Source organism: Mirounga leonina, unplaced genomic scaffold, assembly GCF_011800145.1.
Source record: "Mirounga leonina isolate KUSES-001 unplaced genomic scaffold, KU_Mleo_1.0 Mir_93, whole genome shotgun sequence".
In the NCBI taxonomy this organism is placed as follows: Eukaryota; Metazoa; Chordata; class Mammalia; order Carnivora; family Phocidae; genus Mirounga; species Mirounga leonina.
The window spans coordinates 51928064-52058249 of record NW_023270854.1 but is presented as its reverse complement, the minus strand read 5'-3'; the positions used below and the strand labels follow the sequence as shown (position 1 = coordinate 52058249).

Here is a 130186-nt window from a genome sequence, read left to right as displayed (position 1 = left end):
AAAAGCAATGAACATAATTTCTAACCTGGATTCACTTTCTTCATCCCTCTGTTTCATTAAGACAAATTCAATAAGCCAGCCATAATGGACAGGTACTTGTAGTGAAACAAAACCTTTTCCCAATGAAGACATATGATAGGTAGACTAGGGATAAAACAAGGCATGTGGAAAGGCTTTAGTGAGAGGCAGGTTTCATCCAGCTGCATTTCTTCACGGGTGGAATATATATGACCACAGCCGACCTGAAGCTCAACCATTGCAAGGTTGCTTTTGTCTTTAAACTCCGTTTTTCATGTTCCTCATTTAATGGGGTTCACAATATTCAGCTCACTGGGTTGTAGTGAGAATTTGGAGAGAGAATGTGTGGGAAAGGACTTTGTGATCTATAACAGAAATAAATCTAAAGTATGAATAGTAGTTTTCCGTGACACCTAAGGTATTTGGGAGTTTGGTTTGGTTTTGTTAAAAGTTTTAACCCCCAAGGGGCACCTGGCTGGGCTCAGTCAGTAGAGCACGCAACTCTTGATCTCAGGCTCATGAGTTCAAGCCCCACGTTGGGCATGGAGCCTACTTAAAGAGAAAAAAGAAAAATAAAAGTTTTAACCCCAGGTCCGCTTGGGTAAGTTTGATGGCAATAGCCTATTTTTCTTGCTGAAATGTGTTTATAGGATAATTCAGTAAGAAATGCTAATTAACCATGGAAGGGAAAAGATTTCTTAATCTCCCAGTTTTAAACAATACTCTTGGGGCGCCTGGGTGGCTCAGTTGTTATGCATCTGCCTTCGGCTCAGGTCATGATCCCAGGGTCCTGGGATGGACCCCTGCATTGCATCAGGCTCCCTGCTCAGCGGGAAGGCTGCTTCTCCCTCTCCCATTCCCCCTGCTTGTGTTCCTTCTCTCGCTTGGTCTCTCTCTGTCAAATAAATTAATAAAATCTTAAAAAAAACCAATACTCTTATAGAAGAGGTAATAAGTGATCATATAAGACCCTTTAGAGGGATATTTAGAAGAATATCCCTTTCCTGTATATTGTGAACCCTAGTTCTTTTCCTTATACTTTCTGGATTTCAGTAAGGAAAAAAATGCAAGAATGGAATTTAAAATGTGAAGTAGGGGCGCCTGGGTGGCTCAGTCATTGAGCGTCTGCCTTTGGTTCAGGTCACGATCCCGGGGTCCTGGGATCGAGCCCCACATCGGGCTCCCTGCTCAGCAGACAGCCTGCTTCTCCCTCCCCCACTCCCCCTGCTTGTGTTGCCTCTCTCGCTGTGTCTCTCTCTGTCAAATAAATAAAATCTTTAAAAAAAATAAAATGTGAAGTAAATTCAACATTGTTGGCCGTCAGAGAAATGCAAATTAAAACCACAGTGAAATATCATAACACCTATCAGAATTGCTAAAATAAAAACAGTGACAACAACAAATGCTGATAAGGATGCAGAGAAACAGAATCACTCGTACATTGCTGGTAGAAATGTAAGCCAAGATTGTATAGCCACTCGTGAAAACAGTTTGGCAATTTCTCAAAAAAGAAAACATACATTTATCATATGACCCAGTAGTTGTACTCCTGGTCATTTATCATAAAGAAATTAACATTTATGTTCACAGAAAAACCTGTATATATTCGATAGCAGCTTTATTCATAATAGCCCCAAACTGGAAACAGCCCAGATGACCTTTATAAGTATATATATATATATATACATATACATATATATATATATATATATATATACACCATGGCACACTACTGAGCCATACAGAGGGACAAACTGTTGATCCCTGCAGTAACTTGGATGAATCTGCAAGGAATTATGCCAAGTAGAAAAGGCAGTCTCAAAAAGTTACATGCTATACAATGCTATTTATATAATGCTTTGGAAATTACACAATTTTAGAAATGGAAAATGGATTGATGGTTACCAGGAGTTAGAAATGAGGTTGGGAAGTTGCGGGCAGGGTGTGGGTGTGGGTATAAAGGGCAACATGAGAGATCCTTGTGATGGAAATGTTCCTTCTCTTGACTGAGAGGAGCTAGGACAAGGGATAAAATTGAATAGAACCCACACAAACAAGCACCAATGAGTATAGGCCAAACTGGGGAGATCTGAATAATAACCGTGGATTGCATCACTGTCAATGTACTGGTTGTGTTATTACACTATAGTTTTGTAAAGTGTTACTGTTGGGCGAAACTGGGTAAGGGCACATACAATCTCTCTATTATTTTTTACAGCCATTTCTGAATCTACAATTGTCCTTAAATTTTTCAACAAAAAAAAGTATGGCCCAAACATTGATCTTTTAAAGTAAGAGGGTTTCAGCACAGATGGTGATATAAAATATCAGGAAATAGGAATACATTCTGGTAGGGCACCTTTGCAACTACAACAGACTGGGTGGGGTTTGAGGGGAGAAATAAAAGGAGGGAGATGGAACCTGAAAATGAATCCCATTATATGAAACAGTGGTCATGATTCTGCTGCTGGGCTCTGGGAGGCAGATGAAATGCAAAATGAGCAGGTGGTGATTATGGCAATGAGATTTCTCTAGTGAGACAGAATCCAAATGCCACATGAGAGCAAAAGGCATCTATGTGTTTATGAAAGCAAGAGTGCAGCTGGGAACTGGAAGCAAACTCTGTGTGGCTTTGATGATAAGCCTCCCCAAAGCCAGAAAGCTGAGGTCTCTAGGTCCAGAAACCTAGCTAGGACTGAAGTCAAATTGTAATTCATGCAGGTGCATACCCCACATAACTCTACCCATCATTCCAGGGGCTTTATATTTATCCTCCTTCAGCTCCTGCCAAACCACCAGAAGGGTTCTTGAAGCTGGATCATGGTACCTGATCTATCTCCTTCCCTCTCCTAAAACGTGTTTTGCAGGCGCTTAATCTCACCTGCATCGTTTGGGGCGACCCAACTCCAGAGGTTTCCTGGTTAAAGAACGAGAAGCCCCTGGTCCCGGATGACCACTGTAGCGTCAAGTTCGAGGCCGGCAAGACTGCCTACTTCACCGTCAGTGGGGTGAGCACCGCCGACTCCGGCAAATACGGGCTGGTTGTGAAGAACAAGTATGGCTCAGAGATAAGCGACTTCACTATCAGTGTGTTCATCCCGGAGGAGGAGGCAAGGAAGGCCACTGAGCAGCCCCAGAAAGGCCACAAGAAGGCCAAGTGACCAGGAGGTTGCTCGAGGGGAGCTGCGCTGAGCTGCCTTGTGTTACTTGTGTGCGAATGGCTTGGGTTAAGTGTAAGGAAGCCTTCCTGCTTTCTACTCCCTATTTCTGTGCTGGCTCGGGGGAAAATTGTCAATCTCTTATTCATATAAAGAAGCATCAACTAACAACATTTTAATAGTTTTTCTTTATCTACAAATTCTGCGTTAAGAAAATGCCATTGGGGGCGCCTGGGTGGCTCAGATGGTTAAGCGTCTGCCTTCAGCTCAGGTCATGATCCCAGGGTCCTGGGATCGAGTCCCGCATCAGGCTCCCTGCTCCTTGGGAGCCTGCTTCTCCCTCTGTTTCTCTCTCTCTCTCTCTCTGTCTATCATGAATAAATAAATAAAATCTTTAAAAAAAAAAAAAGAAAGAAAGAAAATGCCATTGGTAGCACAAATATTAGGAAACGGTTTTAAGGAAAAGACCAGAATAAAGCCAGAGGGATGTTGAGTGATGGTCAGAGAGCAGATGAATGTGTTGTGGAACAGCGTTTGGACCTGGCTAGACCTTTCCCAGGAAATTCTCATGGGTTGCAATCATACTTCATCCCGTCAAAAGGAGGACGAATTGTTAAGCCAAGTGGTATATTTTGTGTGTTGTTAATGATAGTGACCTGCATTTCTGTTGGCGGTCTTGTGATTTGGAGCCTTCTCCATATTAATAAAGTCCTCACACCTCTCCTCTTTCCCATCAGTGTTTTTCTCATTCTTCCTGTTTGGCTGCTCAGTGGCGTGGTCTCTGCTGCATCCTTCCCCCCGCATCTTATAGCACATCTTCTGATTTAAATTCCTTTTGATTAAAGCAGTACCTTCCAGGGCGCCTGGGTGGCTCAGTTGGTTGGGCGGCTGCCTTCGGCTCAGGTCATGATCCTGGAGTCCTGGGATCAAGCCCCGCATCGGGCTCCCTGCTCGGCGGGGAGCCTGCTTCTCCCTCTGACCCTCCCCCTCTCATGCTCTCTCTCATTCTCTCTCTCTCAAATAAATAAATAAAATCTTTAAAAAAAAAAAAAGCAGTACCTTCCTAGCATGATCAGATGAGCCATCCAAGGTCAACTGAGCATCAGGGATGTGAAATTGCTCTGTCACTGTACATCTGGTGGCTTACTGTACAATCAAGTCGATTCCATTGTTAAGATACCCACAGTAATTGCATTAATGTGTCAGTTAAGGACAGTAAGACAGTGTGGGAGTCTCCTGCCAGAATTACCGACTAAGGGCGCACAGCTAGAAGAAAGGAACCCCGATTCTGAGTCCGGAGAACTGCCAGCTTTGGAGCTACCCCTCTTTGCAGGGCTTGCTGACAGGCAGCATTATGCTTTAGGAAATGTGGTTCTCCCCCATCTCTCCCACCACACACCCACACCCCCTACACACACACACACAAACATGCACACTTGTGCTCACTCACACGCCACTGGAGGAAAACAGTTAGGATAAAAAGAGGTTTCCCTTTTCCATCCTCCTGCCAAAGGTCAGGGATGGGACAGCAGACTCCCTTATAAGTTTGGAGGTACACCTACGCATCCTCTCCTTTGCAAAGTTCAGGACTAGAAATTGCCTCTCGTCTGATTCCCTTGTGCAGCCAAGTGCCCCCCTGCTGTTGCCGTGACACTGAACACCAGGCAGCAGAGAGATGCTGTGCTGTTGCTAACAGGCATGGCAAGTAGATGAGCTTCTCGAGGGTCAAAGGGACCCTGCCAAGGGCAGCTGACCTTGAGCAGTCTGAAGCTTTACCTCCTTCAGCAAGAGGGCTCTCTCTGGACAAGGGGACCAAAGGAAAGTGGACACCAGCAGGGGAGTTGAAGAGAGGAGAAAGGAGAAAAGCAGGAGCTGTGCAGGTGAGAGGCCCCCAAGACTCTCCTCAGAACCCCAAATGCACCCCTCTTAAGAACCAGCAGCAAAGTCACCAGCGTGGGGGGAAGGGAAGAAGGGAGGTGTGTGTGTGAGCAGAACCTGCTACCCCGGCCCCGAGTTCCATGTATCTCTGGAGCCCAGACCAGAGAGAAAACAAGAAGGACTTTGAATCCAATGAAAACACAATTTTAAAACAGTGTGTCCAAAGTTCTGAAATTGTGTGAAAATTTGTGAAATCAAAGTGTGCATCACTGAGATCCCTGCCATCCAGTCCAGAGGGACTTGATGAAACAAGGTGGCAGCAAGGGAGAAAAATGCTTTCATACTCATAGCTCCATAAGCTGAGACTCCTCAACAAGATGGTTATAAGAAGTATTTCACGGGCGCCTGGATGGCTCAGTCGGTTAAGTGTCTGACTCTTGATTTCAGCTCAGGTCATGATCTGAGGGTCGTGAGATGGAGCCCCACGTCAGGCTCCACACTGGGTGTAAGGCCTGCTTAAGATTTCCTCTCTCTCCTTCTGCCCCTCCTGCACCACCCCCCACCCCCGCTCTCTCGCCCAAAAAATAAGAATTATTTCAACCATTTTAACAACCAAACTAAATCACTACATTATGATTTGATGGCTTATGTAAAAAGCTGCTGTTTCTACCGGGGAAAATAGAACAAAAGTATAGATCTATCAATTTAATGATGCTGAAAGTCTTTCTAACTCATGAGAATGCATGAATCTGGACCTGCTAAATGTGAGCTACTGGTACATGGAGAATCATATTGGAACACAAAAAAGACTATTCAGAGTTTTGTTTTATAAGATTAATATTCAATCTATTAAAGTAATAAATTTAAAAATCTAGATCTTCCTAAATCCTTGAAGGTTAGCTTTAAAATCTTATTTTTCTATTTAAAAATCTAGCCATTGAAAAGAGTTAAGGGTGCCTTAAGAGTATATCTAAATTCCCTTTGACTTATTAAACTGTATTTATAAATTGATCTATTGGCTTTCCATTTTAGGTACTACTATCGTCTGACATAACAAACAAAAACTTTCCAAAAACTTAAATAACTTTAATTACCTATGAAACTAAGCATATTGAAATGGAAAATTTGAGTTCTCTTAAATGTTCTCATTTTGTATATAAACTCAGTAAGGCTTCAACACAAAATCACAATCAGTTAAACATTGTAAGTTAAAATCATAAAGCTGAGCTATTACTAGGATAAATGATCTAAAACATCACAAGTACCTAAAAGTCAAATATGCACAGATGCCATAATGCAAAAGTATTAATTCTACCTAGATAAAGCCCCTCTGGGCTGGGACTAGAGTTAACACCCACGTCAGAACAAGAGACGTGGCTCCGACTGTTGAAGATGTGCAGCTGTATACAAGGTCCTGCACAAACCGGGGTACGTGAAGGGTAGCTTAGTCAAAAAATTGGGAACATTAAAAATATCACCAACTGATGGGGAGAAGCTACACGGAAGCCTGCCATCTGCCTGGGGGTGGTTCTGGGTAGAAAAACAAAGTTAACGGATTCCTCAAGCCAGCATTGCATGCTTGTGGGGTCCAAATTTACAGCACCACATGGTGTAGGAATCTCAAGCCAAAAGTTCCCATAAAAATGTCCAATGTCTGGGGTCCTGGAGAAGCACATGTAAAACTACCCTACAAGGGACTTCTGTGTCTGCCCACAAAGGATTACTGTTATGGAAATTGTCCTCCCACCATAAACAACTAGAAAACCAGGCAAAATATATGGGGGGAAAACTGTTTTAAAAAGGGCACTGGCAGGGCGCCTGGATGGCTCAGTCATTAAGCCTCTGCCTTCGACTCAGGTCATGATCCCAGGGTCCTGGAATCGAGTCCCGCATCGGGCTCCCTGCTCAGTGGGAAGCCTTCTTCTTCCTCTCCCGCTCCCCCTGCTTGTGTTCCCTCTGTCGCTGTGTCTCTCTCTGTCAAATAAATAAAATAAAATAAAATAAAAAAAATAAAATAAAATAAAATAAAATAAAATAAAATAAAATAAAATAAAATAAAATAGCACTGGCATGCAGACACAGAGAACTATGAGCCCTGAGAGAAAAAGAAATCAAAATGAGAGACCTGAGAGTGTGGCCCTGGACAGAGTGTTCAGGCTGCAGTTCAACCAGTGGGAACCCAAACGGAACCTGCTGGTCTCATTGAGCTGAAGGGACAAGAGACTGAAGTTCAAAGAGGCCAAGGCGGCTAGAATTTGTGGGGAAAAGTCTAGGGAGAAGCCAGTGGCACGGAGGAGCCGTGCTGGATAGCTGCGGACAGGTCTCTGGTGGGGCACTGCTCTGTGGGTGCTGAGGAGAGAACCGGTGGGAAGCAGTAGGTCAGTCCTCGGGGCTCATGCAGGCTGGGAACAGTTCTCCCTCCCACCAGCCTGCATGAAAAGACTTTGTAATAGGTGGAACATCAGGGAGAGTCCTCAGAAGTTTCTCACCTTAGTAGCAGGGCTAAATTAACCCTAGACTAAAAGCTGCTCTTGACCCACCCTAATAAAAGGCAAAAGCAAAAAGGATCAAATATCTGTAATAACCTACAGGTGTGTCAGAACCAAGTGCAGCACATTTTAAATGGACGCATTATCCAACAGTGTAAAATTCATTATAGAAATTTTCAATAAAAAAGGCATACCAAGAAGCAAGAAAATATGACTAACAACCAGGAGAAAAGTCCATTTAAGATAAATAAGTCCTGGGGATGTAATGTATAGCATGGTGACTGTAGCTAATAATACGGCATTATATCTTTGAAAGTTGCTAAGTAGATCTTAAAAGTTCTCATCACTCAAAAAAAAATTGTAACTGTGTGAGGTGATGGATGTTAACTAACTTTATTGCGGTAATCATTTCACAATATATGCATGTCAAATCATCATGTTGTATACCTAAAACTAATACTATGTTATATGTCAATTATATCTCAATTAAACTGGAAAAATACTTTGTACACAAACATTATGGGAGTATCAAGAATAATTCAATACTAATTTAATATTGTTGGAGCAGATAATGAAAATTCAAAATAAATTTTTGTAATTTTAACACTATGTAATCCCAACATCAAATGTAATCATAATTTCAAGAAAAGATGCTTGAGTAGCTTTTGAAATATGATAAGCTATGTGTAAATCAGTAATTTGTTGGTGGATTGTAGGTATATAACTTGAAATGTCATTAGTATTGTTTTATAATCATTAACCTAAGTTAGCAGATCTCTATAATAAAATAATACAGACTTGGGGGACAAAAAGAGAAGTACATTAATAAAAACAAAACCCAGGGCGCCTGGGTGGCTCAGTTGGTTAAGCGGCTGCCTTCGGCTCAGGTCATGATCCTGGAGTCCCTGGATCGAGTCCCACATTGGGCTCCCTGCTCGGCAGGGAGTCTGCTTCTCCCTCTGACCCTCCCCCCTCTCATGTGCTCTCTCTCTCATTCTCTCTCTCTCAAATAAATAAATAAAATCTTTAAAAATAAAAAAAAATAAAACAAAACCCAGAAATGACAAAGATAATAGAATTAGCAGGCATGGACCTTAAAACATCTGTTATAACTATATTCTGTATTTTCAAGAAGCCAGAGGAAAGATTGGATATATTAAGTAGAGACAGAAGAATACCCTGGCATGCCATAATAAATTTGGTGGAGAACATTGATCAAGACAAAATTTTAAAAGCAGCCAGGGAGAAAAAGATATCACATTCAAAAGCAAGAATAACAAAAAACTTCTCAGGAGAAACTATAGAAGTCAGAGGACCTTGGAGCAAAATCTTTAAAGTGCCAATGGAAAGCAAGCCAAAAATCCCTCAACCTAGCATTCTTGGGCGCCTGGGTGGCTCAGTTGGTTAAGCGACTGCCTTTGGCTCAGGTCATGATCCTGGAGTCCCGGGATCAAGTCCCATATCGGGCTCCTTGCTCAGCAGGGGTCTGCTTCTCCCTCTGCCCCTCCCCCCTCTCATGTGCTCGCTCTCTCTCTCATTCTCTCTCTCAAATAAATAAATAAAATCTTTAAAAAAAAAAAAACAACCTAGCATTCTCTACCTGCAGAAAATACCATTCAAAAATGAAGGCGACATAAAGACTTTATGCGACAAGCTAAAGCTGAGAGATCTACTACCAGCGGAACTCTCTCTGCTCTCAGACTTCTGTCAGTGCAGGCACCCCCGCCTTGGGAGCTTCCCCCAGTCCAGTCCCCGTTCATCAGAACGTCCCAGGAGATGTGTCTCTTCCTCACACACCCAAAACCAGGGACCACCACTGTGACAAGAGGAGCTTTTCGTTTCTCTGAAAAGAAAACTGTGCTGAGCGAGAAGAAAAGCATATGAATATTGCTGGAATGGAATCAAGAAATCTTAAATCCTCCTCTCAGGAGAAAGTTTCAGCAGTGTTGAAAGTAAAGATGAAGAAACGATGACAATGAAAAAAGTTATTTGTTTCCTTCTCAAAACTGAAGGAGAGGGCAATTACCTATAACTTTTATATACTAATAAAAATATAAGCTGTCATTTTTTTCTACTCATTCATTCATCAACAAATATTGACTTAGCACTGGTTTGCTCCAGGCCCTGTTCCTCACAGGCTCCTCCACACAACAGGCTGACCTGCAATAGTGGGTAGAGCACACTCAGACTCTAAAATCCCCGCCTTCTCCCCAGGTTTATGTCCAGCAACAGTGGAAAATCACGGGCAGCTTTGACCTCTGCACAGACTCTGCCAGAAGTCATGGAACTGAACTGGGGTGAGAATTGTGTTTTTCCATCTCTCTGGACCAGGAATGAGGCAAGATGAGAGTTTCTCAGTGTGTGGGCAGCAAGGCAATGAGGGGAAGAAAGGGGAAGGAAAAGAGACTATTTTTTGGCTTCTATGCATCAACTTCACGTCTATAAGAATTAGACAATTTTGTGTAAACACTTTCAGTTGGACTTCTTCTCAGTCTTACATTTCTCCAGGCTTTTAATACTAATGTTTCTTATCTAGGCTACATTATGGTTATTAACATTTCAAAAATTTGCTGCACGCTTCTAATGCTACATGAAAGAAGGCTGTTGCCTTAAAATATGAGGCACCAAGAATAGAAAAGCTGTAAGCAAAAATATAACAATAAACTTGTCGCTAGAGTGATAAAAAATTTTATTTGTATTTTAAAATACGGTCATGCTCAAATCACTCTCTCTTATAAAACAGAGACATTTGGTTGTGATGTCCTGGTTCTGCTAAAATTTGAGTCAATGGCATTTGAACAACTTTTATGTAGAAGCAGATTGATTTCTGGCAGAGCAGAGATGCAGAGCCAATTTGTCCCATTTCCACTCTACCTTAATAATATGAAACTAAAATAAAGGGAAAAGTTTAAAGCTGAAAATTTTCAGTAGGTGTTCAGATTGCTGTTGATAAATAATTTGAAGCAAAATAAGTCAAGATACTAGGAAAAGTTTTAAAAATTGAAACACATTACTTGAAATGTTATTATAGTGGTATGTTATAGGGATATAGTTGAATATAATTATTATATTATTTATATACTATATAGAGATATAGTATTTATTTATATATTGTATTATGGATTATTTAGAGATACAGTTGTATATTATAATTGTATTATAGTTTATGTTATAGAGACATACACATGATAAAGATTAAGGGACTTGAAATCTCAAAAAAAAATTGCATAAAGACCTTAAACTAGTAAGACATTTGGAATTTCTATGGAACTACATTTACAAAAATGCAGTGTGTCTCTTGTCAACACAGGAAGTTTGTTACAAAGACATCATTCAAAACAAGAGTCAAACCCTGGGAACTCCATTTAAAATGAAATGGAAAAAAAATTTCAGATGTTTACTTCTCTAGCCTTTAAAGTATTTTATGTAGAAATTAATCAAGTCCCTGCCAAAAACAAACAAAACAAAACAAAACAAAACCATTCTAACCCAATTCACTTGTGCTATGGACCTTTTGTGTAAGTCCTTGAGAATTCCACATCATTCTAGCATGACATTCTCTCCTGCTCAAGGTATCCATCTGCCTGTATAAAGGTATATATAATTTCATACTAATTTCATGCCTCTTCCACCCAGGCTTCTAAAGGGCTCAACCTCAGTAGCTGGCAAGAGTTCCCCTAAGCATGTAAGGTCTTAAAATAAGTCAGTCATTGATCAGAGATTTGGGGGAACGTGCAGAACCATATAAGCAATGAGTTCATAAGGAAAACACAGACAAAAAAGTGGGGACGCAGAGTACAGATCATTATTTCAAGTTGTTTTTGTGAGTGGGGAGTAAAATGACATGGTAGCTGAAGGGGATTTGGAGTAAGATGGGGGAGAGTTATCTAGGATGCTGGATAAGAGATGAAAAGATGCTGAAGAGGCTGATTGAGAGGGAGACAGTGAAGGTGGAGACTGAAGCTTGTGAGTAGCAAGAAGGGATGACAGCCAGAGCACAGGCAGAGGTTTGGCTTTGCGTGGATGGGGCCCCTTTCCCTCCGCCATAATAGGATAGAGGACAGCAGACGTGGGTAGTTAATAGTGAGATGATGAGGAAGTTCCTATCTAATTGTTTCCATTTTCTTTATGAAATACGAGGCTAAGTCATCCGTTGGAAGTGAAGATGCAGGAGGAAGATGAGGCTCGGGTTAGGAAGAGAGGAAAGGGAACAATATAAATAGCTTAAAGAGCAGGAAATGCGGTGGGGTTTCCGGGAAGTGTCAAGGGCCCATAGAAGTCTGTGACACATACTTAAGATGAGACTCACCAGCACAATTGTGCCACTTTCTACAGTACGCAGTTGCACAAGTGTACTTACTATGGAGGACAGGTGCTTTGCCAGATGAGTAAATGGAGAGAGAATGGAGAAACAGAGTCAAGGCAGTTCGCAAGGAGGCAATTACAGAGTTGGACCATGGAGTCCAAGGCTGGGCAACAAAGGGAGAAGAACATTTTGAAAAATGATGCTCAACGTGTAAGTAGTCTCGATGAGATAAAACCATTTGGAATGAAGCATTTCAGTAAGTAGGCCAGAGGATACCATGTCATGGCCAGAAAGTGGAAAGCATACATTTGGGATTTCAGAGATATCCCCCTGCCCCCGCTTAGCTTTCCCTCATGAGTAGGCAGAATAAGTCATAATCTGTGGAGCAGTTTGCAGAAATAACAAGAAAAGTTCATTGTCTTCACCTTACCCAGAATATATCCCCCTACTTCTTCACAGGTGGCTGAAATTACATAATTAGAAGGCCATTTCTCCGTCATCAAGTGACTTCCTGTTAGAATGTAAACTCTGTGGGAGAGATGACTTATGCCAACCCAGGCAGGCACACCTCATCCACTCCTTCTTTCAGTAATTAGCACCTCTCAGCAAAGTCTGTTCCCAACTATGACAATAGACAGGCTCACCCTCAGGTGAGAATTCATTTATCGGATTATTTATAGAGAAAGGTTTTTATGTGGAAAAGAGCAGATATACCCAGCACCTGAACCAGAAAGTTTGGGCCTTCACAATGAATCTGGGCCTGGTATTTTTTACCTAAAGTTAAAGCATAACTAAAAGTTCTGTTAAGGGGGGCAGGCAGGGAAGCAGACTTATGGATGGAAAAAATTTTTAAATGTTTATTGTTAATACAGAAATTCTGCATTAAACAATTTATTTTAAGGAAATAGGGATGATGTAATAAGATGTTTGAAAAAGAAGATTTAACACAATACTGTTTATGATATCAAAACAGGGAAAACAATCTTAATACTAAAGAATAGGAGATTGGCTAAGACAACACAGTCATCCACAGAGGGAATGCTATCCAGCAGTATTGATTGATATATTGCCTAGTTGGAAAAGAAAATGCTTTTTCTTTTTTTAAAATTTAAAGTCATATAAATAAATAAAGAGGAAAAAAAGACAAAGGGATATGTTTATCAAACGGTTAACAATTTGTATCTATAGGGTGGGATTATGGGTGATGATTCTTAGTTTATTTTTTTTCTGTCTTTGTGCTTTATTATGTTTTGTATGAAAGCAAAACTAAATGTGAGCATATTTGGTCATCAAAGAAAATATCCAATTTGATTTTATTTCCTAGCTGTGCAGAATACATGTATACCAGCCTCAGAATTCTGCCGTAAGACCTCATTAACTTTAACAAACAAAATTTAATTCACGATGTTTATTCTGACACTTTCTATCACAAAGAAGCAGTGGACTCAAACTGAATTATCTGATTATAAAAAGAAATTATTCTTGTCAGAAAATAATGCTGCCTGGGCACCGGGGTGGCTTAGTTGGTTAAGCATCTGCCTTCAGCTCAGGTCATGATCTTAGGGTCCTGGAATCAAGTCCCATGTCGTTGGGCTCCCTGCTCAGCAGGGAGTCTGCTTCTCCCTCTCCCTCTCCCTTTGCCCCCCGCCCCCCCGCCACTTGTTCACTCTCTTTCCGATAAATAAATAAAATCTTAAAAAAAAAAAAGAATGATGCCCATAAATAGACAAGAAGGTACAACCTTCTTTTTCTCATATACATTTTTTTCTGATAACTAAATTATCCTACTTTGGGAAATGTTAATGCAGTAGCTTGAGCTGGAAGACATGCCATATTGTAAGGCTTGGCAAAAATAGTTCTGGCATCTTCCTGGAGTCAGAGTGGGAACATTGTGGGAGGAAATGACAGGTGATAAGTACAGTGACTGCCCTCCATCATGCTGGACACAGAAATCAGCAGGCAGCACTGTCCTGTGCTTCTACTTTAAACTCCAAACAGACCAAGAAACGAAAGGAGGGAGAGAAAGATGGGCAATGAATCTGAAGGTGGATAAAGCAGAGAAGATTTAAAAAGAAAGAAAAATGGGAGGCAAGAGAAAGAGGACCATGTCATTTATTGTATTCCCATTGATATAAAGGAGGGAGAGTGATGACTTCTATTATAAATAAGGCATTAATTCATCTCAACACACATGGATTAGGCCCCCATGATGGTTGCAATAAGAAAGAAAAGCATGTTTCTATCCCGGTGAACACAACCAGACCAGTATTCTAGAATGTACTTTTTGCTGTTCCTCTGCTCAAAACTTTATGAGCTTGCTCCATGAGCTTGGCTCATGATTTTCCAGCCCCTAGAATCACTGTTTCCTCCATGTTGCCCCACCAAATCCTAATTGTTCTTCACTGCTCACCTGCTCCATGAAGTCACCTTTAACTGTTCCTTCCAGGCTGTGTGCATATTTCTCCTTTGAACTCCTATTTTATTTACAGTGAGTACTATGTTTACATGTTAGAATGAAATTATTCTCTATTTGTGTGTATTTTCTACTAAGTGTGTAAAGTGGATCTCGTGGATTCCTCACACTAACAGAAATTGACATGCAGTGAATATTGATTGATAATCCCACTATTATGGTAGTTGATTCGTTGCACACCAAAATAATGCTCTCAGACACCAATCTGAGGGGTCGTTCAGGGTTGCCTCTACAGGGGAGAGTAGCAGCGGCTGAATTGTGCACATAGCTTTTATTTAGTTTTTTTTTTATCAGCGAAGCAAGGACAGATGTGTCAAAGCATAGGGAAAGAATACAAAGAGATGGCAATTATCTTGAAGCCGGAAAGCAGGCCTGTACCCTCCTCTATGCTTGCTCACGCAGGGAGGTGGTTATTGGATAAGGGAGGAATGGGATATTCGTGCTAACAATTGCCCAAGGCAGGGGTTGAGGGTTACTTTCCTTTATAGCTCCTTATCTATGCCCTGCCCCAGGAGATCATGGGATCCTGTTCCTACCAGGCCATTGCTTTTAACAGCCCAAGAACAGGAATGCTGCTGATGTTTCAGTTGCTCCCACAATCACTCCTTAAGGCTTACAATACACTTTCTAAGAATAACCCCACAGTTGACTGTATGATTACAGGGATTGTGTGATAATCAGGGATCAATCTGTTAATACTGACTGATAAACACACCATTATTGTCCTTTTGGTAACTAAAGCAGGTGATGATCACCTGGTTATAGCAAGGATTTATAGAAATGTGTTGCATCATTTATTCACTCATCCATTCAATAAATATTTATTAAAGATTCATTCACTAGGAAGATACATCCTCACTTTCTGGTTGTTTTGCCTGTAACTGAAAGGGGGAAGTAAAATTCCAAATGGAATAGAAAAAGATCAACAAAATAAGCTAATGAATACTTGGCTAAAGCCACCCTAGCCTATTAATGCCTCTTTCTGAACAAAAACACGTGTCAGGTATATATTTACTTAGGCAAATTCCAAGAGGCATTTTAAACACTTTGGGGGAGGGGACCCAGAAAGGATGAGGTACCTTATTCTTTTGCAGATTTTGATACAGGAAAAAGTTCTTAGAGGTACTGATATTGCAAAACTAAAGCAGTCATCATCAGGCTCATCAATATTGACCCCAAACCTTTATTTAGCATCTCTATAAACTGTGAACTAGGTAAGAAGTATAGATAAAATTATGAATAAAATATAGACTCTGCTCAGGAGAAGCTTAAATGTCTCAATGGAGAGAGATAAGAATGTCACCCATAAGTTTGCTGGCAGTATCTGGAGGGGTTTGGAGATATCATCCATCCCCCTAGAGAAGGCAGTATTCACCAGTAACTCCCCTCAAAAACACCCTGGTCAGGGGGCCATAGAAATGTGTCTCAATTTTGCCATTCAATCACCAGGCAGTTCATACAGATCCCATTCCATTCCGATGCTTGCTACGAGGCCCTTCAACTTTTAGTCTCCTCACGCTTTTCTCTTCCTTTGCACTCTAGGGTCTTTTTACCCACCCACCTTCCTTCTGCAGGATCCCTAACACTGGGCGTGGCCCTGGGCTCCCTCAGGCCAAGACAGCCACCGGCCTGGCCCGCACTTGCCTTCATCTGTCACATGCAGCCCACAAGATAAACAAAACCTTTCTCTTGCTCATAGTGACACCATCTCTATAATCTGTGAGTGGGGTAGGAAGGGGGGGATCAAGGAGAAGAAACATCCTGTCCAGCATATCCACAACCAAATATAAATCAGAGAACAAATGTTATTGAAAAAGTATGTATTTGATAGGAATAACTTTGCCTCTGGGAAATAAAAATTCAACATAATGGTGACTAAAACAGGATAAAGGTATATTTTCTCTTATGTAAAATTCCACAGCTAAGTGTCCAGTCCAGGGTCTGCTCCATAAAATTCTGAGAGACCCAGCTCCTTCTGGCTCACTGCTCTATCATCTTGAGGATGTGGCCATGGTCTTCAGGTCCAAGATAGCAACTAGATCTCCTGCCATCACATCCTCATTCCAGATAGCAGGATAGAGGTTGGGGCAAAAAGAAGAGACAAAGGATATAGGTCAGTTACTGTTGTCTTTTTAAAATTTTTTTCTTTTTTTGTTTTACTGTTGTCTTTTTAAAATTTTTTTACAAATGATAATATTTTATTATAGAAAAAGCATCCCAAATACAGGATTTCATAAATGCCAGTAGGTGAACAAGTATAACTTTGAAAGTACCTACAGGGCCACCTGGGTGGCTCAGTCCGTTAAGCGTCCCACTCTTGATTTTGGCTTAGGTCATGATCTCAAGGCCTGAGATTGGGCTTCACCCTGGCGTGGAGCCTGCTTAAGATTCTCTCTCTTCGGGGCGCCTGGGTGGCTCAGATGGTTAAGCGTCTGCCTTCGGCTCAGGTCATGATCCCAGGGTCTTGGGATTGAGTCCTACATCGGGCTCCTGGCTCAGCGGGGAGCCTGCTTCTCCCTCTGACCCTCTCCCCTCTCATGCTGTTTCTCTCTCGCTCGCTCTCTAAAAAATAAATAAAATCTTAAAAAAAAAAAATATTCTCTCTCTTCCTCTCCCCCTGTCCCTCCTCACTCCCCCCACACCCGCTCTCTATCTCTTAAAAAAAAAAAAGTACATTCAAAGTAGAGAGGCAAAACCTAGAAGCATTTTGCCTTTGGAAGAGAATACAATGTTCTCCTGCAGAGATGATCCCACCCAGAGCACGAATGTGGCTCCACCTTTCATGCAGACATCAGGTTTGCTTTCTGAACTCACTATACCCATTTTAACAATTTCAAAATGATGGCAAGAAGTGGCATTGAATAAATTACTAAAACTCCTTGATTCTTAATTTTCTGTTGACACTCAATAAAAAAGATACTATGTCACACTTTATGACAGATTTTGAGTTAAAGCCTGTTTGTTTTTACCTACAGAAGAGTCCAGTGGAACACTATTTGCAAATATATCCATTTTTTCCGGGCTTATGCTACAGTATTTTCATAGGCCTGTATACATTAGATATCACACTGTTCCCTTGGAATTTAGTTTAAAATAATATTGGCTGTTGCATAATGTGCAGTAAATCCAGCTACTTTCTGGCTCCCTAACTCTTCTTGCTGTCATTCTTTCAATACCTTTCCTCCACTTTGGAGAAACCATTAAGTAATCTAACCTGACACATTTTAACCCTGCCTCTTTGTCTACTCTCCAAATCCTCAAGGCTAATGCAGACACAAACTCAAGATTCTAAACCTCAAATTCAGGTTCACGTTGGCTTGCTGAAATGACTTGGAGTGAGATATCCTGGGGAAAACCGTTTTCTTACAGAAATATTCCTGTATATATTTAGGCACCTGGCTTATTTAGGTTATTTAGGCACCTAGAAAAAACACCAAACCTGAGCTCCAACTTTTTTATTAGAAACACTTCTTGCCTAGCTGGCCAATTTCTACATGCTAATTGTCTCTTGAGGAAGATTCCCAGAAGTCACCACAGGACAATCCTACTTATATCTCATTGGTGAGGACTTGATCACCTGGTTACTACAAGTCAAAACAAGTCGGGAAATGGAGTCTTTCCTGAATGGCATGAGCCCAGCTAAAAATTGAGAGTCTTTCTGTAGAAGAAGGAGAGAATAGACATTGTAGGAGAACTAGCTTCTCAGTGACAAAGAGCAAACAAGATACTTTAGAAGTAAAGAATAGAAAAAGACCCATTTAAAATTAAGAGAACTGGGGCGCCTGGGTGGCTCAGTTGGTTAAGCGACTGCCTTCGGCTCAGGTCATGATCCTGGAGTCCCTGGATCGAGTCCTGCATCGGGCTACCTGCTCAGCAGGGAGTCTGCTTCTCCCTCTCCTGCTCCCCCCTCTTGTGCTCTTTCTCTCTCTCACTCTCTCTCAAACAAATAAATAAAATCTTAAAAAAAATAAAAATAAATAAATAAATAAAATTAAGAGAACTGAAGATCATTTCACGGAAGAAAGTTGAGTCTTGAAAGTTGTACTATTTGGACTGGCAGATATAGGACCGAACAGGTGGAATGAATAGAGGGAACAAATAGTAGTGGGCACATGTACATCCATTCATTCTCTCATTTCCTTTAGTCATTAAATTTAAAAGTATTTTTTATTCTAGAACTTTTCGGTTACACATAAATATAGAAAGAATAATATAAGAACCTTCAGGGCTCATCAACCATTATGAATACTTTAGAAATGATGGATAAACATTTATGAAGTAGGCTTTCAACTAAAAATACAGAAATGATTAAAATGCAATGGCCCCAAGAAACTTAAGCATAGTGGGTATGTCTGAAGGAGTAATTCATTAAGGAAATGAATGAACATTTGGTGAAGTTAAGTGGTAATATAGCAGCCAATGTAGCCAGGATACATATGTGTTAGTTCTTTACTATGTTCCAGTCATTGGTTGGAGGAACTTGGATAAAAAGCTCACTGTTAGCCCTGTGGATATTTACTGTCCTGTGAAGGGCTCATAGGCCAATGGAAATAAATAGCTGCAAATAATGGAAGGTCTGGACTATCATAATGTGGAATATGAACAGGCAATATTCAGGCAATAGGGAATTACCAGACGTAGCTGAGCAGGAAAATGACCGAATATTAAATCCAAGGTTTAGAAAGAATTGGTGCCCGCATGGGGGATAGATTGCAAAGAGGAAAACAAATTTAGGAAAATAGTTAACAATTAAAAGTGAATTTCAAAACAACCTGAGTAAAAGGAAGAGAAGAAAATTAACATATTGTGATGTCTACATTGTCCCACGCATAGTGGTTAGCCCTTTACACACATGCCTGACATTAATCTTCATGACAGCCCCAAGAGGAAGGTGTTATCCCCTTGATTTTTAGATGAGGAAGTAGAGACCCAGAGAGTGATTTTTTCTGGCTCTATTCCTAGGTCCTAGTGGAATCAGAATTTGAATCTGTTTTGCTGGCCTCCATGTTTACATCTGTACCACATGCCTCCACGTCCTGAACTACAGAGGTAGCAGAAGGAATCAGAAAGAGGGCACAGAAGTGAGGATGCTCCTGAAGAACAGACTGGGGTGAGTGATGAAGTGGTGTGGCTGGGGAAGAGGGAGAGATCAGGGGCGTCACAGACCACTGAAGCCCCAAGCCTGAGCGTCAGGATGATGGTAATGTGTTTATACAAGACATACATGAGACAGAAGATAAAGAGACTGGGGAGCAGATGATGCATTTGAATTTGGAGGTGTTGAATTGGAATTGATGTCTAGCAAGCAGTTGGAAACTTGGGTCTGAAACGAAGGGAAACACCAAGTCCCTACACATACATGAAGAAGGTTCTGGTGTGGGTGCCTGGGTGGCTCAGTTGGTTAAGCGACTGCCTTCGGTTCAGGTCATGATCCTGGAGTCCCTGGATCGAGTCCCGCATCGGGCTCCCTGCTCCGCAGGGAGTCTGCTTCTCCCTCTCCCACTCCCTGTTTGTGTTCCCTCTCTCGCTGTGTCTTTCTCTGTCAAATAAGTAAATAAAATCTTTAAAAAAAAAAAAAAAAAAGAAGGTTCTGGTGTGGTGTGACAGGAGCAGTGCAGAGTGTGTGAGGTCTCCCGAGAGAAAGGGATGGGTAAGAGAAAACAAGCACCTGAATTGACCTTAGTTACTGCCCGTATCTCCGGGGTACAAGGAGGAACGGGGACAAGGTCTGGAAAAGGGCTGTCAAAAAAACAGGAGAAACAGGAATATGGCTTGTCCCAGGAACTGTGGAAGGGGACAGCCCCAAGATTCACAGTTGGGTGAGCGAACATTGTCTCACAGTTGGAGGGTCATCAGGGACCTCTTCTGGAGCAGTGACCTCTGCAGAGGGCCAGGTGGAGAGGGAGCTGGACAACAGCAGGCTAGGAGAGGCACAAACGAACACTCCTCCGTGGAGAAATCGTCTTTGAAAAGAAGGAAGAGCTAATACTGAAGCAGGATAGGAGATGCCCGGCTGGAGGAAAGCTTTTCTTTTTAGAACGAATGGTGTCAATCTGCTTGTGAGCAGAGAGAAAGGCGCTGTGGAGAAGCCAGATTAGTTTTTCCTGGGACAAGAGGGAAGAAAAGGAGACCAGAGGGAAAGGTGAGAGAGAAAACGTGAAGACACGTGCATTTTTTGTCGTACTTGGTTAGGTTTTCAGGAATTTGAGAGGTAAGGTGATGGATGGAATAAAGAGCGAGGGTGTACTTATGGCTGGAGGAGAGTGGGAAAGATTTGGAATAGATGCATAAAGGAACAGCGCTGGGCTTGGGCAGGGGCAGGCACGGGGTGACCACCTCATGTGGAGCCCGGTTTTGTGGGAGTGTGGCAGCTGAAGAATGCAGGGCTCAGGGGGTCCAGGGTGATGATAAGAGCTTAGAAGCAGGGGCGCCTGGGTGGCTCAGTTGGTTGAGATGCTGACTTTTGATTTTGGTGCAGGTCGTGATCTCGCGGAGGTGGGATGGAGCCCCACATCCAGCTCTGCTCTCAGCGGGGAGTCTGCTTGAGGATTCTCTCTCCTTTCCCTCTGCCTCTCCCACCTTTCACTCAAGTAAATAAATAAATCTTAAAAAAAAAAATAGAAGAGCTTAGCTGCAAAGAAAGTCTATGACCTTAGATGCCTTAGATGGACCCGGTAAGGGAGGAAATTTTCCTGAGGGCAGAAACTGCATCTGATGCCTTATCACATCTCTCAACTCCTGGCATGTAGTAGCTTCTCAGTAAATATTTCATCATAAATGAACAAGCTGAGTATAAGATATAAGGTCTCAAGAAAGTGCCTCATGGATAATGCAGACTGTTGCAGGAGAAGAGAGGTCCCTTGAGGCAGAAGCAGTCCAGGTGGTTGAGAGAATCCTACTCAGAAAACTTCCTCTTGGTTTCCCTTCCTGGTGTCTCGTTCTTCTGTCCTCTTTTGGCATGCGACTTTATCAGAGTTAACTCCTCCTTTCTGCATCTAGCACCGTGTCTTGTGTCTTGCACGGAGTAGACATTCAATGCATATTTACAGGATTGGATACAAACCAAGTTGTGACTGGTATTTCGTGGTGGTTGTTTATCTTTGGGGAGTACAAAGCCTGCCGAATATAGGAATTGCTGCTACTGCTTCCTGTCACTGTCCCTTGGCCTCATCATGCACTCTGTCTTGCTTGTTTTGCAGCTGCCTGGGTTACCTTTTGGCTTCCATTCCCTCACCCTCAGCTGGCCTGAAAACAAACACCCCTAAACATTCTGGCACTGGTGCAGCCCCACCTAGATCCTGCATGGCACTTCCCACCCTGCCTCCTCACAGAGGAAGCCTTTGCCCTCTCAGGACTCCTCCCCAGGGTGCTCAGTATTGCCTTGCTCGATCTTGGCTACCTTCCATCAGGATTGGGTCTCTGCTCAGACAGTCTTGGGTAAACACTTCTCCCTGTTCAACCCAACCCTAGGCCATCCATGGGTGACCCATCTGCACCGTTAACCCATTTCAGCAAGCAGAAGCTAGACCAGAACTATTAATAATCCTCAGACCTTTTAAAGCTATTTTCTGGAATTCACAGACTACTCTTCCACAATGGAGGCCCTTTTCAGAGGTAGGGACATGAGAGAGTCTAGGTGAGGCTACTAGTACTATGATAGTCATAGAAAGGAAGCCAGAATAGAAGCCCTGGCGATGTTATATGTATTTCAAAGCTTTTTAGTAAATCTTTATCCCTGCGGGCTAAATAGGGTCATTACTTCCTTTCTTTCCTGAGTAGAAATCCTTGCTATTACAACTGAGAAAATTAGCACAGAAAATATAGAGTCAATCACCAGCCTGGCCCAAAAAGCTGAACCCACCCCTCCTGACTAGAACTGAAGGCAAACTATTGGATTTCTAACATCAGATTCTACCTTATCTTATTAGATATTGCAATGGGGTGGGACCTTAGTCACATCATTGAGCTGAATCTATTCAAATGAGTCTTGCTACTCACCACCACAAGTTCTTTGTCTTGTGCTAAAAGTTTGACTCATTAAAGGCCATTTGAGACAAAATCAAGTCCTTTGTGTGTATACATTTCCCCCCCTGGTGACTCTGTAATCACTGTTCCCTTGTAGCTCAGCAATACTGTTGAGCAACAGAGTTGAGTTGGATTCTTGTAGGGCAGTGGAAGAACATGGACCTAGACAGAACTGACCTCAAATCCATCCCTTTCCGACTGTGTAAAAGTTACATTCCCCACCTACGCCACTGGAAAGCAGGGGTAAGGACATTGCACTGTCTCCCATATGGAGATTTTGTGGGGATTAAATGAGTTCATTTCTTTAAAAAGTGCCCAGGAACGCACCTGGCACATATTAGGTGTATAACAAGGGACTTCCCTTCCCATTTCCCTCCCTTAGTTCCTACCTTGTTTTCCTGAGGGTAACTTTTCAAAGGGCAAATAGAACATATTATGGAAGTGCTTCTACCCATTCATAGTACAGAAATCATTTTAATGTATAGAATCAAGAATCATTTTTGTGACGTTCTCTTACTTACATCACCTAGAAATTTTACTGGAACTATTTTGTTTTTGTATGAAATATGTTTTTAAAGGGCTTCCTAGTTGAGACAGCACTTTGGGTGTACATAAAGTAATACATACAACCTGGTGAGGTAGTTCAGGGTCAGGTTATTATTATTTTTTTTAAGATTTTATTTATTTATTTGACAGAGAGAGACACAGCGAGAAAGGGAACACAAGCAGGGGGAGTGGGAGAGGGAGAAGCAGGCTTCCCGTGGAGCAGGGAGCCCAATGCGGAGCTTGATCCCAGGACCCTGGGATCATGACCTGAGCCGAAGGCAGACGCTTAACAACTGAACAGGTCAGGTTATTTGTCCCCATTTTACAGATGGACAAACTAACACTCAGGGAGGTGAAGCACTTTGCTCAAGGTCATGTGACAGATAAGTGTGGGAAGAGTGGAACCCAGATCTCTCAACACCTCTCCCCTGTGACTTTCTCTCTCCAGCTGCACTGAGGTACTGGTCTTCCAAAGCCCAGGTGCGAAGCCCTTTGTTAGATGAATTCGTGACATACTATGGAGTATGGAAAGAACAACATCCTTGACGAGGAGGGAGTGTGGAAATGTCAGTTGCCCCAAACATCTAAAGATTTCCTCTATTACACTGCCATGGAAAAACCCAGCTTCCCATGACCCTCCCCCAGGAGCCTAATACAATTTCTGTATCACTGGAGAGAGTGAACCCTTTGCCTTGGAAAGGACCGAGAAAAAGTGGGAGGGGATTCAATAAATAAGAGATAAGAATCAGGGCAAGAGTTGTTCTTGAGGAGGCTTTCACGGTTTCATGGAGACAGATGGCAGCTATCTATAAAATATGCTTGCAAGTCCTACTTCCTTCTTCATTTTGGTTTGTTGTGACAACTAGATTTAAGTTTTAGGCAAATAAATACATAGGAGTATATTTTCACTCCAAGTATTGGAATAACTAAAGCAACAGGATGCCTCACAAATTTCTCCATTTACTTTGGGCAAGAAAACTTCTTTCTGCGAAGCAAGTTTTAGTGTTTTTCTGGGTTTTGTTGGGAAGGCAGGGGGAGACTGTTAAGATCCATTTCTTCAGTAGTAAGCACTCCTGGTATAATGTAATTAATCAGAGTTAGCCTGGAGCAGTCTCCCACTCAGGGGAATTACCTTCTTCCATTTGGTATCCCACACCTGCCTTTTGCAAGGTGCACCTGGAGCCCACTCACCTAATGCTGGTTCTTGGCTGATCAAACCTCCAGCCCATTGGGCTGTGATGCTCACATCAGGCCTGTCTCCCACCACAGTCTATCGACCCCAAGAACCAGTCCCCTCATGACATCCCTGTCCTGAGTTCCGTTCCCTCAGTGTCCTCTAAGTTGAGGGATGGGACTCCCATTGGAAATTCTAATCCCTTTTGAAAAACATATTTTATTTTCACAAAGGCCCCCAATGCAAAATCTGGGGTACATGCTAGAGACCATGTTTCAGGGGTGCCGGGTCTTTCAGGATTCTAGTCATGCCACCTCTGTAGAGACAAATGATTGCTGGTAAACGGTGGAGAGAACTGCACCCAAATGATCTCCTCAGAGCGATCACCTCACTTTACCAGATATCAAGAGAGCATCTTGCCATATGATTCAGACAAGAATCTCCAGGAAAAATAAATACTGTACAACATGAATTACTGAAATGCAGTGAAGCAAGAACTGAGTTGCAAAGGCCTGAAAAGAAATGAGGCTCAAGATTAAGAGCGGGGGGAAAAAGGACAAGTGATAAAGGAGACTACATGGAAATGCGTGCAGAAATAGGCTTCCTGGAAGTAAACTCTGGACAATGAATGTTAGGTGAAATTAAGAGCAAGAAGGACATAATATGAGATGCTTCCGAATGGCTGCTCTAAGGTGTGATGAGCATAATTTGACTTGATTAGACTCTCTAGAGTCTCTGATTTACATGATGCAAAGATAGATGCTCATGTCGATCTATTTAATGTTTACCTCTGAAAAGTCTTATGCTTTCTTGTCTTATTTTAAATTCAGACTTGGTGGGTTCTTTCATTTTTGTCATGTCAATTTGTTTCTTTATGGTGCTGTGAGGTGTTAAAAACAGACACGATGACCATCTCCCAAGAAATAAAATCAATCACCTTTAGGATTGAAAGGTGAAGGGCATTGGCTGAATTAGTAATTCTCCTGTTGAGCTTGAAGAAGTTTTAAAAAGATTTGTTTTCTCTCTCTTGTGCCTTTTTCATGATTCTTCATTTAATTGATTTGTGCAGACATTAAAATTTCCTATTTCTATACTCCTAATGATTGAGATGACAATGTTTCCCCGGTTTACAAAATTTTAGTGGATTGGAGGGGTACATAATGTATGGGAAAAATTAATTTCGCAAAAGCCTTATGTAAAGTTGAACATCTCTGATGGTCCATTTCTTACATGTGCTAATTGGGCTTATATATCATGGTGGCCTTGGGGACTGCCAGTCTGAGACCAATTGCCACTTAGTAGTTGTGTGACCTTAAGTTACTTGATATTTTGGGCATCAGTACTTTATCTGTAACATGGAGATAAGATTTTTTTTTTAAATTTATTTGACAGAGACAGAGACAGCAAGAGAGGGAACACAAGCAGGGGGAGTGGGAGAGGGAGAAGCAGGCTTCCCGCTGAGCAGGGAGCCCGATGCGGGGCTTGATCCCAGAACCCTGGGATCATGACCTGAGCCGAAGGCAGCCGCTTAACTGACTGAGCCACCCAGGCGCCCTGTAACATGGAGATAATGTATAGTGCCTACCTCTTAGAGTTGTTGTGGGGATGGAGGTGATATACATGTAAAGCACTTATTAGGACAATGTTTTCATTATTATGCGATTGGTTATATAGTCTTAGAGGAGCCACAGAAGTTTAGAGGTTATGCCCAATTGAATACTTAGAAGAAAGATTTTAGGTAAAAATGTGATTTGACATATATTTGAATGATTTTTATTATGGTATTTAAAAAGTCAGTTTCTTTTCAGGTTGCAAAAATGTCCAAACACAAAATACTAAACAACGTGGTTGAGATAGAGACCTTATTTGGCTTAATGCGTAGCTAGAAATAACATCTATTTAGCACCACCTTCTAATAAAGAGCAAGTTTTGAGAAGCAAAATGTTTGTCTTCCCTTTATAACTAACTTCTGCTTAAAGTTTTGGACCGGCAGTAGGCATTTGTCATTTGGTGGCTGCCCCGTGGCCAAATTCCTTTCTTACGTTCACAGAAGCCCCCGCTGTATGAATCTTGGTGGAAAAAGCCAGGAGACTGTGCCTTATTTCTCTCTGCCTTGTGCCATGTTTAGAATCCTTCCAGGTACACAGTATGCGTTGGTTAAACTGAAAATGTAAACAGGAAGAAGAAAATTTTCACAACCAGGAAAGGCTACACAATGAGTCAGGGGTTATTCTCTGTTCACAAGTAGCTCCACTGTGATTAACTGAATATCTTTGGGCAAGTCACACAACTTGCTCAGTTAGTTACTGGTTAGTTAGTAGTTTCTGCATCATATATGGAATGTAAACAAACCCACTGACCCAGCTGGAGGCATGTAAGGACTAATCAATGAATGAAAATTAACGGGATAGCCAGGTAAAATCACATATCTATCAAATACCAAAAGATATGTTTAGTTCACAAATACATATCCCATTATAAGTGTTTTTTTTTTTTTTAAGATTTATTTATTTGACAGAGAAATAGAGAGAGCCAGAGAGCACAAGCAGGGGGAGTGGCAGGCAGGGAGCCCGATGCGGGGCTCGATCCCAGGACCCTGAGATGGCGAAGGCAGACGCTTTACTGACTGAGCCACCCAGGCACCCCTGTAAGTGTTTTTAGATTGGTTTAGTTGAACTCCTAGAACTTTCTATGCTCTATATTGTTATAAACATAAATTTATCTTCATACAATTATGAAAGTAAAATAAATGTTTTATCATGTATCCAAATTCTGTAATTCCAGTTTCTGGATATTTAGAAAATTTTCCTTCTTCAGTCTTCCTTTTACTTAATTAGGAATTTATTTAATAGTTACCACCTTTTTAAGCTTAATTAAATTGTATATTTCCTACTTTAGTATTCCTTTTTCTTTGTTCTCCTTTACGGGGCTTCTATAAATTCAGCTCCCACTTTTTTTTCTTAAACAGATGCATTGCTTACCACTCCCCCTTGAGAAATGTGAATTAAAAATTTCCCATGACTGGGTGCTTGGGTGGCTCAGTCATTGAGCATCTGCCTTCGGCTCAGGTCATGATCCCAGGCTCCTGGGATCGAGCCCTGCATCGGACTCCCTGCTCCGGGGGAGGCCTGCTTCTCCCTCTCCCACTCCCCCTGCTTGTGTTCCTGCTCTCGCTCTCTCTCTCTGTCAAATAAATAAAATCTTAAAAAAATAAATAAATAAAATAAAAGTTTCCCATGACTTCTGTAATTACTATTTCAGTCCCCTCCAAATAGTTCAACCCAGTTCTCCTAAAATATGTGATCCAAGACTGAATAAGCCAATTTTATCTTTTTTTTTTAAGATTTATTTATTGGGTGCCTGGGTGGCTCAGTTGGTTAAGCGACTGCCTTCGGCTCAGGTCATGATCCTGGAGTCCCGGGATCGAGTCCCACATCAGGCTCCCTGTTCAGCGGGGAGTCTGCTTCTCCCTCTGACCCTCCTCCCTCTCATGCTCTCTGTCTCTCGTTCTCTCTGTCTCAAATAAAAAAAAAATTAAAAAAATAAAGATTTATTTATTTATTTATTTATTTATTTATTTATTTATTTATTTGAGAGAGCGAGAATGAGAGAGAGAGGGTACATGAGAGGGGGGAGGGTCAGAGGGAGAAGCAGGCTCCCCGCTGAGCAGGGAGCCCGATGCGGAATTCAATCCCGGGACTCCAGGATCATGAACTGAGCTGAATGCAGTCGCCTAACCAACTGAGCCACCCAGGTGCCCCGCCAACTTTATCTTTTAATACACATTTGCACACAAACACCACAACCAGAACACAAATACCCATACCTAGACACCTCTCTGCTTTATGCTTTCCCACCTTCATCAATTTTTTAGATTTTTGCAAAGAGTAAATCACTAAATCCAATAGACCAATCCCTAATATGTGTATGGCAATGGTGATTTATGATGCTAAGTTTAAAGCCAAGGTGATTTATGATGCTAAGTTTAAAAGAAGTATCACTGCTATTCATTGATCTGCCTGCAATTTTATGGCTTTTCCTAATGAAACGAGACAGGAAAACATTTAATTAAAAGTGCACTACATTTGGAAGACATAGAAGTCTTTAGCAATCTTTGAAAATTAAATACTGCGTGTATGGGAGAGATACAGACGCACTTCGCTTCATGGGATATTGCTGCCATGCTCCTGAGACTTTGAACATGAAAGGAATTTTTTAAAGTGAAGTTTGATTCTTTGAAAAATCTGTCTTGAGTCTTTTTATAAAACAGAGGAGGACTTGAATTTCAGCCTGGAAGGGAGGGCAAGCCTTAGACGATTAGAAGCAGAAAAGTCAGGCACTTCAGGTAGGAAGAATGCCATAACCAAAGCTGCAGACGAGGAATGAGCGTAATGTTTTCCAGCAGTGATGAGGAGATGAGTTTGGCTGGTAAGTAGAGGGAAGAAGAGGGAAACCAAGTTGGAGATTGGTGGAGGCAAATACTCTGGGACAGGGCTGGGGAAACTGCTCACTGTCGTGCAACTTTTTTTCTACAGGACATTAGCTGTGCGGCACAATCCACCCACTGTGTAGATCCATCTTTGCTCTTACTTAAGGCCACATTCATCCACTTGTGCATCAAATATTTATTAAGCTTTCTTCTGCAGTATGATACACAGTGTCAGATGTTATTGAAGTGACAATAATAAACTAGCCGTGTATCAGACAATCGAGTATCAAATAATCTGGAAAGGGAGATTGGATTTACATATAAATAATCATAATATGGGGCATTATGTGAGATACAAACAAATTGCTTTGCCATTCAATAATTTGAAAGGAAAAATTACATCCATTTGATGAGCTTAGGGAAGACTCTTGCAGATGCAGCACTTGTTCAGAACTTGGCAGAATAAGCAGAACTGAGGGCGCCTGGGTGGCTCAGATGGTTAAGCGTCTGCCTTCGGCTCAGGTCATGATCCCGGCGTCCTGGGATCGAGTCCCGCATCAGGCTCCCTTCTCCTTGGGAGCCTGCTTCTCCCTCTGCCTCTCTCTCTCTGTCTCTAATGAATGAATGAATAAATAAAATTAAAAAAAAAAAAAAGCAGAACTGAGGGCGCAGGAGAATATTCCAGAAAGAGGGAAAAATTTGAGCCAAGTTGGGAGGACATAGGTGGGAGGAGGGGGTGTATCTAGTTAACACTTGGGACCAGAAGATGGATGAAAGCGATGGTGGGGATAAGTGGGAGTGTTGTATGTCACCAAAGCCGTCAGAATTTCATTTGTCTAGACAGCTGAGGAAGGACCATAGGGGTGATTTGTTGCTGTGAATATTTCCAGGTTGCTGGGTTTTCTCTTAAAACCAGTCAGGCATTTAAAGACTTGGAGCATTGATATCCATAGAAATTTTAACTGGGGAATAGTTAGCTCCTAACAAGAATATTGGTTACATCCAAGGAAACATCCTTCAGGTCTCACTATCTAACAACGATGTGAAAAGACCTTTTAGCAAACATCATTACGAGGTTTCACTGAGGACAACTCAGAAGTGAGTTGATTAAGACTCTCTGAAGCCAAGGGGGCTGGCTTCTCAGGAACCTTCTATCTCCAAAACAATAACAATATAAAACTTCCTCTCTGAAGCTAAAATAGAAGAGGTAAAGAGATGCCTGCCCAGCAGGAAAAGCTTTACAGGCTCCTCTATACCATGATCTAAATTTAGACTCAAATCTGAGAACAGGAGTGCAGATCAAGTGTTTGTTTCCATTGTAAATTCCACATTCCCGGTTTGAATTTCCTTTAGTATCTCGTAGGATCTTTTCAAAGGCCCCCGTTCCCAGGCTGCATCTGCTCCCAGACTGTAGACACCCAGAGCTGTGTTTTCTGGCGCAGGACCATAAAACAATTCCGGAAAGTTTGAGGAGATGAAAAATTTGGAAAGGAAGGTGGTTCCTTGACAGTGATAACATCAGCTCTGGGGAAGATTTTTTTTCCCATAGCACCCCCTACCCCTCACCCCAAACTGCTCTCGATCAGTCATTACAAGTTAATTCGGTTCATAACGGTCTAAAGCTGACTAAAGCTGAGTTCTGATTCTGTGCGGAGGCCTGGGCTTCCTTCTTATCATTTCCTTCCTTGCCACTCCTCTGTTTGTACCTTCCCTTTATCTTTTCCTCTCTGGCTAAAACAGAAAGTCTCAGCAGCATGTGTTATGTTTTGAAGGGGAGGATGGAATGGGGGGGTGGGATGTGTTGGCTGAGGGTGAAGGACGGTTGGGAATAGCACATGTTTCAACAATGAAACTTTTGAGAATTCCTGTCCCAGCTGTACATTTTCTTTCTTTCTGTACCCTCTGAGACAAGTGCTGTATTCTTCTGCACCCAGAAGTTAATACAAACTGGGCCATCCTTGAGTTCAAAAGTAGTCTGTTTCCTCACAGAAGTTTGTGGAAGGTACATTGTAAGTAACCCACTCAAAGGCATGCTTCATAGATTAACTGATTAATTAATAACTACATAGCATAGCACTCTAAACTTGCTGAGCATTTATTTTATAAATTCTGGAGGTTATTATTTAATAACAAGATTCCCTTAGTAAAAACACCAAAACTTGAGTTCTAACAAGAAAATAACCTACAAAGCCATACCCTTTCACCCTGACTTTTCTTTTTTAAAAGATTTTATGTATTTATTTGAGACAGAGAGAGTGAGTGACAGAGAGAGCATGAACCGGATGGAGGGGCAGAGGGACAGGGAGAAGAAGACTCCCAGATGAGCAAGGAGCCCGACTCGGGACTCGATCCCAGGAACCTGGGATCATGACCCGAGCCGAAGGCAGATGCTTAACCGACTGAACCACCCAGGTGCTCCTCTCCCTGACTTTTCTAACATTGGAAGAAATTTGTCTAACATAACTAAGCCATTTAGAGAAATAGGAAGGAATGAGGGGCGGCGGGGGGAGGGTAGGAAAAATCTTTTGTGTTGCCAAAAAAATTCACTTAGTGAAGAGCTTCCATAAGGGAGACAATGAGGAGAAGCAAAAGAAGGGAAGAAGTACACACATCATCAAGATCATTACATAGGACTAACACTCCCAAACCAAGGAGGAACAAAGAATAGTTTTTGAAGTCTTTTGGAAAAGGAGAAAGAAGAGACCAGATGTACTTGGAAAACACATTCTTTAAGAATAGTCTGTGGTTGTCCAGACATTCCATTCAAATTAGTGGCTATTCTGGAAAGAAATAAAGACAGTAGCTGCTGAAACAAGCAATCTGGAAGCACAAGAAAGTTAATATTCACAGAGGGAAAGTTGTCCAGGCTGGCCTCAGAATGGTTACTGTGGAGTGTAACAGTGAATTGCTTAGGGCTTTCCTACATGCTTGGTGGCAGAGCCCTTCTTAGGTCAGTTAAAATCTTTCCTCCCTCCATAACTCCTAAAATTTGTTATTCTTGTTAATATTATTTGTTTGGTTATAATGTACAATACATGCTGGTGAAACTTGGTGCTACAAAGGAGAAGAAAAATCTCAAGGTGCTATTAAATCAAATCCTTTTTAATGTTTTCTCTAAACTGACCAACTATGGAAGGTGGTGGGTACTTCAACAAGGGAATGATTTTCAGACAAAGTCCATCTCCTAGGTGAAACTGAGTGATCTGAGAAGGTCTCCCAGATGCAGCTCTGCCTACCGAGTAGGGCAACAATCCTAATGAACTGCTCCCAACATGATGAACTGCCCACCACTGAAGGATTCAAGCAGAGACAGGACAGTAACATTCCAAGGGGGGGTTTCTGCTCCGGCAGCAGATCAGACACATTTGCCTCCTAGGTCCCTGGTTCTATGATCCCCGCAGCACATAACCAATGAAAATAAGAAAGTCCATCTTTATTTAGGTGACTTTGTTCTCAGGACTCAGAATTATAACCACTGATTTAAAAGAATGCCAACAGACCTAATTGGAATGATTTGGAGATAGATATATTGGAAGTGACTTCTTAGAAGAGTTTTTGCGCTTCTACTATTTCCTTTCACACTTCTGGTCCATCTTTTCTTGCCCATCATTTAGGATTTATTACAAAACAAGCTGTGCATCACACTGTTGGAAAGAACCTGTTCCCTGCAGCTTCTTAGGGAAGTTGCAAGACATACCAAGTTTTTCTTGCAAGCCATGAAGATAAATTTACAAAGCTTGTAAGCACAATATAACATTTTTTAAAAATACAGAGAGGTATTCATTTATTGATTCGTTTTCATTTGTCTTTCATTTATTTTAATTTTTATTGTAAAATAAAGATACACACAAACACCTGTGTAGTCATCACCCAAGACACCCTACCCATGATGTTGTATGCCGCCCTCAGACTGCACCGGTCTCTCTATCAAAGCTAATCCTACCCTGAAATTTCTGTTACTTGCTTCCTTGTTTTTTCTTTGTAGTTTTTATTGCCTATGCTTTTATCCTTAAATGATATATTGTTTAGAGTTGCCCGTTTATGGAACAGAGTAAGTAGAATCATACTTTAATCTTTTGTTTCTTCTTTGCTTAACATTTTATTTTTGAGATTCATTCATGCTGATGTAATTTCATAGTATTTCTTTTCTGATTGTACCACAATTTAATTATCTATTCCACCTTTGGTGAACATTTGGATTCTTGCTCTTTGCAATCAGAGCAATGCTGCCATAAAAAGTCTTGTATGTGTCTCTGAATACATTTGTGCAAGGATTTTTAGAGGGTATATATACATAACATTGAAATTCCTGAATCTTCTTGTATGTGTATTTCAACTTTTTTTTTTAAAGATTTTATTTATTTATTTGACAAAGAGAGAGACAGCGAGAGAGGGAACACAAGCAGAGGGAGTGGGAGAGGGAGAAGCAGGCTTCCCGCTGAGCAGGGAGCCCAATGCAGGGCTCGGTCCCAGGACCCTGGGATCATGACCTGAGCCGAAGGCAGTCGTTTAACCAACTGAGCCACCCAGGCACCCGTATTTCAACTTTCTAGGTAATACCAACCTGTTTCTAAAGTTGTTTTGCATTTGAATTCCAACCAGCAGCGTGTCTGAGCTCTTGTTGGTCACTCTACACCCTTGTCAACACTTTGCATTGAACAACTTTTAAAATTTTTGCCATTCAGATGAGTGTGTGGTGGCATCTCATTGTAGTTTTAATTTACTTTTCCCTGATTACTAATAGAACTAAGTATCTTTTCATATGTTCATGTACAATTTGTGCATGTTTTATGTGTGTGTGTATGTGTGAAATTCCTCTTTGTTTCTTTTGCTCATTTTTCTACTGATTGCTAGACTTAGTTATTGATTCATATGAGTTCTTCATATATTTTGGATCCTACTATTTGGTGGATTATATATGTTGTGAATATATTCTCCTAGGATGATGCTTATTTTTGTTTTTTTTTTTTTTTTACTCTATTTTCTCTTTTAAAGAAGTTCTAACTTTTAAGTAGTCAAACCTATCGATCTTTTTCTTTATAGTTAGTGCTTTTTGTTTAAGAAATACTTCCCTAAAAAAAAAGAAAAAAAAAAAAAGAAATACTTCCCTACCCAGAATTTGTTAACATATTCCCCTATATTGTCTCCTAAAAGTTATATATCACATGTCATTGAATATAAGTTGCCATTGATTATAAGAAACATCACAATTTCAGAAATGGCAAAATGAAAAAGGAAGTATGTCCTTGAAATGATGACAGCAAAGCAAATTTGTTTTTCTTATATGTGCCTTTAATCCAACTAAGGCTGATTTGGGGATTTGCCATAGAATGGAGTCCAAATTCTTTTCCATGTGGATAATCAACTGCCTCCTCACCATTTATTGCGAAGTCCACCTTTTCCCCAATGCTCTGACTTGCCGCCTCTACCATACATCAAGTGACTGCATATACTGGGTCTGTTTCTGGGCTCTCTATTTTGTTTGATCTATTTGTCTATCCCTGTCCCAATACCACCCTTACTGATTACTATAGGTTTGCTATACAAGAGCATAAATCCTCCCTCTATGTTCTTCTTCAAGAAGAGACCTCTGTTGGGGTTTTGAGTGGAAATGCATTGAATCTAAAGGTCAATTTGTGGAACATTAGTATTTTTATGAGCCTTGGTCTTTCTATCCATAAATACCATATTTCTTTAATTAAGTCTTCTTCATAGCTTTTCAATGAAGTTTTATAATTCTCTTTACAAAAGTCATGCACATATTTATTTAGGGTCATTATTAAGTACTTTGTTTTTTGATACTGTATGGGGAAAAAAAGTTTTCCTTGGCCCTCTTAGGGTCCCAGGCTGGGTCTGAAAGTTAAACTAACAAAGACAAATTAACAGGAGAAAAGCATACAAATTTATTTAAGTTTTGAATGACATGGGAGTCTTCATGAAGAAATGAAGACCTAAAGAAACAAGTTAGACCTGTGTATTTTAATGCTAGTTTCCATGAAGAGTGGGCAGTCATGTAAAAATAGGAGAGGTTAAGGAGTATGGGGTAATTATAGTAAACATTGTCATCTTTTATTTTTTTTTATTTTTTTATTTTTTTTAAAGATTTTATTTATTTATTTATTTGAGAGAGAGAATGACAGAGAGAGAGAGAGAGCACATGAGATGGGGGAGGGTCAGAGGGAGAAGCAGACTCCCTGCTGAGCAGGGACCCCGATGCGGGACTCGATCCCAGGACTCCAGGATCATGACCTGAGCCGAAGGCAGTCGCTTAACCAACTGAGCCACCCAGGCGCCCCCTTTGTCATCTTTTAAAAAATTCATTTTTGTTTATTGCTAAATGACTTTTGTATATTGACTTTCATACCCACAACATTGCTAAACTCTCATGTTCATCTCAGTAGGTTATTTCTCAGTAGGTAATTTCTTACACATACTATCATGTCGTGATTTCTTCCTTTCTAGTCTGTATATATTTTATTTCTTTTTCTTGCCTTACTCCACTATTTAGGTCCTCTAGTACAATACTAGAGGTGGCAGCATACTTTTTTTATTCCCCATTTTATTTTTTATTTTTGAGAGAGAGAGAGAGTGTGTGTGTGTGTGAGAGAGAGAGAGAGTGGGGGGGGAGGGGCAGAAGGAGAGGGAGAGAGAGAATCTTAAGTAGGTTCCACACTCAGCATGGAGCCCCATGTGGGGCTCAATCTCACGACCCTGAGATCATGATCAAGAGTCAGATGCTTAACTGACTTAACCATCCACGTGCCTCTCTTCTTTCCCATTTTATTTTTTTAAAAAGATTTTTATTTATTTATTTGACAGAGAGAGAGTGCACAAGCAGGGGGAGCGGCAGGCAGAGGGAGAAGCAGGCTGCCCGCTGAGCAGGGAGCCCCACTCAACCCCAGGATCCTGGGGACTCGATCCAGGACCCTGGGATCATGACCTGAGCCGAAAGCAGATACTTAACCGACAGCCACCCAGGGGCACCTTGTTCCCCGTTTTAAAAGGAATGGTTACTTATGTTTACTGTAGGTTTATGTAAATACCCTTTATCAAGGAAAATATTCTTAGTTTATTATGAGTTCTTCTAGGTGGATTTTGAATTGTATCAAAGGCTTTTCTGAATCTATTGAGATCATCATATGATTTTTCTCCTTTAACCTTTAATATGGTGAATTACATTAGTTAATTTTCTCATCTGAAACTAACCTTAAATTACTGGGTGAACCAATTTGATTATGATGTATCATTTTGCTGAACATAAATTGCTGAAATTTTGCTTAGGACTTTTATGTCTTTTATGAGTGACACTGGCCTGAAATTTCTGTTTCTCACATTCTCCAAGTCAGATTTTGGTATAAGGTTATGCCAGCCTCATAAAATGAGTTGAGGAATAATCTCTCTTTTTCTATATTCTAGAATAGCTTGGTGAGATTAGTATTATTTATTCCTTGAATGTTTGGTAGAAGTCACAGGTAAAATTGTTTCAGCCTAGATTTTTTTCTGCAGAAAATATTTAACAATAGATTCAAGTTCTTTTTTTTTTTTTTAAGATTTTATTTATTTATTTGACAGAGAGAGACACAGTGAGAGAGGGAACACAAGCAGGGGGAGTGGGAGAGGGAGAAGCAGGCCTCCGCTGAGCAGGGAGCCCGATGCGGGGCTCGATCCCAGGACCCTGGGATCATGACCTGAGCCGAAGGCAAACACTTAATGACTGAGCCACCCAGGCGCCCCTAGATTCAAGTTCTTGAATGGTTATGAGTCTCGTCTTGTTTTCTATTTCTTGAAATTTTTCCACTTCATCTAAATTTTCAAATTTAATTCACGTAAAAGTGTTCTCAGATTTTTTTTAATCTGTAATTTCTGCATCATGTGTGATTATAACTTTTTCTTTATTCCTCACATTGTTTGTTGTACCTTCTCTTTTTTCCTGATCATTTTTACTAGAGGTTTGTAAAATTCTTTAGTCTTTCACAAATCCAGTGTTTGGCTTATTTCATCCTTTCTATTGTTTATTTGTTTTCAATTTTATTATTTTCTTTTTCTTTTCTTTTTTTTTTTAAAAGATTTTATTTATTTATTTGAGAGAGAGAGAATGAGAGAGAGCACATGAGAGGGGGGAGGGTCAGAGGGAGAAGCAGACTCCCTGCTGAGCAGAGAGCCCGATGCGGGACTCGATCCAGGGACTCCAGGATCATGACCTGAGCCGAAGGCAGTCGCTTAACCAACTGAGCCACCCAGGTGCCCCCAATTTTATTATTTTCTTACTGTTTTATTATTTCCTTCCTTCTGTTTTATTTGACTTTATTTTGCTATTCTTTTTCTAACTCCTTAACTCTTCATATTTCAAACTATTTTCTCTTTTTTCTTTTTTCTTTTTCTAATGTAGGCTCCACGTCCAGCATGGAGCCCAGTGCAGAGCTTGAACTCAGGACCCTGAGATCTAGAACCTGAGCTGAGATCAAGAGTCAGTCACTCAACCAACTGAGCCACCCAAGCACCCCAAACTATTTTCTCTTCTAATGTAAGCTTTTAGGTCTATAAATTTTCCTTTAACTACTTCTTTAGTTTTATCTCTCAACTTTCTACACACAGTACCAAATATTTAATATGTAGCATTTAAATACTGTCAGATTTTCAGAACGATTTTTTCTTCGACTCATGTGTTTTCAAAGAAATGGGTATTTCTAGTTATCTTTACTTTTTTTTTTTTTTTAAAGATTTTATTTATTTATTTGAGAGAAAGTGAGAGTGCGTGAGCAGGGGGAGGGGCAGAGAGGGAGGGATAGGGACAAGAAGACTCCGGAGTGTGAGCACAGAGCCTGACCTGGGGCTGGATCTCTGTACCCTGAGATCATGACCTGAGCTGAAATCAAGAATCCTGGATGCTTAACTGGCTTCGTCACCCCCAGGCACCACCCCAGTTATCTTTTTTAAAGAATCGATTCTTAATTGCATTGCAGTAAGAAATATGGTCTGTGTGATGCAAAAATTTCAAAATTTGTTGAAACTTGTCATATACTTCAATCTATGATCAACTTTAGTGAGGTTTCTCGGTGGGCTCAAAAATAATTGATTTTTTTCTAACTCTATAATTTTGCATTTGGAGTCCCAACTTTATTGGGACATTTATTTAAACTGCATTCTTAAAGCAGACACTAGGCTTTCACTTCTGCCCCTAAGACTTCCAAGGCTACAAAAACCAATATTCAAATTCACTGGATTCAGCAAATACCTTCCAGACAAAAGTTGATTTTGGGCTCTGCTTACCCCACTGGTTTCTGGCCTTTACTCTGTCCTGGTGATACTGTTCAGCTTCTTGCTGGTCTATAGATGCCAGAATATATTTTTAATATTTTACCCAGTATTTTTATTGCTGTTATTTTCATTGAAAGAGTTAGTCCAGACACTTCACTGAGCATATTATAGTAGAGGCAACTAACCAGTGGTGAAAATGGGTGGTTAAAAATACAGGTTTGGGAGTCAAGTATGCCTGGGGACGAAACCCAGGGTCACTGCTTACTAGCTGTGAGACTTGAGGCAAGAAACTCAAACTCTCTGTGCCTCAGTTCCTTCATCAATAAATTGGTGTTAATGATAGAGATACCCCATAGGTCTGTAGTTAGAATTTCTAAAAGAACTGAGCATACAGTGATGGCTCAGAAATTGCTAAGTAGTCTTAGTCCTGCGAAAGGACTTCAATCTATAATTGAAGGATATGGAATGGAGGTTATGAAATGGAGAATATTGCTCATGTACCCGCAGAACTTAAGAACCAAGAGACTGATTTCCTGTAAATGCCTGGTTTACAGAAGACAGACTATTTTCTTGCTACAGCACAGGTTTCCCAAATTGCTGTTCCTCTGCTATTTCCTGATAAACTCAAGTTCTGGTAATTCGAGCTTGTATCACTTCACTTCTTTATTGAGATTGACAGACCTCACAGAGGAGATACATAAACTGGGAACCACAAAGTTATTTCTCTAAGGTTTAATCACCTCCCATGGGAAGCTGCCAGAGGGGGAGCATAAAAACCACCTCCCTTCCAACTCCGACCTGGGGAGACTTGATTCTTATTCTAGGGAAAATCCTCCCCACTTCTGGGTTCCCTTAAAGAAAACCTTTTTCACTGGTTCTCTCCCTCCTGACTTACATCAGTTCCTCAATGAGTTTAGAGTGTTGGGAATTAAAGATATAAAGGAAATGTCTTGCAGGCCACTTCTGCTTTCCAGAAGTTCCTTGAGACAAGCAGAATGCCTGATTACACTGTTAAAAGGGGGTGGGCGTGGGAGGGAGAAGGAAGAAAATGCATGGAGAAAGATAGAAGTTAGTATTTCAAAAATGATCCTGTTTTAAAAGGAATGGCTAAAGCATACCAGCTGGAAGGAGCAGGAGAGAAAAGTGGAGAGAAAAAGAACACTCTGATGCTGTGCTAGAAAACTTAGACTTTTTCCTCTAGGTATGCATTGCCAATAGCTTGTGCTACAGGTAGATCTGCAATTCAGAGTGGAGGTTACTTAGAACTGTGGAGAACTGGAGGGCAGAAGACGAGCTCAGTTGTGTCTGCAATGGATAGTAATAGACATAGCAAGGGCCTGACAGTCAGAGGGGTGAGGCCACATGGTTGTATAATCATGGAGGACCCTGAAGGTGGCCCACATGGCAATTCTGCAGAGCCTTAGAATAGAAATGAACAGATTTGATGTACATGGAATGAGAGTAGAGGGGAAATGAGACTCCCTCCCAGGTTTTTTTGTGGCTAGGATGACTAAATGGGTGATGGTGCAATTAGCCAAGACAGGAGATTCAGGAGAAGCAGTTTTGAAAAAGCAAACATGTTGGGCCTGAATTGGATGTCACTGTGGGCCATGCTGGTGGAGGAGATGTCTAAAGCCACCAAGCACAGGCATGAGGATCTCAGAGGAGTTTCTGGCTAATTGGAGGAGGAGGGAGTTTCAAGAAGGAAATCATGGTCAATTGTGTCTTACCCTACAGAGATTGTGAGAGAAGACTGAAAGAGATCCACTGTATTTGGCAACCAGAAGGTTGTTGCCTACTTTAGCTTGAGCAGTTTCAGGAGCCAAGAGGAACAGAAGCAGGAAGCAAGATCATGAAATGAAAAAGCAGAGGCTCCTCTTTGCAGGTAGTTTGGCTACCTTGGGGAGCCAAGCTGCGATATAAGTCGATAGCCTAAGAAGGAACAAAGGATCAAGAAAGTCTTCTCTGGCTTCTCTTCTCCCTTCCCTCTCTTCCTCCTCCCCCTTCTTCTTTATCTTAAGTAGTAGGAGAAGCCTGAGTCTGCTAAAGCTAAGGGAGTTGAGGAAGAGGGGACAACAAGAAGAGTGAGGGTCGCCCATGGAGCTGGAAGGTGGTGGGGCCAGAAGACAGGTGAAGGAAGACATTCCTCCTTCTGACATTCCAGTGGGGTAGGTGGGTATTTGACTTCTTAGGCATCAGGGGTAGGAAATGAAGGGATATAATGAAACAAATATTTAATGAGTCCCTACTTTGCTTAAGTCATGGTGTAAATTAGGTAGACACCAGAGAATGAGGAAATACTAGAAATGCGAATCACTCATAGTGAGGTATCAAACCTAAGGTTGTTTGGAGGGAGGGAGGAGGGGATGCCTAGGGCTTCCTGAATGATGAAAGGAAGGAAGGAAGCTTGGCAGAATATTTCCCTCCCAAGGCAGGAGGTAGCAAAAATAGCCTGAGGGAAACAGGAAAAGTCTTATGAGGGGAAAATGGAAGAAAGGAAAGAAAGCAAACGGTAGCAGCATGTTCCAGGTTCCAGACATTAAGCTAAATTAGGCACTTTATAGGCTAAACAATCCTGTGAGAAAGGCATCACTATTTCCATTTTATTGAGGTAGAAAGTGAGGATCCAGCTCTTTTTCTGTCTTCAATTCCACTTCTCCGTAGAGGAGTAAAATGCTTTGAAATATTGGAAGAGAAATCCCAGTTCTTGTCTTTTAAAATTTTTATTTCACTTGGAAGCCAAGTGAAAGGCACAGAAAAGAGGAAAATTCTTAGTGTGCTTGGGCCAGTGGAACTACCTAGTCTCTCTGTAGGGCCTTGGTTAAAGATGGGGCAAAGCTTGGCTGAATGCGAAAGAGGCCAAGGAACTTAGATGAGGAAGTGGTTGCCTGTGTTCCTTCTTGTGAACCACAGAGGGGCCCTGAGACTGGCAGCCGGTTTCTGGGTCCCGGCGCAGCCCAGCCACACCACACTCCATCTTGGGAAGAAACTGTGCTGCCGCTGGGCTCGTCACGCAGAAGCTTTATCTAAATGCCTATTTGCCAAGATCCTCAAAGTTATATAAATTATAATCCACGAGGGGCGCCTGGGTGGCTCAGTCGTTAAGCGTCTGCCTTCGGCTCAGGTCATGATCCCAGGGTGCTGGGATCGAGCCCCACATCGGGATCGAGCCCCACATCGGGCTCCCTGCTCGGCGGGAAGCCTGCTTCTCCCTCTCCCCCACTCCCCCTGCTTGTGTTCCCTCTCTCGCTGTGTCTCTGTCAAATAAATAAATAAAATCTTTAAAAAAAAATTATAATCCACGGAATGCATACTGAGAAATTAACTGACATTTGGAAATAACACGTGCACTTCCATTCATAACTCTTTATAATAGGCTGCAAAAAGATAAAAACTAGCGTGCAGTCATATACGGTTTTGGCAATCCCTCTCTTAAAAAGTGTGTTTTTAAATATGTCATAGGATTGGGGAGGAGAGGGGAGGGGAGGGGCGGGGCGAGTAACCAAACAGGCGAAAACCCTACTGGGGATCAAAAGTGGGTTATAAAACATTCAACTGTATACATTTTCTGCACTTTAATATTTATTCTTTTTGGCAGTCGGGCTCTAAGTTCCACGTGACGCGCCGCAGGGTTGCCATGGGGACCAGCAGAAACTTTTTTTAGAAAAGTATCGCTAGCGTTGCGCCAAACGAGAGTGGCCAGTGCTCCGAGCCGCCCAGCGAAGGGGACGGGCGGCCGCCACGGCGCAAACGGCGAGCGCGGGCCCGGGAGGGAGGCCGCTAGGGCGTCGCGCGGCCGGGAGGCGGCGGCCGAGCGCGGCGTCACGTGGCCGGGGAGGGGCCTGCGCGCGGCCCGCCCGCCCGCCCGCCGCTCGGCCGCCGCCGCGTCCCATTCATGAGGGCCGCCCGGCTCGGCTGTGGCCCAGGCGGCTCCCGAGGCGGCGGCGGCGGCGGGCGCCCGGGTCTCGCGCGCGTCCCCGGCCGACCCCGCCCCCTCAGCCTCCGGCGAGCCCGGGCCGGTCCTCACCGTCGCCGTCCAGCCGCCGCGTCCCCTCGGCCGCCCCCGGGCGCCGGCGCGGGTCGGGAGCGGAGTCGCCGCAGGTAAGCGGGCGCCGGGCCGGGTCCTCGCGCCTCCGCGCGGCCCGCCGTCGCGGCTCGGCCTCCGCGGCGGGCGTCGCGTTTCTGCGCTCGCGGGCGGCTGGGGTCTTCCAACTCGGCGCGGTCCTGCTCCGCCGGAGGCCGGGACCCCTGCGCCTCGCCGCCGCCGTCACGTAGACGGCGCCACGGCAGGACGGGCTCCTGCCGGGGTGGGCTGGGGTGTGTGGGGGGGGGCGAGCCGGGGCTGCCGGCTGCGGGGTCAGCGTGAGGAGGCGGACGTGAAGACTGAAACATTCGGGTGCCCCCGCCGCAGCCCGCGGTGATGGTCCCCTCAGAGCCCCCAGCTCGCGGGTTTCTGGCGTGGAGGCTGGAACGGAGGCCGAGGTGACGCTTGGCCGAGCGGCGCCCCGCGAGGAAAGCGCGGCCGGAGGCCGAGTCTCCATCCCGCCCCCTGCCCTGGGGGAGGGGGCGCGCGCGGCACGTGACCCGCTTTGAAGGCCGGGCTGGGAAGTTGCTGTTATTTCTCCCTGGCGGTTCGTTCGCCCCGTGTCTCCGCCTCCAGGTTGTAGACCCGGTCCTGAGTGTGAGTAGTTTCTCCCTTCTCAAACCCCCTTTCCCTCGGCCAATCTCAGTTTGAATCGAACGTGTTAGGGTAACAGTTTTATAGTAAGGGCTTCTCTCTGAACTTTAAACCCGGCCGAACACATTAAGACTGTTCTCATTGAGAATTTGGGATGACATTTTTAAGTCATACTTAAGAAGAACGACCAGAAAGATCACTCTTCCTTTCAGAAAGTGCTGGAAGTCTGAATATTTGAAAATGCTCTGAGGGACTACTTAAGCCTCTATGCTAATCTTACATGTACATTTCGGGATGATTTTTCCAAACCTGTTTATTTTAAACTGAAAAAGAGTCTCTGTCTTGTTGTCAGGCCAGGCCCTGTTGAAGATGTTAGCCCAGTAGAGATTGTCCGTAAGTGTTACTGTTTGTTAAAACCTGGCCTGGCTGGTTCATAATGCTTTGAAGTACATTTGAAACATTTACAAATTATTTAGTGGCCCATATGGTTTATATGTTGATGGTCTGATACTGATCTTAGTGGTTTAAGAGGGAAAAGGGTGGCAGGCTCTGCTGAGGTGGGGAGCGTCAGAGCCCACAAGGTGCAAGGCGAGGATTCTGCCCGTCCCCTAGTGCAACATCCTCACTTTGCCTGAAGGGCAGTCAGCCTCGGGGCCATACCCGTCCAGAGTGTAAAAAGCAAGCCCAAGGCCACCCATGAAAGAGCACTGGCCAGTGTGGGTGGCTGCTTCCTTCCAATTAAATGTACAGTTAATTGTGATCTGTCGGACTGAAGTATAAGTAAATGTTGATAGAGATGGCCGTAGAATGCTAGAAATGAAACGATAGGTTCTGTTTTAATATGTGATAGCACAGTTGAGAACCAACAGAGAAGCTTTATGTTTAAGAGGAACTGGAAATGGGAGCATTTGAAAACCATTTAACACTATAGTAAAGCTACTGTTAAGAAACAATTAATAGAGTCAGCTGGGCACTGTGTCCTTCATTGCTCCCAAGAATGTAGCAATGAAGATACTCATCACCCTGTATTGTAATTTTTGGTTTATCTGGGGGACTGTCGCCTGCACTAGACTGAAGGTCCTTGCAGGCCAGACTTTGGTAGCTGCCTGGTACCAAATGCAGAGCCAGCTTTTAGAAAAACCTCTATGGAGTCCTGTTGAATAAAGGTAGGAAGCAGCAGTCAGTGTGTGTGTGTCCTTACCAGTGACCTGAGAGCTGGTGGTACTTTCTGAATGAGTTCACTCAACTTTCCTGAATTGTGAGCTTTGGTTGAATAATCCTGATGGTGCCACCCATTAGAGGTGGTAAAAGGTTAAATTAAGCTCATGAGTATTATATTTTGCAATGTTTAGTTTAAATATTAATATTTAGTTTAAATATAGCTTGGTTCTCTGTGTCGACAGCTATTTCCTCTGGGTATGCTTTTTTTGTATACATTATTTCCTCATATAAAGCAGCACAGTAACACTTAGCTGGAAGCTTTGTCTTGTTGGGAGATAGATTCAGCTGCCTCCCTTACGTGCTTAGTAATGCAAGTCAGGAGGTTTTTCTCTTAAGTCTGACTTAAGTCCACCTGCCTTTAATTTAAATCCTTTCCTTTTGCTCTGACCCTAATAGCTGTCACTGTGTGTGTGTGTGTGTGCTTATTAACTTACCAGTCAATGGCTAGACAGTGGTTTGGGACATTTCTTTTGAAAGCCCATTTTTATCTGTTTTATTCCCTTCGTTTATAAGTAAGACGTTATACTTCTGGCTGAGCCCCAGAGTCTTCTGAACTGTCATTTGCCTGCTTCATGATGAAATAACTCACAAGTTAGTAGGGAGAGCCTCCAGTTGACAGAATCCTATATAGATTGTCTTATTAAAACTTTGAAGATAATTATTATAGGCTGGAGTAGTAAGCTTTATGGCTATATTAGAAGGTGTTCAAATAAGATTTCTTGGTGGCTTTGCTAGCAGTTAACTGCACTTTTTGGAATCCACCTCCCCTGATGTCAATTTGATTCTTTATTCTTTTTAGTAACACAGTGTTACTAACACTAAACACTTTACATGTGTGCCCTCCTTTACTCTTTTTTTTTTTTTTAAAGATTTTATTTATTTATTTGACAGAGAGAGACAGCAAGAGAGGGAACACAAGCAGGGGGAGTGGGAGAGGGAGAAGCAGGCTTCCCGCGGAGCAGGGAGCCCGATGCGGGGCTCGATCCCAGGACCCCGGGATCATGACCTGAGCCGAAGGCAGACGCTCAACGACTGAGCCACCCAGGCGCCCCGCCCTCCTTTACTCTTGAAGACAAATGTGTGGGGTGCCTGGGTGGCTCAGTTGGTTAAGCGTCTGCTTTCAGCTCAGGTCATGATCCTGGGTCCTGGATGGAGCCTTGTGTGGGGCTCCCTGCTCAGAGGGGAGTTTGCTTCTCCCTTTCCCTCTGTCTCTCCCCCCCCCCCCCCGCTCGTTCTCTCTCTCTGTCCCTCTCGTCTTCTCTCTCTGTCTCTTTCTCAGATAAATAAAATCTTAAAAAAAAAAAAAATGAAGACAAATGTGTGAGAGAACGACACTCATCCCTGAGGTCCGGGTGAAGCAGCCAGGCATCTCTGAGAGTCGGTGGCAACCTGTGTGTGGTGGAGCCATTCCAGCTCTGTGCTCCTCAGTTGTGGCCACCTTGCTCCTCACTGATCACTGGAAGCTTGGCCCAGATGGTCTACCTCCGTTTTGAAATTCTGTGACTGGGTGATTCTGTTCTAAGTTTTCAGTCTATCAAGAAGGAAGGAGAAGAAAAAAAGAATCTGTTAGGAGATAAGCTGTGTGGCAATGCAAGATACAGCCCTGAATGTGACTTTGAGGATTAGAAGGATGATAAGATACATAGTTTTTTAAATTAGATTCACTGACTACAATTTAGATTCTTTTTCCTCTAAAGCCCCTGAATACTAAATTTCTGTCATCCTATTTTTGTCAATTTAGATTGGTGTTAAAATTATTACTAAGAAAATGAGGAAGAAAGGAGCCAGAAATCATTGAACTTGTAAAGCGTAACACAATGGTTACAGCATCCGCTCCTTTTGCTACCTTCATTTTATCTCTATACAAAGAGGGTATAGCTGAAAGTCGAGGTGGTTTACGTGTTAGAAGAAGGGTCTTTTAAAATTGTTTGTTTTAGGTCAAATATATAAGTTGAGAGACTACATAAATGTGTTAGAAAAATGGAGGATTCATAGAAAGAGATCTTTTAAAAATCCACTTAGAATCTATGTAGCTATTTTTATAATCTTTGAATTTAGAACTTTATTATGTGGTGTTTATATTTATCTTTAGTGTCCTATATTTTCAACATGAACCATCCAAATTAGGCTTTTCTACTTCTTTGGAGGAGAAACATTGGCTCATAGAAAAGCCCACCTTGTGATGTTCAGGTAGCTGGAGGATTGCCTTTATCCAACTTGTCACATTTGAATAGAAAGTCTTTACCTCTGTAGTTACTGTAGCTAATTTTATGAATAGTAACTTAGTTTCTTGCCTTTATTTCATTTCATATTCTTATTTACTTTTTGTGCCAGTTCTCTTAATTTTATTGTTTAGTAATATGTGTATTTGTCTGAACTGCCTCAAATTAGTTTTTCAATCGGGCAAAGTATAAATAAAATTCAAACTGATTTATAAATTCTAAGTTGTTTTCAACTCCTGGCATCTTTTTTATCTTTCTTGTTCAGGAATCTCCAGTGATCCATTCTCACCTCTTTTAGCAAATATATTTTTCCCATCTCAGTTCTTTCATTTCAGTTTTCTCCCTACCATCTCCACCTGCCCCAAACATTTTATTTTCTACACTACTCACTTTCCTTGATGAATTTCAGCTGTAGGAGGTGTTGATCTTGTGTTACTTTGTGTTTGCTCTTAAATCACCTGTGGCTTTTCTCTAGCTGTTAATCTGCATTAGAGTAAATAATTGTTGTCTCTTTAATTTTCAGACACTCTTTTGTGGCCTGCAGGCTAGTGCTAGTTTGCCTCCTTGCTGTAAACGTGGAACTAAGGAGAGGAGGAGGGGAGAGATGAATTGTTGAATGGAAATGATAAAAAGCTTGCCTGAAAGGTTTGTCAGACTGGTAGAGAAAGTAGGATTTGAGGAGAGGAGGAAGGAACCTTTAAACACGAACACCTAAGGATAGGATCGCAACAGATTTTAAAAGTAACTATGAGGGAGAAAGAGACAAAGGGACAGACCTTCATAGGTTGACATGCAGAAAGCTCAAATAGAGTGACCTGGAGTGGCTATACAGACCTGTTACTCACAATGTAGTGGAAATTTTTTGAAGGTCTGGTGTGCTGTCTCCCCTTGTTTTGATTTTTAACTTTTGGGGTCACTCGTGAATTTAGTTGAAATTATAAGTTAACATTATAGGGGACGTGGATTTGAAAAGTTTAAGAAACATTAAAGACATAGTATTTCAAAGAGAAGGGGTACCAGTATCTAGGTTTAAAAATTATTTGATTTTGATGCTCATAACTAATTATTAGATGAAGAGGAGAAGCTGAGCATGAGGAAAGCATCCTTCATTGATTTTACTCAGAGGAAAAAAAGATAGGCATATGGTACCAAGTAACTTTAGTGACTGAATTTCTGCTTTTACCTATTTCTGAAATACAGTGTAAGGGATAATTGATTTAAACATCTTTTTTTGTTTAAAACATCTGTTTTTAGATCTTTAGTAAGATGTTTTCTTTTTTATAGAAAGAATCATAAACAAAAAATTCATTGGTTAATCTGGAATTGAAATCTACCTAAAAGCCTTTTTTGTGCTTCTGAATAAACAGTGGAATTGTACAATTCCATGATGGTTCTGATCTATTCAGTGCATTATGATGTGACCTGTATTGCTCCTGGCAAGATAGATGTGTCCAGCTGTACTAGAGACTTGGTGTTTACTGATTCTAAAGAGAGGTGTCCAGAATGTGGATAGGTTTTATCAGGTATTTGGGCATAAGCTATTAAATTTAGCCTTTTGAAGCACTTGGGTGGCTCAGTTGGTTGATTTTAGCACAGGTCTAGATTTTAGGGTTGTGAGTTCAAGCCCCACATTGGCTTCATTGTGGGCATGGAGCCTACTTAAAAAACATAAAACAAAAGATAAATATAAAAGAATCTCAGCAAAATCATCAGATAGTTGGTATGAATTATGAACTCTGAATTGGAGCTCTTTGAATTGTGCTATGATATTTTCCCCAACAGTTGTCTCTAAGTTTATGATCTTTGTAAAGTGATGTGCCTTTTTTCTGGACCAACGTAAGTCAGATAGTGTTTGGGGTTACTGAAGAACCATAGGGAATATACTTTTTGTTTCCTTCAGGATGTTAAGTGTAATTATTTTTTTCTTTGTAAAATATTGCAAAGTGCCCACGTTTTACATCTTTTTAAATTACTTTAATCTCAACATTTTTTGGATGAGTAATACTTATCTATTTGACATTATAATTATAGACATAGCATCTTTACATACGAACTATACAAGAACAGGATTTATTTAGAGAAGTATCTCAATACTTTCTAAATAGAAAGCTGTCTATTTTATCTTTTTTTAAAGATTTTATTTATTTATTTATTGATAGATAGATAGAATGAGCGGTGTGGAGGGAGAGGAGAAGGAAGAGGGAGAGAGAGAATCTCTCAAGCAGACTACATGCTGAGCTCGAAGCCCGACTCTCTGGCTGGATCTCATCAGGACCCTGAGATTGTGACCTGAGCCAAAACCAAGAGTCGGATGCTTAATCGACTGTGCGACCCAGGTGCCCTGGAAGCTATTTTATAATTTATTTATTTATTTATTAAGATTTTATTTATTTATTTGACAGAGGGAAGAGGAGAGAGGGAACACAAGCAGGGGGAGTGGGAGAGGGAGAAGCAGGCTTTCCGCTGAGCAGGGAGCCCGATGTGGGGCTCGATCCCTGGACCCTGGGATCACGACCTGAGCCGAAGGCAGACGCTTAACGACTGAGCCACCCAGGTGCCCGCTATTTTATAATTTAAAATATGTATTAAGCATATGTTTTGTAAGAAAGGAGTAATCTCTTGTTGTAGGGTTTTCTGACTGGTTCAATGAATTCAAAATATCTTGCCTAAGTAGCAGTATTTGGAAAGTAAACATTTGGAATTTTGCTGTCTTTAATATACACTGTCCACTGAGACCCAGTCTGTAAAATGGTGCTGATGCCTATTTTTTTAGGAACACTGTTTCTAGGTGTTTAATGTTTGTAAAAGATTATGGTTATTACAGTTACACGATTGAACACCTTTGGGTGAGGCATTTTGCTTTACATAAATTATTAAAAGGCACAACAATTCTGCACAGTAAAGACAGTAGCTGCATTTTTTAGGTGAAGACAATGAAGCTGAAAGAGATTGCCAAAGGCATGCAACTGTGTGTTGACATTGACGTCATTCCACTGCCCCTGCTCCCATGTCACCGTACTGCGCAAGGACTATAAGAATTCTCGTGAATCTGATTGACGTGCCTAAACCAATTTGGGGGTTTTGTTTTTACTTTATTAGGTAGAACTGGAGAACTTACTCTTAAGGTCAGCATCTATAAACTGCTAATAGAAGGGTAGTACCTGCTGTCTAGGAGCCTTGGGTTTCTCTAAATCATTTATGTATGCAAAACCAACCAGGTTGACAGAGACCAGCCAAGAAAACTGTGGAAGTGACCTGGTTCCACCACACCTACCTGGGGCTCGCTCCAGAGTGAGTTGTACGATATGAAGCTGGTGCTCCTCAGCCTGCCTTCTGTAATATGAGCATATCCCTGGGCTGAGTTCGGTTCCGGTGTTTAAAACATGGCCCCTAAACTCTAGCCAAATTTTGGTCTCGGACTCAGCTTGAGAGGAAGGCAGTTCTTTTTAGTGTTGGGAGGAAGAAATGGGCTCAGTTGGACTTTTTGAGACATAGTATGTCAGTATCCAACATGATGTCTTCTTGAAGGATTTTCCCTTGTAATTTTGATTATTCCTTATATGAGAAGTATACTCCATAACCCCTGGGTTATGTGGGACTGGATTGTACGTAGGAGCCCTGAGTTACAACATTTCAGAGTTGGACAGAACTTGTAGCCTCTTACTCCATGTAGGAGCCCTTGTCCCATCACATTGTGGGTAGCCTGCTGAAACCTCTAATTTGTTGAGTATCTGAGTTTGTGTTTTTGAACAGATTTGTTTTTTTACTAATTGGCTCTTACTTCACTGTATCATTTGACTCACTTGGTAACTACATCTGCAGATAGAATTCTCTCTGATGGAATTTTAATGGTGTCTTACTGTAATTGAATAAATATGTGATTTGGTATTTATGAACTCTTCAATACAGAATAACTTCTCATTAAACAGAAATACATTCATAGATCTTTAGGAATTCCCAAATTCATGATTACGTGTTTGGCATATAGTTACTCAGTTGTCTCCTCTGTAATGTGGAGATAACAATACCTACTGATAGTTTGATTCTGAGGATTGGATGAAGTTGTGTATTAAACCAGAGCCACAAGCCACCTAGAGGTCCAGAGGCAGAGTGGCAGGGTAGGATTTCTTTCTTTCTTTTTTTTTTTTTTTTAAAGATTTTATTTATTTATTTGCGAGAGAGAATGAGAGACAGCACGAGAGGGAGGAGGGTCAGAGGGAGAAGCAGACCCCCCGCTGAGCAGGGAGCCCCATGCGGGACTCGATCCCGGGACTCCAGGATCATGACCTGAGCCGAAGGCAGTGGCTTAACCGACTGAGCCACCCAGGCACCCCTTCTTTTTTTTTTTTTTTAAAGATTTTATTTATTAGAGCACAAGAGGGGGGAGCGGGAGAGGGAGAAGCAGACTCCCTGCTGAGCAGGTAGCCCGATGCGGGACTCGATCCGGGGACTCCAGGATCATGACCTGAGCCGAAGGCAGTCGCTTAACCAACTGAGCCACCCAGGCGCCCCCCCCCTTTTTTTTTAATAAAGATTTTATTTATTTATTTGACAGAGAGAGACACAGTGAGGGAGGGAACAAAAGCAGGGGGAGTGGGAGAGGGAGAAGCAGGCTTCCCGCTGAGCAGGGAGCCCGATGCGGGGCTCGATCCCAGGACCCTGGGATCATGACCTGAGCCGAAGGCAGGTGCTTAACGACTGAGCCACCCAGGCGCCCCAGGGTAGGATTTCTAACCAGACAAGATGCGCCAGTGTTGAGAGGCATGGGGCAAAAAGAAAAATGGCGAATAGCACATCTCTCTTGCCTTGATGTACCTTATAGGCTTGTAGGAGAATTAAGTAAGTCTACTTCTGTATCAAGCAAACTTTTCTAAAACCAGGTAGGGAGGGATTGTGAAGGGAGTACTGCATGAGTGATTGAAAGTGAGTCAAAGGAAGTATCTTGGAGTGAGCTTCTGTGCTTATGTTTTTAGAATGAGCATATGATGTTTAGTTGAAAGATGTTTGTGCTTGCTTAAAACTTCCTTGACCTAGAACTTTTATCTCTATAGTGTTAACATAGAAAATTTATTTTTATGTTAGCAATTTTGTATATAAGCTTTATGTACTACATATGTTGGTAAATTTAAGCCTTGTGATTTTTGCCATCATTTCATCTCTTGCTCTGGGAATTTTGTTGTCTAGGCCTCTAAGTGGAGCCTTTTCTTTGTGTCTAGAAAGCACAGCTGTCCTCTGTACCTATTGTATACAGTGTTGGCGAATGCTTAACTAAAAAAAACTGTTGCTGACTAATTCATAAAGTCTCTTAACATTTTTCTATAAACTTTAATAACTGATTATCATAAAATTTCCTTAGATTATAAACCTACATGAAATTTTATTTTCTACTATTTGAAAAATATTAATAAGCCTGTATGGTTAATGGTGGATAATTTTTTTTTAATCTTTTGAGTGTCATCTTTTTCAGTGTTGGCTAAATCTTTTGCTAGTATTTTGACATAGAAAAGGGCTTTTGGTTTAGGACATTTCCCTTTTCAAAGTGAATGAACTAGATGACTAATAAGAATTTTATATATTTAAATCTTCTGGTTCATTTGTTTTGTTTTAATGAGACATACCTAAAGCTCAGTGCTAATGCCGAGAGCTGGAAGAGAGCTTTTCCTAATTAAAAGCAAAACAAAATAAAAACCCACAGTGCTCATATTTGCTTGGTGTTTGTTTTTTCTTTTCTCTAGTAGTTTTTATTCCTTGTAGATATGATTCTTTATCATAAGGCTGCATCACATGATAGTCCTATTCATCTTTTACTTTTTTTCATTTTTTACATTTTTAAGTATACTTTATGTCTAAAAATTCAGATAGTACTTTGAGATATATAGTGAAGAATACCAGTCTCTTTCTCACTGCCGATTACTGCTTCCTAGAAGCAGTTTCTTTCAACTCTTTTTACCTGTTTCTTGTGAGCTTTAATTCTGTGCGTATATGCCTACGCTACTGTGGCTTGGTTTTTCAGTTTTAGACATTCTCTGTGGATTTCCTACTGTGCTAGATGAAGATTCATCTCTTACATAACCCTCACACACTTTTCCTTCTATCCTTTGCATGTAATGGTATCATTTTTAAATTTCTCAGTATTCAGTATTTATGTTTTCATGGCCGAGTACTGTTTAAAACTAAGCATATGCAGTGATTTTATTTCTTCACCAAATTTTTGTTTTCACTGGAGTTAATTGTTTTGTTGGGATTAATCACAAATTCAGGCCCCCCAGTTTCTGACAGAATTACAGGACTCTGAGCAGTGAACACCTCACCTGCATCCTATTAATTTCTCACCTCTGTCAGGCCTTCTTTCCTAGATAGTCCTCTGTCATCCTGCTTCCTCATTTTGGTGGGCACATCTCCCTGTAGCTTTTTTTTTATTGTTAATGTTAATCACCATACATTACATCATTAGTTTTTGATGTAGTGTTCCATGATTCATTGTTTGTGTATAACACCCAGTGTTCCATGCAGAACGTGCCCTCTTTAATACCCATCACCAAGCTAACCCATCCTTCCACCCCCTCCCCTCTAGAACCCTCAGTTTGTTTTTCAGAGTCCATCGTCTCTCATGGTTTGTCTCCCCCTCCGATTCCCCCCCCCTTCATTCTTCCTCTCCTGCTATCTTCTGCTGCTGCATTTTGTTTTTTTTTTTTTTAACATGTATTATTTGTTTCAGAGGTACAGATCTGTGATTCAACAGTCTTGCACAATTCACAGTGCTCACCATAGCTCCCCGATGTCTATCACCCCGCCACCCTATCCCTCCCACCCCCACCACTCCAGCAACCCTCAGTTTGTTTCCTGAGATTAAGAATTCCTCATATCAGTGAGGTCATATGATACATGTCTTTCTCTGATTGACTTATTTCGCTCAGCATAACACCCTCCAGTTCCATCCACGTCGTTGCAAATGGCAAGATCTCATTCCTTTTGATGGCTGCATAATATTCCATTGTATATATACACCACATCTTCTTTATCCATTCATCTGTCGATGGACATCTTGGCTCTTTCCACAGTTTGGCTATTGTGGACATTGCTGCTATAAACATCGGGGTGCACATACCCCTTCGGATCCCTACATTTGTATCTTTGGGGCAAATACCCAGTAGTGCAATTGCTGGATGGTATGGTAGCTCTATTTTCAACATCTTGAAGAACCTCCATACTGTATTCCAGAGTGGCTGCACCAGCTTGCATTCCCACCAACAGTGTAGGAGGGTTCCCCTTTCTCCGCATCCCCGCCAACATCTGTCGTTTCCTGATTTGTTAATTTTAGCCATTCTGACTGGTGTGAGGTGATATCTCATTGAGGTTTTGATTTGGATTTCCCTGATGCCGAGCGATGTTGAGCACTTTTTCATGTGTCTGTTGGCTGTGTTCTTTGGAAAATGTCTGTTCATGTCTTCTGCCCATTTCTTGATTGGATCATTTGTTCTTTGGGTGTTGAGTTTGATAAATTCTTTATAGATTTTGGATACTAGCCCTTTATCTGATATGTCATTTGCAAATATCTTCTCCCATTCTGTCGGTTGTCTTTTGGTTTTGTTGACTGTTTCTTTTGCTGTGCAGAAGCTTTTTCTCTTGATGAAGTTCCAATAGTTCATTTTTGCCCTTGCTTCCCTTGCCTTTGGTGATGTTTCTAAGGAAGAAGTTGCTGCGGCTGAGGTTGAAGAGGTTGCTGCCTGTGTTTTCCTGTAGGATTTTGATGGACTCCTGTCTCACATTTAGGTCTTTCAACCATTTGGAGTCTATTTTTGCGTGTGGTGTAAGGAAATGGTCCAGTTTCATTCTTCTGCATGTGGCTGTCCAATTTTCCCAACACCATTTGTTGAAGAGACTGTCTTTTTTCCATTGGGCATTCATTCCTGCTTTGTCGAAGATTAGTTGACCATAGAGTTGAGGATCCATTTCTGGGCTCTCTATTCTGTTCATTGATCTCTGTGTCTGTTTTTGTGCCAGTACCATACTGTCTTGATGATGACAGCTTTGTAATAGAGCTGGAAGTCCGGAATTGTGATGTTGCCAGCTTTGCTTTTCTTTTTCAACATTCCTCTGGCTATTCGGGGTCTTTTCTGGTTCCATACAAATTTTAGGATTATTTGTTCCATTTCTTTGAAAAAAAAGTGGATGGTATTTTGATGGGGATTACATTGAATGTGTAGATTGCTCTAGGTAGCATTGACATCTTCACAGTATTTGTTCTTCCAGTCCATGAGCATGGACGTTTTTCCATTTCTTTGTGTCTTCCTCAATTTCTTTCATGAGTATTTTATAGTTTTCTGAGTACAGATCCTTTGCCTCTTTGGTTAGATTTATTCCTAGGTATCGTATGGTTTGGGATGCAACTGTAAATGGGATCGACTCCTTAATTTCTCTTTTTTCTGTCTTGTTGTTGGTCCCCTGTAGCTTTTTGAGAAAGGCTTCACAGTAGGTCAGTTCTGAGACCTTACCTATCTGGAAATTTATTCTAGCCTCATACTTAATTGGGAGGCTGGCTATGGGAATGCTAGAATGGAAATAGTTTTCCTTTAGAAGTTTGATTTGTTTACTGTTGAGAAATACCAAGCTTTTTATTTTCTGTTTCTCTCTCCTTCCCACTCTTTCTGTCCTTTCTCTTTCTCTTCCAGTTTTGTTCTTTTTGTTTTTGTTTTGTTTTGTTTTTTTGGGGTTTTTTTTTTTTTTTTTTTTAGCAATTCTTTCTCTTTTTAAAGTCTCTCCTCTTTCTCATATTTTGATGAAGTGCCTTCATTTGTGATTTGCAGCCTTTGTCCCTGTACCATTCACTGTGAGGGAGTGACTGGAACACCTGAGAAGTGCCCTCCTCACGTGGCTTCACGGTGGGACCCACGGTCCTGGCCTTGCTTTGTACACTGATGCCTGGCTAGCAGGCAGGTATATTACCAGTCTGTGTAGGTCAGAAGGGCATAAAAACCTTCAGTATATGGGTGCTTCTCAGATCTGGTGAGGCTTCATCCCCACAAGCAGAATCATCTGCGGCTGTGTATCCTCATGAAAAGTTTGAGGGGTAGCTGACATGAGGGTGCTGTATCTCTGATTCAGAGTATGATGTGCATCCTGCTTTGTATAGCCATGCCCACATGGTGATTTCTGAATCCTTTGCCCTTAAAGAAACTGCAGAGACTTTAACGTTGTCTATTGGCATCTTTTTATTGTGACTGCCTTTGGTGGAACCCACTACAGTGCAGATACCTGTCCACGTTGGTGCTGGGTACTTGGTAGGAATTTTCAATTTGGAAAATCATGTTTTTGACTCTGGGAAATTGACTTATAGTTGTAATGCTTTTTTGACATACCTCCACCAGTGTGGGCTCTTGTTTTGAGCACTTCCTTACTTTCTGATCGTCCGTTTTTTTTCCTCCATCCATTTTTTGCCTTTCAAAAACTTGACAACCTCTTTCATTTCCTGTTATTTCCTCCAAACATTCTCTTTGTACTTGTGAGTTACCCCTTTTATATTTCTTTACTATTATGTTAGTGTATAACAAAGTACCACACACTGGATGGTTTAAACAGCAGAAAAATTTATTGTCTCACAGTTCTGGAGGCTGGAAGTCTGAAATCAAGGTGTCAGCACGGTTAGTTCCTTCTGAAGGCTGTAGGGAGAATCTGTTCATGCCTCTCTCCTAACTTCTCGTGGTTAGCTGGCAGTTTTTGGCATTTCTTGGTTTGTATATACAGTACCCTGATTACTACCTTCATGGTCACATGGCATTCTGTGTGTGTGTGTCTTGGTCCAAGTTTCCCCTTTTTCTAAGGAAGCCAGTCACATTGGTTTAGGGCCCACCCTGATGACCTCATTTTAACCTAATTACCTCCATAAAGATCCTATTTCTGAAGAAGGTCACATTCTGAGATACTGAGAATTGAAACTCCAAATTAGTTCTGGGGACACAGTTCAACTCTGAACAGTGGGCTTTAAGAGGGAATGAAGATCAAGTGTATGACATCCTTTGTGTTTTTTGTGTTTTGGTGTTTTTTTTTTTATTTTTTTTTTAAGATTTTTATTTATCTACTTGACAGAGAGAGAGAGAGCGAGAGCAGGAACACAAGCAGGGGGAGTGGGAGAGGGAGAAACAGGCTTCTCGCCGAGCAGGGAGCTCGATGCAGGGCTCAGTCCCAGGACCCTGAGACCATGACCTGAGCCGAAGGCAGACGCTTAACGACTGAGCCACCCAGGTGCCCCGACATCCTTTGTGTGTAACAGAATGTCTAGTTATCGTAATATTTTTAAAGACTCTTAATCACATCTGTCTTCACTGAAGATCAGAAAGCAACTCTCAGGAAATAATTTTTTTATTACAATTGGCGATTTTTGTTCAGATTCCTGTGACTGTTAAATTTCTGCTGGTTTCCTGAATGTTTAATAACTTAGTATCTGAGTCACCTCATTTGGTACCCTTGTTTTGTTTCTGAAGTAATTTGAAGGTTGGCAGCATGATTACAGCACTGTCTTGTGAGAAAGTAAATTCTGTCGTGACATAGTTATGTGAACATGATCAGCCAGGTTCTGATGCTGTGTCTTCTGTGTTAGTTGCACGCTTTCTTTTTCAGATGTGAGCCTCCTGGGTTAAGTTTGTTTGATTTTAAAAGTTCTGTCATACGTTTTTTTGTTCTGTTTTGGCTCCTCAATCCTTTTACCTAAAGTAGCCCTTCCTGTCCTTCCTCCCTTACTTTCTGGCAGCATCACTCTCTTTAATTTCCTTTATAATAGTTATGCAGTCTGGAATTTTATTTATTCTTTTTTTTTAAGATTTTATTTATTTATTTGTCAGAGCACAAGCAGGGGGAGCGGCAGGCAGAGGGAGAAACAAGCTCCCCGCTGAGCAAGGAGCCTGACGTGAGACTTGATACCAGGACCTGAGCCGAAGGCAGACGCCCAACTGACTGAGCCACCCAGGCATCCCTGTTTTTTATTTCTTGTCCCTCTTTCTCTATTAGAATCTTAGTGCTGTGAGAGCAAGCACCTCATCAGCCAGGTTCACTGCTTGATCTCAGCTCAGAATAGAATAGTACCTACACATTAAAGTAGACACTGCTTTTAAACAGGTCAGTGAGTTGAAATAAGCTTTATTTTCCAACATCCCAAATGTTGCTTCACTGAGTTGCTGTTGCTCTTGGAAGTCCTTACCTGGCGTTTGTTTTGCAAAGCTATGTCAAACTAGGCCACAGCTCAAACTGGAGTGCTGGGTGGCTCTCACAGTAGCGGTGCAGTTGGCGATGTCTGCTGTCTCCACAGCTTCTCCCTTTATCCACCCAGATGTCCTCCAGGCTGGGAGAGGGAGGTCCCCCTCCTAACATTTCTGAAAATTCTATTAGGGTCCTAGTAGTAGTTGTGCACAATAAAGCAGGGCCTGAAATTTGAAAGTTGTGTTTTAATTGGCTTCTGGTGGAAGACTCCTCCATCTCCACAGCCTCTCCCAGTTTCCCCAGGAGCCTCTGCAGACACCAGTATGGGATGCCTGGAGTTGGGAGTGGGATCTCTGTATGGCTGCACAGGAGTTCACATCCCTGCTTCTTGGCCTCATGGTGGCCATGTTCTGTTTAATTGAGACAGATCTAGGCAGTTCCAAAGAGAAGAGTGGAGAACTGGTGAATTTGTGCTTCCTGATCTAAAACCTGTTCCTCTGGGAAACAGGGAGGGGGGTGCTGCATTCCTGAGAGTTAAATACAAGAGAGATTGCAAGTATTGTTAAAAACTGAATATGTGTTACTGGAGCTGAGGAATTCTCCTGGTCACTTTCATGACATCAGTTAAGGGGATGGATTGGCACTTTTCCCCCGCCTTATTTCTTTTTTATTAGTATGCTACCAGTAATCAGGGAAGATTTTTCTCTCCACCGGCAGGAGTCACTGAAAGATGGTTGATGCAATGTGTGAGGTTGGTCAAACTGTTTATGCAGAAGTCACTTTTAACTAGAGTTGTGGCACTGTCTTGATTTCATCATGATACCCTCAAGGGTTATAGGCAAATGGCTTGGCATTCTGATGGTGTCCCACAGGTGATTGCTATAGCTTTGACCTAACTAATATTTCTTTGAATTTCAGTTAGGTTTAGAAAAATATAAGCTCCAAAAATGAAGTGTACATATTCCTGAAATGTCAAATCTGGTATCTCTCATGCAAAAGTTAACATTCAGCTTTGAAATTCTTAGGCAATTTAGAGAACCTGGTGCCTGTGGCAAGGTCTCTGAAAAACAAATGATGCTTTCTGTGTGTGGTGGGAGAAATGGATGTGGTTCTCTTGTTCTGGGATATATGTATGATATCTGATAGATACATACCTACAGACTGTCCTGGGATGTGAACAAATAGTCATTTCTTTCCTGCATCCTCACAGTGCCTATTGAGATGGGGGTGATAAATGATGACAATTGATGGACATTATTCACGATGAAAAATACTGTTTAAGTAAAAGATTCAACATATTATGAAGTTTAAAGTTTACCTATAATATCTAATAGAAGTTTTCAGTTTTGCACCCCATTACAAGTGAATAATAAAACTGTTGATGCTTCTGTAAAAAATGTAACTGTGGAGGAATATAACTAAAAATTTATGCAATCAAATAAGTGTACATTGCTCACTTTAGTGCGATATATGCATTTCAGTGATGCTGTCATTCTTAAAATATTTTGGAACACCCTTTTTAAGTTGCTTTCAGTCTCGAAATATATCATTTTATGCTCAGTAGTGGAAAGTGTTTACCCCTCAAGGTAGGTTAGGTTTTGCAAAATTGCCAGAAGTCATTTAGAGCAGCATCTGGTGGATCATGCATATCAGAGAGATGAGTAATAATCTACTTCTTTGCTGTTTAAGAGTTGTGAGCATATAGAAATGGAAAAAAAAAGTTGTGAGCATATAGTAATGATACTGATTTTTATCCTGTGTAGCACCTAAATTTAAAGATCTTTCAGAAAAAACAAAGAGTACTAATAACATGCTGGACAGTGGCATATCAATGGGATCAATTTATTATAGCCTTTAGAAGTATTTAATTTTAAAAGACAGCCTTCATGTTAGAGCGTTAATGTGACTAAACAGTTTTACACCAGAACTTCAAAGAAGGAAATGCCCTGAGGAAGGTGCCTTAGGGAGGCTCGTCTGATTTGGACCCAGTGTAGGGTGGAGGTCTGGGAGTAGCTGGATCTAATAGTTTTTATTTTAAGACCACCCCCTACAACCCTAGGATTCTTCTGACTTGTTAGTCCTATTTTGGCTATTTGGGGATGGAATGTGCATTATACTATTTGAACAAAAAATAGGCTGAAGGGTGGGCCTCAGTTGGATGGGCCTTAGGGAAGGGGAAGAAGGTATGGAAAGCTAAAACAAAGAGATAAAAAAGACCTGTTGATTGAAGTGGAAATTATATCATAAGTCATTTGTTTACTTTCCTATGTCCCTCACTAAATAGTGAGCTCCTGGATGGCAGGGATTCTGGTCTAACAATCATCTGTTAGACACTTGTGGCGTAAGTCTTGAAGGTATTCAATACATTGCTTTTTAATGAAAAGAAAGAAGTTAAGCACTTAGTTTCCAGGTGGTACCTCATTGAGGTACCTGCATGGTAGGTTTGGTGACTCCAGCTCTATGGAGGGGTCATAGGAAGCTCCAGTCGAGCTGAAGCTCAAAGAAAGGGTAAGTACTGGGGATATTTAGTAAGTAGTAGAGATGTAATTTAAAATTCGATCTGTCTAAATTCAAAGCCCAAGCTATGTGCCTGACTGGTGCACCCCTAACATTTGTGAGGGCCCAGCCAGAACAGGAATATAAATACAGGGCTACATACCATCTGTCTAAACCATTAGTTCTCAACTAGAGGAATTTTGCCTCCAGAGACCACTTAGAAATGACTGGAGACGTTTTTGGTTGCCACAACTGGGGAGAGTGCTACTGGCATCTAGTGGTTGGAGATCAGGGATAGTGTGCTCCTTCACGCCTTGGGGGAAAAAAATGATCTGACCCATGTCCCTATGCCAAGGTTGAGAAACCTTGGTCTGAACTGTTAAAAGCTATGAATCCAGTCACCCCCATGGACTGTCCCAACATTCCCACCATTGGCTGTTTCGTCCTGTCACAGAGCCTGAGCACTAGCACATACTATGCTGGCGGTGCAGGTCTAGGGTCAGTTTGGCTTGTGCTTCCCTCCAGTTCTGTTAGGTAAATTGTTTAAAAAAAAAAACAACAACTTACATAGGGTGTCTAGGTGGCTCAGTTGGTTAAGTGTCTGCCTTCACCTCAGGTGATTCCGGGGTTCTGGGATCGAGTCCGGAATTGGGCTCCCTGCTCTTCGAGGAGCCTGCTTCTCCCTCTCCCTCTGCCTGCCACTCCCCCTGCTTTTGCGAGTGCTCAGGAGCTTGCACACGCTCTCTCTCTCTCTCTCTCTGTCAAATAAATAAGTAAAATCTTAAAATAAATAAACTTTCCTAGAGATCTGAAAAGAAGAAAAACAAATGTGGTCTTTTTATTTGGGGTTTGTGGTATGCAGGGCTTTGTAAAGTGCAGGGCCTGGGGCAGGGACTCCTTTTGCCCAGGGATAAAGGCGGTACTGGTGCCTGACATTTTATATAATAGACACTGGAAAAATGTGTAGTTTGTCTTTTCACTTTCTTGATAATGTCCTTTGATACAAAAAAAAAGTTTTAAATTTTGATGGAATCTAGTTTATCTCCTTCTTCTGTTGTTACTCATGCTTTTGGTGTCATGTCTAAGAATCATTTGCCAGATCAAAAGTCATGAAGATTTGCTACATGTTTCCTTATAAACATTGTGTGTTTTTAGCTCTTATATTTAGGTCTTTGGTCCATTCTGAGTTAATTTTTCTATGTGATGTGAGGGAGGTGTCCAACTTCATTCTTTTGTATGTGGAAATCCCGTTCTTGGTACCATACATTGAAGAGACTCTTCTTTCCCCATTGAATGGACTTGGCACCCTTGTCAAAAATCACTGGCCAACAGGGCTTCTGGGTGGCTCAGTCAGTTGAGCATCTGACTCTGATTTCGGCTCAGGTCATGATCTCAGGGTCGTGAGATGGAGCCTCACTTTGGGCTTGGTGCTCAGCGTGGAGTCTCCTTGGGATTCTCTTTCTCTGCCCCTTTCCCTGTGCAGATGCTCGCTTTCTCTCAAATAAAATCTTTAAAAAACATGATTGGCCATTGATGTTTGGGTTTATTTCTGGACTCCGTTCTACTCCACTGTTCTGTAGGTCTGTCTTTATGCCAGTACCATGCTGTTTTGATTACTGTAGCTTTGTAATAAGTGTTGAAATCAGGAACTTTGTTCTTCCTTTTCAAGATTGTTTTGGCCCCTTGTAATTCCCTGTCAGTTTGAGGATTGGCTTTTTATTTCTGAAAAGAAAAAAAAAAAAGTCTTTTGAAATCTTGATAGGATTGTGTTGAATTCGTAGATTGCTTTGGATGGTATTGACATTTTAACAATATTAAGTCTCTGTGTCCATGAACATGAGGTGTCTTTTTTACTTAGGTCATTTTAAATTTCTTTTCGCAGTGTTTTGTAATTTTAAATATGCAAGTTTTCACCTCCTTGATTAAATTTATTCCTAAATATATTTTGTTCTTTTAGATACATTTGTTTTTGAGATTTTAAAAACACCTAGCACATTAAATCTGCATTCCAACCTAAGTATTAAGTCCTAGAAAATACTATAGAAGACATCTGGAAGCTTGAAAACAAGTGGATTAGGGTTTGAACCTGGCTTTGGCACTTTTATTTTTTTTTTAAAGATTTTGTTTATTTGACAGAGTCCTAACGAGAGAGGGAACACCAGCAGGGGGAGTGGGAGAGGGAGAAGCAGGCTTCCCGCTGAGCAGGGAGCCCGATGTGTGGGGCTCTATTCCAGGACCCTGGGACCATGACCTGAGCTGAAGGTAGATGCTTAACGACTGAGCCACCCAGGTGCCCCGGCTTTGGCAATTTTATTTTTATTTTTTATTTTTTAAAGATTTTATTTATTTATTTGACAGAGAGAGACACAGTGAGAGAGGGAACACAAGCCAGGGGAGTGGGAGAGGGAGAAGCAGGCTTCCTGCTGAGCAGGGAGCCCGATGTGGGACTCGATCCCCGGACCTTGAGATCATGACCTGAGCCGAAGGCAGACGCTTAACGACTGAGCCACCCAGGCACCCCTGGCACTTTTAAAAACTAGTTGGTAACCTTGAATGTATCATATCTCTCTCTCTGAGTCTGTTTCTTCATCTACAACTACAGGGATAAAGCAGATCTTTCACAGAAATTGTATAGATCAGAGATAATATATGCAAAGGACTAGCTCTAGAGTATGACTCAGAGTTAAATACTAGATAACTAATGCTAGGCTGCTAGTATTCTTTTTTCTTGTATGGTTTGAGTATAAATACTGGTTTGCCATAAAGTTTCTCTTGAACATTTAGCTTAGATTACCTTTGTTTGCTTTATTTCTTTTCACATCCAGAAGTTTTGTGATTAAACAGTATACATTAAAATCTTGAGGGGCGCCTGGGTGGCTCAGATGGTTAAGCGTCTGCCTTTGGCTCCGGTCATGATCCCAGAGTCCTGGGATCAAGTCCCGCATCGGGCTCCCTGCTCCTTGGGAGCCTGCTTCTCCCTCTGCTTCTCTCTCTCTCTCTCTCTCTCTCTGTCTCTCATGAATAAATAAAAATAAATAAATAAAAATAAACGGTATACGTTAAAATCTTGAGTAGAATTAATTTGTTGCAAAGGCTAGTGATTTTTACACAAACTAAATATCCTGTTCCTCAGAGAGCCTTAAAAGGTATGTTGTGTTGTGGTGGGGGAATAGTTACAAAATTGTCATAAACTATCTGCGTTTCAGTGGTGCTGTGTCCTTAAAAGAGGGGAACCTTTCTTCCAATGTTGCTGTTCTTAGATGCCTCTTTGCTTTCTTGGATCCTCTACTGTCCTGGCATTGCAAAGTTAAATTTTAGACATTACCAGCATTTAACCTCTAAGAATAGCAAAGCTGACTTAAGGCTTTACCTGTCTTAGAATTGCATTTGTTTGTGTGTGTGAAATCTAACTATTGTCATGTATAAATCTGGGTACCAGTGCTACTTTTTTTTTTTCCTTACGCATTTGAAGGGAACTTCAGATTGAAGTAGGGAGATTTGATTTCTGAACGACAGTGTAAGAGTTCTGATTGTTTTCGTTTTAGTTTAAATACAGGCAGTTGAATAAAATCTGGTAAGAAAATTAGATGTAGATAGAAGTTTCTTAATATCGTAAAAGTAAATTCCTTAAGTTATCATTGTCATAGCAATGTAATTTAGCCATTTTGCTGTTCATTTCCTGAAGAACACAAATGAACCTGCATACAAGAATATGAAATGGTGCATATTCTGATGGGCAGGGAAAGGTGATGTGGATGCAGTCAAGTTAAGAAATATGTGGGTTTGAAAAAGAAACAAGTTGGGAGAGCAAGCCTATCAGAGGGTTGCCAGATTCCGTTGGGGGCCCATTTAAGGCTACAGATAATAATTGATACTTTCACCTGTCCTACCAGGATGACTCTTCTCAGCAGTGCTCATGATGATTCTTTATTAAAATGATAATCCCAATTGCTTGGGTGGTATTTTATTTGAGCCTGCTAATATGACAGCAAGCAAATTATAAATTAAACATCAATGATATGGTTAAAAGCAAAGGTTCTGGAGTCAGGCCTTGGTTTATTAAATTCTGGCTTGTTTTATTTATTTATTTATTTTTAAAGATTTTATTTATTTGACAGCAAGAGAGCACAAGCAGGGGGAGCAGCAAACAGGGAGAGGGAGAAGGAGGCTCCTTGCCCAGCAGGGAGCCCGATGTAGGGCTCAATCCCAGGCCCCTGGGATCATGACCTGAGCTGAAGGCAGACGCTTAACTGACTGAGCCAACCAAGTGCCCCTATATCCTATCCTGGCTTCTCCATCTAGTAGCTGTAAAACTTGAGCAGGTTCTCTCTGTGATAGTTGTGTATATGGGATGTTTATACACTTATCTCTTGAGGGTCTAGTGTATTTATTATTTGTATGAGTTTTATATATAATAGAAACTTTATAGATAGAATCTGTAAGTATTTAATCAGCATTACAATTGCAGTTCATTTATATAGATGGAAGAAGAGAGCAAGAAGACAAGTACCAGCTAATTACCAGTATTTTTTTTTTTTTTAAGATTTTATTTATTTGACAGAAAGAGAGGGAACACAAACACGGGGAGTGGGAGAGGGAGGCTCCACAGGGAGCCTGATGCGGGGCTTGATCCCAGGACCCTGGGATCATGACCTGAGCCGAAGGGAGACACTTAACAACTGAGCCACCCAGGCGCCCCACCAGTATTTTTTAAATAAAATTGTAAGTAATTCAAAGAGGTGCAGTCGAAGCAAACAGCAACAAGGTAGTTAAAACAACCATCACCAGTTTTTCAGGTGGTCCAGAAAATCTTTAGTTAAAAATATGCAATACCGACTGTAGGAAGGGAAGATTCCTCTTGAGAGCCAAGAAGTGTAAGAATATGACTGACTTGGGTCCCTGCATGATGCCGTTCTCATAATTTATTTTTTCTTTGGATTGTGTTAATGATATCAAGTCTTGCTCACTTTGTTACCTGCTGTAGTTTTCTTTGGCAAGTTCTAAGCCATCTCACTTTTGACCTGGCTTGGAGAGATCTTTAAAGTATCTTCATTTGGCCTCAGTGTTGTGATGTGCTCCTATTAGTGGTAAGTTTATAGCAACGAATTTGTTTCTATAAGATTAAAGCATCACACTTTTAAAAGTATTTATGATCTTTAAATTTGGTAATGTGACTTGCATTTCAACAGGATTTCTTGAGTGTCCTTGAAATGGGATGACATAGCCCTGGTACAGAAAATTGCTTATATAATTAGGGTGTCATCCCTGAGTGTCACGGTGGTGCAAGGCCATTGCAAACTACTATTCAGAGGGTAAAATGAGAAGAAAAAGAGAAATATTTAAACAGAAACAGTTGTGATTAACCGGACATGGACGGACATACGCACACACACACACAGCATTGAAACAGCTGCCATGGGAATTCTGAGCAGAGAGTTCCCCATTTGCTTTGGCTTTATTTAATTGGCAGTGTTGTCCAGAATTGGTGACACAAGTCAAGCCATGATTCTTCTGATCCTTAATCGGGCTGTTCAGCTTTACCATCTTAATGATCAAGCAGATACACTTGATAGCTGCAGCCAGACAGCTCTCAGTATTGTCTCTCTGGTCTCAAAGTATTGGGTGAAAGTGTGACCTAGAACATTAGTGTCAGAAGGGTTGGGCTTCCGAGGTTGTTTAGTACCAAACTCCTTAAATTGGGATATGGACACTGAGGATATTCCAGGCCTTAGAGTCAGTGTGATACATTAACCCTTGAACTTGGTAGAAGAAAACTGTCCAGTCATCTTTTTTTCATACTTAAAAAATGGACGTAACAGAGTAGAATGCAAAGTATGTTGAATTTTAAAGGTTAAAAAGATTTCAAGATTATCTTTGAAAAAGATACTTCAAGTTGGGCCTCAGGAGACCCTTCCTGTTTTTTTCTCCTCTGTTCCTTAAAAGACCTATATGCATTTGATTTTTCATTAATTCACAGCTCAAATGAACAGTCACTGGCTACCCTTGTTAAGAGTTTTGGGGATTGTGTGAGGATATAATGAAACACTGGAACCTGAGTAAACTAGGTAGCCATTATCCAATAAGCAGTTAAACTACACATGTTTGAAAAACCTCAGAGTTTTATCAAGAGGAATTTTGCTCGGGGTGCCTGGGTGGCTCAGTGGGTTAAGTGTCTGCCTTCGGCTCAGGTCATGATCCCAGAGTCCTGGGATCGAGCCCCGCATCGGGCTCCCTGCTTGGTGGGGAGCCTGCTGCTCCCCCTGCTTGTGCTCTCTCTCTCTCTGTCAGATAAATAAAATCTTAAAAAAAAAAAAAAAAATTTTGCTCTTGGTTTTGAAGAAAGCATATTAGTCCCTTTTGTTTTCATAAGCAAACAGTGAATTATAAGTAATTCCAGATATAGGAAGAAAAACTTCATTGGTGTAGGTAAGAGAGCCATTTGGCTCAAGGAACTCTGCTGTGTGGGTCTCTTTGTCATGAGTGCCCTTGAAAGTGTAGAGATGTACTTGAGTTAATTACTGTAGACCAGTCATGATAGAGATTATGAATTCATTGTAACTGATGCTTTAAAAAATATTTTCATGGTGATTTTATACTAATCGAAACTTTTTAATGTTTTTACCTCTTCATTGGTAATTCAGTAGAAATAAGTTGCTATTCCACGGTGTGACCACTGGGGGTGTAGATTATTTTCATTTTTTGTGTTAAAGTCAATATAACTTGTGGCGTAAGTACTTCTATTGAACCAATTTAGCTCAACCTCAGATAAGCAAATCTCAGGTTAGGACGTTTTAAGTTAATCTTTATGTCTTCTTAAGAAGCCCTTTAATACCTGGTCTCATACCTACAGGATTAGTAGTTAAAAAAAAAAAAAAAAGGTGTATTTTACCAGCATCATTATCAGCTGTGGAGTCTGTCCTGATTAGCATTTTAGCTTTGTTTCCTTAAGCTAGACTTTTTGTGGAAAGATTTAAGTCTAGGAAAGACTTCCAAATTCTACTGAACGCTTTTTTTTTTTTTTAAGTTGTTAAAGATGCTGTGTAAAAGTAAAAAGTAGTCTTCCTTGATATTCAACCATTTATTATCTTTGGTTGTAGAGAAAAAGTTTGATAGTACAGTAGTGTTTTTCTTTGAAAAACCATATGGATGATTAAGAATTACTGGTTGTAGTTTTAACTTTTATTGACTCAGTCCAAAAAGTGCCACCACTCAAGAGATGGGCCAGAACCAGAATGTCAGCTACCAACTGGGAGTCAGGTGGTCCACAGGTCACCACAGGGGGAAACTGGAGGTGTGTGCGTCTTGCAGAATCAATGTTTGGAAGATGAGCTCATCGCGTCCGGGTCCATGGTGCATGCCCACTTGCAGTCAGAACATTCTGTGAGTCATCAATCCAAACAGTGAAACAGTCAGTACCAAGACTAGCAGGAAATTGAAGTGACTGGCCTAGGGCCTGGTTGTTTTGTAAGAGGCGTTTGAGGTGAAGTTTACCTGAAGAGAGTTCATACCCACCAACCTCTGGCTCTTGCCTCTCTTCTCTTGTTAACCCTTTGTCTTTCCTTCTCGTTGACCTTTATTCTCCTTTCCCTAGCACTTTGTCTTCTGGTCTTAACCTGGCATCATGGGAAGAAAACAGTGAACCAGAAATCGGGTCTAAGTGGGTGACCTTGGACTAACTGCCTGATTTCTTGCTGGGCCTCAGTTTACTCACTTTTTAAAAAAGATTTTATTTATTAGAGAGAGAGCACAGGGGTGGGAGGTTGGGGAAGGAAAAAGAAGGGGGAAAGAATCTCAAGCCGACTCTGCTGAGTGCAGAGCCCGAGGCAGGGTTCGATCTCCCCACCCTGAGATCATGACCTGAGCCGAAACCAAGAGTGGGATGCTCAACCAGCTGAGCCACCCAGGTGCCCCTCAGTTGACTAACTTTTAAAATGGATAAAGTTTTTGTTTTTCTCTTTTCCCTGTATCTTTATCTCTCCACTTGCCTTCTCCTCAACAGTTTTCCCTTTCTCTAGTCATTCCATCTATATATTTTCTCATCTCTTTCAAGCTTTATTTTCGTTGCTTTTCCTTTTCCCCCCTTCCTCATCTTCTTATGTAGTTTCTCCTTAATCTTCTTTCTCGTTCTCTTTTACTTACCTTTCTCCCTGACGTCTTGTTTCTCCTTTTATTATTTTCCTATTGGCAGCACCCCAGTATCAGTTTTTATCTTACTACCATCTGATGCTGGGGATCCAGAACTGCGATAGGACATGGAGGGAAAAGTTTAAATTGTTACACGTTGTGTAATATTTAGACCAAAAAAAAAAAAGATCACTTCTCTTTTAAAAGGAGGAATTTGTGTTACCTGATGTATACAGAGTTAGATTACAAGCGCCCATGGGCACTTTCATGTACTCCAGGCTCACATTAATGTCTGGTAGGCTGGGCAGCAAGCAGTATAACATACTGAATGCAAGATAAATTTTTTGCCATTTCTCGTATTGGTGAAATTTGTTTTTAATTCTGCCGTTCAATATTTTTATTATATGTATCTTGGTGGTGTATTGCTGTAGTAAACATTACCAGCCTCCCTTCACTTGGCCAGACATTTGGAAATACTGTCTTTTTGTGATATTTAAAGGTAGAGGAAAAAGTTTAATAATTTGAACATCATTAAATATATGAGGATCAGCTAGTATATTGTTGATGAATTAACTCAGTACTTTTATGGAATGATGAAAAATCCTGTCATCTTCATTTCTTCTTTAGTAGAACTTTGGCTGAATGTCCTTTTTCTCCCCTTGTTCTCAAGATTGTCTCAGGGCCCTAAGGTGGTGCTTTGTCCAATAGAAATATAGTGGGAGTCATAGGGGCACCTGGGTGGCTCAGTCGTTAAATGTCTGCCTTCGGTTCAGGTCATGATCCGGGGTCCTGGGATCGAGCCCCGCGTTGGGCTCCCTGCTCAGTGGGAAGCCTGCTTCTCCCTCTTCCACTCCCCATTTGTGTTACCTCTCTCGCTATGTCTCTCTCTGTCCAATAAATAAATAAAATCTTATAAAAAAATAATAATGGGAGTCATATATGTAATTTTAAATTGCATATAGCAAAAAGAAAAAAACAGGTATAAATTTTAAGAATATATCATATTTAACTCAGTACATCCAAAATATTATCATTTTAACATGTATGTATAACAAATTAGATTATTTCACATTCCATTTTTATTTTGTGTGTTTTATGTTTACAACACCTGTCAGTTGGTTCTAGCAACATTGCAGATATAGCCACGTTGTAATGAACAGCACAACCCTAGATAGCTGTATTGAATACAGTTTTTAATTAAAAACAATATATTTTGTCCATGTGTGTTAAGTATGTTTTCACGTTTTAGAAAAATTCACTTGAAGTTACTAGATGTTGACTTATGGAAAGCTAGAAAGGGAATACCAGGAATATTTGAATTTTACAATGCTGCAGTGTCATACTCTTAAATTGTTCAGTATTTTACTATATGTTAATATTATATAACCGTATTAACAAATAATTTATTATATAACTTTTTCATTATTTACAGGGCTGAGCAGGCTGTCTTCCATCCAGAATTGTGAAAACATTGAGTCATACTGATATGACAAAAAATTGTTACTGAATTCTAGAAAGCATCTATAACCTGCTGTCTTTGGGAAGCTCGTTGATTACTTAGAAAATATATGTACATTATTTTCCCTCAAATGATTAATTTTTTATAAGATTACTTCTCTATATGTATAGTTTTTATTTCTAAAAACGAGGATGTGATTGATTTGGAGAATCATTAACTCAATCCCTGTCCTGTGTGATGGAAGCTGCAGTGACCGTCATGTGATTGGGCAGGACTTGGTACCTATCAGTGTAAACACATGGCACAGCCTGTCCCATGCCCCTCCTTATCTCCTTCAGAGAGAAGGGGTTGAGGCGTTTTGAGCAAATCTTATTGGTAAAGTCGTGTATGTATTGCTTTTTTTTTTTTTTTAAACCATTTCCTTTCAGTTTTAACCATATTACTGTGTCGGCAAACAGTTTGCTCTCAGTTTGTCAGCAGAGCGGCTTTCCGTTTTGATAATTTAGGATTGTAACTTTGTCTCTGAAAAAAGGACATGCTTGATAAGCTAGTTCAGTTTTAAGATGTTTTACTTAGAAGATGATAGTAAAGATGAGGAGGAGGAGAAGGTTCCTGAAGACTCACTAAGTAAAACTGAAGGTGTTTACCATGGAAAGGCCCCTGCTGGTATCCTGGTGAGTTACATGCACCAATGTCCTGTTGACTTTGCTTGCTTGCTCAATTTGGGTAGTACTAAGAGAAGAGGGCTAATGCCTTTTCTTTGGAAAATGTAGCACTATGCTACACCATCTTTCTACTTTTTTCTATTTATTATTTAACAAATAACTTTCTGCCTAGAAAAAAATGAGGTTGCTGCTTTAAACAGAATTTTTTTAAAAACTAGGTTTCAAACTAAACATATCTGGTTTTACATTTTTGCTTCTAAGTGCAGTAGTTGAGGAATAAAAAACATTTTAAAAGTTTTATGGTTTTTACTGTCCTAGCCAAAATTTTTTGAAAACTGAATATTTGAAACTAGCATTTTATTCTGGTAATATGATACAAAAGAGTGACTGCAGTCTTTCTCCTATGATTACAAAAAAAAATATTGTAAGCTTTGCCATGCGGGCAAAATGCAAATTGAGGTTGTTGTTGTTTTTTTTTTTAATGTAGACAAGATACAAAATAAATCATATAAAAGTGTTAAGTTCTAGAAGTCAGCATTAAGGAAATAAAATCAGGTAGATTAAGGACAATATAATTTAACTCTACCTGTGGAACCTTTTCCTTCAAAAATCTGAAGTAAATACCATGAGGTAAAGGTATTTCTTAGGAAATTAAGGATGTATGTTTTTATGAAAACAAGTGTAAAAACCGGATAATTTCTAAAATCTGTGGCTCATAATCAGGTTGATTTTAAAGTTATATAAATTTTTGTCACCTTTAAAAATGTTATCACATTTGTATGCTTTTTGCTTTTTGGACTTGTTGATGAAAGTGTACTTGTTCAGGGTTCTCAGGAACCAATGGAACTGAACGTTGTTTGAATATGAAAGGAAGTCAGGTATACAGAGAGAAACAATTTACTTTTCAAATTTCCTTTTTAATAGTGTAGAGTTTATGTATATATGGATTCACCCACATTTGTTGTAAAGGTCAGTGGGGAGAATAATGCATATAGTTGAATCTTTACGAATATATAAAAAATTATTTTATTGAGCAGCACTAATACACACAAACCACCTATCTCAGGAAGAAGTTCTTATGCTTCCTGATACTGGTGTTTTCTAGAGAGAGGTCAACGGGTATTCAATTAGACTGCATTTTATTAACAGTTCCCTTTTATGTTGATGTCAGAACATTGAAGTCCCATGAGTTACCTCCCTGCCCCAAGAGAAACTTTGATTTTTCTGAATGGCTAGTGTTAGGGTGCTAGATTTGGTATCTGCTTAATAAGCTGTACTGATGATGTAAGAGTTAGACTTTATAACGTGTGTGTGTGTGTGTGTGTGGCAAGGGGGACAGGGAAAAACCTAGTTTTCAGGGTCCAGGTCCTCAGTGACCCTCACACTCCTTACTATTCATATACTGCCTGGGTGAATGTCTCCATCTTAAAGGAGATGATTTTATGGGTTTGGAACATAAATGTATAAATCTCATAATTTAAAAACATGAGAAGACTTTTGTGCTTTGTTAGAAATTAGCAATTGAAAAAGAAGTTTCCATAATTTTTAAACAAGTGAAGATAATCCCTTTATTTGGTAAGGAAAAGGCCCCATTATTTCATATTTCAATATCCTGAAGTTCCAAAATAATCTGCTGGCCTTATTTTCCACTGCTTATTTTAAACTACCTTGATTGCATTTTTAAATTAGAGCAGCATGTACTACAGGAGGGCTTAGCCAAACTTGTAATCCTAGGAAATGCTTCTAGAATCAAGTATTTCTGTGGAGACTCTAGACAGCATCTGGACATTCTTATTAGAGATGAGAACCCATGCACAGAGGCTGTGGGACCTGCTCATGGGGCAGAAGTGAGAACTTGACCTTGTGTCTTCATGTCCTCACCGCTAGCTGCAGGGAACTCCAGGAAGCAAGTGGGCAGTGCTTCTCCATCCTTATCCCTCTGTGCTCTTTCAGAGGACCTGGGCACCAGTGTGGTCAAGTCCAAAAAGCTCATTTTTTTCAGAGAGAATTTTGTATGTTTATGTCATTTATAGTAAGATTTACTAACAAACACGGTAGTAGAAGATAGCAAGTCACCCGATAGGCGGGGCATGTGGCTTAGGGCAGTGTCTTATGCTGAGTTAGGAAATCTTCAGTGGGGGATGAGGAAGCCTCCCCTCAATCCCCCACTCTTAGCACATTTTGTCATTACTTCCTGCTGCCCAAAATCCTAGAATAGCACTAGGTGAATGGGTCCAAAACCAAACACTTTCCTCCAATCCAGCATCAGGAGTGTTCACAAAACTAAATATTTAGTTGCATAGAATTTTATTTCATCTCAGAAATGTGGTGGTGTTACTAGGTAGGCAGTTTGTGGGGAGTAAATTCTCCTAGAATCTTTCTGTTTTCACAACTCATTTGCCTCTTTTAATCCTGATGCCACAGGTGAGCTCAGGAATTTTGTGGAGAGTAGCATAGAGGCTGTGGCCAGAAATATGTTTAGGCTTTTTGAAAATTATTTATTATCCATTTTTATGTTTATGCCCCCATCTGTTGTCAGAAATGACTTAGAGACATGCATACACACAACTACTCCCTAATGCTGTAGAGTACATGACTGAACTGTTAATATAAAGAGAACAAAATTCTTTTCATTCAGCAAATATCAATTATGCCACACTGCCACACTGGTTTTGCTAGATACTGACAATTTTTTTTTTTTTTTTGCACTTACTATTATGTCTGAATTATTTGCTGCTCTGAGTTTGTGAGTAGCACAACTGGACAGATTTCAGCAAATGTCTATAAAAATGCTGCCTCTTGGGGCGCCTGGGTGGCTCAGTCCTTAAGCGACTGTCTTCGGCTCAGGTCATGGTCCCAGGGTCCTGGGATCGAGTCCCACATCGGGTTCCCTGCTCCACGGGAAGCCTGCTTCTCCCTCTCCCACTCCCCCTGCTTGTGTTCCCTCTCTCGTTAGGACTCTGTCAAATAAACAAAATCTTTAAAAAAAAAAAAAAAAAAAAATGCTGCCTCTTTTAGTTTGCCCACATCCTTGTTTCTGATTATATACTCCCAGTTAGCCTAGCTGTTTCACCCAGTTGATTGGGATAATCCCAATATTGCAGGTCTGATCCAGATGCTGGTCAGGCAGTTTTGTGCATAGGAAAAACAAGATGTAATCCCATCACTGTTTTTAGATGACACATGAATCAGGTGTTGGTCCAGTCTACAGGATTTGGACACAACTGCCTGAAAGGATCTAAATAAAAATCTTACCTCTCTTGGGAGAAACGCGTATCTTTTTATATAATGTTTTACATTCACATCTTAGGTATTAAATATTCAAAATCAACCCATTTGTACTGAAGAAAAATTTTAGACAGCAATTCTAGAGTAGATAATTTTTGTTCGTGTTAATACATTCTTATCTAATTGAAAGTAGGGAAAATAATTTTTATTGGTTATTCACTCTTGCTGCTTGTTCTAGAAAAATACTTATCTGTCCCTTCTTTGAAACCTGTTACATAATCTAGAATCATTGTCTGAGCTCTTTTACTTTGCTTAACCTAGAATACTTAGGGAAGATATTTTTCAAAGGGTGGAAATAAAAGTATACTGATCTTAATGTTTAATAGAGTACCATATTAACTCTGATAAAAATCATGTTTAGAACTTTGTATGCCCTTGGTGTACTGTCTTAATCCTAGCTGTATCTATGTAGAAAAGACCTTCATCAGAAATTTGCCTAAAGTGAATCCCAGGAAAACCTGAAGGGAGAGCTGTGTAATCTCCAGAATGTTACTGCATTCTTTTGAGACTTATCTAACTCCACTTGAACTGCAGATAGAGGCTATCGTAAGTTAGAGGTCAAGGGGCAGTAGTTAAGATTATAGAAGTCATCTGTCATCTTTTATAGTCTAACAAAGCATGAAGTCATAACCATTATAGACTGATAATTCAGAACTTATTGGAAAAGGAATTCCTCCTTTCGGGAAAGTGAGGCAGGAGAGGAATAGGAAGTACACGCTTCAATTCTGTTCGTTCCCCGTACAGTGAGTTTTCAAGAGGGGACTGGGCATTGATGCCCTTGCCTGTAGTCCTCAGACACAGCTTGACAAGCTGCCATTTGGGGGTCTCTTGGGGCTTTAAAAAGTACTTGTACTTAGAATCTACGGGCGGTGGCCTGGTCATCAGGATTCCTCAGAACTCCTCAGTGATTCAAGTGGCAGCCAGGGACAATGATACCCAAGTCTGACCAACCCCTGGAACCCTTACTGAACTTCAAATATACACCAAAAACAAAAAAAAAACAAAAACAAAACAGATTTAACAATTAAAAGGGGGTACTGGAGCCTAAGAATTGTTTTTAGTAGGGCGCCTGGGTGGCTCATTTGGTTAAGCGACTGCCTTCGGCTCAGGTCATGATCCTGGAGTCCCGGGATCGAGTCCCCTATCGGACTCCCTGCTCGGCAGGGAGTCGGCTTCTCCCTCTGACCCTCCCCCCTCTCATGTGCTTGCTCTCTTTCATTCTCTCTCTCTCAAATAAATAAATAAAATCTTTAAAAAAAAAAAATTAAAAAAAATGTTTTTAGTATAACTACAGGGGTGTCTGGGTGGCTCAGCTGGTTAAGTGTCCGACTCTTAATTTCAGCTCAGGTTATGATCTCAGGGTCCTGGGATTGAGCCCAAGTCAGGCTCCGTGCTCAGTGAGGAGTTGGCTTGGGGATTTCTCTCTCTCTTCCTCTGCCCCTCATGTCCACTGCTCACACTCGCTCGCATGCTCTCTCTAAAATAAATAAATCTTAAAAAAAAAAAAAACTAAACTACAGACTTTATTTGTATTTTTTTTCCCCACTAAAGTCATTTTTCTGTTTTGGGATCAAATCCAAAATCCCAGCTTGCTCTTGGTAATGTCATAGTAGTCTGGCAGTGACAGTTCCTCAATCTTTCCTTGTGTTTTGTGACCTTAACACTTTTAGTGAGTACTGGTCAGCTATTTTGTAGAATTTCCCTCAGTTTGAGTTTGTCTGATATTGCCTCCTAATTAGATGGAGGTCATGTATTTTTGGGAAGAATACCACAGACATGATGTCATATTAGGAGTTCCATGATGGCGATATGTTTTATTACTGGTGAAGTTTCCCTGATTCACTTGATTAAGGTGGTATCTGGCAGGTTTCTCTACTGTAAAGTTAATGTTTTTCCTTTTGTAATGAATATTGCAAAATATTGGGGGGAGGGGTGCCTGGGTGGCTCAGTTGGTTAAGCGACTGCCTTCGGCTCAGGTCATGATCCTGGAGTCCCGGGATCGAGTCCCGCATTGGGCTCCCTGCTCGGCAGGGAGTATGCTTCTCCCTCTGACCCTCCCCCCTCTCATGTGCTCTCTCTCATTCTCTCTCTCTCAAATAAATAAATAAAATCTTAAAAAAATATATATTGGGGGGAGACTTTGAGAATATACAAACATCCTATTTCTCTTCAAACTTTTGTCCTCTATTTTTAACATCCATTGCATGCCATAGTTATTACTGTGGTATTCTAATAGTGGTTTTCTATCTCCCTCATTCTTTATTATTTGGAATTCATCTTTAAGAGAAAGCTGCCCCTTCTCCCTGCTTATTTATTAACTTATGTCCGTGTGGACTCATGAGTATTTTATCCTGTAGGTAATAATCAAATACTATCACTATTCAGTTGCTCAAATTGTGTTAGCTCTAGCCATTGGGAGCTCTTTCACGTTAGTTCCTGTGTTCCTTTAACCTATCCCTATTTTCTTGATTTTGAACAATTTCATACTTTCTGGCACTATTAGATACTCCAGCATCAACTTGTATTTCCTTGACTCCAGCCCTGGGATTAACTACTTCTCCAAGGAGCCCTGGTTCTTTTTAGTAGAGAATGTTATTTAGAAACCAAGATCTGGGCTCTAGGTGTGCTTGTTGCTTCTACAGTGTCATTGATTCTAGTACTCCTCTTAACAGAGAAAGCTAGGATGTTAAATGTGCATTCTAGCCCAGGTATAAACACATCAATATTTGTGCATCTGTCCATGGAGACTTCTGATTCTAGTCTAATACCACAGGGTTTGTTTTAGCCTTCCCTCTAGGAAATTGTATTTTTAGAAGCTTCCCAGGTATTTATGATTAATCAGACTTGGGGAATGATAGCTTTGGGATATAGATCTGTTAGGTACATTGTGGACCCAAAGGTCTTGTGGCTTTGTTAAGTAGTCTTTGTTGATGAATACTCCCTTTGTTGTTGAATCATCATTGTTTTCTATTCCTGGGTTAGTCATCATTTCTTCTTACACTGAAAAGAATTTCTATGTCACTCCTACCCCTTCTAACTAAGGGAACTCAGCCAGCTAGGAGAGAAAGTCCCCAGTTTTTTGTAGTGGAGTGGGAAGCCAGTTCAGTCTTATGGCCAGCATTTTTACAAAACTTGTCAGAGAAATTGAGTGTACTTGAGGCAGTGTTAGTGGTTTGAATGCACAGGGAGGCCATGTGTATATTAGTATATATACAACCCACTCAAATGACAGAAAGTTCACAATTTCACTAAAGCCAAATTTATTTTAATCCTTGAATTATCTTCTTTTTGATAAGGCAGTCTGCATTCTTTTTCTCTAAAGCACAGCATTCTTTCTAAAGCGGGTACTTGATCTATCAGACTTGACAATAAACCCTTCAGCCTGGGGTTGTCGAGGATGTTTAGACTGTGAACTTTAGGCCCACACGTGCTTGTTAAGTTAGTAGCTGTAAAGTTGGTTAAAGTAGGTGCAGTGACCTTCGCATTCTACTGGAGTAATTCATCTGGCACGTTCCTACCTGAACTTAACAGGGTACTGTATGATGGGGGTTGAGGGACTTTCAACCCAAGGACTTAACACAATTGGGACAAGTTTTAAATGTCAACTTAATTCATCAGTGATATTAACTGAGGTTTTGGGGGGGACATGAGAAGAAGATGAATTTAGTTTAACATGTCTTTCCCTAGACCTACAAACTACAGGAACATGTTTATTTGTTCCCAGTCTCATGACTGTTATTTCAACTGTAGAAGAGTCATGATGTCAATTCCTGACATCTAGGTCAGTGAGTAAATAGAACTTCAAATAAAGTCAGAATGTTTCTTTTTTTTTTTTTTTTAAGATTTTATTTATTTATTTGAGAGAGAGAATGAGAGAGCATGAGAGGGGGAGGGTCAGAGGGAGAAGCAGACCCCTGCCGAGCAGGGAGCCCGATGCGGGACTCGATCCCGGGACTCCAGGATCATGACCTGAGCTGAAGGCAGTCGCTTAACCAACTGAGCCACCCAGGCACCCCTAAAGTCAGAATGTTTCAAAGGAAATTGTATCCTACCAGTGTGTGGACTAAAGTGATAGTCATCATTGAAAATACAGCATATGGTTTCCTTAGAAACCTGCTGAGATTTTTTGCTTTTCATATGTGAAAGTGAGCGTAACAATCAAATTTCCTGTTTTATCTTAGAGTTGCTTATAGTTATCAGTGATCACCACCAAAATAGGTTAGCTACAGTTGTCTTATCCTAGAAAGTTTAGGATGAGAACATCTTCCTTAAAACATATTTATAACAATTGGGGCGCCTGGGTGGCTCAGTCGTTAAGCGTCTGCCTTCGGCTCAGGTCATGATCCCAGGGTCTTGGGATCGAGCCCTGCATCAGGTTCCCTGCTCTCCGGGAAACCTGCTTCTCCCTCCCCCAGTCCCCCTGCTTGTGTTCCCTCTCTCTCTGTCTCTCTCTGTCAAATAAATAAATTTTAAAAATTAAAAAAAAATTAAACATTTATGACTATAATGTAGTCATACCTTTAGGGCTACTCATAATAGAAAGCTTAACATTTTTCATGTATGATAGCATGTGGAAGAATCCTCATGGCCTTCTAAAAGCATTTATGAAATTCCTACTTACACATGGCCTTGAAAATTACTAAACTTAGCATTAGTGTTTTTAGGAGCTTATGGTCCCAAGATACAGTAAAAAGCCTGGGCATTTGAGACAGACATATCTGAGCTTTTGTCTGTGAATCACAGTGTAACTATTTGGCTCTATGTAAATTGCTTTGTCTCCATGTAAGTTGAGCCCCAGTTTTCTTGCTACTACAATGCATATGGCATTTACCTCACCTAATTGTGAAGATATTTAATCTTCACAATGATGAGGTATATAAAATAGCATTTGGAAGGGATAAATGTTTTGCCCTCTTCTCTTTTTCCCCCCCATCACTTTCGCATGGCTAACACTAGGAAGAATATGGAGCAAAACATCTGAATTGTAGGTTAGGTTATATGTGTTTTTTCAAGGATATGCATAGCTTAAAAAGTTATAGTGTGTGTAATTAAAGAGTTTGAATTTTCACCCGTGTAAGTGAATCTCTATTTTAAGTAACTCCCACATATGAAAAGCCAAACTTGTAAAACAATTAAGTTATTACCACTTTGTAAAATAATTTAAAGGATTTATTTTAATAGCAAACTTCTCCCAGGACGCCAAAGATATTTTAAAAACAATAGCTGCAAAATCAGCCTTGCAAAAATACATCTAAAGCAGTCCCATTCCTAAGTTATTTACCCAGTGAAATGAAATTATGTTCACACAAAAGCCTGTATACAAACGTTTTTGATGGCTTTATTTGTAATCGCCAAAAACTGGAAACAAGCCAGATGTCTTTCAGCTGGTAGATGAATAAACAAACTTTGGAACATCTGAGTAGTGGGATACTATGTACTTAACACCAGGAGACAAAATGCTGATACCTGCCACAATACTGATTAATTTCAAATGCATTATGCTAGGTGAGAGAAGCCATATTCAGAAGGCTACATACTATATAGTTTCATTTATGTGACATTCTAGAAAAGACAAGGATTATAGAGACAGAAAACAGATCAGTGGTTGGCAGGGGATGGGGGAAAAGCATGGACTACAGAGGGGCAGGGGGGCATTTTGGGAAAGGATCTAGTTCTATATTTTGATTATGGTGGTTATTACGTGATTGCATGGTTAAAACTGTACACTAGAAAAGGGTTAATTTTAGTCTATGTAGAGTACACCTTCATTCTTTTTTTTTAAGATTTTATTTATTTGACAGAGACACAGTGAGAGAACACAAGCAGGGGGTAGTGGGAGAGGGAGAAACAGGCTTCCCGCAGAATAGGGAGCCCGATACGGGACTGGATCCCAGGATCCCAGGATCACGACCCGAGCCAAAGGCAGACGCTTAACGACTGAGCCATCCAGGCGCCCCAGTACACCTTCATTCTTTAAAAAAAGAATTGATTTTGAATAGGTCAAGGTATAGCTATTTGAAATTTTAAAATTGCATTTCATAGCACACTTGGCATGAACTAAAATTTAGCCAGAAGTTTGTATATGCTGATAGGTATAACCATTAAACTAATGTTGACTAAGTAATAGTTTAAATGTCTTTCATTATTAACTATAAATGGAATCTTAAACTCATTACATTTCTTAATGATTTCACTTCTGTGTTTCTCTCTAGTCTCCAGTCAGGTTAAATGTTCTTGTAACATAATCTGTCACCTCATATACGAGTAGATTGGGCATATTTTAGGGCATATTTATGAAAGGAAAAAGCATGAACTAAATCATCAGAGACTGCCTTCGTTTCAAGCATTATTCTGTAATTTGGGAAACAAGGGGAGAAGTGACGAAGAGAAATACAAGAACTGTTAAATTTTATAGAGCTGCAATAGTCTGAAACGATTCTGGTCACAGGAATGATACGAGGGTTGAGGCAAGTAGTTAGGGCCCATCTTTCCTAGTGTGCTGCTAGCCCCTTTAGGATCTACGCAAGGAACACGTACTTCATTATGCGTAGTGAATTCTAAAGATATGTGTAAAATTGAACATTTAGTTTTCCTTGCTCTGTGCCAATTCTGTTGCTTTAAAAGGTGAATATTTTGTTAAATTGCTGAGCATTAGGAAAATGAAACTGTTGCTACCAGCTATTTACCTTGAAGGCTGTGCCTTATAGAATTCTAATGTTGGGCATTTTCATGTAAGTAGACTCCCTAGTAGGAAATGATAACCTAAGTTCTGTTTCACCCTGTTTTCTATAATAGTCTTTGGTCATGGTATGATCATTGTCACCTTCTGCCTTACCTCAGCTTCAGCTGACTTCCGCATACTGACTTCCCCTGACAGACCAGCCAGTGGTCTCTTCTACAAGTTGCTCTGGGGCTGCCCTGTGTTCTTCAGAGTGATCTGCACAGATGTTATTTGTTCTCACGGGGATATTTTTAGATTTACCCATTGAAGGTGGGTGTCATTTTTAATTGTCACTCACATACACCAGATTTATGCAAGTTTTTTTCGGTGAAGTCTTAACTAGCATCTGGAGAAAAGCATTGGTTTCAGAATATCTGAGCATTGGTGTTGAAACATTGGGTTGGCCCCCACTATTCTTGGCACTTTTCTTAATGTGTGGCTATGTGTATATATACACACACATCTATCTTCATTTACTTCTTGAATTTCTCTCTTATTTAGGTTACAGTACAAAACATTGTGTATATTTCTCTCTCTCCTTGCTGATTCTGTTCACTGGATCTTGCATTCATTGATTCATACATTTGTTGGTCCAAAAATACTCATTAAAAACCTCTCATTGCTAGGCATTGTGCCAGGTTTTGGGGAGACCGTGAAGCATACAACCCATCTTTCTTTGTCAGAACTTTGGAGGTGGGCTACTGTGGTGAGTGCCTTTGTGCTGTGGTAGGGAAAGGGCAGGGCGGGGCTCCCTGGACGCACCTAGCCACAGACCCCTTGCTGCCTGCGGCTTTCTTAACCATTGAGAGCCCATGCCTCCTTGCGCCATCTCTTTTTCATCTTCTTTTGGATTGTGCTCTGTGTGGGCATACTTTATTCCCATCTCTTCCCATCTCTTCTTTCTTATGAAATATTAGATTAACAGCCAACAGTAGTAGCTGGATAGATTGAGAAGAAAACTTAGTTTGGATTTTGGAGGATTGTCCAAAAAATTATTAGGCCAGTAACTGGGGTGGAAAGTAGGGAATTGATAGTTTTTGAACATTAAATAGGGGACACAGTCCTTCCTTCAGTTGTACCTGCTGAAAAGTCAAAGCAAATATTCTAGTAAAACTTGGGACCACCACTTGGGAAAAAAATGTATCTTGCTGTGGCGGCAAAGTGTCTTCCCTTTTTTCAACCTTACTCAGCCCAAGATAATTGTTCATCCACTTTGCAGCTAGTGAGCATGATGAAATCACAGAGAAGTGAGCTCAGTAAGCAGAAATCTGTGCTTGCAAACTTCCTTGAAGAGAATATGTCGTGACAGATTAGAAATCTGAATTTATCAACTCACCGGCCAAAACTTAAGGCCAGCCTCATGTTTTCTCATTAAAAAAAAAAAACAAAACCCAAACTTAAAAAAAAAAAAATGTCAAATCACTATGTTGTACACCTGAAATTAATGTAAGCTTGTGTGTCAACTGTACTTTAAAAAAAAAAAAAGTTCTGAGTTGTTCAGGGGAAGAAGGCTTTCACTAGTTTTCTCAGGGTGTTTTTTTGGTGGTGGGGAGGGCAGGTTGTAGAGAGTTCCAAGTGGCTTTATCAGGTCAGAATCAGTATCCACCTAGCTGTATTTAAGTCCTTTGTTGGTAAACATCAGAAATGGACACTGAACCAGCCAAGCAAACAAAGAAACTTACGACCATTCATGAGTCAGAGAAGTGATGAGAGGGCAAGGTGTGGGGCTCTGTGGCATCTCAGTGTCTTGAGCTGGTGGGCCTTCTGGATTATTGCTCAGGTAGCTCAGCCCAGCTAGATTCTTGTTGCTTTGGCTCTCTATACACACTTTGTCTGGGTCAGAGGTCTCCCTACCCCATCAGTCAGCTGGTGCCAAGGTCTAAGTCCCAAAGCCCAGATATGGTTACTAGGGATTTATTTACCCCTTTGTTTGGAGGGTTTTCTGAAAGATGAAATCATTGTGATCCAGGGAGCCTTATAATTACCCTCTGATCTAGCTGTTGCATCATGGATCTGTTCAAATTCCAAAGCAGGAATATCGGGTCAGAAAATTTCCTCTTCTCACCTATCTATCCTGAAGGTTGATGTTGAATAGTATTGGGTTAAAATTAAGGAAGGAACTGCTAGGAGAGCAATCTTCCCAGATCAGAATTTTTATAAATGAGGGGTACCTGACTGGCTCAGTTGGTAGAGCATGCGACTCTTGATCTCGGGGTCTTAAGTTGGAGCCCCACATTGGGTGTAGAGATTACAAAAAAAATAAAATCTTAAAATTTTCTTAGAGAACCACTGCCAGTCTAGAATTCAAGTCTTATGAAATGATCAGGTCAGCTGTTTATTAGAATATACGAAATTCAAGGTCTATTTAGTTTGGGTTACACGTCAAGGTAATAGATACGCCTTAAAGGACAGGATACTCGGTTTTCCCAAGCTGAATCAGGACTGGGAGGACAAAGTTCATGCAGTAGAGACTGAGTTAGTTCCCAAACCTGGATGCCTATTAGAATCATGGAGAACCGATCCTTAAGACCCCACTTTCAGTTTTTTATGTCTGGATTGGGGTCCGGGAATCTACATCCTTCAGCACCAAAACTTGATTCTGTTACAGGTGGTCAGAGGACTACTCTTTGGAAATAGTAACCTTGCAGTGTGGTCCTTGTCAGTTTTCTTCGCTTAGCAGGGAAAAAAGTTGGTTAGACCTAAAACAGTCCGTGACTGTGCCTTCAAACAAGGGAGGTGATAGGGTTGTTCTTCTCTAGAAAGACACCTCAGAATCTACAGGGAACTGACTAGAAACCAGATCCTCCAAAGAACACCTCATCCTGGCTAAATCTGTGTCTCAGGAAAGAATCTTCTGAGGCTAGACCCCAGCTCCGATAGATTTCTAGAATTCCCCTGTACATCTTCTCTAAAGAAAGATCCAAGACAGCAGCCAAGGCTTTAAGCCTTCTTATAGTTCATTTTATGATAGACTGATTTTGGAGGTAGCAAAAACAGGCATGGAATTTTATTATAGGATCTCTTGCTTTTACGTGGAGCTATGCTTCCCTAACCTGGGTCATCTTCATAATTAGTTATTAAACTTCAAAAAAATTCAAGAAAATTTGCATTTCAAAAAACTGTTAAGGATGATTTTCATAAACACAGAATTTTGAACCAGTGCAATAAGTAAAAATTTTTGAAGTTTAGCCTTAGTAGGAAGTTCCCCACCAAGTCTGCCCTTTTTATTTCCATATTTAAGTTGGTTTCTTCATTCAGCAGTATTTACTGAATCCCATCTATGTGCCAGATGTATTTCTAGCTCTTGTCTAGAAATTGTGGCGTGATCCTAACCAGCTGCTTCCTTTCCCTTAGCATCGCCTTGGGTCTGTCACAGGTCCTACTGATTTTCAGTCTCCTCTGCACTTCTTCTGCCTTTAGAGCTGTGCTGTCTCTTATTTGAATTGTTGTACAGTACTCCGGAATTTTGCTGGGAGACACTGGGTTTTAGTTTACAGATTCTGTACACGGGGACTGAATGGTCCTAGAAATGAAGGAGAGCCCTGTTTCCACAATCGCGGGACAGAAGGGGACCTGCTGTGATCTTGAGGAGACTTCAGGGCAGTGCAGTTTAGAGGTGCAGCTGTCAGCATTTCCTCATGGACTTTAGTTTCAAGGAAATCAGATGGGCCTTACTGCACCATCTACTTTGGAGCCCTGGGGTAAGGCCCTTCCCTCACCAAGGGCAAGGGCTGTTCCTTATGCTGCAGCTATTTCCTGTTCTTAAGGCAGCTGTTTATAAAATAAGAAAAATTAAACAAATTAGCATTTTGTTATTATGGGGGATTAAAAAGCTGAGTGGTACAAAGTAAGGCATTTATTTGAATTTAAATGGCCAAGAGTGGCTTCTCCAGGAAAGCTGGGTTCCTTTTCAGGCTTAGTGTCAGTTGTCTGTTCTCACTCAGAGGTAGTACTGTTTTGTATAGTTTTCCGTTACAAATGTCTGGCCAACTTGAACCTCATTTAGTTCTTTGTGATCTCCATATTGTCTGCTGGCCACCGAGTAAATGTTAGAAAATGTCTTGACAGGATGTGGGCAAGTCCTCTGGGGGACTTTTCATTCGCAAATGCCTGACCTCCCAGACTAGGGAGAAGCTTTCAGCAGGTGCTTCTGTGTCTGCCCTTGCTGCCTTTCATCTCCTTACTTTTTTCAGAGTTCAGTTCTCAGCTGATAGTGCCCTCCAGTTCATGCTTGGCTGCCTTTAAGAGACTCTGGAATTCCTGGAGGACTGTAGGACTTAAGTACAACTTGAGTTCAGCCCTGAGATCTCTTGTCCTCAGGCTTACCAGCTCACCTTGAGAGGCCCATGATTTAAGTTACTGGGGGAAGTAGCAAGAAGGTTGGGATCCTGAGTCACAGTACAGCTGGGTTCTAGTGAATAATAATGGAAAATAAATACCTTTTTTCTCAACCTAAATGTAAAATGAAATGAAAAATGCCTCTTATATAACCTAAATTCTCTTTTTGACGATCAAATGAAGTATGTTTGAGAAAGTTCTTAAAAAATAGTAAGTGCTACTTAAAGGCAGAATATAAGCTTGGATGCCTGAAGGAGGTTGGTCTAGGAGCATAGGTGTAAGCTGGAATGTGTACAAGGCAACAGTGTTCTGGTATTTGTTTGCTGAAGTATCTAGAAGTTCCTGTTCCCTCATAGCACACTCCTCACATCTGTGAGCAGAAGGTTAGAATGTTCAGGGCAGGTTCTTGGATAAAAGCTGTTCGTCTCTGTCCACAAGCCCCGACCACACGTGATCTCCCAGGAAGTCTGCTTCCTAATCTTGAAATGCAGGCCTAGCAGGAAATAGTATTCAGTGCTACCTCTGGTGATAGCGTGTAGAGGAGACTTGGAGGGCCAAGCAGCCTTAAGTAAAAATAATATTCCAGTTGCTAAAAGCAGCCCACTTGCAACAAGAAATCCGGAGGGGGAGGGGCGGTCTCATCAAGGCTTTTGGGATCCGTGCTTAGAGCATTTCTATCACTTAGAGATGCGGTTAAGGACAAGGGCTCTAGAATCAGACTTGAGTTTGAATATCAGCTTTACCACTTAGTGTGGTGACATTGGACAGTGCTGAACCTCAGTTTCCTCATATAAATGGGAATATTGATCTCTAACATTCAGGAACTAAAGTACAGGCTTACATAGCACTTGACATGTGATGGACATTGTAACACCTGTAGTTGTGTTTGTTAGTAGTAGTACTGCTAACTAGTTAATAGTATTGAATAAATATATGAAGGTAACTTAAAACTTAGGAAACAGATTTTGATGATATATATGAGTGCTTTGGAATGTATCCATTTTTGTATTGATCACAATTTAGAAATTGTGTTTTTTAATAACACCTATATCTCTTTTCCTTAGCAAAAATTATTTTTGAACATATCACCTTTAAATAATGTGGGGCAGTTTTTATAGGAAGAGGATCTGTACTTGAACCTATTTACTGATGGATTCCATTTATAAATCTCTACTACATATTATGATGGTTTACTTAGTTTCTCTGATGCTCAGGAAAAGCTGCTAAACAAATCTTTAAATTTTTGGTAAATAATTGAATCTTGAAAGCTACTCATTTATTCCAGATACTAGTGTATGTTTACTTTAAAATATTTGATAAGAAAAATCTGATAGTGGACACTATTGAATTTTATTCATGAAGGACTGATTGAAATCTATTGAATTTTATGCATAAAGGGCCATTTAGTTTCTGATAAGTATTTTAGTTACTGTCTTCTGATTCTTCCCATTTTTAGTTTAGTGATCAGTAAGTGCCTCCCTGTCTTGGGAGCTCCCAATATTTAACCCAGCCCATGGGAGCCAGTGCCTGCACCTAAACACACTTTACATTGTATACGTTGTATATCAGTCAGGTCTATCTGCACCACTGTGTCTAGTTTTGGATCTCCCATTTAAAGAAAGTTCTCTAGTTTGTCATAAAAGTGAAAGTAAACCCAGTCATTTTAGATATTTTAAGGAAGAAGAATGTTTAGCCCAGAATAGATGAGACCTAGTTATGGTTGTACAACAAACTCTTCCGTGTAAGTGGTATCATTTAGAAGAGGGTGGTGCATATCCATTGTGAGTTCTAGTGGACATAGTAACTAGGGCTGTCTGATACAGTTATGAACTTCTTGGTGAAAGGAGTGAGTCTTTGTCAGTGAAGTACCCCAACATTGAAAAACAGTAGGGCAGTTATGATGTTTAAGAAGATAACGTGTCTTAGTTCAGGCTGCCATAACAAAATACCACAGATTGGGTGGTTTAAACAACATTTATTTCTCACAGTTTTGGGGACTGGGAAGTCCAAGATAAGGTGCTGGCCAATTTTAGTTCCTAGTGAGGGCCCACTTCCTGGCTTGCACACAACCACCTTCTCTCTGTTTCCTCACATAGTAGGAGGAAAGAACATGAGCTCTCCTAATGAGAACATTAATCCCATCTTGGAGGTCCCACCTCTTGACCTCATCTAAACCTGATTACCTCCCAAAGGCCCCATCTCCAGATACCCTCACATTGAGGGTTAGGGCTTCAACATAAGAATTTGAGAAACAGACACAAATAGTCAATAACAATATTTAACCTTTTTAAGCCTTAATTTTATTATCTTTAAAAATAGAAATAATAATATTTACTCATTCATAAGGTAGTTCTGAGATAATGCATTTTGGTTACATACATAGTGGGGTGCCTGGGTGACTCAGTGGGTTAAGCATCTGACTCTTGATTTCAGCTCAGGTCATGATCTCAGGATCGTGAGATCGAGCTCTGGCTCTGCATGGGGCATGGAGCCTGCTTGGGATTCTCTCTCCCCCTCCATCTGCTCCACTCCTGCCTTTAAAATATTGTTAAGAATTTGGTACATAGTAAGATCTCAAAAAATGAGTTGCTGCTACTGTGATGATTAACTTTACCATATTTCAGGGATGTGCTAGAAGTGCTTTTGGTATTTGAAAGACTGGTCTAGATACTTTCAGTTCTAAGGATCAGTTAATACATGTTTATATTTTCTTTTGTGCTTGTGAGCCTGAAGATAGGGATGCTGCTCTATGAACATCGTTCAGTTCCACATTCCTCTCTCTCTATTGGCATCTTTATGTCCATCTGCTTTCTGATTATGTATGTATTCTTATTCTGTCTTTGCTTTGTCTCTCAATTTCCATCTCTCTGTCTCTGCATCCCCTCTCTCTTATTCTCTGTCCCTGTCTGTTCTTGAATTTATTTTCTCTCTTCTACTGTTTTTTTCTCATCATTCGCTCTAATGAATAATTTACAGTGTATATTATTTTGCTATATTTTTTAATCTTTGTTTTACTCAAAAGGTAGTGTCTTCAGTGAGGTGTATCCCTGACATGTGACTGTGGGTACTTAATCGTCTTTCTGCCCCTGTTCGGAGTCCCAATTTCCCAGACGTTGAACAGGACAGGTGTAAGGCCTGAATTTGTTCTCACTTAGCTTTATTATGGCTAGTGCTGGGCTGGACATGTAGGAATGAAGTTTTTTGGTGATAGATAATGCTTAAAGAAGAAGCTGTTTAATGTATCATGTGTACAACAACCAGCTGCTTTCCCCACAGACATAACCATGAGGAGCCCCCTTCCCCAGTTTAGTTGGAGTTCCCCTCCTAGCAGAAGTGTGCCCCTCATTCCTAGGGTGTAGCTAATGTTACAGCAGCAGGACTCCCTTTACTTTTGTTTTCCCAGCCTTCATAATACACACAGAATTGTTTTATATCTGCTAAGAAAAAAAACAGTCATTTGATAGCGTATATTTTTCTACATTTAGCAACTGGCATTTACACAGTAGACTGTCTTGTATAACAGCACATCCTTTAACCATGGTAATTAAAATCATTTTGAATAGATGTAGTTACACTTATTTATGGATCCTGTGTTCTAGTTGATGTTAAGCTCCTTACACATTTAGTTTTTAAGACTTGTTTTATGGCTGAATGGAGATGCTTGAAGTTAACATTTTTCATTTTCTTTTAAGAAAAGAATATATATAATTATATAATTAGTTATGAAATTTTTAAAAATTTGTAACAAAACTCATTTTTAACTTGCCACCAGTCAAGCAGTAATACAAAGATTGACTTCTTGGGTGATGGTTCATGTACATGCTGTGACAATCAAAAAGCATGTTGTGAACATATATTACTCAATGGAATATGAACATGATACATGCAGCAACCTGGATGAATCTCTATAGCAATAGAAGTGGGAAAAGGCAATCACAAAACATTATATACCATATTCCATTTATATAACTTTCTTAAAAATGACAAAAATAACAAGTGAAGAACAAATTAGTGGTTGTCAGGGATTAAGGAGAGAGTGACAGAAGTGGCTGGGTGTGGCTATAAAGGCCAATAGAATGGATCTTTGTGATAATGGAAATGTTCTCCATTTTGACTGAATGAATGTTGATATCCTGATTGTGGTATTGCACTAGAATTCTGCAAGATGTTGCCATTGGGGAAACTGGTTTAAAGGATACATGGGATCTCTTTGTATTATTTCTTAAAACTACCTGCCTGTGAATCTACAGTTACTGCAAAATAAAAAATACTAATTTTTAAAAATGAGATATAATACGAGTATTCTGATGAAATATTTCCTCCCTACATATGTTTCTCTCTTTTTTGTCTTATTTATTGATGGTTCATTTGATCATTCCTTTATTCATTGAGGAAATCATTATTGAACACTTGCCTAGTTTGGCCTTACCAAATGAATCCTTCTAAAACCAAAATCACACCAACTTGTAACTGTTTTGTAAAGGATACTGCCCGATTTAGTAGTGAGTTTAGCAGTTAGTTTACATCCTCAAAGTTACCTCTTTTGTAGATAAATTTTGGGGCCTTGGTAACATTAAAATATTCAAAAAATTTTCTGGGATAAAATTGTGGCTGTGCTTAATGGTGTAAAACTGGTGGGTCTTGATTACACATTCATCTGTGTAGAAGAGGAGAAAAAAATGTTTAAGTGGAATCTGGGCACTGCCAGCAGGCACGCCCTCGCTTGTGGGGAGTAGGGTGACTTTCTCTAGAGGCAGATGTCCTGGCAAGCCCCTAAGTTTTCCCAGTGGAGTAACATTCTTTCTCCCAATTCAACTTTGGACTTATCTGACAACATAAAATGTGATCTTTGGTAACTTTTCTGAGCATGTAACTTTGAGCTTAAGGCTCCTTAAAAGCTGAGTTTAAAGAGACAACTGTGCTTATGATGAATGACCTAAAGAATAATCTGTCTGTTCTCTGGTTCAGTAAAAGTTGGCCTCTGGATTAGCTGGAGCTGTGGAGGATCTCTTGTTTGGTCTATGTCCCACCTGTCCCCAGGAGAATGATTTGCTGAATTGTGCTTTGACATAATACGAGGGGTGTCGGTGTCTAATGAATGAAATATGGTGGTATTTGATAGCTGGAGATGAAATTTGACATCCTTGGGACTGATGAGGAGCTATTTTTTTCTAATTAGTAAAAGTTGAGGGAGATTCAAGGAGACTTCCCCACTGGTCTTCAACACCTACTGTATGGTGGGCTCCCCAACCTGTGGTCTTAGCTGCAGCCGCAACGGATGTGGGGCACAAGAGGAAGCATTTCCTCTCATCCCTCAGCCCTGGTCAGGTGCACACTCCTATCCTTCCTTGACCCTTTCTGGAGGAGCATTTTAGAGCCTAGTGATCCTGATTTGACTAATTATTGTTGAGCAACACGATTAAAACCCTTTTCTTTGCTTTGTAGAACATGAATATATATGTTCCAGTGAGTTGTGTTCAAGTATTGAGGGGATTTTCAATAAAAGTAATGTTATAAATAGGTTAGACCCGGTCTAGCTCACCCAGAGTTTATTTAATCTAGCATGTCTCTGAACCATATCCTATTAATAGTTTTGTAGAAAACTCATCTCTCACTTGTCTTCAGCAGAAACAACCTGTTTTCTGGTTTCTTCTGGAGGTGATCATTGGTCATTTTTTCTGCTTGGCTACTGTGGTCAGGGTGGATGCAGTTGCCTCACGTTCCCAATGATCTTGGGCAAGAGGGCAGTGGTGGTAGTCTGGGTTCTTTGGTGGTTCTGTGCAGATTCTAAACTTTAGGGGTAACCCCTACGGGCAGCTGCAGGATCCATGATGATGGAAAAGAAAAGGGAACTTACGCATGCCTGAGGCCCTGGCTGGGACAGCCTCTCACAAAAGGACCACCTGATTTTGTCCTTGTGTGGAAATGTGTAAAAACAGTGGTAGCATGAGACTTACTGGTTCGAAATCAGCAAGGTTAATAAAATATGTAATATGGTTTACAAATGTGCAATGTCTTTTTAATTACTACTGTTTTTTTCTTTGTCATCAGATCCACAAATTCATTGTTACTATCTCATATAAATTTTTTTTTCCTTTGTAGTTTCAAACCATGAATTATGTGGGACAGCTGGCTGGGCAGGTGATTGTCACTGTGAAGGAACTCTACAAGGGCATTAACCAAGCCACTTTGTCCGGGTGCATCGATGTCATTGTGGTGCGGCAGCAGGATGGCACCTATCAGTGCTCGCCTTTTCATGTTCGGTTTGGGAAGCTGGGGGTCCTGAGATCCAAAGAGAAAGTGGTGAGTGCAGGGGATAGGTTGTTCTCAAAGAGGGTGAAAGGTTAGATGGTAACAGAATAAATTGTTCTTATGTGCTTTCTGGGCTTCCCCCCGCTGCCACAGAGGTTGGGGGGACGCACACCTGTATGATGTTGAAGATAATGGTATAAGAAGTCAACCTTTATGTGTTATTTTGAAGTTGCTGCTGAATATAAGTCTTACTATAGAAGGTCTCTCCAAGGGGGCAAAAAGGCTGAAAATTATCTTGATAATCCTATTTGTTGCAACTCAGAAGAACAAAATAGAGAAACTGGAGTTATAAATGGGGAAGGTTAGGTGTCTTTGAAAAGTTTATTTACCTTATACAGCACTTTAAAATATTTAAGGAAGGAACACCTGGGTGGCTCAGCAGGGACCCTGCTTCTCCCTCTGCCTGGCGCTCTCCCTGCTTGTGCGCTTGCTCACTCTCTGTCTCTGGCAAATAAAATAAAAAATTTATAAAATATTTAGGGCATTGCCTTCATACCAATTGTGAATGGGATAGACTGATGTAAATTCAGAATACATTACATTTATTTAAACAAAATTAATGCCAAATTTGTTTTGACAAAGCTGTTAAATCTTATTTGTATCTAAATTTTGTTAGTAATACCAGGACTTTTCTCCTGATCTTACTAAATGCAAACCTACATGCCATAGGCTTGTTGGCTTTTATTTATTTTGGGGAAGATTCATTCAGAAAGAAAATAATTTGTGTTGGTTTTCCTTTTTCTTACATTCTCCACCTTCAAGTAATGGAGCGATGGGAAGGCTTGTAAATGTATTTGATGTCAGTCAGTTTAGAACACTGAGCTGGTAATAAAACCTTGCAGGTACATGGTGGTAGTTTTCCTTTCTGCTCTTACCCCACATTATCTACCTGAACAATGTAGGGAGATTTTGTCAGGATTTTGAAAGATTCACAACATATTGGGGCACAGAACTATGTTAGAGGACCACTGGCATAAGTTGGAAACATCTTATTCCTTAAAATAGAAATTTCTCTCTATCTTAATTAAACATAGGTTGTTTTGAGAATGGAAGAAAACTTTTATGGGTTTCACAGCACTGGATACTCTCCCTTCCTGCCCTCCCCTACCACCCCCCAAACACATCTTTTTTTCTAGGGGTTATAAATCAGTTCTCCACTGGAGAGCCACATTGCAGGGTGGCAGGGTTTGTGTGGTCTGGCCTCTGTTCAGTCACCCTTTGGAAACCAAAAGCAGTCGTACCGTTCATTTAGTAACTTGGAAACTGCCCATTGCAAAACAGTGTTCGACCACAGTTAGGCTTCTTGGAATTTTTTATTTCTTGCCAGTAACACTAACCTGTAGTACTTTCAGACTTTATCTGCTCTGGGAGAATTTGTACGAAACTGTTTATGCACTGAAATTTCCCATTAGCTTTGTAAGGATCTATTCATAAAATGGCTTATATGGCACTTTTGTTTGTTCTTCTGTGATCTGTGTTTTTGATCAGCAGATTGGTTAAGTCTTCTGGCCTTTCAGAATGGAATCTGCAGGCTGTTGTATATGTAAGCATTTGTGTATCTGTAAATGGTGTCTGGACAGACAACATACCTCTTTCTACATGCTGTATGCTTCCAATTAAGATGTACAGTTTCTGTACAAGGCTGCCCAAATGATTGTGTTAAATATCTTGTCTCACCCTTGGATTATTTAATAGGAATCTATCCATGAGACACAGGAAAAGAGAAAATTACTTCTTTTGCACTAATATCCCAGAAATCCAAAGGATGTGTTTGGAAGGAAATTTGGCTATTTAACCGAAACACAGCTTTCCTTTGAGAGTAAAACCGAAACCATGTCTGCCTTAAGATACTCAGGCAATTCGGATTAACTGTTTGTCTTATTTTAGGTCAGTTTAGATTAGGGAAAGCTATTCATTGATTTTAAACTAAGACCCCAGTTATGGTGACACATATGAAGTAGACTTGAAATCATAATCACCTTTAAGCCTCTGGTTAGGGAAATAATAATAATTTTCCCACTGTCATTGGTATGTTCTTGTTTGATAGAACACCAATACTCCCAGTATACTTCAAAACTCAAGAGTTGAATTTCAGAAGGTAAACCTGTAGTTGATATTTTAAGTATTAATTTTGTTGTGATTTAACACAAAACTTATTGAAGTTAAATAACCCAGTGTATTAGACAGGAATTTTCCATTGTGGGTGACAAAAATCCACCTCGCACTAGCTTAAACAGAAAAGGGAATTTATTGGCTTGTATAACTAAAGTCCAGGGGCATTTGAATTAATCAGGGCTTTATTTAGAGTCTGAGGGTGTTACCAGAACTCTGTCTCCTCCCACCTCTCAGCTCTGCATCCCTTTGTGTGTGTGCTTTCTAAAATGCAAGATGGCCACAATACCTCCAGGCTTACTTCCCAGGAATTCAGCAACCATAGTAGAAAGAGCTGTTTCTTCCCTCAGAAGCATCAGTGTTTAGTCTCCCTGTCAGACTTGTCAGTCTCCCTGGTCCTATAGCTGGGATGGAATATATTAACTGGTTTGGCATGGACAGCAGCCTCACCCTCTCGCTTTAAGCCACACATGAAACAGATGATGAATAGACCCCCAAAGGACACACCAGAGATACTCTTACCTGAAGAGTGGCATGCCAGAACAAGAGTCTGCTACAGCCAGTATTTCTTCTCTTTTCTTATTAAGATTTTATTTATTTTAGGGAGGGAGGGTGGGGGGGGGAGAGAGCATGAGCAGAGGGAGAGGGAGAGAGAGAATCTCAAGCAGATTCCTGACTGGGCGTGGAGCCCAACATGGGGCCCAGTCCCAGGACCCTGCGATCATGACCTGAGCTGAAATCAAGAGTTGGCAACTTAGCTGAGCCACCCAGGCACCCCTACAGTCAGTATTTCTAAAAAGCAAATCAGTTCTGTTTCAACATCTGTCATATATATTTAGTAAGCCACAGGGGAGGAAGTATGACTATATAGATACGAGTATTGTTTTAGATACCAGTTTACAGGGAGTAGTACATCAAAATGAGTATGCCATTTTTCCCACTGCTGTTGTCTTTTTGTCCATAATCATATCCAGGATCCCACATTGCTTTCACTTATATTCTCTAACTGTTCTATCTTTCCTTACAGCCTTGACTTTTGCAGTCAAATACTCTACCACTGAGCTATACCCCCTCAGCCTTGACTTTTGAAGAGTACAAATGGTTATTATGTAGATTGTCCCTCAGTTTGTGTGATGTTTTCTCATTTAGGGAAGAACGCAGAGTGAGGGTGTACCCCTCGCAGTGCATCATCTCAGGAGGTCCAACATGGTGCCATGCTTTGGTACTGATGATGTTAACTTTGATCCTTTGGTTAATGGTATCTACTGGGTTTCTTCACTGTAAATTTATTTGTGTGGAGAAACTTGGAGACTGTGCAAATACCCTGTTTCTCATTGTACTTCTACCCGTGAATTTTACCATGCACTGATGAATTTTGCCTGCAACAATTATTACTGTGGTGTTTGCCAAATGGTTTTCTGTTTCGTCCTTCCTACTCTATTTATTAATTGAATTCTGTATTGAAAAGCTATCCTTCTCTCTTGTTCACTTACTCAATTATTTAGATCAGTATGGGCTTCTGAATATTAATTTTACTCTGTGGGTTATAATCCATTATTATCATTATTTAGTTGCTCAAATTGTCCTAGGTTTGGCAATTGGTAGTTAGCTCCTTCAAGTTGAGTCCTCTTGAAATGCTCCCATCATTTTTTTGAGCACTTCCTTACTTTCTGGCACCATAAGATACTCCAGAAGAATCCACTTTACCTGCCTCAGCCCAGGAATTATTTTGTTTCTCTGAGGAACGGTGGTTCCTCTTATTAGAGAATAGTATCTAGAAACAAAGAATCTCAGTAGGTTTGCTCATTACTAACTGAGGTGTCATTGCTTCTAGGCCCTGTCAGTGGGCAGAGCTGGAAGAATCTACGTATGTAGATACACGTACCTACATCTGTCTGTAAAAATCATGAGTTCCCACTGATTCCAATCCATCCCCAGAATGTTCCTCCTCATCTCCTTGTTTGTGACTTCTTTCTCTGACAGTGAGAAACGCCTCTTACTATACAATATGTTTACCTATTTATTCAATCCTAGAATACACATAAAATAATTTCAGAACTGCTAACCCATATCTCTGATTTTTTTTTTTTTAATTACTAACTACGGTATTTGTTTATAGTTTTTTGTCTTCAGACTTAAAATAGTCAAAATACCATTTTCCACTTAGGCTAATTTTCTTCCTTACCCTGCAGCATGGCTATGTTACTTACATACAGGATTTTTGTAACAAGCATTTTGACAACATGTGTCAGCTAATGACTTTCAGTGACCTGATGTGACCCAGCACTCAGTGTCAGAAGGGATAATTGGTCCTCACTGGGAAAAACCCAGTGGACCATGCACTTGTTCCCACCATCAGGGCCTTGCAAAGCTAAGTACAATTAGATTGTGGACTGCTCTATTTATACCTATATTATATTTTTATGTCCCCTGAACCAATCTGAAACTGGAGTTTACAAGTTTATCAGTAAGAGTTTTGAAAGTTGGGGGGCACCTGGGTGGCTCAGTCAGTTAAGCATCTGCCTTCAGCTCAGGTCATGATCTCAGGGTCCTGGGATCGAGCCCTGCGTCAGGCTCCGTGCTCAGCAGGGAGTCTGCTTCTCCCTCTGCTCCTCCCCTGCTCATTCTTGTGTGCTCACTCTCTCTCTCAAATAAATAAAAATCTTAAAAATTATTTTTTGAAAGTTGGTATTCATTTAATATAAGGTATTTAAAGGCATTTATTCACAGTCAACAGATGAACAGCTACATTATTTTTAAGTGATAAGTAGTATTTATACATACACACACACACACACAGTTCTTACTTTGCATTGTAATACAGATCATTATAATGACTGGGCAAGCTGAAACCATGCAAAACAAACTTAATAATAACTGAGAAAAATTAGGATTTTCTCATGATTTTTATAAATTTTTGTCAAAACTTAAAAATTTCTGTTATAACTAAGAAAATGAAAAATAACAATGATGTTTAGTACACGCCAATTTAAAACATTAGAAACATGGAGGACTAAAGTGTCTTATTTCTTTGTAAAATAACTTACCAAGATTAATTGGTTTGAACAGTGCTTGTCTTCTTTGATATAAAACTTGTAGTATGGAACAAGCATCTTTTCTTTGTCTTGGCAAATTATCGTAACTCTTTTCTGAGTCTGGATCAGCTTTCAGGTTTTCATCTCTGGAACATTATCATGAAGTATGTCTGTGAGTTCCTTCAATGTGAAGTGTTTTTCCTATGTCACTTCCTCTGGGCTGTCTTCATCCTTTTGTCACAACCACTTTCCTCCTTTGTGTGGATAAGCTTACCTTCATCAAGTTCCTCTGGCTGCACATCTTGAGTCGTTTGAATGCAGCAGGGTCACCATTCCTGCAGTCAGCTATTTCTTCTATAACTGTTGACACTCAGTTTGAATTTTGCTTCTAGTAATATTACTTTTTGTTAGGTTAGGTTGCACTTTGATCTTGGCCAATTTCTTCTTTATTATCCATTTTTATAAAATGTCACATGGGTTTATTAATGAGAGACAAGGAGACAACTACAACTATAAGCTTTGCTTTCTGTGCCTGAACTGAATAACATATATGCTTTGACTAGTCACCAACAGACTTTGAAAAATGATGTGATGGATTACTGATCATGATTGGCATCTGTTTTTATGTAGTGGTTTGTAGACAGAAGAGCAGCCAGTGAATTTTGTGCTTTCTGCAGTTACAGTTAACATACCACAGTAACTGAAATCTGTGTTTGTCTGAACCATGCCGGGTGAGGCCTGTCTGTGCTATAACTCTGAAAGTGCTCAAATGTTCTTTGACAATTATATTTCCCCTATTTTATGCCATTTGGGAAATTAAATAAGTAAAATATTTTATGTCCTAAAAATAAATGATAAAACATTTTCTTTCAGTCCCTTCTTATCCATCCCCTTCCTCCCCAGGTCTGTTTAGTTTTTTAGGGTAGGACGGTAGGGCAGGTAGCAGTGTTCCTCTGGACTGTCAGCATAGGAACCTCAGTACTAAGTTTGGCTTGGTTTAGGTTCAGTGAAAGTTTTAATACTAAATCACACTTTGTTTCTCCTCTTAGATTGATATAGAAATCAATGGCGATGCAGTGGATCTTCACATGAAGTTGGGTGACAATGGGGAAGCTTTCTTTGTGGAGGAGACTGAAGAGGAATATGTAAGTTCTAGTGGGTTACATCCACTTTACACATTGTATTCAGGCCTCCAGGACCTATCCCAAAACAGAAATGTTCAGCAGTTTTCACGGTTATAGAGGTGATTTTTACAGGTTAAACAAGCTTTAGTTTTAGGCTGAAAAACTAAGCTGTCAGGAAGGAGCTGGAGGAGTGAGGAACTTTTCTCCCCACCAAGTGTCAGGGTACAGAGAATGCGCAGAACGCCTTTGCACTTGCTCTTTTTCTCTGTCTTTAATGAGCTTTCTTATTTAGTATCTGTTAGAGTTTACACCTTGACTTGAATACATTCAATTCCCCCTAAATAATGAAGGCCTATCTCTGCCGGCTGTGTGTTTATACATGTGTGACCTTTAAACTTGGAAAATGTGGGGCACCTGGGTGGCTCAGTCGTTAAGCATCTGCCTTTGGCTCAGGTCATGATCCCAGGGTCCTGGGCTTGAGCCCCGCATTGGGCTCCCTGCTCAGCAGGAAGCCTGCTTCTCCTTCTCCCACTCCCCCTGCTTCCGTTCCCTCTCTCGCTGTGTCTTTTTCTGTCAAATAAATAAATAATCTTTAAAAAAATAAACTTGGAAAATGTGTTTACCATTTTGGTTAGGGATGTCAGATCTCTAACCTTGAATAGTCTTGAGAATTAGATTATTATGGTCTCAAAGATTTAAATTAATTGGCCTATATCTTTTTAACTGATTATTGCATGTTTGGCTTCTTTCAGTGAGAGAGCACAGTTCCCTCTGCCACCCCCATCTCCACCCCTTGTATCTACTGATGTGAATGGGGGTGAGCTGTTCTTGATAGACTTAGTGTGGATCTTAGAAGAGGCTTCCTTACAGCTTTTATCATAAAGAATAAAATCTCAGCAAAAATTATAACCTTCAAGTTATTAAAGATACAGGACTACTTTTAGGGGTTTTGAAGATGAACTGCATGTTGGAAGTCATAAATTCACAAAGAAAAATGTTACCAAAAAATAAACAATAGCAGAATGAGATTGTTCATCAATTTTAGTTTAGAGAGACGCCAGCAATTTAGATACCAATATGTAAAGCAGCATTACAAAGTATGATTATGGAAGGGAACCTTTCCAGACCAATATTTTTTTCTAGTACCTTAATTACTTGTTCTTATATTACCTCATTTGTATTTATTTGGCCTAAACAAAGATTTTCCCTCATCAGAGACCGAAGCAAAAAGCAGAATGAAACAAATGAGTTATCACAAGAATAAAATATTTTTGATATGTTCCTTAAAATCATGTGTGTTTCAGAACAGTGATTGATTAGGCTTTGTATAAATCAACAAGTGAGAGGACTGGGTTACTGATAGTTTGTTACCTGGTTCTCATGGTCAGTTCTGATGATTCCATTTATAACTATGCTTAGCAAGGTTAACTTGCAGAGTACCAACTTTCCCAGCCTCTTTTTCCTATTCCATGTATCCTCAAATTGTTTAGATTTTCTTTAGAATACTGTGCTCTTTAAAATTTAAAAAAAAAAAAAAGTTAATTCATCCAACAGTATTGGAATTACTACTCACTGTCACATACTATGATTATAACATGCCCCCACTCTCCAGGAGTTTACAGTTTTAAAGGGAATAAACGTTACCAAAACCCATCTGTCTTCGATTTATTTACATTTTTGTTTCTCTTAAACTTCGTTCATCTAAACTGTATATTGTCAGCATCCTTTTCAAGCCAGTAGTTGTAGATCTACCCCTATCCTTTTAATAGTTGCCCAGTCATCCATAGTATGGACGCACCACAGTTTAACCATTCTTGTTCTGACAGAGATTTAGGTTGTTTCATCCCCCCCATACACTGCAAACAGTGCTAGAACAGAACTAGGAAACACCACCAGAGACAAAACAGCTTTTAAGAAGTACCAGTAAACTTTATTTATAACAAGGACCATTGAATTAAAAGGCCCTGGAAGTTAGAGACCACAGCCTCTCACTTGAGTGTCCTGGGGGCATGCAGAATAATATCCTGTTATCACAGTTTCTCTGTAAGTGTGTGTTGCTGATGAATACAAATTTTGCTTGGGTAAACAAAATTTTGGCTTCAGGGTAATATGTCTACCAAAGCCAAATTCAAAAGCTTGATTTAGAACAATTACGGAAACTCACTCATTTTCAGGACTATTATGTAAAAACTTGAGTACTCTAAGTTCTTTGAGGTTAATTTATACCTCTATTACATACCTTCCATTTCCCCCATGATAAAAAGGGATGAAGTCAGTGACTAAGAAGTTAAATTTCTGAACAGCAAACTTGATCATTTATTTGATATTAAATTACAAGTTTAATTCTTTATTTTTAAAGATTATTTGAGAGCGAGTCACGCACATGCGCAAGTGAGTGGGGGGCAGAACAGAGGAAGAGGGAGAGAGAATCTCAAGCCGACTCCCCACTAAGCATGGAGCCCAACACAGGTTTCAATCCCAGGACCCTGAGATAATGACCTGAGCCGAAATCAAGAGTGGGATGCTTAACTGAACCACCCAGGCACCCCACGAGCTTAATTATTTCTAACTGTTGGGCCTTATTTTCTTCTTTTGAATTCCTAAAGGCTGTCTTAAATACATTACAATTTTAAAATCCACTAATTTCATTTGTTAACAGGGTATTGTCAATCACTTTCTTCCACCGTCATTTAATTTGGCAAACACAAATTTTACCATAGATCCTCACTTCACTTACCTGTCCTGCTGTCCCTGTCTGATGGGGTGTTCCTGATCCCTGCCTTCTGCTTTATCCTGTTACTGTTGTCTGTAAGTTCTTGACAGAGTGCTTTGTCCTGCCTCCTCGGAATGCTGCTGCTGCTTTGAACTTCCCTTCACAGAGAATTTAATTGGCTATGCTTTAATTACAGTTTTTGTGGGTTTGTGCTAAATTGGTGTATTGGTTCCTTCAAATGTATTCAGTTACATGGACCAAATGAACTATTTGTATGTGCCAGGGTAAAGACCTATTCGGAGTAGAGTGGGCAGTGACTTAGTTCAATATGACACTCTTACTTTGGGGACTGTGTATTCTTTCTACCACTGTGAATTTAGATACACAAAGAGTCATTATTGTTTTTGATTCACTCTCTAGTTTGTCGTGGACAACTTTTCTTTCTCCATGTTCTTTTTAAGGAAAAGCTCCCTGCTTACCTTGCCACCTCACCAATTCCTACTGAAGATCAGTTCTTTAAAGATACTGATGCCCCTTTGGTGAAGTCTGGTGGAAATGAAAGACCATCTCAGAGTTCAGACATCTCACACATCTTGGAAACAGAAACGATTTTCACTTCAAGTTCTGTGAAAAAGAAAAAACGAAGGAGAAAGAAATGCAAACAGGACAGTAAGAAGGAAGACCAGACTGCTTCCACTGCTGCAGAGGATACTGTGGATGTGGAAATGAGCTCTGATGATGACAAGGGGGCCCAGTCAGCAAGGTAGGGCTCTCTGTGCAGGTGCTGGGCATGCACACATGCTGTGGGCAGAGCTCAGGTACAGCTAGTTGCTGTTGTTTCTTCCATGGATCTACAGTGTGAGGTTTGGACTTGTTTTTCCCCATGACAATTTATTGTGGAATTAGTGGAAGAGGCATTTTCTTTTTTCCTTTCTGCTATTCTATAAAATTTGCCATCAGACATCCTGTCATGGTATTAAAATATCACTTGAAGCAGACCAGCAGTGTGTCTTTCCATCCAGTAGGTTTCCAAAAGCCAAATGAATTTTAAGTCGCAAAGAAGATCTGGATTACTGATGGCCCTTGGGCAGCCTCGGGTGTGTATCCCTACTCGGTATCTTGGTATCTCATCTATTTCTGAGAAGTTGAGAGTTGTTGTTTAGAGTCTATCATCAAAACATTCCTAGTAAGTTGAAGAGGAAAGGAGAATTTTTGTTGTTGTTTTGGTTTTTCTTAGAGTGAAAAATCTCGATTACTTCTTACTTACCAGCTCAGTAGAAGAGCTTAAAATATATGCCAGTTTTCAAGTCAGCAGTGCCTAGGGTTTAAAAGGTAACAGTTGGGGGTAGGGCATTTATTTTTTTGTTCAAGATTTTGATTTTTAAAAGGTTATCTTAGGGGCGCCTGGGTGGCTCAGTCGTTAAGTGTCTGCCTTCGGCTCAGGTCATGATCCCAGGGTCCTGGGATCGAGCCCCGCATTGGGCTCCCTGCTCGGCGGGAAGCCTGCTTCTCCCTCTCCCACTCCTCCTGCTTGTGTTTCCTCTCTCGCTATCTCTCTTATCTGTCAGATGAATAAATAAAAATCTTTAAAAAAAAAAAAAAAGGTTATCTTAGATCTGTTCCACTCAGTGGTTGCTTTGACACTGGAAGAGGAAGGACCATATGTGTGTCAGCAGGGTGGTTAACTTTATTGATGAGCATTGGACAAGAAGTTGCTGCCCACAAGTAACCCTAAAGTTCTGCCTAAGTTCTCCTAAGATCCACCAGGAAGGACATTGAAGTAACATTTCTGCCCTCAAAGTTTATTGGTGTGTGTCTTTTATTATAACATAATTGAGCAAAGCTTAGAATTCTTTTATTTTTTTTTTTAAGATTTATTTGAGAGCACGAGAGAGAGGGAGAGGTAGAGAGAATCTGAAGCAGACTCCTCACTGAGCACAGAGCCTGATGTGGGGCTCGATCCCACAAACAAAAGATCATGACCTGAGCCAAAACCAAGAGTCAGAAGCTTAACCAACTGAGCCACCCAGGCACCCCAAAGCTTAGAATTCTTGAACAGCCTGCAGCTTCAATTTAAGAAGTTAAAACATTTCTAAAACATATACAGAGTTGCCTACTAAATGCATAAGTATCATTATTCTAAAGATTTTGTAAAGGAGTGTTGCAAATGATGGCATTACAAAAATATTAGTGCATGCCTCACTCTTCCAGATTGTGCAAAAGGCTGCATCAGCCAAATCTGTCGGAGTACTGTTTGGTCAACAGTTACTAATGTTTGTCCACTCTCTCTCCAAGCCAGAACCTTGCTTGCTTGGGAAGCAGTTACGTCAGAATGCACGTAGATAAGGGCATTGTAAATTTTCAGGAGCTTGGTGGCTTGCTTTTTTCTTTAGATTACCATGGATCATAGATACTGCAATTTGGAGGAACTCTTATCTAAAGTTTCCCTAAAACAGGATCTGCTTAATTATGTAGCCAACAGAAATGAGGACTTTAAAGGACAAAATATAACAGTCATGGGAATTCAGGTCAGATGTATACTGAAATAAGTGCTGAGCTGAAAGGTAGAAGACTAGGCCCGTTATATTTTTGATTGTGGAACAGCAGCTACTTGATCACTCTCGTCTGGGCCTTTGTTTCTTTTTTAATTTTTTTTTTTTTTTTAAGATTACTTATTTGAGAGAGTGAGCAGGGAGAGGGAGAGAAGCAGTCTCCCCAGTGAGTGCGGAGCCTGGCACAGGGCTCTATCTCATGACCCTGAGACGACCTGAGCTGAACCACCTGACCCACCCATGCGCCCCTGGGCCTGTTTCTTAATCTATGAAATAAGAGAATTGAACTACATGGTTGGCAAGGCTCCTTCCAGCTCAGCATCTAGATTCTAAAATAATTGGGGGGAAGATATTTAGGGTCAAAAGTATTAACAGCATATTAAACAGGTTAAAGAATCAGAAAAAAAGAATAGGAGGTCAACTGCTTCTGCAGTTGTGCAACGTAGAAATTAGGTGGGGTTGGGAAGTTTGCGGCTTTCAAATATCTTCCCATCCTCAGGCCCCTACACTTTAGGAAACAAATTCTGTTTCCAGAGAAATACCTAAAAATTTTATTTCCTTATTTATTTGAGAGAGAGTGCGTGGGCAAGCACAAGCTGGCAGGGAGGGGTGTGGAGGGTCACAGGGAGAAGCAGGCTCCCCGCGGAGTAGGGAGCCTGCTGCGGGGCTCCATCCCAGAACCCTGAGATCATGACCTGAGCCGAAGGCAGACGCTTAACTGACTGAGCCACCCAGGTGCCCCCTAAAATCGGTTTTTATTTTATGTTGATAAATAGCATTCTTGCATTCTCTTTACTTTTCAAGAATTTTATTGATAATGGAATTAAGGTTAATTAAGGCTCCTTGAAGGAAGGAGGTGAAAGATGAAATCATTCTTTAGGGTTGCTATTGCACAGCTAAAAGAAACACACTGGCGAAAATTGGAGAGCTTTAAATTACACTGAGCTTTGTGTAAACTGTACCTAGTGAGTCTCTCCCTCAAGATGGACTTTGGCTTGTATATAGCATGGAAACCTTGTTTGTCCTTCCAGAGGATGGATGGATTTTTAGTGTGTATATGTATTGGAAACATTGCACCTAGGCTAAGTAGTCTTTTGGAGAGAAGAGACCTGTCAAATTAGATGGTGCTCTAGCACAATCCCAGCAGTGTTAAAAATGGAGAATTAAGGGGCGCCTGGGTGGCTCAGTCAGTTAAGTGTCTGCCTTCAGCTTAGGTCATGATCCCAGAGTCCTGGGATCGAGTCCCACATCAGGCTCCTTGCTCAGGGGGGAGCCTGCTTCTCCTTCTCCCTCTGCCTGCTGCTTCCCCTGCTTGTGCTCTCTCTCTCTCTCTCTCTCTCACACACCCACACACAAATAAATAAAATCTTTTTAAAAAATGGAGAATTAAGACCACAGCATCAGAAACGAAATCTCTTCTTTTAATCCACCAAAGCAGATGTGTTGATAAGTTATACATGGAAGCTAAGTACAGGGAATCTAAGACTTTATAAACAGCATCTGTTGCCTTGAGGCTGCATACTTCACCCCCTGATCAATAACTGGCTTCTAGAGAACCCTCCATGTTTTTCTGTGGTGACAGGAATCTTACAGCCAGCTCCCTGCCTTTCCTCCCCTTCATTTCTTTTTTTTTTTCTTTCTTTCTTTTTCTTTTCTTTTTTTTTTTTTTTAAAGTAGGCTCCATGCCCATTGTGGAGCCCAGAGTGGGGCTTGAATTCACGACCCTGAGATCAAGATGTGAGCTGGGATCAAGAATCAGGTACTTAACTGACTGAACCACCCAGGCACACCCTCCCCTTCATTTCTGACACAGTAGACAGAGAAATATTGCAGGGCTCCTTTCAATCCTATTATGAGGCTCTTTTATGAGAAATGTCCTATATCTAAATGCAAACTGAGATCATTAGCTACACTGAAATTTATTGACTAATAGCTGTGCTAAGGCTGAGGATAAACATTGTTTACAGAGTTAGTGATCTTCGGTCATGGTAGTTAGCAACCCCATTTATCTCTAACATACCACCAGTTAAATAGAGAAAAATTCATCTAGTCCCTCTGATTTATCCCACTTAAATAATTCATACTATTTTAGCTTCCTTTTGATTTTCTTCCTGCTTTTAAAAGATTGAGGTATAGGGGTGCCTGGGTGGCTCAGTTGGTTGAGCAGCTGCCTTCGGCTCAGGTCATGATTCTAGGGTCCTGGCCTCTCCCCCTGCTTCTGCTCTCTCTCTGTCAAATAAAGAAATACAATCTTAAAAAAAAAAATTAAAATTAAAAAATTAAAAATAAAAGATTGAGGTATAATTTACATACAGTAATATCCATAGAACTTAATATGCAGGTATACAATTGAGTGAATTTTGACAGTTGTATACATTATGTAACCTCTCTTGGTTTTTGAATAGAAAAGATAATTGGTTTATAAAATGGTATTAAATTTGAAGTCCTGTTGAGATGCATCTATGAATGCTGAATTGCTCTATTATATACACTTAGTATGAATTCTGGCAGCTGAACCTCCCACTTCTTCCAACCTTGACTCGGTGTTTGACTGTTTACCTTACTGCAAATTCTCTGCTATTCAGTGTTAATGTATATGTTTGTCTTGTATCTTGACCTAGAAGGTAGTCAGTGTTCATACCGTTGTCTTCACATTCCAGTATCTACACTCCCATTTATTCTCATGTCGTGTATGTAGTTTGAGTTAATCTGTTGTGGTCAGCCTAGGCTGGTCGAATGTTCTCAGGCATGTGTACCATTTTGAAAAGCACTTAGCAAGTTTTTAGAAGTCTTAGTTTAGTTAATGAATCATAGGACTGAAGGGAACCTCAACATCAGCAACCTTTTCCATCATCTAACAGGTCTAAACTAAAGGGATTTATTTTTGTCAGAATGTGCCCAGAGAAGACCATTTCGTATCTTCCCCGGGGTTGTAAAATTCTTAATGGTGCCTGATGTCGATCTTTCTGTCTCTCTCAGTATTTTACTAAATCCAGTTTGCTGAACTCTTCTGGGCTTACTTTTTATACTACAGTGAAATATGTTCCAAAAATAAAATATTTTTAATAAGTTTCTGTGACTTTTACATAGTACTTTTTAAAGCACTTTCAAATACATGAATAGTGATGGGTCAGGCTGTTTTATGCTTTCAGATTTGTCAAGTAAGGACTATTCATAAGCATCTGGTTTTCCCTTTTTACAGTTTTTACCGTTTGAGTTTCATTTTTTAAAAAATAGGTATTTTTACCTAGATGTCTGCCTTTTTCTCCCCTTGAATGAGATATTATGCCAGAGTTTATCTTCTTTCTCTCAGAAGAATTAGAGTTAGGAAAACCTTAAGTTAGAAGATGCAGCTATGTGGAAAAACTATGACATGGCAGACTTAGTGGGAAAGCAGAGCACATTCAATGAGGATATAAAGGAAGAAAGGCAGTATTAAAAGTTAATAAACTGATTTCTACCTCTGTTTTTAGTTTGCCAAATTAAGTTATACAGATATTCTCATTTTACATAGAATATCTGATCTGGTAGAATGTAGAATTTTCTATAAGAAGCTCTCAAACTGGAAAGTATAGTGCTTTACACTTTTCAGAGGTTTTCTTTGGACTTTTCTTTATACTTTACAGAGCTTTCAACATATACTGCGTAAATCTCATATAGACTCTGAAATAGGACAAGTGGTTAATTTCCAACTAAAGATGAACAACTGGGGCCTACAGGTGCTTCTGAGGGATGTTTTCAAGGTTATATGGCAAGTTAGTTACATTAACTGTGCAAATTCAAGAAAACCAAAGGGTGAATTAATTAAAATCTTATTAGCATTAGTTCATCCTCCTGTAGTTCTTAGGTCTCTGTATGAATCTTTAAAAGCATTTATTGTGGGGCGCCTGGGTGGCTCAGTCGTTAAGCATCTGCCTTCGGCTCAGGTCATGATCCCAGGGTCCTGGGATTGAGCCCCACATCGGGCTACCTGCTCAGCGGGGAGTCTGCTTCTCCCTCTCCCATTCACCCTGCTTGTGCTCTCTCTCTCGCTGTATCTCTCTCTGTCAAATAAATAAAATCTTAAATAAATAAATAAATAAATAAAAGCATTTATCATGTTTCTGTATCATCTTCCTCATAGCCCCACGTCAGGTAGATTCTAAATAAGGAGAAAGTTCTCAGCTAATTCTTGGTCCAAACAAAAAGAAAAATAAGTTCTGTGTGTTTTTAAGAGTTTTTAGGGTATTTTTGAATTTTTTAACCATAGCTCGTCTTTAGTTCATAGTCTTGTATTTGCTGTAATATACAGGAGAGTATAGTGAAAGAACAAGGGCTTACTTGTTTTGAATTCAGCCACTTACTAGTTCTTTGATTTTGGGCAAATTACTAAACTTCTCTGGATCCTTGATTATTTAATACCTAAAATAGGATAGTCTTTACCTCAGATTTGTAAGGATTGAATGAAATCTACATAAAGCTTTAGTTTTCTAGCCTTTGAATCAATTACCTTGAAGGGCTGTAAAAGGGAATTTTTAATCACATCTTTTCTGTCCTTCCTGTCTATCCCATACTTCAGTAGTGATTGCAGTCGTGTATGGTGGGTGGCATCAGTGAATCCCCCTTCTCCTTCTCATTTTCCTTTTAAGAGGAGTAATTATTAATCACTTAGCCTTCTTCATTTGTATCCTCTAAACATGTGTTGGTAGATTTGGGGATATTTTTAAGCTGACATAATGTCATTGTTCCTGACTTTTGTTTTTATCCTTTCACAGAGGATCTTCAAATGCTTCCTTAAAGGAAGATGAATATAAGGAACCTTTGCTCTTCCATTCTGGGGATCACTACCCCTTATCTGACGGAGACTGGTCCCCTTTAGACAAGTAAGTATTTTCAAAATTTCTCAGTTTCTTTAAGATATATAAATAGCTTTTCTGTTATTTGACAGTAATTATATTTCTCATTTCTCTCATACAGACAACTGAATGGATATGTACTTGTAACATGAATATGTATTTTTCCTCTCAATAATTATTTTGTTCCTAAACTTGATCTCACTTAAGCTCACAGTGTAGGCCAGTGTAGATCTGCATAATCAGCATAGAATTTGGCCCTCTACAATTCTTAAAGTGTCAACTGTAACTGGATAGTGCGAAGAAACATGGAGTCACACTTTGTTCCATGTTCAAATCCAGTTTCTCTCATGTGCTGTTAATTTAACCCATCTTTCTGTGCATTTCATCTCCTGTAAAATTACCTTTTTCAGTGATTTCTTGTGAGAATCAGTGGGATAATGCATATAAAGGTATTTACAGAGAACCCAACAAGTCCTCAATAGATAACTGGTTGGTGGTGGTTTTATTATTACTAAAGAACGCAAATGGAAGAAATAATTGATATTCCCTTCAGTAGAGTCTTTATATTGGAAGGATAAAGTTGATATATTCAAACTTACATTTCTTTTAATCTGTTGAGCTCGCAAGACTGAAGTTCCCTGACTTAAAAGGCATCACATTTCTTTGTCCTGTGTTTATAGCCCCTATTCCCCAGCAGCAGTGTGTCCTAAGAGTGATTCAGAGCTGGAGGTGAAACCTGCCGAGAGCCTGCTCAGATCTGAGTCCCACATGGAGTGGACGTGGGGTGGGTTCCCAGAGTCCACCAAGGTACTAATGTTTACTTGCCTGTGGAGTATGTCCAGTTAAAAACCTGTGAGGTGGGTCTGTCATTGTGTAAAGGGGGGAGGGGGTGATTTCTGAGCCAGCGCACGTGAATATAAATGATGGTAGTGCCCTCATGTGGTCACGTGAGGAAATCCACAGTTACCATTTTTCATAACTGCAACAGAAGGAATCCAGCATTATTTTGTGTGTGTTTCTATTTAGTAAATAATGTTGATTGTTAATTAACATTTTAATTAGGAACATTTAAAAGGTACGTAAAGGAAACTAGAATTTCCACACTTAAGTTTTAAATAGGAAATTGATTTTATGAAAGCTTTTTTGCCAGCTCGTAATGAAAGAATTGGAAAGATACATTACTTGAGAGAGAAAGTATTTAGAACCCTCTAAGTTTTTTTTTTTTAAATACACATTTCCTTATATGTGTGATTTGCATTGAGACTTGACTACCCACTTTTACACTATTGTAGCAGAGCCTTGAGGTATAGTCCAAGCAGGGCTAAATTTTCATAAAGCACTCAAGTTTTATGCCTGAAAATGAATATTCTACCTCTTAGCACCTAAAAATTGTCTTATTTCCTTTGTCTTCTCCAGTGTTTAACTCTTCATAGTATAGCAGTTTGAAATAGAACTCTTTTGTGTAAATGTCATGATACTGAACAAAAAGCAGTTATTTTTCCCACTTCTTAATTATGAAATGTCTCACACATACAAAATCATAGGTTTACCAAATGTGTTTTTATAAATAAAATGAATACATTTACCTGCATCCAGCTTAAGAAATAGATTATAACAAATACCTTTGAAGGTAGTTTAAACAATTAAACTTTTTTTTAGGTCAGCAAAAGAGAGAGATCTGACCATCATCCTAGGACAGCTACAATTACACCGTCAGAAAATACCCATTTTCGGGTAATTCCCAGTGAGGACAACCTCATAAGTGAAGTTGAAAAAGATGCTTCCATGGGAGAAATGGTCTGTACCATAGTGAAACCCAAACCTAGAGCCCTGTGTAAGCAGATGAGTGGTGCAACTTCTGCTGCAGAACTTCTCGAACCTCCCCTGGAGCCTCCTCAGAGTTCATCTATGTTAGATGCAGACCACCTTCCTAACCCGTCATTAGTGGAGGCCCCCTCAGAATCAAAATCTGCAGCGAAAGTAGACTCGCCATCAAAGAAGAAAGGTAATCATTTGTTTGAATTGGCATCAGGTACTGTAAATTTACATGATAAGTTATTTCAGTATTTCAGATGATACATGATGGCTGCCTTTGTAGTGGTACTCCCCTGACCAGAACCTAGCACACACTGTGAGGATTGCTTGTTTAATGGGGCTTCCCCACTGCACTATGGATTCTACTGAAGCAGGACTCTCACTTCCTCCTGCTCTCTCCTGACTGCTCCTACTCAGTACACCCTTGGGAGGCATTTATTGAAAAAGTTAATGAGCATGTTCAAATCAGTGAATGCATAAAATTAACCATTTTATTGACAAAGTATGCCAGTAAAGTGGAATCCCCCAAAAATTATATGTTCAAAAAGAAAAAATTAGATGAGAGAAAAATGTTTTCACCTGAAACATCTGGTTAGTTGAGGCCAAATTAAGTCCACTTTTTTTTCCAATAACATGGGATATAAATAAATGTACACTAATTTTTAGTATGTATTCTCTTCTTTCATTGATTATTGCCCTCTAAAACATAACAGATCGGGTCCGACTCTTGGCTCAACAGCTCTGTCTCACTTTTGGAATATAAGTTTAATAAATCAGAACATTCTTACTGTTTAAAAATACAAAGTTTGTCCATTGACATTTTTTAGTACAGTAGGAGCCAGAATATACTGTCTGAATACTGGTCTTGGACCCTATTTTTTTTAGGGAAGTAAAACCTTACCAGAAAATTGCAAATACACCAAAGGTTAAATAATCACAAACTGAATAAATAACCACTATAGGTATGGACCTTCAGAGTCACTTGGAATAGGAAACAAACAGGGTTGCTGGAGGGGATGTGAGTGGGGAGATGGAGTAACTGGGTGATGGACATTAAGGAGGACACTTGATGGAATGAGCACCGGGTCTTATAGGCAACTGATGAATCACTAAATTCTACCTCTGAAACTAATTATACACTATATGTTAATTAAATTGAATTTAAATTTTTAAAAAAAGAACGTATTTAAAATAAAAGAATTTGGGGCGCCTGGGTGGCTCAGTCGTTAAGCATCCGCCTTCGGCTCAGGTCATGATCCCAGGGTCCTGGGATCGAGCCCCGCATTGGGCTCCCTGCTCTGCGGGAAGCCTGCTTCTCCCTCTCCCACTTCCCCTGCTTGTGTTCCCTCTTTCACTTTGTCTCTGTCAAATAAATAAATAAAATCTTTTTTAAAAAATAATAAAAATAAAAGAATTTGACTCTCAAGGATATTTGTGGCCAAATGTGATCGTCCAGCTGATGATCCAGCTTACCTTGGTACCTGCTCTTTTGTAGCTCAGCACCTTTGCAACCAAAGGCCCATAACCATGTGTTCTAAGAACTGGTAAAGAGGAAAATCTAGTTTTCAGGGTGAATGTTCTGTTTCAGTCTAGAAAATAATGACCCCCTATTCCTACCCCATGGTAATCCCTGGGGGAAATAATGACCCCCCCCCATTCTTAGCATGTAGTGTGGAACTGACCAGATAGGAACCCTGAGTGGTTTCTACCATTCATTTGGCCTCATTCTTTTTCCCCCCAGCTTTTTATTATCAAGTTTTATACATATTTGCTTTCTTCTTCTCTCTCTCCACTTACATAGTTTTTTATTGTTCTAAACCATTTGAAAACAGTTTGCAGGTATTACGATACTTCACCTTTAAATACTGTAAGATAAACCTTTGAAGAATAAGACCACTGCATAACCCACAGGACCATTGCCATCTGGAAGAATTCATATTCGTGTTTCCCCCAATGTGCCAAGAAAAGCTTTAGCTGTTTTTTTTTTTTTTTTTTCCTTCCCAAACCAAGATGTCGTCAAGGTTCACATGTTGCACTTGGTTCTTGTGTTTAACCTTTTTTTAATTTAGAACAGCCCTGCCCACACACATACTCCCTCACTCTCCTACACACACACCACTGCACCTCTTTCCCCCTCTGCACCCATGATACTGACCTTTTCAAGAGCCCAGCCAATTCTCTTGGATGCTTTCTCACATTCTGGATGTATCGATAGTTTTTTTTCAAGGTGACATCCCTGTATTTCCTTAAACTGGAGGTTAGCTCTAGAACAACACTGCCCAATAGAAACGCAATGTGAGCTGCATATGTCATTTTAAATCTTCTCACATTAAAAAAAAAGGTGAAATTAAGTTTAGGAATATATTCTGAGCTAGTAAGTCCAAACTATTATAATTTTAACATGTAATCAATATAAAAATTGAGATACTTTACATTTTTTATAGTAAGTCTTAAATCTGGTGTGTGTTTTACACATTTTTTTTTTAACACATTTTATACACCTCACTTCAGACTTGGACACTGGTGACTTTAGTGGGCAGTACAGATCTAGAGGCTTAATTAGATTTGGGTTCAACATTGTTTATTTTTTGAGTTGAAGATTACCTCTGGGATATATTGAGTACTTTATATAGTATCTCATAATGTCCCACTACTAGAGATTCTAAATGTGACCACTTATTTAAGGTGTTGTCTGCCAGATTTATCCATTGTAAAGCATTTTTGTCCTTTTGCAGTCAGAAGGTAATGCTTGGTGATACTTCGGCACTGTGTGACTGTCCTGTTTCTAGCAACTCTTCCCTCACAGTTTTAGAATAATGACCTCTTTCTCAGTGCCAGTGATTTCATCAAGTTTGGTCATGCTTATTCATACTCCAAGAAAATTTCATCATGAAATCTAAATGATTCAGGGGCTAGGATTATTCATGTAACAGCACATGAAAGAAGAAGTTAGCATGTGTTTATTGTGCAACTGTTACGTGTGTAACACCGAATTTCTCTTTCATTGGCATGAATGGAACCAACACAGGGAAAAGTTTAATTGACACCTTTAAAAATAAAACACAGTTGAGATGCCTAGGTAGCTCAGTGAGTCAGGTGTCTGCCTTCTGCTCGGGTCATGGTCCTGGAGTCCTGGGATCAAGCCCTGCGTCGGGCTCCCTGCTGAGCAGGGTAGTCTGCTTCTCCTTCTCCCTCTTTCTCATGCTCTCTTTCTCTTGCTCATTCTCTCTCTCAAATAAAGAAAATCTTTAAAAATTAAATAAAATGCAGCTTGAATCGTGGTTGGTCTTATTGTTTGTAAACCTGTGTTTTCTTGAAGAGTTGTAAATGAAGAATAGCTTAAGTTCTTACCTCTGATGCATTTTTCTTATAAAAATAGGGGTCCACAAGAGAAGCCAGCACCAGGGACCTGATGATATTTACCTGGATGACTTAAAGGCTCTAGAACCTGAAGTTGCAGCCCTCTATTTCCCTAAGAGGTAGTGTATTTCTTAGATGTTGAAGGGTGATAGCTGTGACATATAATGTCTGTTTCTGAAGCAAAACATTCTGAGACAAAGGAGCAAGGTTATGGTGATCTTTAGCTAAGTTGGATGATTTCTTCAGATTTTGGGAAATTCAGAAATGTGTGTTGTTTGGACTGTAGTGATTTGAAACTAATAATTTACCTATTTATAAAGAAATTTTCAGTATAATGAGAGGAGGTATACTAGTTAAACCTATGTAACGATATACCAATGGTTATGACTTCAGATTAGCAAATCTTACCAGTTATTAATGCAAACTCCACATGCTTGGGAAAGTTCATTAGCATTATTTCGTTTATTATGTGTTTTAAAGGTAATATATCTTTATTCAGAAACATTTCACAAAGAATGCCTTCACTCCTTCAGTGAGTCTGAGTTCCCAGGCTTTTTCTGAACTTGGGCTGGGCCCAGTGAGACACCATTCCAGCTGATCTGTGCACCCCACATTTTCCCAAGAGCTCTCACCATTTGTCACCCCCTCCTCACGATTTTCCCCTTTAAATACCTATAAAACCTCAGATACAGTTTATTTGTATGATTTTCCTAAGTTCATTTCCATTCTTAGGGAAATTCCATTGTAAGACTCTGTGATTACAAAAAACAATTTACTTTTTCCCCACGGAAGGTATGGTTTGAATATACTGAGCTACAGGCAAACATAATTAAGCACTTTTAAATAAGTTATTGAAAAACATATTAAGTTTTTATTTAAAATGGAAAATGGGGTGGATATGATATTTAATTTTTTTTATAGATATTTTTGGAAGGTCCTTAAAACTCTTTCCTAGCTCTCTGTCCTAAATTTGTCTTAAAATATCTTCTTCACATAAAGTAATAGTTGAGTTTTTAAGGTGAAAGAACTGGAAGTGCTCTTTTTTTTTGTAAGAAAGTTAAAAATGTAAGTTTAGAATTACCACTTTCTTTCAGATTTCACAGTCCTTATTTATTGATATTCCAAGGATTGATTTCTTAGTTTCCCTTTTAAAAAATGGGGAGAGATTGATTAAAAAATGAGAGTGAAATGCAGTGGAACTTTACTATGACGTATTATAATTTGACTGCCTAAGGTCATTGCCCATTCACCAAGTTAGATTATTCCTTCCTGAACAAATTATTTCTTGAGACATTTCATAAATACTTAAAGGTAGTGAGACTGATGTAATGCTTATCAGCATTTGTTTTGCTCGTTGTCATGATCCATGTCATCTTGATTAAGTATCCAGTATTTGTAATTATAGCTAAACATTAATATAGATCACACCACTCTTGTAGATTTGGCAACATGTTGAGTCAGATGGCATCCTCCCAAGTATTTAGAAGTTACATTGGTTAGGATAACACCAGCTGCCCTGACAAAACGCAGGACCTCAGTGGCTTACCACAATAGAAGTTTATTTCTTGCTCGTATGATATTCCAGTGCTGATGTTTGGTGCCAGGCACCTTACACCCAGGGATTCAGGAGCACAAGCTTTTCTTCCATCTTGAGGCTCCACCATTCTCTTAGAGCCTCCACAGGGAAAAGAGAAAGGCTTACACGGGAGTTTTCAGGAGCCAGGCTTGGGAAGGGCACAGTACACCCTTTCTGTCCACATCTAAAAATTCGGTCATATGGTCACTTGGCCACATCTGACTACAAGGGGACCTAGCCATGGGCCCAGGAGAAAGCAGAAACATCCCAGTCTTCTGTTTGTGTTTTACCCAGGGGTCAGCCTCACCCCTTGACGCCAACATAACAGGTTTTGCTGCTTTACATCAGCTTTGGCTTTTTCACCACTTCCAGTGAGAAGAACATTCTGTTGATCTAATTAATCTCAATATTTTGGACTGGGTGTACATTGCTATTAAGAAATTTCCAGAAACCTAAATCTTGTGTTGGTTCAAATGCAAAACCTAATAGCTTTGGAAGCTACTTTCTATTTATGGCCTATCCATACTTTGCTGCCACCTGCTGCTCAAATTTGAGAGTTTTTTCCTAAAGATCATAAGACTTCATTGGATCACATAACATTAGGTATATTGGCTTTTTGAATAAAATAAAAGAATTTGAAACTTTTAGAACATTGTGACATTAAATGTCCATTCAAAGAATGTAGAGCAGTAAACAGTCATGAATAAGAAACTTGCACCATTTCCTGTTCCTTTTCATTCAGATTTATGCTCCATTACAAAATTTCCCTCAAGATCATCTTCTAAAAACCTGGCTTCGATGCCTTTACCATCTAGAAAAATGAAAATATTGAATAACTTCACCTTTAGTCCTGAACCTCACTAGTGTAAGAATAGTTTATTTCTCAAAATCTTTGTTTGAAGGTAGGTCTACCCTCCTGAGATTTTCTCTTGTTTAATTTCTTTGTTCTATTTTGCGAAGTAACAAATGAATTTAGAAAAACCTAGATAGCTCTGAACTATAGTAATTTTCTACAGGATGTATATAGTACCACAGCTTTTTCTAGGAAGTTAGGATCAAAGGTTTCCAAACATCAGATTTTTCTTAATTACTCCATCATTTTCATCATGGAAATGTAAATAAATGGTTATAAGTCTTTTACTCCTTTAATTAAAATCAGAAAGGCTGTAGTTGAAAAGTTTGTCTTACTGGGAATGACTGTAGTGATTTTTGTGACATATTTACTGTATTCACAGTTAATTCTTCAGTGCTGTTAGGTTATTTTTAATGTCATTTATGATACGATTCTAAACTCTACCCTAAGGTGTGTCTGTGGGTCAGTCTGATCCTTTTTTTAAGGGGATATATTATTTGGTTCAAGCCCCCAGAGAACCATGTAGTAAGCTACGAATACAAGAAGTTGCAATAAGGCAAATCCTTTTCTCCCCGTCCGCTGCTCACAGTGAATCGGACCCTGGCTCCCGGCAGTGGCCTGAGTCTGACACGCTCTCTGGCTCCCAGTCCCCACAGTCCGTGGGAAGTGCAGCTGCAGATAGCGGCACCGAGTGCCTCTCAGATTCTGCCATGGACTTGCCTGATGTCACCCTCTCCCTTTGTGGGGGTCTCAGTGAGAACGGAGAAATTTCCAAAGGTATGTCGAGCAATTATGCCTTGTCTTCACTGGAGAAAGTAGCCTGGTCATCATTTGATAGAAAACCTGCTGGTTAGCCACCTCAGGGTATTAAATTCTTTAATGAACTTGTGCAGGTAACAGATACCTCCCTTTAATATCAGACCTTTAGCCCCTCATTTTAAGGTACCTCGTAGGGGTTGACCTTACAAATAAATGGCTTGGGTGAGTTGAGAATGCCTTGCAGGCACTCATTTCACTTGAAGAGGGAGCGTTTTCAGGCTGCCCTGTTGGCAGAGCGGTCAGGGTCAGCTCACGCTGTGTCCATTTTCTCATCTGTGAAGTTGAAATGTGTGTGGGCTGGGTCCCAGCTGCCCTCCTGGAAAGCGCTGGGGTTGAGACATGAGAGTAGGGCCTGAAGTTATGGAAAATTAATTGTCCATTGAGGAAATAGTCCTTCTAGTAAGAAGAAGAAGGGGTTACTTTCTGTCTCAGTCTTGAGACTTGGCCCCGGAAAGTACCGTTGCTCCAGAGAAAGGAAGGATCTTTAGCGGAGCCAATTCAGATGACTCGGGTAGGTCAAGCAGTCGTGTGTATCTTTCCCAAGTTCTTTGGCCTTTCTGGCTTTGCCTTCCTTTGTAACCTAAATTCTTCATATTTTCTCAGTTTGGCTGGTGGCCCCTGATTGATTTTCCTCTAATGAAAGATTTTCCTTCCACAACTTCTCTCCCCCCTCAGAGCAGCTGAAGTCCTGTGTTTGGCAGACTGGCTGCCCTGAGCGTTACAATTGTGCTTTGCTGAATCTTTCTCTTTTTAAAGGTCACAGGGCGGGGGCACCTGGGTGGCTCAGTCGTTAAGCGTCTGCCTTTGGCTCAGGTCATGATCCCAGGGTCCTAGGATGGAGCCCCACATCAGGCTCCCTGCTCGGCAGGAAGCCTGCCTCTCCCTCTCCCGCTCCCCCTGCTTGTGTTCCCTCTCTCGCTGTGTCTCTCTCTGTCAGATAAATAAAACCTTTAAAAGAAATAAAGGTCACAGGGCGCTCATTATGCCTCTTTCTTCTCCATCTCTTAATTCTATTTGTTTTATTATTTGCAAGAAATTAAGAGTCTGTTATGGCCAATAGCTCTTAATCCTCATAAGCCTTCACTTTAAAAATTATAGGTAGGGGGTGGAATGGAAAACACAGTTACATAAACTATAAGATTTACACTTAATAAACCCAGATTTTTTTTATTGGAGGAGGCAGAAATGGCAAGTAAAAGTAATATACACATCACCAGGAGGAAGAATCCTGGTGAGAAAATTCTCTGTTAGCCTAGATCTACTAGAGTGCAAGTTTAGGAACAGAGCACACAGATTCATGCAGAATCCTCATTCATTTCTCTAGAACTTTGGGATTCATTTCTTGACAGACCCTAAACTAAATTCTGATGTGTGTTTTTTAGTTTTTTTTTCCTCCAAGCAATTGTAAAATGTTTTGTTTTTCTAATGTAGCATGCACTTAAAGATGTAAGATCCCCATGAATATTCCCTAGTTACACAGTTGCCTGCTAGTAAAGTTTGTCTGTGTTAAGAATGAAACTGCAGTTTTCATTAGTTCAAGAGAGTGTGTGTATGCACACGTGTCTTCCTCTCTTTCTCTCTCCTCTCCCCCTCCGCCGCCCCCCGCCCCCGCCACATCTGTAATCTATTTTCCTGAAAGTCTCTGGCATATCCCTCCTATGTTTCTTTTGTTGTTGTTGTGGTTTTGTGGGTTTTTTTGTGGCTTTTTGTTTTTTTTAACTGCAGGAGGAGTGGTGGAAGAGGGGAAGGATAGAAAAAGGAGAAGTGTTCCTTCTTGTCCTGGATAAAAAAAAATGTGTCTGATACTTTGCTTTTGATGAATGTAAAAAAGGGGTTTTTTTTAAAGGACTCATTTTATCCTATAGTTCCTTCAACATAGAGTTGTGATAATCTCATTTAGGAATTTATGTAATCTCTAACCAAAGGATCATTATTATTTTACATTGCAGAAAAATTCATGGAGCATATCATTACTTATCATGAATTTGCAGAAAACCCTGGGCTTATAGACAATCCTAACCTTGTAATACGGATATATAACCGGTAAATACTCCTGCTTTTGTAATTGTTAAATACTCTTGCAGAGTTTTTTTCAGAGTGCTCTTTTTAACTGTTACAGTTTTCTTGCCATAAAATGTGCCATCTCCTATAAATGGACTAGTAACTTTGAAGTGAAAGAGAAGCCTCAGCCTTATTTTTCAATCAAGTGTTGAAATATATCTTAGATATTTTACTGGATCTCTGCTCAGAGAAGTTTGGCTTGAAGCAAAGGTCATTCATGTGACAAAAAATTTAGCTGATCATCTCGTCACTGAAAAGAATAAGGAATTTTACGTTGTTTCTACGCCCATCCTCTTTTCTCTCTCCCTCCCTATCTTCCCCTTTTCTCTCTCACTCTCTTCCTTCTCTGTGTAATGGTTTTGCACAATTTTTATTCCACAGTTACTATAACTGGGCTTTGGCTGCTCCCATGATCCTTAGCTTGCAAGTATTCCAGAAGAGTCTGCCAAAGGTGAGATGATCCACCATTTCGTTTCCTTTTTAAAACTATCTATAGCATAAGATATTTAGAAACATCCATATGTGCATATTTCTAAACTGGGTACTATTCAGAGTTTTGTTTAAAATTAATATTAGAGAAGATCTAAAGAGTTCTTTGTGCCCACTCAAATTATCTTATGCCCAAAATCTAGGAAATTTGCTGGGCTGCCATATCTTTGTCATTTTTCTTAGGTATTTATACTGGTTTCTGACTGGGTATAAATGTTGAGAGATTTTATTGTTAGCTAAATACAGAATGAAAAAAAAAATTCCTCATTAATATGGAAAGAAGCAGCAAGAAGAAGATGATGTGGCCACCAGAAGTGTGACATCAGTGTGATTGGGTCAGATTATGGCTAATAAGTCTATTATGTAAAACCTGAAAGTTCTAAATCTGTCTATCAGCCTAGTTGGTCTTCAGAACTCATAAGAACATGTTTTCCAAGGGTAAAGAAATGAGAGCAGCTCACCTGGCAGCACCCCCCCACCCCCCGCCACCCGCCTGCTCCTCTATAGCCAGACCACCCAGTCTCCTACCACAGACCCGCCACAAAGCTGCACCATCACAAAAGAGGACTGCCTGCCTTTCGGAGGTGTTACAGACTCTAGAGGACTTGGGGAGGTGTGGAGAATGTTGCTCACATTCCATGATAAGGCACCATCCTACAGGCTGATGGTAGAAAGTAGTTGGGTCTTTATGACAGACAGATGGCTAGACTGACCCAAGTTGATCATTTCCAGGCCACAGTCGAGTCCTGGGTCAAAGATAAGATGCCAAAGAAGTCTGGTCGCTGGTGGTTTTGGCGTAAGAGGGAAAGCATGACAAAACAGGTAACTGACCTGGAGGAGGTAATTTGTTCCATGGGCTGAAAAGAAGTGATTCTTTGATTTATTCAAAAAACCTTTTTGCCAAGCATAAGAAAGTCAGTTTGGACTATATAATACTCTGTTACAATAGTTAAGAGTCCCCATTTTTGAACAGTGAGATGTGGAGGTACCATGCTAGACGCTTTATTTTACCCTCACCTTCACTGTAGCCCGGCAGTACAGATGTCTGAGCTCCCACTTTACAGGCAAAGAAACTGGGGCGCAGAGAGGTGAAGTCGCTTCACCCAGCGCACACAACTGGAGAGGGATGGAGCTAGGGTTTGGCCGAGAGTCCAGCTCCAAAGCCTGTGTGTTTCCGCTTTGCTCACCACATTACCTTCCAGACAGAAACAAGAGCTTGTTCTCCTCCCAAGGAGGAGATGGCGGTGGCAGTGGCATCAGTGACTTGCATTCTGTAGTACCGGTGTCCCTGGCACAGACTAATGAGTGTGGGCCTGTCGAATTCTATTCTGTGACTTGAAATAGTGCCCTTTTAAAATTTTAAAATTTTCACTTGGGGCTGACAGCTTTTTGCATAGCAGCATGTGACTTCTGTCTCAGATTTCTGTCCTTTGGCTCAAAGTAGAGAAAGTCTATTTCTTAAGCATTTTTAAGTTGTGGATTCAGAAAACCATTTTGCTCACTCCTGGAGAGGGCAGCTGAGACATTTTTACCTGTCAGTCAGTCGCTGGGAGGGAAAAATTGCACATTGCCGTTATTCTCTTGTTGTTTTAGCTGCCAGAGGCCAAGGAAGGGAGATCTGATGTGCCGCCGACCAGTGACCTGGCATCGAGTGCTAAGGAGCCAGCCAGTGGCAGGTGGGGCGCCCTGTCTTTCCTCTGGGCTCGCAGGACTTGGGCTATTTAGCCGTTGTATTCAAATTGATTTTGACAGTTTAATTTCTAGTCAGAAATCTCTTTCTCTTATGGACAACCATGACAGTAAGTGGCTTGTTGGTGCATAACTTCTGCTTTTCTAAAAAGGATAACCAGCTCAGAGGAGTAAATATACCCATCACTGCTTTATAAATGTCTTGCTCCCATCCTGGAGCCATGGAATCAGATGCCTGCGAAATGGAGGCCTCTGGGAAGGGATCTTGAGGAGCCTTAAGATGTGCTGTCCCTGGCCCCTGCTCCCTGGCTTCCTGTCAGGCGCAAAAGGGAGATGCAGAAGAGTTTAAAGATGCACCTGACTGGCTCAGTTAGTAGAGCACGTGAGTCTCAATCTCAGGGTCATGAGTTCCAGCCCCCGCACCCCACTGTTGGGATATACAGATTGCTTAAAATTAAATTTAAAAAAAAAATTCCAAAATTGGTGTGGGTCCATTTCATTTCTTAGAAGAAGTAGCACCCCTCTGGATATTTGGTTTGGCTGGCCCTGAAAGAAGGTGCCACCATGCATCCTGTTCTCGTTCCTGCTGTTCTTGTACTTCACCAACCAGATTCTTTCCTTTTCCCACTCCAGCTCTTTAATTCAGTAGTTGGTCTAAGCCTGAGCATTCATTTTCTTGCTCTTTGCCCTCTTTTGTTAAAGGGGTTATATCAAATCTTTTTTATTCTTAAAATCTGTGTAAGCAGTTACATTTCTTGCATCTTTTGAAACATCCATATCTTTTCAACAAGAGTCAGTAGACCTAGTAGCATTCACTGGTCATAGCAGAAGATAATCAGTCATGGCCAGACTGTCACTGTTGGCTAGTCATGAGAGCGAGGAGGAGGATGGCCTTCTCACTTCATGATAGGAATACTCAGGAAACAGAGGAAACAACTCTTCCAATCCCTAGAATGGATTTAGGATCTCTTCTTGATCCTAAATGAAAAGCTCTTAGAAAAATGCCCTGCTGCCTCTTGAGTAACTGGATTGCTGTTGAATAGGCCGGCTGAGGATGACTCATCGAGTGATGAGGGGTCACAGGAGCTCGAAGAGTCCATCAAAGTGGACCCTGTTCCCACAGAGCCCCCAAGCCATGCCGGCACAACCTCATATAAGAAGTCTCTTCGACTCTCTTCGGACCAGATTGTGAGTCGTGTGTGATCCGTATGGATCCAGTCAGCTTATTTTAGTAACTGTTTAATTAGCCATGCTTCCTCTTCTGTCCATGCTATCCCAACCCCTGCACACAGGACACTGTGTGTGCTCATGTAAATGCTCACACACAGTAGGACAGCGTCTCCCTCCCTGGGGATCACCTGGGGAACTTGGGACGTGGACCCCAGACCTCCCACATCAATTTCTAGGAATGAGCCAAGGGATCTGTATTTTTAACCTGTTTCCCAGATGAATCTTGCCCAGCCAGCCCATCACTGGGCCATACACTGTCCTTTAGGAGCCACAGAGAAATTGCCTTTTCTTATTTAGGTGCAGTTTCCTCTTTCCTGTTCGTTTCCCACCCCTTTTCCCCTGTTTTCAGTTTGAAATGGTCTTGCTGTGCCCTAGGGTATGGAGGAAGAGCAGAGACGTTTGGTTTCTTGGGGGAATCAGAAAAATCTCTTAGAATTCCAGAACATCATTCAGGCAGTGGCTCCCTCAGCTTCTTGTAAGCAAGCTCTGCATGTGGTGCTGGGCTGGGTGCATGCCAGCGCAACAGAAACCATCCTGCCTTGAGCTGAGGCCCTGAAACACTGGTGGTGATTTTGTAAATATTCAGACTCTGGTTGTAAACTCTGTTTTCAGCTGATTTTTTTTTCCTTTTTATTATTACAATAATCATATTTATGTATTTCTTTCCTATACATCCCCCTACACACACACACACACACACTATACATTTACTCACACACACACACACCTATATTTTAGAGATTAAGATCCTTTTTCGCTTAACATTATATCTTAGCAATCTCTCAATGACTACATGTTATTGGAAACTAACTTTTACTTGTTGCATGTAATTCCATCAAAGTGATATACCGTTATTTTCAAAATTATCCTTCTATGATTTTCTTTATTCTCTTACTTTTTATAAAAGGCAAAACTGAAGCTCCAAGATGGCCCAAATGATGTTGTGTTTAGTATTACAACCCAGTATCAAGGTACCTGCCGTTGTGCAGGAACCATTTACCTGTGGAACTGGAATGACAAGGTCATCATTTCTGATATTGATGGAACGATAACCAAGTAAGCACGGGCCCATGATGGGCAGCAGCAGGCAAGGTGCAGGCCGCTCTGCAATGGGGGGTGGGATCAGGGGGGTCCCTCCTTGGCCTCCATCAGGAAGTTTTTAAAACTCTCTGCACTGAGACTTGCATGCTAAGGTCACACGTGGTCACACACAGGGTCATTCTGTGGATGGAGAAGATGGGTGGAGGCATACAAATTAACATAGAAGATAACTTTTGGAAAGCTTTAGTTATTTGGTCTCCAAGTTCTGGCATTAAAATTTTAAAAAGTAAGAAGGTGTTGCGATTAGGGAGGAAAAAAAGAGGATGTGTGGTTGTAAATTATCTCTGAAAATGAACATTTGGCTTCTACTTTCAGAAGTTCCGTGGTGGGTGGGTGTGCACGGGACTGCCTCGCTGTGGCACAAGCCGTGACAAAGTTGCCCTCGTAGATTAGATTGTCCTCCGACCCTGCCTCTATCGGATGGTTTTTAGCAGCTGGTATTTAAATAGGAAAACACTTGGCCTTGTGTGCTTTGTTCCTGTTACCATTTCCTATTTCTGCCCTTTCAGGTCTGATGCTTTAGGGCAGATTCTTCCACAGCTGGGTAAAGACTGGACTCATCAGGGTATAGCAAAGCTCTACCATTCCATCAACGAGTAGGTATCCCATCCCACTTGTCCACGTGCTCGAGTAGCCTCACACGAAGAAAAGCGTCAGCCACCGTTTGTGGAACATGAGCTGTGTGCTAATCATTGTGTTACATGTCTCAGCCGTCTCCTCTCCGCTGCACAATGCTCAGAGTTGTAGGCGCTACCTGTATCTATAGTTCTAGCTATCTGGGGGAGGTGGGGGGGGTGCTTCGCTTTAATTTAACAGGAGAGCCAATTTTCATTTTTGGTTTATTAGTCGGGGTTTTTTTAATCTGATTTCAATGAGTAGGTAATGCATGCATGCATGGGGGAAGTATTTCACTCATGTGGTCCTCTCTTTTGGGGCAACAGAGAAAACAGCGATCTGGCCTTTGTGGACTATAATGTATATGAGTTAAGATTGATTTGAAGACTCAGTGTCTTAAGCATTAGTTGAGAATGCCATAATAGGGAAATTTTATGTCTGTTACCCAGGTGTGATTTTGCTCCTTGTCTTACAGAGTGGTTTGCATTCTACAAATTGTCTTTATAAATAAGATCCTTTGCATCTTTCCTTTATGGCAGATAATTTAAAGATAGTCCAAGATTTTTGTTCTATAATCTGACTTTCATGGACTAGATGCTGAAGATATATCAATACTTGTAAATTTAGCAAATGCCTAGTTGCATATATCTCTATTTTTCTCCATGGTGTTTTCCATGGAAAATTGAGATCCTTATAATCCTAACTGCTGTCCTTATTAAATTCAGGAATTTGATTTTCACAATAAATGAAAGGAACTGTATTTGAATCTTTTTTTAAAAAAAAATTTATTATGTTATGTTAGTCACCATACAATACATCATGATGTATTTGAATCGTTTAAAAGAATAGTGCTGCTTTGGGGCACCTGGATGGTTCAGTCAGTTGGGCATCTGCCTTCAGTTCAGGTCATGATCCCAGGGTCCTGGGATCGAGCCCCGCATCGGGCTCCCTGCTCAGCGGGGAGCGTACTTCTCCCTCTCCCTCTGCCCCTCCACCTGCTTGTGCATGTAGGCCTTCTCTCTCTCTCAAGTAAATAAGTAAATAAAATCTTTAAAAAATAAAATGAAATGTCAAAAAAAAAAGTTTTTTTTTTTTTTTAACTTTGGCCAAAGAATGTTTTTAAGTAGGACATGTTCTCTTTCAGGAACGGCTACAAGTTTCTGTACTGCTCCGCTCGTGCCATCGGCATGGCTGACATGACCCGAGGCTACCTGCACTGGGTCAATGACAAGGGCACAATCTTACCTCGGGGACCTCTGATGTTGTCCCCCAGCAGCTTGTTCTCTGCCTTCCACAGGTGCCTCTCCTGCGCACGCTTGCGTGCCCACTCACACTGGGGGAAGGTGTCTGATTGGTGGGGAGGTTGGAAGTCAAACTCATTGTAAGGGTTTGTATGTGATTCCAAGCTTCTGCATCTCTTGGTTCTTGGGCTCCCCGAGAGCATTTTAACTCTGAACTCACCCAGTCTGTGTCAGACATCCAAAAAAGTCAAGCTGTCAAGTTTTCTCCTTCCCTCAACCCCTCACTCAGAATCTTAGTCTTTCTTGACTGATACAGAAGGGGAAAGAGAGATACCAGTTATAAAAGATTTTCAGAAATGATTGTGAGAACTAAAGTATTTTCAGGACCACACACCAGGGAAAATTACCATTTCGAATTTGGTCATTGTATTTGTATTTTTTTTGCCCAGGGAAGTGATAGAAAAGAAGCCAGAGAAGTTCAAAATTGAGTGTCTAAATGATATCAAGAATCTCTTTGCCCCATCTAAGCAGCCCTTCTATGCTGCCTTTGGAAACCGTCCGAATGTAAGTGTCTCCTCTGGGCTGCACATTCAGATGTGGTGGGTAAAATTCAGAGGAGTGTATTTTTTAGGGTACAGCCACATCATGATTCTCAAACCAGTTGTATAAGCAAAATGAATGTTCTGCTGAATGGGTTTTCATTATCTCTATTCTAAATTTCTGCAGTTGGGGAGGTCCTGTAGGTGGACATCTGCCCTAGAGTTTTGGTGTATGAGAAAGGGCACTTTGTTTCTGTGGCTTTGATTCCATCTCCTCAGGTAGTTGTGACTCCTAAGTGCTTCTAAGCCATGTCCTTGGATCCACCGCAGAGAGCACTCAGCCTTCCCTGATGCTTCCCAGCCTTTCCGCACACAGACGGGGCCTCTGGTTCTAGGCACACAGGGGCTGTTGCTCTCTGGCCTCTGGCAGGCAGTGCGGCCCCAGGTGCCCAGGGTTCTGACTCTAGTGGCCTTGGGTTTGGCTCCCCTCTTCAGTTCGGGTTTGTCTAGAGCTCAGCTTCAGGGGCAGAGCTGCATTGCGCCAGCTCCACTTGTTGTCGTACACCATCTCCTGCTTGTGCGATTCTTCTGGCTCACGAGGAACCAGAGAAGCATCTCAGTGTCTTCTCTCGTAATCACCGTATTTAATGTTTTCTTGTCCAGGATGTCTATGCTTACACACAAGTGGGAGTTCCAGACTGCAGAATATTCACTGTGAACCCCAAGGGTGAATTAATACAAGAAAGGACCAAAGGAAACAAGTCCTCGTAAGTGTGTTCTTGTTTCTCAGCCCACTGCCCACAGCCAGGGGTGAAGCTGGGGACAGAGTCTGAGGATCAGGCCCCCCTTGAAATAGCAGAACTGCATCTGCCTTTTGGAGGCTTTCCTCTTTGCTTGGGTGTTTTCTTCTCTGTAATAGCATCTGTACCAGGATCGCCGATGATCCTGGACTTCTAAGAGGAGGGCTGTGCCCCAGGAAGGGATGGACGCCTTGCTCTGAGGCCTCTCAGTAGCTTCACAGCGCATAGTCCTGGGCTCTGACATCACTTCAGGGTGACCGTTTGTGCTGTTCTTCCCCAACCTCTTCTAGGTACCACAGACTGAGCGAGCTCGTGGAGCACGTGTTCCCGCTTCTCAACAAGGAACAGAATTCCGCCTTTCCCTGCCCGGAGTTCAGCTCCTTCTGCTACTGGCGAGACCCGATCCCCCAAGTGGACCTGGACGACCTGGCATGAAGCAGCACCTCCCAGGGAGGTCCTCAGGCACTCGCCTCACAGCAAGGGAAGGTGACCAGCACTTCTGCTGGACAGAGGCCACTGGGCTACGCTCCAAGCCACAGGTGCAGGACAAGACACGTGTTGACAGCCAGGCACCAGCAGGCACCGGGAGAGCTCCTGGCACCGGAACCGTTGTCCTCCTTCCCCTTCTCGGGCCTGGCAGGGTTGCCACTCAGAGCCCTGGGCAGGTGGGGAGCTCGGACCTGCGGTTGGAGGCCTGGGCTCCTATCACTGGTCGTCCTCATACACGCGCTGTGTCAAGTGTGTGCTGGTGCTCCTTTAATTGAATAATTTAAAAGAAAAAAAAAAGCTAAATAAGAGGGGACCAAAACATGTATAAAGTAAAGTGTTAAAATTTCCACTGGGCAGTTGAGAGTGTTTCTCTCTAAAACCAGGTATTTCTTTAGGGGATCAGGGTCCACTGAGCTGCTACAGGTCCAGTTAGTGATGTTGGTTCAAACCACGTGTGCATGTTTCTTCCGTGGGCTCTTCCTTCCATGCCACCATGAAACAGGATGCCTGCTCAGTGGGCTGCTCCAGGCAGGGGCCCGGGCCATTGACCCCAGCCCCGCAGACGTGGGCTTCTGGGGAAGAAAAGCCCCTTAGATCATCACGTTCTTGTCTTGGACCCAGTCAGGCAGACAGGTCTTGCTGGATGAGCTTGGTGCCCATAAGAAGAGTACTAACGGTGGGAGTTGATTGGACGACAAGCAACAGTTCTGTTTTCAGGGAGGCCTTAGAAATGCAGATATGTACTTGTGCGGGGTCCTGGAAGAGTCCTTTCCTCTGTCCCTCTGCCTGCAGCTTAGTCTCCTAGCCTGGTTGTAATGAGTCACGGTGGTCCAAGCAGACAGCCCCAGGGGAGGGTCTGCCCTGTGAGCCCCTCCAGAACTGAGAGCCTGGGTGTTGACGGTCACCTCGGGGTTAGAATCCAGAGGACTGTCCGAGAGGAGGCTTCCACACGCACACAGGCCTCAGCTGGGAGGGAAGCAGTCAGCCGGGTCCCAGAGCAGAGAGCGGGAGCTGTGGATCCAGGCGCCCGCTGGGGGCCGCTTCCGTGCCCACCTCCGCTTGCCCGGGACTTGCACTGCGGTGCTCTCCTCGCTCTCCTTGTAGTTTGCCCTGCCCAAGTAATACCTAAGGTGGAGAAATGGGGGTGGTTATTTTTCTAGATTGGAGAGTTGGCAGTCCCTTTAGTTTGGCCATTTCTCCGTGTGCTGTTGGGTGTGGAGACTGTGGTAGAGCCCCCCGAAGGCAGCTCTCAGTGGCAGAACGTGGAGGCGCATGCTCCCAGAGGACCAGCACGTGCTTCTTCCAATGCAAACCTTCCCCCCCTTCAATAGTGCAAGGACTAATCATTTAAAGAGTTTATTTATGTACAGTAGGTTAGGCAAACTAGGTTATGTTTCTGGGAGATCTTGCCCAGTTAGTGACTTAACAATCCTGGTAGAGCAGCGGTGCAGCTGGTGGCCTCCGAGATGCCGCCCGTGTGTCCTCTCCACGCTTGTTTTCCAGGAGGGACATGAGCTTTCTGCACTGAACCTGAGCTTACTAGGGCTTCTCTGCACACATGCGGTACCGGAAATCTTCTCAACCTTCTGTAGTCCTCTTTAGGTTGTCTTTTAAAGAGTTTTTTGATTAGACAGTTCCTTTTCCTTGATAAGCTCTTCTCTGTGGACATATGGGCCTCGTGAAGGTCTGACCCAGGAGCCCGGGTCTCCCAGCCCTGTGCCGACAGTGGCTGGTCCCTCTGTCCCAGTGTCCGTAAGCACTAGACTTTGTCGTTCTGTTGCTGCAGATTGATCCAGTGGGTATTATATTCGCTAATTAACGTGAATCTTTTTCCTTATTTGAAGGAGTCCTTCTTGCTGAAAGTGGATGATTACTCTCACTATAGTGTTATGGAAGTATTAAGTTTGTGCTGAAACCCGTTGCCATTTGGTACAAATGACATTTGTTCTTTCTGTGAAAGAGTTACTCTCGAGTGTGTTTGTACACAGACCCTTCTAATGGTGAGCTAATGAAGAAGCGTTAGCCCCGTGTTGCTTTCGGTGGTGGGCGAGGTCACGGGGTGATCGCAAGCAGATTGGGCTTTTTGAAGTCATTCTCTCGGATATTCCACTGGTGCAATGGCATTGGCCCCTTTCCCTCTCTCCAGTTCAACCTGACTTGAGTATTTGCCTTGATACCCACGTGCTGAAGCTTGTCTGGCTGTGGTGTCGGCATCTGTGTCCCTGGCAGGCGTGAGGAAGGGCACGTGTGGGCCCGGAGCATGCACACTTAGCCCCCGTGTGTGAGGACTGTTTGCTGTGCTTAAAACCATCTGCATAGTTTTCAACTGGAAAAAGAAAAAACTTGTGTGATGTACTAAAATGAAAGCTGCTAACAGTCACAGGGAGAACAGCTGAGGAACAACAACTAGCTAAATGCCCAGAAAGTGCCTGTGCCCGTAGGAGTGCACGTGGCCCTTCGGGACGATGTTCTTGAAGGTGCAGGCAAGACCTTTAAAGATAAGTAGAAAGTAAATGCTTTCTCCTTTTGCTAGTTGGTGAAAACAAACTCTTCCAGGGAATTTTAGCATCTTTTAATGTATCCTATTTACTCTGGGAAGCCTTGTTTTCCTGTTTTAGAACATGCTGTGTTTAATGAAACCGGTTAAAAATTGAGTTTTTGTTTAAGTGCTTTTTCCAGGTGAAAACTACTTTTTTGGTTTGTTTTGAAGGTAAGAAAGGGAGGGGGGAAACTTCGTTGTTTTAATAATTACATTTAGTCTATGATGAAGTATTTGATTATTAGCAATTCCACTAATAAGTTTTAAGTTGTCAGAAATTAATTGTAAACATCAGTACAGTACTCTCAGTCATGGCAAAGACCGTTATCCTAAGATAAATGGCTCCTATTTTGGTGCAGTGTCTGATGTTCAAAACAAGATGTTACAACAATAAACAATGTAAACTGAATGCATTTGACTCCTTCCTTCAGAGGACATTTAAACCATATTCTCTGTACTCTTGCCAGGAATTGATAATTTCCATAAATTAGCATTTTGATCTTTGCTGACACTTAAATTCATCTACAGAAAGGACTTCTTTTTGGTGCTTATTTTTATAAAACCTGACTCCAAAAGTGAGGCTACACCCACAGGAACCAACCTCTCTTGCTTTGTAGGTTCAGCCAGAGAATGATTCATTCATACATATGTAATTTCTGGTGTGTTCTCACTGGCATCCTCTAGGCTGGGTTCCCCTCAGCCCGTGAGGGGTACCCCCAGCAGGCCTGCTCAGAGCCTTTGCCACCCCACCTTTCATTAAACCTTCCCTCCGGGTGAGTACTACTAAGCAGTTCTGAGGTTTTCATCAGCCTAGGAGAGTCAAAGTGATCTTGGATCAAAAAGCACACCCCACATACTATTTAAATGAGTATCTTCTCATCCCCTCAGACTGCTGGGCTCTACCAGATGCAGCATATGCTGGACATGAATCCCAAAGCCCTCCTTGAGAGCCTACCTTCAAGTATGGGAAAGCTTGTCATGTCCTTCTGCTTCGCCTTGATGTGAGCACAGGGTGAGGGGACCGGGGGTCTTTGGGGTATACGTAGGGAATAGAAAGGACACACTCAGAGGGACATTGACTGGAAGGAGCTGGCTTCCAGTGCTTGGGGGTGGAGCAGTAAGGGCTCATCCCTGCAGCTTATAAGAGTGGAGTCTGCCTTTTTCCTTTCCTTGATAGGACAGTGTAGGGGAAGAAGGAAACGTTCAGAAACTGGGTGCATGTGTATGTGAAGGCATGTTGTAGATCTTCAAGCATGGATTGGGTCTGTCCCTCTGATGACAAACACTCCTTTCAAACCAGTTGTGAGAAACCACTACGTACACCCGTGTCCCCTCACCCTGTGCTCACGTCAAGGCGAAGCAGAAGGACATGAAACCACAGGAAAGATGATAGGGCCACTGAGGAAAGCTCGATTAATGCGCTACCATGGAAATAATTGCCAGTGCGGTGTGCATTGATTTGCATTGTTTAATGCTGGTGTTGTTTTGTTGTTCATCATTTAAATGAGTCCTTTTGCTAATGTTACATGTGGGGGAGAAGAAATGTCCCAGTCCTGTCTGTGCATTAGTGCCCTGACCTTTTTCTCAGCAACAGTGTCTTTGAGAAGTTGTGTCCTGGGCGGGTTCCATACGCCTGACTTGCAGGCACATAGCTTATAGGCATGTGGTGGACCCCTGGAAGGGACTGCTCCAGAACTCCTGGAGTCCTGAGCTCAGCTGACCTTGCGTTCTCTCTCTACGAAGGATGGCCTTTCCCTTTTGAAAGATGCCATCTTCTGAAGGAGCCCTGATCTAGCTTTCATTCTGTTTTATCTTGAAGTAAACGCAGGAGCTGCTGTAATTAGACTTAGTTTACCTTACCAATCTTGGATACACAGAGCTGAAATTCACCTTTTTCAGTAAAGGAGGGTGCACTGAGAGAGGAGGACCAAACTTCACTCAGTGCTCTAGAGAACCATCCAGAGAGCAGAAAGAATAGTCACTGTCTCCCTTCCCTGGCCCCTGCCTTTCTGGCTGTTGAGCATTTGTCCCCTTTGGCACTGAGTAAGGTCTTTATAGGGAGTGTGAGGGCTAAAGTAGGTACATGTGCCAACTGGGTTTTCCTGAAAATGTTCCACTGCATTGGGGT

General features: G+C 40.9%; 2 protein-coding genes and 1 long non-coding RNA gene across 5 annotated transcripts in view; all 3 read left to right on the top strand.

Moving 5' to 3' along the window:
• The window catches only part of MYOM1 (myomesin 1), a 155693-nt gene extending 152346 nt beyond the window's left edge, over positions 1 to 3347 (top strand). For both annotated transcript variants that reach the window (XM_034995657.1, XM_034995658.1), the window contains one exon: positions 2886 to 3347. In XM_034995657.1, coding sequence (XP_034851548.1) covers positions 2886 to 3179 — 294 coding nt within the window. In that variant the 3' untranslated portion in view covers positions 3180 to 3347. The remainder of the gene's footprint in view (positions 1 to 2885) is intronic.
• Positions 3348 to 9810: 6463 nt separating this feature from the next.
• Positions 9811 to 23771, top strand: LOC118004566. Its single transcript, XR_004677622.1, has 3 exons — positions 9811 to 9840; positions 19285 to 19432; positions 23342 to 23771. It is a non-coding gene; the product is annotated as an uncharacterized LOC118004566 (long non-coding RNA).
• A 17914-nt stretch (positions 23772 to 41685) lies between these two features.
• On the top strand, positions 41686 to 128589 carry LPIN2 (lipin 2). Of its 2 annotated transcripts, none has more exons than XM_034995887.1 (20): positions 41686 to 41855; positions 90262 to 90462; positions 96668 to 96763; positions 99917 to 100218; positions 106762 to 106869; positions 107523 to 107649; positions 108502 to 108847; positions 112037 to 112136; positions 115036 to 115223; positions 117215 to 117308; positions 117708 to 117777; positions 118548 to 118637; positions 119409 to 119491; positions 120548 to 120692; positions 121642 to 121790; positions 122345 to 122431; positions 123595 to 123747; positions 124141 to 124255; positions 124894 to 124997; positions 125321 to 128589. In XM_034995887.1, the coding sequence occupies exons 2-20, from the start codon at positions 90271 to 90273 to the stop codon at positions 125463 to 125465; spliced, it is 2694 nt and encodes an 897-aa protein (XP_034851778.1). In that variant the 5' UTR covers positions 41686 to 41855; positions 90262 to 90270; the 3' UTR covers positions 125466 to 128589. The 2 variants fall into 2 exon arrangements, with proteins under 2 accessions (XP_034851778.1, XP_034851777.1); XM_034995886.1 differs by lacking the exon at positions 41686 to 41855 and adding an exon at positions 41953 to 42435.
• Positions 128590 to 130186: the final 1597 nt, after the last annotated feature.

Bases quoted from the DNA above. Each gene is read 5' to 3' on its own strand.
- LPIN2 (XM_034995887.1), top strand. From the start codon at position 90,271: ATGAATTATGTGGGACAGCTGGCTGGGCAGGTGATTGTCACTGTGAAG. The intron at 90,463-96,667 runs GTGAGTGCAGGG...TTCTCCTCTTAG, and splicing joins TGAGATCCAAAGAGAAAGTG to ATTGATATAGAAATCAATGG. The intron at 100,219-106,761 runs GTAGGGCTCTCT...ATCCTTTCACAG, and splicing joins AAGGGGGCCCAGTCAGCAAG to AGGATCTTCAAATGCTTCCT.